This window comes from Metopolophium dirhodum, chromosome 9, assembly GCF_019925205.1.
Source record: "Metopolophium dirhodum isolate CAU chromosome 9, ASM1992520v1, whole genome shotgun sequence".
NCBI classification, from domain to species: Eukaryota; Metazoa; Arthropoda; class Insecta; order Hemiptera; family Aphididae; genus Metopolophium; species Metopolophium dirhodum.
Genome location: NC_083568.1, coordinates 15,721,961 through 15,850,207, shown reverse-complemented (window position 1 = coordinate 15,850,207; position 128,247 = coordinate 15,721,961). Strand labels below are relative to the sequence as shown.

General features: G+C 27.9%; 7 protein-coding genes across 12 annotated transcripts; 4 read left to right on the top strand and 3 right to left on the bottom strand.

Annotated features, from left to right (window-relative positions):
• The first annotated feature begins 13,523 nt into the window (after positions 1–13,523).
• Positions 13,524–30,237, top strand: LOC132951619 (ionotropic receptor 25a). Its single transcript, XM_061023432.1, has 15 exons — positions 13,524–13,594; positions 19,578–19,697; positions 20,154–20,363; positions 20,422–20,585; positions 20,662–20,937; positions 21,811–22,011; positions 22,100–22,273; positions 22,361–22,460; positions 25,167–25,341; positions 26,810–26,993; positions 27,132–27,253; positions 27,954–28,101; positions 28,184–28,353; positions 28,433–28,554; positions 29,905–30,237. The coding sequence occupies exons 1-15, from the start codon at positions 13,528–13,530 to the stop codon at positions 30,189–30,191; spliced, it is 2,520 nt and encodes an 839-aa protein (XP_060879415.1). The 5' UTR covers positions 13,524–13,527; the 3' UTR covers positions 30,192–30,237.
• On the bottom strand, positions 30,200–44,680 carry LOC132951618 (protein transport protein Sec24D-like). Of its 2 annotated transcripts, none has more exons than XM_061023431.1 (18): positions 44,511–44,680; positions 44,297–44,429; positions 43,607–43,710; positions 41,277–43,532; positions 41,026–41,205; positions 40,762–40,957; positions 40,584–40,699; positions 39,674–39,877; positions 37,363–37,569; positions 37,102–37,228; positions 36,874–37,034; positions 36,611–36,790; positions 33,002–33,203; positions 32,737–32,931; positions 32,469–32,672; positions 32,204–32,397; positions 31,968–32,122; positions 30,200–30,546 (listed from the first exon to the last, which is right to left on the bottom strand). In XM_061023431.1, the coding sequence occupies exons 2-17, from the start codon at positions 44,391–44,393 to the stop codon at positions 31,982–31,984; spliced, it is 4,764 nt and encodes a 1,587-aa protein (XP_060879414.1). In that variant the 5' UTR covers positions 44,394–44,429; positions 44,511–44,680; the 3' UTR covers positions 30,200–30,546; positions 31,968–31,981. The 2 variants fall into 2 exon arrangements, with proteins under 2 accessions (XP_060879414.1, XP_060879413.1); XM_061023430.1 differs by having other exon boundaries at positions 44,297–44,404.
• A 3,617-nt stretch (positions 44,681–48,297) lies between these two features.
• LOC132951855 (phosphatidylcholine:ceramide cholinephosphotransferase 2-like) lies at positions 48,298–84,876 on the bottom strand. Of its 3 annotated transcripts, none has more exons than XM_061023862.1 (9): positions 84,535–84,876; positions 83,347–83,474; positions 74,861–75,573; positions 61,975–62,122; positions 54,267–54,603; positions 53,989–54,199; positions 53,200–53,474; positions 52,960–53,135; positions 48,298–51,089 (listed from the first exon to the last, which is right to left on the bottom strand). In XM_061023862.1, exons 4-9 carry the CDS (start codon positions 62,119–62,121, stop codon positions 50,931–50,933), a joined length of 1,305 nt encoding a protein of 434 aa, XP_060879845.1. In that variant the 5' UTR covers position 62,122; positions 74,861–75,573; positions 83,347–83,474; positions 84,535–84,876; the 3' UTR covers positions 48,298–50,930. The 3 variants fall into 3 exon arrangements, with proteins under 3 accessions (XP_060879845.1, XP_060879844.1, XP_060879846.1); XM_061023861.1 differs by having other exon boundaries at positions 74,927–75,573; XM_061023863.1 differs by lacking the exon at positions 74,861–75,573.
• Positions 84,877–88,304: 3,428 nt separating this feature from the next.
• Positions 88,305–95,008, bottom strand: LOC132952571 (protein TFG-like). The gene is made up of 7 exons (XM_061024897.1): positions 94,727–95,008; positions 94,464–94,547; positions 94,257–94,398; positions 93,351–93,590; positions 93,155–93,283; positions 90,259–90,417; positions 88,305–90,188 (listed from the first exon to the last, which is right to left on the bottom strand). Exons 2-7 carry the CDS (start codon positions 94,521–94,523, stop codon positions 89,959–89,961), a joined length of 960 nt encoding a protein of 319 aa, XP_060880880.1. The 5' UTR covers positions 94,524–94,547; positions 94,727–95,008; the 3' UTR covers positions 88,305–89,958.
• Positions 95,009–95,507: 499 nt separating this feature from the next.
• LOC132951761 (dnaJ homolog subfamily B member 14-like) lies at positions 95,508–101,856 on the top strand. Of its 3 annotated transcripts, XM_061023696.1 has the most exons (9): positions 95,508–95,734; positions 95,898–96,049; positions 97,947–98,015; positions 98,078–98,182; positions 98,374–98,538; positions 99,020–99,098; positions 100,894–101,039; positions 101,113–101,226; positions 101,354–101,856. In XM_061023696.1, exons 2-9 carry the CDS (start codon positions 95,917–95,919, stop codon positions 101,527–101,529), a joined length of 987 nt encoding a protein of 328 aa, XP_060879679.1. In that variant the 5' UTR covers positions 95,508–95,734; positions 95,898–95,916; the 3' UTR covers positions 101,530–101,856. The 3 variants fall into 3 exon arrangements, with proteins under 3 accessions (XP_060879679.1, XP_060879680.1, XP_060879681.1); XM_061023697.1 differs by having other exon boundaries at positions 95,511–96,049; positions 98,374–98,532; XM_061023698.1 differs by lacking the exons at positions 95,508–95,734; positions 95,898–96,049 and adding an exon at positions 96,478–96,644.
• A 2,344-nt stretch (positions 101,857–104,200) lies between these two features.
• LOC132951762 (succinate dehydrogenase [ubiquinone] cytochrome b small subunit, mitochondrial-like) lies at positions 104,201–106,341 on the top strand. The gene is made up of 3 exons (XM_061023699.1): positions 104,201–104,429; positions 104,721–104,923; positions 106,009–106,341. The coding sequence occupies exons 1-3, from the start codon at positions 104,397–104,399 to the stop codon at positions 106,184–106,186; spliced, it is 414 nt and encodes a 137-aa protein (XP_060879682.1). The 5' UTR covers positions 104,201–104,396; the 3' UTR covers positions 106,187–106,341.
• Positions 106,342–110,285: 3,944 nt separating this feature from the next.
• On the top strand, positions 110,286–116,991 carry LOC132951760 (dnaJ homolog subfamily B member 14-like). The gene is made up of 9 exons (XM_061023694.1): positions 110,286–110,763; positions 110,821–110,922; positions 110,982–111,048; positions 111,718–111,863; positions 111,935–112,054; positions 112,131–112,276; positions 115,609–115,715; positions 115,786–115,949; positions 116,022–116,991. The coding sequence occupies exons 1-9, from the start codon at positions 110,631–110,633 to the stop codon at positions 116,141–116,143; spliced, it is 1,107 nt and encodes a 368-aa protein (XP_060879677.1). The 5' UTR covers positions 110,286–110,630; the 3' UTR covers positions 116,144–116,991.
• Positions 116,992–128,247: the final 11,256 nt, after the last annotated feature.

Below are 128,247 nucleotides of genomic sequence, written 5' to 3'. Positions count from 1 at the left end.
TGGGATCACCGCAAATTGCAGCAGAGATACTTTTGGCACGTATTATATTATTATTATTATTATTATTATTATTATTATTATGTGCAGACGTCTTGCCGCCACGTATAACATTTTGAATTGGCTATTTCAAAATTCCACGAATCACGCCCGCGATTCGTCAATAATATTTCTCGCCACCGAGCTCGGGTTAGCCTCGTCGGGTATCGACGGTAGGCGGTATACGACTACGCGTGGTATAATATACCTACAATACCGCGTTTTATCCGTACACGTTTATGGGGAAAAAAAAAAAACAAAAAATACGATAAAAAAACGGGAAAAATAAACCACCGCATATGGGAATATGCCGAGCAATACGCACCCCGATCACGAGTTGACGATAGCATAGGAATAGGTAATTAAGCTGCTCTAATAGTCGCTGCAACGCTGCCTCGTCATAAACCTATATAAATGTATATATTATATTATATTATTATATTCATGCATACAACGTCATGTCATTGATGGTTTTTTTTTTATTCTGACCAAAGTTACAACGTTCACATCACGCGCACACTGCTGCAGCTGGCCCAGATGTAACAAACCGCGAACATCCGAGAAAATATTATATTATTTATATGACCGCGGACGACGAGGTGCCGGTCGACTATCGGACAACTACATACATATTATTATACCTACGTTTTTTATAATTAATATTTTGGCACTTTGTTTACAGCAACTATGTATAGTACCTATATATCTATGTTTATATTTATTTTTTTGTTAAATTTTTAAATTTAATAAATTTCAACTGACACACACATGCAATATGAGTAAATATAATTAAAAAATGGTTTTCCAATTTAAAAATAAAACAACACGTCGTCACTCGTCGATCCCGTATGGAAAATTAACTAAGGGAAAATATACAACATAAGAGCAGTAATGTTTCTTCGATTAGTTATTTCCCGCAGCCAGTGTAAATATTTTAAATGCTTATTCATTCATAACAAAATTAAACTAACAGAAATAATGAATTTATGAATTTATTTATTTATTTATTTATATAATGTATATTTCTTGATCGATGTATTAAAGGCAGATTAGGTCTTGTTGGTTTTGGCCAGTATTACGTGGACACCTGGCACCGTCGTTGGATGGAAAAAATTAAGGATTGGTAGAAAAAAAAAGGTAAAAATATATGAATATTCGTGGGCGGCGATAAATTGAATCTACATATTTTTTTTTTTTTTGGGAGGCGGTAGAATGTATTGGAAAAACGTTAATCTCGAGTGGCCGTATGTCTCGGATCCGTTGCTATATAATATGATATACTACAGTATAAAAATCGTTTGTAATGACATTCGAGGGACCGTGGAAAATAGGTCATAATAACCAGTAGTAATAACAACGAAAATTTAAAAACAAAAGTTATACACATTAATAGACCATAATACTTATAGTACGCTCTATTAGATTTAATCACAAAATATTAAGTGTAATTATGTAATAACATTATTAAAAAATTAATTGCATTTTCATTGGGTTCGTATTATTATTATTAATATATTTTATTAGTGTTATTATTATATAATATTAACATAAATCTGTAATTTAAGTTTGTAACATGTTTTTTTTTTTAATAAAAATAGTGCTGTGTATTTTCGTGTCTACTTTTTCAAAGTTTGTTTTCGAACTTATATTATTAATAGCCATATGATTTGACACTGATTGTTTAATATTGTGCCATATCTTTAAATTTATTCTTGTCATAAACCGTCGATAATATGACTCGCATTTATAAAATAGTGTTCTAAATTCACCAAAAATAAACGTCATTATACAATATTCGGAATGGTCATCCTAAGAACGTCATAATAACCGATAAGAATTAGCATATCAAACATAGAAGTTGCACGGGGGCCTTTAATATTATTTTAGGTCATTAAACCTAGTATGTCACTTCAACCGGTGCCAAGTCTCTCTACAGGTAAGAATACACCAGAGGTATTTAAACTGTGCGACCCAGCTCCCAGGGGCGTCGCTGGAGTTGGCGAAGGGAGCCGTGTCAAAGAACCGGAAACCAAAATTAATGTAAGTAAAATAGGCATAATTAATACAAATATAATTTATAATCATTGTAGCGATTATGGAACGAATAACGAAAGACATACGCGACCATTTGAATTAGTTTTATTTCTATATAGTACTAAAGTCATTATTATTATCACCCGTATATTGTACCCGCGTATTGTTTCAATTTTTTTCTTAACAATTTGGGAGCCGTCAAAATACTGTGAACTCACAAAAGAGCTTGATGATGAAAAAGTTTGAATATACCTCTGCAGTATTCCCCTTAAATAAATAAATTATGACCGTGTAAATCTGATGTAAATCACGCATGGCTGATCAAAGAGACAAAAATACGAAAGCCTGCATATGGATTAGGTATAAAATATGTATAATATTATAACCGATAAAAACGGCGTTTCGCGGTAAGGCTATCGTTTGTGTATACCGAGCAAACATTCGATTATGATTCATATTCGATTATGCAAGTGCCGACGATCGACTGAGTATACAGGGTGATTCACGAATCATGCTCACCCCTTTTTTCTTTAATAATGCAGTCACTCAAAATCTTATTTTTGGAATATTCAATTATAGTACTTTAAAAACATATATTTTTAAATTCTTGAAATTTTTTGAACTACTTAGGGTCCTGTAGAAGTACAAACTTTTTTTCAAATAAAAACACCCCTCTTCAACTGTGAATTTGTGGAGGTGGATAATTTTTCTGAAAGTTTTGACGTATCAGAATCAAAATTCGTACGAGTAGTTTTTGAGTTATTTAACTTTGCGTTCTAAGAATTAAAGGTCCATGGTAATAGGTTTATAAGATATGGGGGCTATGGTGATTTGAAAGTTTTAGTCATCAATATTAATAATTTATAAAAATGGCCAACTACAACAAAATATATTAGATCCAATCTCACGTCTGTTTTATATTTTTGTAAAACAATTTTTAAGGACTATTATCCATAATTCAAACATTTTAGAAACCAAGAAACTACTTAGTCAAATGTTTAATAGGTACATCAACATTTTCAAAAAAATCATCCACTAAATAATTTATAGTAAAAAAGGCGGGGTTCTCATTTAAAAAAAAAACAGAAGTTTGTATACCTACAGAGGACACTCCTTAAGTACCTAGTACGAAAAAAAAATCACGGGTTTGAGTCTATGCGGTATTTGAGTATATTTAAAAATTCCAAAATTCAGGATTTGAATAAATTCATTACTCGAGGAAAAAATGGGGTGAGAATGCTTGGTGAATCGTCCTGTATACAACAACGGATACCATACAAAGCCTATGGTGTATTTCCCGTGCCCATATTCCATCAATATCGTATTAGTGAAAAACTTATTGGCACGCATTCGGTTCGAGGCCAGCACAAAAACTTATCCTCGGCCCGGTCGGATCGCGAGCAGAAGAAAAAGCTGAAGTCCAACCCGGTCGGTGGGACATCATCTCAACACTGCGCTATCGACTATGCCGATCGTACAATACCGTGTATTGTAATATATTATTATTATTACTATTATTATGTTAATGTGTCGCTCTAATACGACAATAATAATATATTATAAATTGTAATTCTCGGTCGGCGTTTGGTCATGTGGTGACCAGAGAAACGTTGCCTGTCAGTCATATAGCGTTTGGTGCAGTCCGACCGTGTTCGACCGAGATGACATACTGTCATTGAATACAAATATTTTTTCATCATATTTTCGAGCTTTGTCGTCCCCCTGCAGGGAAAGTCGAATATTTGCGTATACTGCACATTTACCCTCAGATAGTGTTATGAAAAGTTTTGAAAATTATAACGCGATTCGATGATCGATCGACTATTATTATATTATTACAATATTATAATGCATAGCTCTACATTACGACACCTATATAATACCTACCTAATAATCGCTGTATATAAGGTCTACACTCTGGTTTGATTAGAAGTTCTTTAATTTGTTTTCAATTTTCTCATTTTCATTATCAATTGAAGATGTCCCAGAAAATATGCAAATTAAGATATTATTGATTTACAGAGCAGTACAGTAAAAAAAGTATAATAACTACGTTGAAGTTCTAATTTTTATTCAAAATATATTGACATGGAGACCATCCTTATTTCCGAAACAACCCATTAAAAATTATGTCTCTCTTTTATAGTACCTATGCTTACAATTGTGAGCATATTTTTTCATGAATAAAAATTGTCAAATCAAAAACTAGAACTTGGTTAACTGACATTAATGAAGAAAACTCACTAATGATTAAACGTCTCATATACAACCAAATATGGAAAAATTAGTTTCTAAAAAACAATATCAATATTATCACAATAAAAATAGAATAAATGATTTGTAATTCAAAATATTAATATGATAATTTAAAATGTTATCATATGTGTTATAATAATAAAATCATAATTTTTGTACAAAATACCTACATGCATGTTTTTACTACGAATGTGGCCAGCGAGATTTTTAGAAAATAATATGTGGCCCACTGCATAAAAATGTTGAACACCCCCTGAAATAGACTATATAATTTAAGTATGTAATATTGTATAATTTATCATAAAACTGTATAAAAGTTTTCATCAAAGCTTGTGTACTTTAATTTATTTACCAGTAGGGCATTGGAAAATGCATACCTTTTGATGTTTATGTTTGGGCTGTCACGACTGAATTTCTTTTGAACGCGTTTTCCCACCCGTCATACAGTTTTCATTTGTGTTTTTGCATATTACGTGATAAATCAAATACTTCCGTGAACAGCTTCATTTAAAGGTATACTCTCTAAAATTAAGTCAATCATTAAGATAAAAACATTATTACTACTTATACAATATAATGTTATGTTAAAAGGGACGCATAATAACAGCAATATATTTTTACCATACCATTTATGTGCAGTGCAACACGTAATTCGTTCAGCACATGGATAGTGCACACTAAAGTACGAAATTTATTATAAAACGCAAAACGCACTTTTACAATGCACTTTTACGGCGAGTGCGATAAACAACTGCAATGACGGTCACTCGACGACCGTAAAACTATGATAAATTTAAAACACGAAACATAACCTGTTGTATATAATTAGTGAAATAAAAACGAAAAATTTCAAGTATGTCGACCTATATCATATTTGATCACTTTAAATATTATATATAGCTTTATGTACAGCCCATGCATAGCATAACATATTATCGATTAAAACAATTATTAATATTACAATACTGTACAGATGGAAAATATGTTTTAGAAACACTCGCGGTAACTGTACCAATTGCTAAGTACAAATATTATGTACAATATTGTACTTGAAATTAAAAAGTGGGTACACGATATTTCGATTTATCGCGCACCCAGCTGTCCGTCGCAATAATAAATAAGGAAAGGACCTGCCTATTTATATTATTATAATCACCGTAAAATAGATATGACGACACTTGACGAATCGTAGCGGGTAAGCCACGAGTTTAATATTTTAAAGGTATTTTTTTTTTCAACCTCCTTTTACCCGTATAATATATATATATATAAAGGTTAGGTACCTACATTACGAGTTTTTTTTTTTTTTCAATCCAGTAAAAGTAGAGTATATTCATATAGTATTTACGTCGTGTAATCGCGGTAAATACATCGCCATCGTATACGGATCGATTAATATTTATTACGCTCGGTCGTTTAATTTTAATTCGACGGGCGGAAATGCCTGTACGTAGTACCTACGTAGGTCGTATACGTACGTAGTAGGTATAGGTATAGTATATAGGTATAGGTAGGTAAGCGCATGCCGCGCACACAGACGTGTTGTAATAATATATAGGTATATACCTGTATATACCACGACGATACCGCAATAACTGCACGGCGTTTATACTTCCAGTCGCTGAACTCGGGCAATGATCAGTCAATTCGCCGTAAACAAATAATAATAATAATAATAATACACTCGGCCGCCGCGGGCGCGTTTACCGTGTACAGTTTTTTTTTTATTTTATTTTCCGCGCCGTGAACGCTTCCAGACGGCGCGGCGCGAGTGTGGGTATGCGCCGTACCCACTGTGTGATATTATACCCCGAGCGGACAAGCGGCGTGTGGCGGTGTGGGGGAGGGGGGGTGGGAGGGGGGTGTACCCGCGGCCGCCGTCATGATATTATATACATATTTCAATATAACAATTTAGAACCATCCGTCCGTGATGTGTTCGAGGGAGTGGTGGGTTACCCACCAGCTGCACCCGGCACTGTCCGCGCGCGCGTGTACAACACGCGTAGGTACCTATATGTGTGTATAACAGTAATAATATGTGCTGCGGCGCCTCTGGCTTTGCCGCGCGCGGCCGGCAGAACCCTTTATGACAAATAGGTCACTAAAACCGTTTTATCTTGTCCCCCGGTGAAAATTTACACCACATTTCCATTATCCCCGCTACACATATCTCGGTGTAATGCGCATATGTATTCGCGTTGCGGGGACGAGTTTCCTCCGTAGACAATAATATGATCCGACTATTAAGCGCGAATATTCGCCGCCGCCGCCGCCGCAGTGTACGAATATAATAATAATAAATATTATTATTATTATAATATATTATATATATCACGCGAGGCAATATGAGTGTATAGACGCGATGTACACAACATGCATATGCATCATACGTGTATAGCAATGTTATAATATTATATATACCTATACACACATTGTATTGTTATACATTATAGGGCACGTGTACGTACACCGCGATCGCGTTATACCTTTACGCATTATTGTTATATCGACGGATGCTACTGAGCTGGTCTTATATCGTCATCGCGCCATTGAATATATAATAATATCTAATATATGAAATTCTCGTGTCGCACAATGTTGGTTACCATACTCCTCTGAAACGGCTTGACCGATTTTTATGAGATTTCATATGCATATTCAGTAGGTCTGCGAATCAGCTACTGTCCACGTTCCATACCCCTAAGTGATAAGGGTTGTCCAGAAAAAAATAACAATAGTGTATTATTTTATATTGGTTGCTATTAGTTAATCGGGCGTGTTTGTTGATTTGTATTATTATTTTTTGTATACAATACAGATATATATAAAAACGAATGTTTGCGTTTAGATTAGACCTCCGGGAAGAAGATAGGCTAATTTAAAAAGGATTAAATTTGGTTTTTTTTTATTCGTCGGATTTTAGTACGGTTAGGTTAGGTTAGGATTTTGTTTTAATTGATTATATTAATCGACCGTAGGTGGAATTAAGTAAAAACGACAAACTTGGTATAACATTGATACTTTTGAGTTAAATCATACACTTATGTGCAAACAGCACGGGGTCCGCGATCTACCGCAGAATATAATATACTGCTGCGAATCAGAATTTTTATTCCGGGCAACAGAAAAGTTGAGATAAATCTAGAACATCATACACTGAATATTAAAGGACGCGTTGAACAAAGTTTGAGTCATATTATACAGTTTGTACATTTAACGGGTTACGAAGTGCACGGGATCAGCTAGTATATATATATGCAACTGGTATATGTATATGTATATGTACCTTTTATGTGTATATGTGTATATATGTACCTGGTATATGAATATCTATGTATAATAATATGCAGGTACACCTATATGGTATATATTATTATAACATAAGCCTAACCGAATTATGGCCGTGCGTTTTGTTTACACGTCTTGTAGGTACTTGAACTACATATAATAAGGGTAAACTGCATTGGGCTATGGCGGCGACGAGCGCTGCAGGCGAAGAAGTCCTCAGTCGAGAGAGGTCTGTCTGTTTGATTCGTTTGATTATAATATAAATGTTGCGCTGTAGAGTAAATTAATAATATAATAGACTGGCGCACGGGTCGCTGGACCAGAAATTTGTTTTGGATTTAATTTCAGCCAGTGGATATTTATTTAAAAGGTCCTGTACACGGATAACTTTCAAAATGTTGAATTTAATATCAATTGAAAATATCAACGTTCAGTGTTGATGAAATGAAAAATTATTTAACAATGCGAATAGACGAGTTTTACATTAACGGACGTGAACGGTCCGTACACTCGCATGCAGACGTAATATTATGACACAGCTCACAAGTACAAGTTACTACACAACAATATATTATGTGTGTATAATATTTACAATCGATAATCGTTCATGGCGTTCAATCAGCGCAGTGACACAATTAACTTTAAATAAAATATAGCTGATGTCCAATGCCCCCGGGGGGGGGGGGGGGGAGCATATACAAATGCATCACCCGAGAAAATATTTTTTAATAATAGAAACTTTTTTAAATAAGTAATACAATATAAAAATTTCTTCTTTGTTAATTTATTTCTATGATTATGGGCAAAATAGTGAAATTTGAAAAAACTCTGTCGCACTTTAGCAGGTACAACCTCGGGTCCGGTCATGAAAGGATGTAAATACCATGAAATTGGTGTATTTTTTTTTTTACAAACATTGACTATTGACATCACACTAAATTAGATAATCGTGATATGTGATAATATATTATTATAATTTATAATTCTAATCTAATTTATATATTGTGGTTGAGCTTGAGCGGTTGAAATATTTAATATATTAGATATCATAATAACAGTGTTGTATCGTGATTAATAAATTAGTGGCCAGTGTAATTTTTAATCTAGTTATGTTTTATTATAATAATCATTGTAATATCATGTGTAAAGATTTTATATAAAAGAAGCGTATTATAGATGTTGTGGGACTCCTCGGCTTAAATATTGACGCCAAAAGTATTTTTCCCCAATGGCTAATTTTCTGAGGGAGTCCCTGACCCATTTATATAGTTAATTAATATAATTAATCAATTTTTTTTTACCGTCGACAACACGAACATTTGTTTTTTGTGGGTATTGCGGTTGGTAAGGTTGGAACTCATGTTTCTATGTATGACAAAGATTGTCGCAAAGAACCCTGGTGGTCACCCATCCGGGAGCCTGCGACGCCGGACTACACTCGACCCCTCCCTTCCAATTCATTCATAAATTAGTTGATAGTTAATATTATTATGTCGACATTTTAGTCTATCGAATAATCGAATGATATTCGTAATTTTTACTTCGTGCAAAAATGACGGAATTAAATGGTGGCTGCTAATTATTGTTCTATATTGAGCCGGTAAAAAATGTGCGGCGCTATTAGACACGAAATCCTACGCACGCCTATGATATATATTGAATATAGTATAGTTGCGTGGGACATTTAAACTATCTGCAAATGTGTCTGTAAAATATCGTTGAGTTATAAATATCATTGATTATTATTATTATTATTATTACGATCGTAGGCGATAAAAATTCGATTAGATATTTTATAGCTAGCCATAAGAGCGGTTTTCGTTTATTTAGTGTTATAAATTGACATGATGTCAGCGCAACATTTTGCTGTCTCTATTTATTTCTAGTACATTATAATGTAGGTTTAGTCTATAGACTATATACACACCTACTACAGCAAAATCGCTGTTTTACTCATTTTGTATTACTTACGTACGCGTTTTTCGATATTTCAATTTACAAGCACACTAACAGATGAGTATTTTATGTTAAATATTGTAGATTTCCCATTGTGTAGGGAATGTATCATCCATAACAATATAATTATTATGCTATGTATTTTTTTTTTTTTTTTTGTTATCAACAAAACGAGAAAAAATTACATTATTTATACGCAAATAGATCAATAAACTAAACACGACAGCGCACAAAAATGTACAATAGATTGATATTCCAAACGCTTTAAAATAGATAATATACGTATGATATTATTCAAATCCAAAAGTAGATAAAAAAAAAAAAACCAAGGTTCGTCACGACTAAATGTATAAAATTGTACGTATAGGGTAATAAATGATACATTTTTATTGTAATTAAAAATAATATCATATTATTTTACTATGTAACACTTAATAGAAAAAAAAAACGTTAGTACATTATTCAAGGTGATTAATTATTATAATGTACTTTTATAAATACACACACACACACACACACACACACACACACACACACACACACACACACACATACACGCACACATGCATTTACACATATTACGCAAACGATTATACGATTAATAGATAGCGCCCTAAATGACCTTTGTGACAACAGACTAATTTAGTATACTGTGTGTTTATATATGTGCACGCTACTCTGAACTCCGACTATAAGGTACAAAAGAGCTTTCGTTATTTATATATATAGACTATGGAGGGCTAATAATATTCACCACTGGTCACTAGGTGGTGGGTAGGTATGTTGAACTGTTACTTTTTTACTGGTGAATAAATTTACCACCAAAAACTCGACAAGTTTAATTATTGGTACTTGTACCTACGCTATTTTTGACCCCACGAACGATAATATACCAAAATTTTACGACGGACACCGATGTATACATGCCACTTTTCAAGTACTGTGGACTTTATAATATCACGAATGTACCTGTACATACATAGTGATCACCAAGCACGCTCACCCCCTTTTTTTTCTTTCTAAGGATAAAAGGTAATGGGTGTATAAGATATGGAGGTTATGGTGATTTGAAAACTCTATTCATTAATATTAATTATTTGTAAAAATGGCCCAAGTATAAAATAAAGACTAGATCCAATTTTATGTCTGATTTATATTTATGTAAAACCATTTTTAACCATCCTTAATACAAATATTTTAATAGTTAAGAATCTATTCATTTGAATTTCTAATAAGGTATATCAAAATTTTCAACAAATTTTTCCACTAAATAATTTACAGTAAAAAAAAGGGGTTTTTATTTGAAAAACGGAAGTTTGTATCACCACAGAACACTCCTTAAGTAGTACAAAAAAATTAATTGATTTGAAAATATGCTCTTTTAGTATGTATAAAAGTTCCAAAAATCAGAATTTTAATATATTAATTATTAAAGGAGAAAGGGGATGAGCATGCTGGGTGAATCACTCTGTATACAACGTATTGTATTGGAAAATGTCATATTGTTACATCAGTTGGTATACAATAACTGTGTGAGGTTGTTCATTGTTCTGTGTCAATTGTCCGGCGACATTCTTATTATAATAAATTTGAGCCATTTGAGATAATTCACTATAATTGCACTGCTTCCAGTTCTGTGGGTGCTATATTATAGTAGGTATAGGTACCTCGTAACTAAAACTCGATAATTATTTCATGTTTGTACTTGAGAACATAAACACAAACCATCATCGTGATTTAATACTAAAATTATGTGGCTAAAATGAGGTCATTACGCAAAAACACAGGTATACCTGCTAAGGTGCTTCTAAATTTGTTATTACTTTTAGTAAGAAAAATCAAAAATGCCTAAAATGCATTAAAAATTAAAATTAAGTTATAAAATATACTAAGAAAAAGCTTTTTACTTATTAATAATCTTACAAAAATTCCTTTTTACATTTTTCGCTCAATGGATGTACCATAAAAGCTCCTTTGGAAAATGAATCGTAATAATATACATTTGAAAACAACCATTACCTTATAATGGACTCGAATAAAATTCAAAAATGTCTATAGGTACATACTACTTATGAGTTACGATCGTTTAAAACAATACCAACTATTATAAACCATATTAATTTGATTCAGTTGAATCATTTAAGCCTTTTATACACTGAACGGCATACAACATAATATTATAGTACCATACACGACTACTTTATTCTAAAGGATTTAAAATATAAAAGATCCATTAACTTGTCGGTATAAAGCATAATAATATAATATACATGGTAAGTAAAATCATATTAAATCCACTTAAAAATGTTTTTATATTTTAATGATACGTAATAATTGTATTTAACATATTATAAAATATTATGTGCTGTTCACCTTAATCATTAAATCAAAATATATATATATTATATAATACAGTGTTTCGTAAAAATGAAAATATAAGTAGAAGAAAATGTATAGCATAAATCGAAAATCAGCGTGTCCTTAACAAATCAAAAAGCAAATAATTATGATATTTAAAAATGTTTACATTAACGCAGTTAACGACGAGGTATATTAATCCATTACTTTTAAAATATCGAGTACGTTTGACACCCTCTGAACGTGGAAAATGAAAAGTAGATATAAATGTTTCAAGTGAAAAAAATATATAATTTGAAGTACCTATCTAAAATGGTATAGAACTCTGGGAAATGGACATTTCATCGCCCGTTGAGTATGCGTTGAGGTCACTGCAGTTAAGTGTGAGTGACATTATTCCACCAGACACCACTTCAAAAATCACGTTGGAGCCGCCTGTTGGGTATAAAATTATAATTTCAGTACATTATATAAAATGTAGTAGCTTCAAATGTGTAAAAGTTAAATAAAAACATATGTTAAGTATTATAACAATATTATTAAAGATCTACGGTATGGTTATAGCAATAGCACGACACTTAATGCGATGCAGTAGGTACAGCATTTAATAAGATTGTATTAATGTGAGTTTAATTAAACTTTAATGCATTATTTTAATATATTATAGGGTAAATTTTTTTTTTACTCAAGACACTCACTACTTCTACTACGTCTAACTTCTAATCGTTATCATTTTTTTAACTTTTTGTAATGACAGTATTCATTCTTAATTTCATATTCATACGCAGACCATTTTTATGAGCTTTTTAATGTATAAAAATTGAATTTTTAACGAGTAGTTAATTATTTATAATTTATATGCACATATTTAAAGTTTTGATAAATAAAGTGGAGTGGCAAAGGGGTACCCATTAAATGGTCTACTAAGTAAGTCCGTGTAGTGCCCATCTAAATTGTAAATACTATTATAATTTATAAGTTATAACAACTCGTTCAAAATGTAATTGTTATGTATTGATTGTGTAATTTTCAAAAAAGTATTATACTTAGGGATTAAAATGTATACTTTCATTCGAAAAAGTAAAAATTACAACGATAACAAATGGTGAAAATATAATTATCATTACAAATCAAAAATGTCGCTTTGGAATGAATTAAATTATTCAAATTATGTAAATAAAATAATCATTTTCAAAAACGCTAATCCTTTTCAGAATAATAAGTGTTTTTTTGTTGAAAGAATCACGCAATATATATTGGTAATATTAATGTATCTGCCGATATTTAAAGTATGTTACATATTTTATTGATTTATTGTTATTTTAAATTTGTACTCAAATATTATATAAAAATTACACATGCTTTTTGAAGTATTTTCAATCGAAACACCCCCTTCTTATGGCACAAATCAAACATGAATCTATTTAATAATGCAGAACTCTCAATTGTATGGAAAGAATTAAATGGTACTATGACGTTATTGAAATATTTTTTCCGTCCAATTACATTTAATTGGCAAAAAAACATACGAACCATGGGTCAAAATCTCCTAGTTTTGATACTTAGTTGCCGTTCGTTAGTAGAGACGCAATGTTTATGACAAGAATATATATTTTTGTATTGTGGTTAACAGTTTATACAAATGGAGAAATTTACAAAATCGGTAAGGTAATATTTACAAATACAGTTTAATTTGCATTATATTGTTTTGTTTTATTTAAGATAAGAATATAAAATATACATATTATATGAAAAATAATCTTTTTGTGCTTACCTAATCTTAATTCTTTCTGATATTGCCTTGAAAATGTCAGCGAATTTATAAACAATTACTTTAGAAGTCGCTACACCATGTACAATATGGCAAATTTTAAGTTCACAGTACCTAATCCATTTTAATCTGTTATTTTTAAAACTAGACTGAATTGGCCTGTAGTAAAGTTTATAAGTAAAATCTCTGTTATCTACGGAATCTCGAGAACTTCTATTGATATTTTAATTTTGAAGCTAGTGCAAAAAATGTAAAAGTTTTATGATGCTCGTAACTTGCTTCCTAATTAAAGTATCAATAAAAGTATAAATAAAATCTTACCTTTAAATTGTATAACAAGTCAACACATTTTAATTTTAAAAAATCAGAGTAAAATGGATTATTCCGTACGTAAAATTAGCTAAGTCGTATATACGTTTGTAACTTGTAAGTCATATACAACAAATTTATAATTTATAATTTATATCTATTAACAACTACCTACATTAAGTTTCCTTAACTTGTATTTTAATATTTTACCTTTAAATGTATCTAAATATTTTGAACATTTCATGGTGTGTAGCAAATAATAAATAATAAAAAACGATAATAGCAAAAATGATCAAGTCCCTGCAATTGACATTTTTTTAATTACAGTAAAATAACTGAAATTGTGAATTTCTGTTTGGATATCCAATTTTGTAATAATTGAAACTTGAAATTTCCACGAAGAGAAATAAATATTGTGCATAGAGAAAAACGTATGAAGAACCCCTGTCCCCTAGTATTAAATAGTCAAACTTTTTGGCCCAGCAACTGTAGAGAATTATTTATAGAAAAAAATGATAATAAAAAAGTTGAAAATTCAAATTTCTATAATACAGGTGGCATAGGGACAGCTCTAAAAATGCCTAAATATTTTGAAAATTATACCATGGTCTAGAAAATGCTATTATAAATATTTGATAAAAATGTCGAGTATCTTCTTGACTTGGTTCGTATTTGTTGAATTACAACAAAATTACGAAATCAATTTTGTCAAAAATTGGTGTTGCGGAAATATTGCCGATAATAAAGAAAGAAACGAGAATTTTTTTTTTTTTGCTTTTGACCCTCAAAATACCAACTAGATCCAATTTGCTACTAGAAACCAATCATTGAAGTCAAAGATCAAACCATTCATTCTTCTACCTACCTATAAAAAATGTCATTTAGACACAAAAAAAAAAACAATAAAAATCCCATAGTTGAAAAACCAATACATTCATTGCTCTGCTCAGAATTTAATAAAAATTAGCACAAACGTACATACAATTCTATAACAATTTAATAATTTAGTGCCTATTCATAACTATATTATTTTATATACATACCTAACAAAATAAAGCATTTACCATGTGTATATTAAGATCCATCTGTTAAGGGTTTAATTGAAATGGGTGACGAGGTGATACTCCTGCAAGCAGGGAGCACTTGGAACTTTTCTTTTGATAGTAGGTAAAATATTTATTAACTTCTATGACCGGATTCGTTAATAAAAGGGCTGGCTGTATATAGTTTATGTTATTTTAACTACCTACCTGCAGTAATTTAATAATCCTAAAACTCAAATTATTTTAAACTGACAAGATGTTATGTTTCAATAAAAGCATTATAAAACATTAATATATATATATATAAACAGTTTTATTATAAGTGCTTAAACTTTAAAACTATACAAATACTTAAACCATCCAAATTTGTTTCATATTTTTAATTAGATGATAATATTATGTGTCAGGTGCATATAAGTGTACCTATTTTCATCAAAATAAACTTGAAATTATTGTATTAATATAGTTAGTCGTTTTATTTGATAACAGTATAATTTAATTGTAATTTAGCAAATAGAAAACTAGTCCATTTATTATAATATTATATGTTTCCATTATCGAGTACACACACTTACATATATAAGTGGATTTTAAAACCGCACCCTCCCCAAAAACACACACATCAATTAAACTACAGTCTCGGGAGTCGGTTACCATCTGTTTATTGTTTGTACACGACCAATCAATCAATCAATATATAATAAAAAATGTATAGGTAGTATATTATGTAATAAAATATGTTTATGTTTAATTGCAACAATATAAAACTACATATTATTTTTCTCTTTGTTGTTTGTCATATTTATTGTTGTCCATATTATGTTAACTAACGAATACATTATTTGCACGTGAATTTTCATTTACCTTAATAGACCAAAGTTCATACTTTATTATTATATATACCTATATGTAGGCACGCGAGTGGATAGTATTTATTGATTTTAAGATATATGAATGTATTATAGTTAAAAATAATCATGAACTCTTGAATATGGTTATAGATTTGTTGAAGATAACTAAGGTCCATAAAGAAACTCATTTCTTCCCAAAATTATAATATTATGACTCTGACATCACAATGTAAAAATATTACCTCCATCATACATTATAGTCGAAAAAAAATACCAACCTGTATTACGTTACTACCTTTTGTCTGCCTTACCTGTTTGTTTTTGTTATACTACCCATGTCAAAATTAAAACCATATACATATCGACTTCATTCACAATAAAATAACATTCTCCTTTACAGCACCATCGATTTTCTTTTGACACTGTAACTCAAACCACAACAATAAAGTACATTGAAAAATAAATTATTTAGACAACAAGTAAATGTCCGCAGTTGAAGCCTAAAGGGTCACTTTGGCACACCACCAGCAGTACACAACAGCCGTTGTACAATTTATATACAATTTTGATAAATTACACAGATTTTTAAGCTTCATAAATTGTATCTGTAAAAAATAGATTCATACAAAATGCTTATACTGCTCACTAGAAATCACACCAAATGTTTTGAAATGTTCACAAAAACTTACTGAACACATTTTACACACACCACTTTTTCTATACCTATTATAAAACAACTTAGGAAAATTGTATTTTCTTTCAAGTTTATTTTTATTCAGTTTTTTATCATTTTTGTTTTTTCATGTACCTACTTCAAGACAAGTCCCTCGAACCATCATATGCATTAGGTAATAATTCAGTTTTCGTTTATAAAATATATTATGCCGATATGAAAATGAACCCACGTTTTTATCCCTAAAATAAAATCATAAATACCTACTAAAATGTTTCTGTATTCTATTAGTTATACAATGATAATAATGATATGAATTTCTTCTGTAGATAATCACTTTTTAGAATAGATGAGAACAACTCTAAAAGACTAAAAGTTTCATATAAACGCACTTTTAGATTTGAAATAGAACACATGTGGTACTTTAAAGAGATCATTCTAGCAGGAATTTCTCAATAGTAATTGAAAAAGTTCAATAAACTAATGGAAACTGCAAAAAATCGGTCAAATTTACGGTACACCCGCTTTGAACAAAATATATTGCAATATTATAAAGATAGTTATCTCGGGGTCAGGACAGAATATTTTGAGCAATCCTATTTTATTTTAGAATTTTTGTAAGCAATAAACGTGATATCATTTTTGAAAATAATTTTAAGTTTTTTATAGCTATATATGGTATATATATTGTATTCTTATCACTAAGCAAAGTCTAAAATATATTCAGCCTTGCTTATGATTAGTCCTTGTATAGTTAGTCTACTCTGAACATTACTTCGTTATAAAAAAAACATATATTTTAGTCATGTCCAAAAATAATAATACGTATAGCTTATATAATATAAAATATATAAAAATGATTTGTATATTAATCACGATTTTAATTAGGTACTCCATTAACAAATTTCCTATTTTAATATAATCATGGGTTAGTTATGTCGAATACAACTTCTTATACTTTTTAGTTGAGGGCGTAACTATCCATTGCCCCACGAGTTAGAAAATATTAAAAACGACAGGCCCTTGTAAAAATTATTGGCCGCAGGCTGTTTCGGTTAGGTTTAAAGTTCCGGCAACGCCATTGATAATTATAAGATTAAAAAAAAATGTACCTTTAATGAACAAAAAAATTATTATTAAAACGCTATAGGCATATAATACAACGCCAATTTATTAAGCGCGGTAACTAAAAGTAGATATATAGTATATACACTTTTCTTTAATATTGCACCTATAGCTAACTTATATAGGTAGATAGGCACTACATAAATATTTCGTTAAACGAATTTCTTCAAGTCTATAGACGCTATATATACTTGTCTACAGTTATTTGTTTGTTATCGATCCACTTGTAGTTACGGTTAGTTAAATATTAATACTAACGGGGTATGCGGACTTATGCAGATATGCGTCACTATTATCATATTATGTTTGCGTACGTATACGAAAAATGAAATCTGTAAGTTGTAACACTCTACGGTATTCAAAATTTAAATACCAGTACCTATAACAGGTGGCTTTTGTACAGAATAAAAACTTTAATAAGCAAGCATTATGACGTGTGTATAGTATTGTATTATTTTATTTTTATTTTTGATACAACATCAACAACTAAGGTTATTACTTATTAGCTTACAACAATAATAATATTAGGTATACATAGTATATGGTATTATAAAACGATATGTGAATAAAATAATTAATAACAAAAAAAAAATGCATACCGCTCTGTAGAGCTGTACAGTAGGTCAAAAGTAGGTCAACGTAATGTATGATGTTAAATTTGAATTCAATGATACAATATCAAATCGAAAAACGATTCTGAGCGGAGATGGTCTGCAAATTAGCCTATAATATAATAATATTTTTAAATTACGACAATATAGTAAAAATCGCTATTCATCGTTTAAATATGTAATTTCGTCCAATTTTAAACTTAAAATAGCAATAAAAAAACCGTGTTTTTAAATTTTTTAGTGACAGTATAAACTACTCATTAAATAACTTGTTTTAAATTTTTAATCCTTAGCTATAAAAACTGAAAATTTTATGAATTTGTAACTTTAAAATAACTTTCAAATTTCCTAGATTTTGACAAATGTTGTAAAATTTTAAACTTTAAATGTTAATACAAAATCTTGCCTATGTATCTTTAATATTTTTAAATTGTTAAAATAACAACTTTTGAGGAACCTTGTATTATACTTTTTAACCCAACCAAAAAAATTGTATTGACATTTATAGAAAAAAAAACTTTAAAAAATTGAAAATGTCTATAAATAGCTCAAAACTAGTCAAAATATTTTGAAAATGTAATGGTGTATATAAAATGATAATATAAACTATGGTGACAACTTAAAATGTTGTTTATTATTTAGTCACACCAAAAAAGCTAAATCGATTTTGTCAAAAACTAGTTTTGCGTACAAATTCTCATTTTTCCTTAATTTTTTTGTTTTACTCGGCGCTTTCGAAAATTCCTGTTATTTTTCTATTTTGACCTTTTTAAAGTACCAATTAGATTCAGTTCTCCCAGTTTTCTCTCTCAGAAAATATATTGAGGTTGAAAGTCGAAGCATTATTTCGACTACTTATACATAGTTACATCACAAAAAAAACAGAAAATTGTAAAATCAATTAATTTTTCGCTCAGAATCGAAAAAAACAGTAATAGTATACTTACCTACAATAATTAACAAATTTCAACTCAAAATTATATTAAATCAATTTTAGCAATAAATACACTGTGCAGGTATGTAAGTACCTATACACATGGCTATATAATATATATGCATTTGCATCTGTTGGAATTATACTTTTATAGTTAAATTTTTAATAAGTTGGGTTTTAAAAAAAAATGAAATATAATATTTTTACATAGAATATTTTCAACAGAAAACTGTGAAAATTTTATAAGCCAATGTAAACAACATTTAATTATAATAACAGAACCTTTACTAATTCCAAGTTTCCATATTTTGTAATATTATATTTTACAGGTGTATTAACACAAAGTGAAGATGACACGAACTTCGTTCAACTGAAATCCATATTGACAAACTACAACGTATCGATCGAACCTATTTTAAACGATCCGTCGAACAATATAACTAATAAATGTATGTATAGCCTTCGTCCTTATTGTATTAATAATGTCAAATTGGAAAATACTAATTGATAAATACGCAGACCCCTGAAACATTATTTTCGTTATAATTAAGTATTGTAATAACGATTTACCGTTATTCAATTAAATGGTAGGTACGTATCTAGAATTTAATTTTCAAAGGGGAGAATTTCAAATTAACTAAATATCGTATTTTATACTGCGACACAGTATACAAAGCGATAAATGTTTACTAAGTGTATAGCAGTATAATAAGTAAATGTACCTAGATATATTATATATTGTACCTACAGAATTAGATACTAGAGTTTTCAAGATCCAAGTTCCTACATCTATTGTCCTGGAAAGCTATGGAACTGATACTATTAGTATATATACCTAAATTAAATTACAAACAGTAATTTATTTAAGATATCAATATTGATGAAAGTTTTTGTATTCTAAACAGTTTGCAGTGTTGCGTCGAATAACACATTAGCCACCATTGATCTCCTTATTCCCTCGTGTATACCATGCTGGAAAATAAGTAAAGCTAATTCCATGGCCTATTTTCGAACTGACTTTTCTTACATTCAACCGGCAATCCAATTAATTGAATCGTATGTCACATGGTTGAATATTACCAAAGAAATTACATTCGTACTCACTAACCAAGAAGGTAAATATTTTATTTTTAATAGATTTTCTATAATATTTAATACAATTCATGTACTTAGACGCAGATCAAGCCGTTACCTATTTGACTTCGGGAAAATCATCTTTAAGAGCTATTGTCTTAAGCCGTTTAACACCGAATGAAATTGATCAACTTAAGAATACGAAAATTGGTATTAGACACGTAGCTTTAATAGGAAATAATTTGGATCAATATGTGCAGACAGTTAGTGCAACAATCAATATGCATAGTCGTGTACTTGTGTACCTATAATATAAAAAATAATTTTTTTTTATATCAGATAAATCAAGAGAAATTAATAAAATTGGATGAATCATGGATAATAGTTACAAACGATACGACAAAACTAAAACTTGAATCGGCAGTAACGCTCATGAAGTTCACGTCTTGGGAAAATGGATATACAAATAAAATGACGCGTGCTACAACATTATTTAACTTCATTTTCTACTTTCTTAACCGTGTATCACGAGATCGTCCAAAACTTAGTTGCGACTTGATTTCTGATGTTTTAGTGTTAGAAAAACGAAAAGAAATCGAAAATTTACTCAACTCGGTATACCTATAAACTTAAAATATGTTATAACCTACGTTATGTTGTAACTTAACGTTATAACTAGTGTTGTGAATTATCTAGATAAGATTTTTTGAAATAAATTATCTTTTAAAGTATCTAGATAATTATGTTACGATTTATCTAATGTTTAGCTTAGATAAAAAATGGGTTTATCTAGATAAATAGTATATAGTGCCTCTACAAAATTATAAAACCAATGTTACTAAAATTCTAATATAATATAAATTATTTATAAAATTAGAAGAATATATTTCTTGTTATTATTGCCAACGACAATATTACGATAATACGAGAACCTGCATGCGGCTTGCACTATACATCGTTCTCTACTAGCCATAATAAGCATATTAAAATTAATTAGTTATAGGTTTATTTCCCCATCCATTTAAAAAAAAAATTAAAATTAACTTCGTAGAACTGTATTTCAAAGGCTTAATTCGTTGTTATAAGAAATATTATGTCATTATATTGATATAAATCTAATATTACAAAAATACTAAAAAACAATAAAAATAAGTGTAAAAAAATGATATTTATCTAGATATTTATATAGATAAATGTATTGTTGTATTTATCTTTATCTAGATGAATTACATTTATGTCATCTTTATTTTTATCTAGATAATATTTTGTTAAAATTATCTTATCTTATCTAGACAATTTTTTAGTTATCTATTCCCAACACTGGTTATAACCCATGTAATATTACCTATGTTAAAATTCATAATTATTACTTTTAATATATCTATTAATTATTATAATATTCATAGAATAACGATTTTTAATATATATTTTATATAATATTATGTTTAAGTATATGTATACATTGTGTTATTTATATCCAATGTTTAGTACGAAAATAAAAATGAATTTCAATACGACATCGATACCAACCTGATGACGTACAACGAACAAGCAATGATACTCAAAGTCAGTTCGGATGGCGTACCTAACCAATTGGGTACGTGGACCATAAATGGAGGTTTAGAAATGAAATACGATGCTTCGACAGTAGTCAGTGGCCGCCGATTTTTCAGAATTGGGACCGCAAAGGTCAGCTCACATTTTATTAGTGGTTCAGCATATCATGATATTATTGTTGTAATCGTAAGTCTGACGAGCTCTGTTTTTGTACCCCAAGTCTATTCCTTGGACGTTCATGGAAGACGTGTGGAAAGGTTATTGTATTGATCTAATCGAAAAACTATCAAAAGAAATGAATTTCAAATACGAACTAGTCGTTAAAGACAAATTTGGTTCACTCGACCCAGTGACGAATCAGTGGAACGGACTCATCGGTGGACTTGTGGAAGGAGTGAGTGAACAATGAGTAGAACATATCTAGGTACCTACGTAATTATTGACTTTCAAGCTTTCATAATATATTACTGTGTGGTTGCAGGAACTAGATATTGTGATAGCTGCACTCACCATGACATCGGAACGGGAAGAAGTTATAGATTTCATTGCCCCGTACTTTGAACAAACGGGAATATCGATAGGTGATGGAAATATATTAACGCATTAATCGATTTGTAATTTAAAAAACGGGAAAGTTACCCTGAGGTATGGTAGGTGTAAAATTTACCTCATAAATGGGTAGGCCACTGTAATGAATATGTTAAAAATATTTGAACTCGATAATAAATAATTGTATGCGATACAAAAAATACAATTCTTAGCAGAGACCTAAATGTTAAAATAAATATTTGGTAAAAAATTTAAGTATACCTGCAATTATTTATTTTTGACTTAAAACAAAACAACAAAATCGATTTTGTCGAACTCTTTTTTTGGTTAAAAAATTGCGTTATTCTTTAATTGTTTTGTTGTTTTTCCCAATTATTTTTAAAAATACTGTGCATTTTTTGAAGCGTTATTACTACTCCAAAAGATGGTGACTGGTGACAGTCGAGAAAAACAAAAATTAATTTTAAAAAACACACATCATTTCAATCAATTAATTTATCCCTCCGCTCTGAGACTAAAAAAATTAGTTTATTAGAGGCACTTATTTTGATCTTCATATTTTTCACAAAATGCCTACGAGTGCGCAATATTCTAAGACACCAAATATAAATGTAAAATAACAATGTTAACATTTTTTTTTTGTGTGTGTCATTGGTATCAACAGTTTACTTTCGATGTCTCAAAATTATATTTACCCAGCTCTACAAGAACTGGGCAGGCTACTGGGTAACATATTTCAGTTGAGATATTAAATTTAAAAGTAATAATAAATCATCGCATTCGAAAAACGATTCCGCGCAAGGGGGCGGTTAAAAAAACTGCACTTGTTTACATTTCTTCATTTTATTTCTTAAACATTCTTTAAAAAAATGTTTGCGCTAAAGGAAATTACTGAGAAAAACGAACGTATAATTTACTTTAATTGATATACATTTTTCTTGTTTTTAATTTATTCAAAATAAATATTGGTTTAACAAAACGTATTTTAAAAGTAAATTCTTAAAGATATTATGCTAGGTATCGAATATTGAAATATTGACTCAAAATCAATTATCTTAGCAATGAGAACCGTAGGAATTATTTATTTTTTTATAACACTTTATAACACAAGTTCTTCGGTTGACAGCAAGACAATGGTTACAGCATATCGATATTAGGATTTTATTTTTCTGAAAGTTGAAAAAAGTCTGATAACTCAATTTTAAAGTACTTATTGTGTATGGATGAAAACCAAAAATAAACTTTCTATTCCCAGATTCTATTGCTAAAGATTACGTAGCAATCAGATGACAATAAGTCCCTAGAAGAAGTTTTTAATCAACTATCAAATAAAAAACTATTATTTTATAAAATTAACAAACTAAATTGATAATCAATATTTTATTTTATTTTTTATTAAAACCTAAGTAATAGACTATAGTATGTACTACGATTTACGAGTAATAATATTATCAATTAATTTTAAAGTTTTAAACATAAATATACATTTTAAATTATTTTTAACTATAAAATAAAAATCCCTCTTGGCTCTTAAAGTCTCAGGTAAAAATCGTATCTACGACACTGTTTTTAATATCAATTAGAGTTCACTCAATAGCCCTGATATAAATATATAATATGTTGTAGTACCTACGCAGGGCACTATTGCCTGTCCATTTCTCAAGTACCTAATTCATGATTTCGATGTAGTTTTTAATTTTAATTCCCTTTAAATTCAAACGTAAAATTAGTACCTACCAGTTGCCTAGCCACAACGCCGTGTGATCGTTATTTTTCGGTTGATGGTATTGAATTATCGTAGAAAATAAAATATTAAATACCCACAAATAATACACAATATAATTACATTAACGATACGTACGCATATGCGGTTATTATGTACACTATAAACTAAGTTTTTCGTGTTTTTTCAAGATTATTCTACCGGAACAAGAGACAAATTAAATAAAAACCCTAACGTTTTTAAAAACTAATTATATGTTGATCCACGATGTGTCGTTATCGAATAGAAAAAAACACATATACATACATACATACATACTTATATACATACATACATACATACATACATACATACATACATACATACATACATACATTGCTATATATTATATACATTCACGAACTGTAAAGTGACTTAAGGGTCACGGAAACAAGAAAAACAACTTTTCTTCTTGCACTTTTATCTTTCTTTGTGTCTATTTTATAGTATATACTATATATTATTATGCTGTTACCGCCAAACTATTTTAGTGTCGCCTGCCAAATTGTATAACACGGGTTAGTGGGAATATAACGATAAATTATTATATTACTTATTACTTATCATACCTGCAGAGTCCACTTTTATCAAAACAATGAAAACCTTTTCAACAAAAAATATAACCTAATGCCATCACTCATCAGTAAGTAAAATAGGTAACTCATTTCATTATTCCACTTATATATTATAATGTAAATACTGCAGGCTCCCAATCTAACTGTTTATTTTAGGCAGATCTCACGATTTAAATAAACATAATATTTGTGGACCTACTACCTACTCGTCATGTTGTTATAATACTTGTTGTTACTTAAGTGTATCTCGGCCATATATTATATAGTCCCGTCTCTGTAATATGCCTACCATTATAGTCTATACAAACATTGCACATTTGCACACTACACGTCTACACTTACGTACAAGTACTTCCAAAATAACAGTCTTCGTCGCTCACCGTAACCACGTGTCATTTCAGTGATCAGGAAACCGTCCAGAAAAACTTCACTGTTCAAGTTTATGACCGTACTAAAACCCGAAGTTTGGCTTAGTATCGTAGCTGCTCTGGCCATGACTGCGGTCATGATCTGGATACTGGACAAATATTCGCCTTACAGTGCACAGAACAACAAAACAAAATACGAACAATTCAGGTATATGTACTAAGTATAGATACCTATGTGGTTACTGGTTATATAGGTATTATACTATATTATTATCTATCAGGTACATATAACTATACTACGATGTACACAGTGATTAATTTTACAGAAATCACATCATAATAATAATATATAAGTTAATATGTTTGTTTTTTAGCGAAAAAAGTTATCTTATTATATTTAGGTAATTATAATCAATTGAACGTTTTTTTTTTTGGAAAATCAAAAATATGAGTGTTTACTAAAACTTAAAAGGCAGCTGTCAAAAACAAATATCTCCCCTCAATATATTAGGATATACAGACAAAACTACAAAAGGCAAACGTCAGTATATAATATACACAAGGGCCAAGCCCGTATCTGAGGGGGTGTCCAGATGTTCAATATCTTATTTTTAACCAAATATCAAAAACTAAATTAAATTAAATTACAATATACAGTAAAACCTCTCTATAACGGAATCGCTTGGGACCAACAATTTTTCCGTTATAAAGAGTTTTCCGTAATAGAGAGGTATGTAAAAAAAAAAAAAAATGAAGTTTCAAGAAGTATTATGTATGTATTTATGTATGTATCTGTTAAAAAATATATATTTTAGGTAAAATTGTATTTAAATGTGATAAAAATAATAATAAATGTGTAATAAATAAATGTATTAAATACATACTTAAAAAATAAAACTAAGAACTAAAAAAAACATTTTACACAATTCGATATTTGTACTCTTTTTTAATTAAGAAAAATAATTTTTAATATTTGATTGCTTTTTGTGTTTAAGAGCAGCATGTTCGGCACATTCTCGAGCTTTTGTGGTAAGTTCTAACAGATTTGAATTAGATATCATGGCTGAAAACTTTTGTAAATCTTCTAAATATGAGATTGCGGTTTTAAAATCTTTTATTTTTGGCTCTATCTAATCTTTGCTATACATTGTACTATAAATATTCGTTAGAAGGTAATAAACAATTCAATATGACAATCGTGAAGCGATACTGTCGACTGATATTTCAGGTAATAATAAAGTTAAGATTATCTAGTCACCAAATATATATGTATGTACATAGTATATATGTATCTACATAATTGTAATTTATCTTTAAATAATTTTATTTTCCGTTTAATAGAGATTATTTTTACTATTTGGATCACGAAAATTGTCCGTTTCCGTTTTGTAGAGGTTCCGTCTTAGAGAGGTTAATTTCATATATTATTTGAACCGGGACTATTGACATTTTCCGTTATAAAGAGGATTCCGTTTAATAGAGGGTCCGTTATAGGGAGGTTTTACTGTACATGTTTTGGACCCCCCCCCAAAAAAAAAATTTCTGGATACGGCCTTGAATATACCTACCTATATATAATATTATAGCCACATAGGTAATGATTGCGATTACGTACACGCACTACATCTCAGTATCTCACACTATAAGCGTCTTTATTCAAAATACACTGTGCGTAGACATTTCACACTCGTCGAGAGCTTTTGGTTCGCCTTGACGTCATTTACGCCGCAAGGAGGAGGAGAAACTCCAAAGGCGATTAGCGGCCGCGTCTTGGTGGCCGCGTATTGGGTTTTCGTAGTCCTCATGTTGGCCACGTTCACCGCAAATTTGGCTGCATTTCTGACGGTGGAAAGGATGCAAGTGAGCTATATAATAATATGTTTCTCGATTTTATACCCATCATGCGTGTATACGCGTACACTGTAATTAAACGATGTTATATTAATTATATTATTTAACAATTTGGCCGTATTGTATTACCTGTTACATAATATATAGACACCGGTGCAGTCCTTACAACAATTAGCTCGACAGTCGAGGATCAATTATTCGGTGATTGACGGTAGCGACGCCCATCATTTCTTTCGCAACATGAAAATGGCAGAAGACATTTTATACAAGCGAGTATACCTATACCTAGTACCTATCTTTACTCATTTCACATAATCACATACGTTATCATACCTAGTGAAAAAAAAAGAAAACCACGGAATATTTCCGGTTTTTGTATTGTGGTAACTCCATAGATATATACTATAATTATAGTAATTATAATTATGTATACAATAATTATTATAGTATACATATGTGCCCTGTGGGTAACTCGGAAAAAAATTCCTATAGAATTGTCTACTTTACTATGCCGTTGCCATGTTTTCCGAGTATAACGTGGCTCTGATAAGATTTTGAGAAATCCCTCAATTGCTAGATATTTTATGCATAGAATACTTTGGAACATTTTTAAATAATATAATAAATCTGTAAAATATTTTATTGCTTTAAAGTTTAAAGTTTGTATCAACATTGTACCTAGGTATATGTTGTTGCATGATGTTTTGTAATGTATAATTTTTTTATAATCTTTTTAAGTTCAGAATTTAATTTTTGAAAACAATGATTTATTGCTTACAATTTGAAAATAAATTGATAATATAAAAAACACGAATAAAAGATACGAATGTCATACAGTATTAATTAACGATTAACGACAGTTTGACGCAAATAAGCACTGTCGAAGTGTGCCATGACGCTGATAGATAGTTACAAGTTAGGTACCTACGAAAACTAAAATAACGACTTAAAATTTTTTTATATTTTTAGTGTATGGAAAGAGATAGCATTAAATCAAACAAACAACCGAAAAGATTTTCGAGTTTGGGATTATCCAATAAAAGAAGAATATGGACAAATATTAGCGGCTATAGAAAGAACTGGGACCGTTCCGAACAGATCCGTCGGATATCAAATGGTGGCCGTTGTTAATACTTATATGTTATATAGTGTCATTAATAATGTATTATACATTTATATACCTACCGTGTCCAATATAGGTATTGGACAACGAGCAAGGTGAATTCGCTCTAATTCACGATTCGTCGGATATTGAGTATGAGGTTTATAATAATTGTAACCTGACCGAGGTGGGTGAAATATTTGCGGAAAGGCCATATTCGATAGCAGTCCAGCAAGGAAGTCTCATACAAGAGGAAATTAGTAGAAAGTACATTTAATGAGACTAATTTGTATAAATAACAAAAAAAAAGTATGTACCTAAACCTAACCAACAACCAATTTTCCAGGATATTGGATTTACAAAAAGATAGATTTTTCGAACTATTGAACGCCAAATATTGGAATGCTTCCAAAGTGAGCATGTGCCCGAATGCCGATGATAGCGAAGGCATCACATTAGAGAGTTTAGGTAACCACTATAGAAAAATAATTGAATAATATACCTCCTAGTATCTACTGTCAATAATTGTCAAAATTTTAGTAGGTACATAGTTCATATTCTATACTCCTGTATATATATGTATGTTAGTATCCTAAACTCTATGGTAAGATATACCATATACCATATACCTACCTACTATACCTGCAAAGGCCTTAAATTTTCGGCCCATCAATTTTATCCTCAGGCCCGGTCCAAAAAATATTGTGAAAAAAAGCCCTGGCCCGGTCCGAAAATAATGCTAAGCTCGTAAAAAACCCGGTCCGGTCCATCAATTTTATTCTCAAGCCCGGCCCGGCCTGGTCCAAAAAATATTGTGAAAAAAATATATAATATTATTATGGTATAGCTTTATTATACCCACCAATCAATATATTATTATATTCATTGTGATTGTATCTATTATCTAGTATGTATCTGCACCAAAGTCGGTTTTATCATTATTATTTATTATTTTAAATTGTGATTATATTTTATTGTCGAAGAAAAATCCCTAAAAATCCCGGTATTTATTATTCGAAGTCCAGCCCGGCCCGGCCCGAAAAATTGTACAAAAAAAAGCCCAGGCCCGGTCCGGAATAAAATTCCAAGACTTAAAAAGCCCGGTCCAACCCTTTATTTTATTTCAAAGGCCCGGCCCTTGCAGTTCTTTACTACCTACCTACCTATAATAATATGATTGTGTGCATAGTTATATCAATGTGTAATCGCATAAACATTTTTTTTGATTGTATTTTTTATTTTCAATGTACTTATTGTACAAATTTTAACTCTTAATAAAGATATATGCATAATTTCAAATTTTCAATGCCACAATGGTATGAGTTATGAATGTGATTACTGATTGATTTAATAACTGACTATACTCCATTCCGCATTTGTATTAACAAGAACCCTTGAAAGCCACCGGTTTTCGTCACCTCCACTGAGTCAACCACCTGCCGTGTAGTTAAGCCACACCCCAGGACACAAATCGGAAATTGAGATTCCTTCTCAACATGAACAAAGTATGAGTCTGAAAGGTCCTAATGAGTAATAATAATTAAAGTGATTCCAGGCATTAAGTTTATTTAAATGCTTCATTGAATAACATAGATACTATTATCATACATACATACATACATGATTATATTGTAATATTGAAATTAGAAACTTACCCTGTAAGATATAAATTGTTCTATCACGAATCATACTAACAAGACACATAATTATGTAGGTAGCCTAACAAAAATAAAGTTTTTCTCAATATTTAAGTAAATCAATATTCCAACAAACTACATGCTTACCTCAATTTTAACAACTATATTATTATGTTTCTAGGAGGCGTTTTCATAGCTACATTAGTTGGCTTGTTGATAGCGTTGATTACACTTGCTTTTGAAGTCGTCTATTTTAAACACAAACGAGCCAAAGTAGCTGAAGTTAGTGTTGTTAATAACACCGTTCACAAGGATAAGCTGATGTACGGTCACGAGTTATTCATGACATTAGGCAGGAATTCAAATCTAGATGATCAAACACGTTGGGCAAACAAGATCAAGCTAGATTCAACTACAGGCCGACTAAATAATGCATTATTCTTTCGTAGAAACAAATTTCAAAATTAGAACTTCAGTTGTTTGATATAATGTTTTATAATATTTATAAATATAGTATGGATAAAAATTGATTAACTAATACATTTCATAAATAAATTATTTTACAATATATATATTATACAAATGCACTAATTCAACATAACACCAAGAGAAAACGGCGGAATTTTAAATATAATCATAATAAAATCAAAAAATAAAATAATAAATATAATAACAACAGATATTTCTATGACTGTGTATACATCATTAAAAATTTATAAATGTAACATAACAATCGTGCAGTAATAAACAAAACGATAAGTAATCATATAGTAATTCAAGTAATTGTGTTGGTGTTAATCCCACATTGACCCCTACCAATTACCTAAAAATAAAAACAAAATATAAAATAATTAGAGATTAAAATTTGATTTTTAACAACACAATATGCTTTTAGTACTATTGTAGTATTATATTATACTATTATATTTGCTTAGATTTATTTTATAACCCAACACTTTGTAACAGAACTCATCTACCATAAGTGCTTATTATTTTTATTAATACTGTTTAGTGTATTAAATTATTTCTATATTTCATTGGGAATCAATTATAAAAGAAATTAGAAAAAAAAGCAATTATAAATTATGAACAATACATTCATTGTTTAAAATTTGTCAATTATCAGTACTTCTGTAGTTGCACTTCAAAATAACTATTGAAAGGTTTTCTAAAAATAATTGTTACATTTGACAATGAATTTTTAGTACACATTTAATTTCCAAATGATACCTATTATCATTGATTATAAATACTATAGATCTCTCACTGGTCTCACTATTAAGACAGAGCTTCATAACAGCCACGTCCGTTTTCCGCGCAACACGTTTAACTGGACAGTGAGCAATCTATGGTATTTATAATCAATACTATTATTTTAGTATATTATAAAATAATGTACTTAAGAAAATTAAATTAAAATTGACATTTCTTACATTGAAGTATTATAGTGAATATAAAAAAAATCAATAAAATTAAATGAATAATTATTTAAAAAATAATTTAGAACAAATTCTTTATTTATCCTCAAATCTAAAAAACATTGGGACAACAATAACCTGAACTAATTAAATATTATTTATTGGAATTATTGAATTTTCTTATACATTATGTACAGTATAAAAATATCTTGTAGTAACAGTCAAATGTTTACATGATGATTACATTGTTATATTATAAACCATAAATCGCTCACATTTAATGAATAAAACACACATTGTAGACAACAACATTATTCAAACATTAAAAATAATACACATAAAGAATAAAGTTTTAAATATAGAAAATGCAATATTTTATAAAAAAAAAAAAATGCACCGATTAGTTTGATTGGATTTATTGGGATTCAGTTATCACAAACATACTATAAATCATGAAATATTTTGAACTGGAATTATCAATAGATAATTAATTTATTGTAATATCTTTAGAGCAATGTACATTCTTATTCCAAATAATTGTAGGAAAATAATTGATGCATTAAGTATCATTGGAAAAATATTATTGTATAACACTGTAATAGAATAATACAATAATTATTTATTTAGAAAAATATATTATCATTTTAAAATGAATATAAGAAATAATGTTAATAAGTAAAAGATGAATAATAATCGAACATTATTTTTTATATAAAGTAATTACACTTAATAGATTATAACATAAAAATCAATAATTTTCTTTAATTATTTTCAAGCAAACCACACTAAGTAGTACAATAGTAGGTACTAAAAATAATATGTTTACCATTTCTGTGTGTGCTAACTGAGCAAATTGCGAATTTCCTTATGCATATGACACAAAAATTCTACATAAGATGGACTATTGTCGATGCCATGATCTTCAACTAAGAAATGTCTCATAACAGTTTCAATTTTATCTTTTTGCCGTATAATTGAAAGCTGTAAATAAAATATAACGTTAAACACACCCGAATACCTGATATAAATTAGGTTAATATTTAGTTATAGAAGTATACATACTCTCATTGTGTGGCTTCGTTCTTTTTGAATTTTAGATAACACCTGACGAATAGCTTTGTTGAGTGGATTATCCAACACAGGAATGGCAGAATGTTCAGTATTAACATATGTTATGTTCTGAACACCAAACACATCTGACAAAAATGTTTGACTTAGACCCATACCAAGCCACATAAACATGTATACTCCATTTTCTAAATACAAAAATATTGTTAAAAAATATAAATAATGTATTTATTGTTGCAAAAAAAATAATGTTGTTTACCCAAAATATAAGCTCCATTTTCTGCAAACTTTTCAATAGAACACCTCAATTGATCAGGTATTGGAACATCATCCAAGAGTTTTTCATCCGCAAGTGTATGAATGGGAATCAGACGTGGATAGAAATAACCCAATGTTGTAGGTATATCCGCAGTGATAACCAGATGCATGTTAAACCAACGATCGTCAACTGTCAGATCAGGACCTACAAAATAAAAAGGACATGAATAGTTTATTTTTATCATAGGGAAGTACAATAAATAGCATACCACCAGACATTGCATCACATTTAATTAAACAATTAACATATAGAGGCATAAGTTTCATGCATTCAGGCAATATAAGTTGACCAGCTGAAGATGGTGATGCACAATGCTTTCTATAAGTAGCTAGTATTTGAGCAGTTTTATTAGTAATTGCTTCCTTTACTTGTCGTCCAGAACTTTCCAATATTTTATACATAACTAAATTAAAATATAAAATTAAAATACAACTTCAAAATTCAATCTGTACCATAAAACATATACAACATACCTTGTTTTCCAAAGAAATTCATTATTGTATCTAAGTCACAACTACGATATAATTCACCCATTTGTCCACTAGAACGTAATGATAGATTTAATATACGCACACGTCTCTGTCCACTACATGACGTGTATAACATGGCTGTTTGTACTAGTACTCCATCTTGTTCATCAAGCTTATCATCATGTTTTACTTCAATTGCAATAGCCTGGAAATACATGATATTAAACAATTAATTAACCTTCGAGCGGGCACGCAGACAGTTTTTACACCGCACATTTGAAAATAATCGCGCCCATTCGTTATAAGTTTCATGCAGCGAACCTATTCATTAGGTAATCTATAATTTCTTATCTAGTCGTAAGATAAGGCAGTTGTTATAATTTAGCATTTTCGGGTGCGCTGTTATTTAGTTTCCAACACGATTACTTCCAGTGTATATGTAACTGCGGTGTAAATACCGTTGTGCGCCTATTGCTGTTTCTATTTCAACCTGCGCCTGACATCGATATGTAAGTGTTATTTTATAATTTTATTATGATGATTATTATTATTATTATTATTATTATTTTTATTATTTTTTATTATTATTTATTTATTATTATTATTTTAAAATTTTATTATGATTATTATTATTATGTAGGTACTATATTGTTATGTTTATTGCTTGTACCTATCAGGTATCATCAACAGCGTAACAAACACTATAACAGACCAGAAGACATTGAAAGGATTATTCAAGAATTGGAAGATGAGGATAATGAATATGATGTACTTGATGATTATGTCTCAGATCATGATGATGATCCTGATTTCGAGCCAGAGGTAATTGAAGACTCGGATCATGACAGTGATTCTGAAGAGGAATTAGATTCACTGTCCACTACAAATGAAATTGAAGAAAATCTAGGTGAGAATTTTCGTTTTTTTAATGGTAAAGATGGTGAGACTTTGTGGGCCAACAAACCAGTAGCAAGTATTTCAAAAAAATGAAATCAAAAAATATAATCAAGATTTTTCCCGGCCCAAAAGGAGCTACTCGTCAGTGTAAAACAGAAATTGAATGTTTTTCACAATTTTTTTCTCTGGATATAGTCGATAAAATAGTTTCACACACAAATACTTACATTCAATGGAGAAAACTTGCAAACCCTAATAGTGGGGACCGTGATTTTAGATTGACAAATCAAAAAGAAATACAAGCTTTATTCGGGGCCTTATTTTTGATTGCTGTAAAGAGGACTAATAGAACAAATTTGAGTGAATTGTTTACCTCAAATGGAACCGGTCTTATGATTTTACGTGCCAATTTCAGTGAGAGGCGTTTCAGATTTCTTATGAGGTACATACGTTTCGATGATATAAGTACAAGGACTGATAGGGTAAAAAATGATAAATTGGCCCCTATACGAGACCTATTAAATTGTTTTGAAATTAACTCTCAACAGTTATATTCTCCCGGCGAATTCACCACTATTAATGAAATGTTGGTCGCCTTCTGAGGCGGCCGTGGATTCATTCAATACATGGACAAAAAACCGGCGAAATATGGACTAAAGATTTACGCACTGTGCGATGCACGAACGTTTTATACGTATAATTTAGAAATTTATTGTGGAAAGCAAGACACGGGCCCTTTTGCGACATCGAACAAGCCCTATGATATAGTTACTAGACGAACTGAACCTATTCAAAAATCAAAGCGAAACGTTACAACCGACAACTGGTTTAGTAGTTATCCATTAGCTAAAAACTTACTAAAAAAAGGATTAACTTTTATGGGCACCCTAAAAAAAGAAATACCTCCCGAATTTATTGTTCAGCATAGAAATTTGGAACCTGGTACACATCAATTCGGTGCCCAACCAGACATGACGCTTGTATCTATGGTGACGAAAAAGAAAAAAGTTGTGCTTGTATTGTCTTCAATGCACGATGATAATGTAACTGATGAAGGCACAGGTACACCATACCAAATAATGGATTACAACGCTATTAAAGGTGGAGTAGACACGGTAGATTTGATGTGTGCCAGATGTTCCACATCGAGAAATACTCGTAGATGGCCAATGGTAGTCTTTTTCCGCTTTCTCGATTTAGCAGCAATCAATTCCTACAAGATTTTTAAAGCCAATAATCCAGACTCCACTATTGTTCGAACAATATACACATTCAACCTAGCGCTCAGCCTAATGAGGGAAAATCTGAATTATCGAGCCACAATTGCAAACCGCCTGCCGAACCTATTCCTCCATCACAAAGTCGAGCTTGCGTTTTGTGTGGTAAACGAAAAAATAACAGAACGTCGACAACCTGCTGCCAATGTGGTAATCACGTTTGTAAAAATCATTCAACCAAAACCCGTATGTGCAACCCGAAAGTGACGACCAAGAATATTTTGAGGACGTATAACTAATTTATTTTTTCTCATTCGTATTTTTTCGTAACAAAAATTTCTTATTTTAGTTGTTCACAAGAAAGTGTTGTTTAAAAAATTAAGTCATACATTTAAAGCCTATTTATCAAAAACACTTATTTTGTAATTTTGTTTTGTATCTACTTATGTTATATGAAAGTCTAATAAGGTTGTTATTGTATCATTTGTTTATTTATGTTGGTATAATAATTTGCCTATACGAGTATATTATAAAGTTATTGTTTAATGAACTCAAAAATGTATAAAAAGAATGTTTATATAATTTATTGTGTTAAAAGAGGATGTCATAGAAAATGAAAGATGGTTTCAACTTTATTTGTTTATAAATATATAGGTTTTTTTAATATACATGTTTATATTATATTAATATTCTTTGCATATTAGTCAATAGTTGTGTTTCTTCATCATTTTCACCACATTCAATTGTTTTTTTATTCTAAATTAACGTACGATTAATATTGTATATTGAAAAAACTATAAGATTCACATAAACATAAATTCAAATGCGGCTCTAAATTGTGCGGTGTTAATACCGTCGCGCGCCCACGTGTATTACTGCAAAATGCGCGCCTGCTCGAAGGTTAAGTGTAAAAAAATCAATATAACATATGAGTTTATGACAAAAAGTTCACTGATTTGAATTGACTAAGAATACAGAGGAATAGTGTTATGTTTTATCATTTGTATTACATATTATAAATTTAAAAGTATTAAATAATTTACCGTAATTTAAGTGGTTATGATAGTTAATTGTATGTACTTTTAAATACTTTAAAGGTGTCTCATAGGGGTCAGTAGCGTTTAACATATGGTCCAAGTGTTGCTCAGGCATAGATGGGTATTGATAGAAGGTAAATATGATGTTTTATTGATAGATATAACAATCTTATGGGGGGTAGTACCTAAAATTTTTTAAACGACACTATATTTTTTTTTTTTATATATGCTACAAATATGGGTTCACATTATTTTATATGGCAACCGCATTTATAGTAGCTTATTCTGAAGGTTATTTAAAAAAAATAATATGTGTAAGTTTTAAAGGATAATACTTTAAAGTAAATAATATATAGTGAGGGTGAGATCACATTGTATATTTTTGAGGTTAGCTACCTAGCAACTCATCAAAAATTAATATAAAAATTATATTTAAAAAAATTGGCAGCTTAAGAACTTACTTTATCACAATCAATTGCAGCTAACTCAACATCGGTAGAATTTGACATAAAAAAATGCCCATAGAAATCAGTTGGACGAGTACCAGTAGATGTTCGTACTCGCATTACAGCATCAAAAACAGTTGGCCGGCTAATGTCATGTTTTAAATCAGACAAGAATCGTTGACCATCAACTTCAGCCTAAATTTAAAAATGTTCTTAGTATTATGAGAAAATGACAACATGAACATATAAGAACGAAACATTAAATCTCAATAACTTACTTGGAAATATGTGTATTTGAAAATTTCACCACCACTAATTTTAGAAATTTGACCAATTGTAGGTAAATCTATAAAAGAGTTATTAGTGATGAATAGATCAACACTACATCCAACTTGAACACACTCTTCTCCTAATTCTTTATACGCATTTGTTTGTGGGTCTGTTTAAAGAAATGTTTATGTATAATTTATCGGAAAATTTTTTAAATTATTCAAGATTTAACTTACTCAACATAGTTTTTTCTTTATCGGTGGCAAGTAATTTTCGATCTTCCCGATTCTTAAGTTTACCCGGAGCTTCTGCTATTGGTAACGATGAATGAAATACAAATAATTTACCACAACAATCGGCATTCTAAAGAAACAATGTTTTGAAAATAAATAATTAAAGATTGCTAAGATCCCTATTAGAAAAAGAACATAACATATTAACATTAATATTAAATTATTTTAAAAATAGATCTTGCAATATTGCGAAACAAACCATACCTTCAATGCTTCCATTCCTGCTTTTATTGCTGGAAGAAGAATAGTTTCAGTAATCCTTGTTTCATTGAAATGAGTGGGAATTTGTTCCATAAGTGCATCAATAACTTGAGATGATTGTTCTGGATCACATAAAAACCCATCTAACAATGGCATAAAAACTTCTGAAGTGTCACCAATAATCATCATTTGAGGAACAGCTAATGTTTCCTGAAATTCATATATTTATATTATTATTTATTCAACTATATATATATATATATATATATACAATAGAAATTTCATGGATTATAAGTTGATGACTACTCTATATAGTGACCTACCTGTATTACCGGGTTTAGTATGTGACCGACCAAGACAATTATCTATATTATGTACGGACAACATACGGATACCAATCTATTAACAGGAGAGATAATTTTTTTAATTTTTTAAGTGATATACAAAAAGTGTAATGCTTAACATTTTTTTTATAATAAAATAATTTTATAACATATTTTGACTAATATTGCTGTATTAAGTATGTGAATTTAATATTTAATATTTATATATTTTTTTTTTTTTTACTGATATTTTGTTTGACTGATTTTGATATTATGGAATATAATCCCTGTATTGTTTTATATTTGTATGACAAATTAATCAATAATATAAAAAAACATGATTATATGATTTTTAATTTAACTGTTTTTAAATTAATTATCAGTCTGGTAGGTCACATACTAAACGATTACCATTAATTTTTCTAATAAAATTATGATAATATATATCTAATACAAATTTAGTACATTTCTAGTAGATATGCATAATTATCAACTAGAAAGTTGATACTGGCTAATGGCCCATGAAAATAAACCATGAGTATACTTGTATAGTGCTGCAACTAGTGGGAAGAGAGTGCTCTGGGTGCTCTGAGAATGAGGCCCCACATGGAGCACTTCAAAGTTAACGAAAACAAATAAGTGAAAGTTTATGAAATCTGTCACTATTTGTTTACAAAATGTAAATACTAAATATATTATCCCAATATGCCACAACGGTTTTTTAATAGTTGTTATTAGTAAATTACCTATTTTAATTTTATTGGACGACAAATATATTGAAACGAGGGTAGTTCTATAATCTTTTTATCTAAGGATATTTTATAATTTATTTATACAACTATTAGTAATTTATTTTTCTATTAATAGTATTGTATGTTTAATATAATATTAAATCTTAGATCATTGTTATTAACTTAAAAGTCAATACCGCATACCGTAAAACAGTATGAATAGGTTTGTGGTATAAATAACTTAAAATCAGTCTAAATATTGTATTGTGTATAAAAAATAATAATATATGTAATAGTAAATTGTTTCAAGTCTCTATGGTTATTTTTTTTGAATTTCAACATAATTATAAGTGTCCATAAAATAAATGCAGCACTGTACTTGTGTCTCTTAAGAGGACGCCACAACCGCATGTATTGTCTCCGTCTTACAAATGAGTAACATACCAAATTTAAGCTCAGAAATTCAAGTTCTATGCTGTTAGTTTAAAAATTAGAGTGGATCGACCTATTATGAAACTTGATGGTTATCAATAGTTATTAAGAAAATTATATGTGTTTTGATGGAAGTTTTTTTACGATAATTTAGTTTTTAAGAGCATTTTTAAATCACATTTATTATACACGCATAACTCATTAAAAACTGAATTATCGTATAAAAACTTCCATCAAAACACAGATAATGTTCTCACCATACATTTTCATAATAGGTCAATTCAATCTAATTTGGTATGTTACACGTCTGTAAGACGGAGACAACACATGCGGGGGTGGCGTCTTCTTAACTACATTGACAATAACACTGCGACACTGTTTTAGTTATGAACTTAGATACATGTGTAATGGATACCACTTATTTAAACAACATTTCTTCAGCTTGAGTCTACAGGTTAAAAATTAAACACATTTAGCTTAAGACAAAGAGGGTGCACTTTTTATTTTCTCTATCAGGCCCATGCGAAACCTAGCAAATTTGTGTTCAGCAGGACCAAACTTGTATTATAAGGTTTTGTATTAGAGTGAACTATCTAACTTAAAGTTAAGAATATTGTATGTGTACTTATGTTGGCTTTTTCACAATACTTAAATTTTAAAGCAAGATATGAGTATTTTTAAATTGTTACATTATACACCCATAACTCAATTAATGATTGACATATCGTAAGAACAAAGATAATGTTCACTCGAAAATACTTATTTTGTGTTTTAATAAAATTGTACAATCTAAATTTAGCTTAAGTACAGTTATATTTTTTTTCTTACCTTTAAATTATAAAAATGAACAGTTGTATCATAAGTTATAAAACCAACACGTATTTTACTTTTTTCATTTCCCAACTCTGTTGGTAATTGAGTTAATAATTCTTTCATGAACGCACATATGAGTTTAACAAGTCCAGATTTTATATTATTATAAGAAACATCTATTACAAATATATATGCAGGAGGTTTTGGTTGCATTTCTTTCTGGAAAATACAAATAAAAACATTATATTAAATTTAACTAATGTAGACAACTTATCAATAATAGAATATATTTATTATTAAAAAAAGCAGATGCTAGATACTATATCTGAAACAGTTATACACTTATACCAAAGTAGTCATTATTAGATTAGGTAATGAAAAGAATAATGATAGAATGTAGGTAACAATTTAATCATAATGATAATAGTTAACTACTAGGGACAAAAAGTGTGGTTAAGCAAATTAATTTTAGGGACAATAGGAGTTAGAGAAGGCAATTTAAATAATTAAAAGAACATCTGGAGTACTGGAACTTTAAAATCAGATAATACAGAATGGCTAACACACATATCATAAAATAAGACACAGAATTAAAATCCCCGGCATACGACCATACTGGGATTGAAGAACTAATAAATAGTTATCATGTCTCTCTTTTATTATATAATAAGTGAGTAGACAATCCTACTTTTAATCAGAATCTACACTGGTGTGTGGTTATAAATTATAACTAACAGGACTCTCAGTCTTGTGAAGTGCTCATCATTACTTATTCTAAACACATTCAACGCTGTTAAAGTGTCATTATAAGTTTTAACTTAATGTAAATTATGCATTTACGAGTCATATTTATTCTATTACAACTGACTATGATAACCAAACTTATTTAAGTAGCCTATAAAATATTATTTATTGTTATACATACCCTACAATATTCTTTTGGAACGATAAATTCATATGATCCAAAACCTAATTCAGGCCTTTCAGAGCGGTCAAGCCGTTGACCAGTATGATCCAAGTGTTGGAAATATTCAACTGGTACTAAAAAACAAATTGTATTTTGTTAAAAATTAGCTTTTAATATAAGGAAACTAAAAAATTACCTTCTGTTGTAGCTTTACATAAAAGGCAAGTAAAGTGTTTTCCACCATCAATAAACTGCATAAATGGACTCATGTAAGCTTTACACCTCTTACATCTGACTGGTCCAATTTCACCAGTATTTATAATAGGTAAAGGATATTCATCTGATTTCATTTTTGCCAATGGACTGATAACTAATCCAAATGGTACAGATGTCTACAAATATTTTAAAAGTAGTTATTTATAATATCAGTTATTTATAACTAAAATAAAATTGTATTTACCTGTTTCATAATGTCTGTTGTAGTAGGTACACAATACATAGTTGATCTTATCAATCTAGGTGATGCATTACCAGAATCTTGCACTGTGAAATCTGTAGTAACCAAAGGGGGTACTAAACCTCTTTGATTAGTTAAAAATAAACCACTTTTACTTAGTTGGTCATCTTGTATAACTTGTACCTGAATATAATTAAATATTAAATAATTTAATTTCTGATCAACCAACAAATCCAATGTGGTTAAATACTTACTGGACTTGGCATTTGGTCAGGATCTAATCTCCTACTTGGAGCAGGCTGACCCATATAAGCTGGTGTACCTTGATTAAAACCTGGCTGTTGAGTTGGATACCCAGGTTGTTGAGGTGGATAACCAGGTTGTTGAGGATGAAAACCATTTTGTTGCTGTGAATATACAGGTTGTTGTGGTTGTTGAGGTTGTTGAGATGTTAAGCCTGGCTGTTGAGGTGGGTAGCCTGCTTGTCGTGATGGTAAATTACCTGTCTGAGGAGGAAAACCCATTTGTTGAGATGGTAAACTTCCTGACTGAGGAGGAAAACCTTGTTGCTGTTGAGGTGGAAAACCAGAATGCTGTGATATTAAATTGGGTTGTTGAGAAAATCCTGATTGCTGCAGAGTTGAATTATTAGGTTGTGATGGAAAGCCTGGCTGCTGCAGAGTTGAATTAGGTTGTGGTGGAAAGCCTGGCTGCTGCAGTGTTGAATTAGGTTGTGGTGGAAAGCCGGGCTGTTGTAGTGTTGAATTTGGTTGTGGTGGAAATCCTGGCTGATGCGATGAATTTGGTCGTGGTGGAAAGCCTGGCTGCTGCAGAATTGAATTAGGTTGTGGTGGAAAGCCTGGCTGCTGCAGTGTTGAATTAGGTTGTGGTGGAAAGCCGGGCTGCTGCAGTATTGAATTAGGTTGTGGTGGTAAACCTGGCTGCTTCAGTATTGAATTAGGTTGAGGAGGAAATCCTGGCTGCTGCAGTATTGGATTTGGTTGTAGCGGAAAACCTGGCTGCTGCTGTGTTGAATTAGGTTGTAGAGGAAATCCTTGCTGCTGCAGTGTTGAATTTTGTTGTGGTGGAAATCCTGGCTGCTGCAGTGTTGAATTTGGTTGTGGTGGAAATCCTGGCTGCTGCAGTGTTGAATTTGGTTGTGGTGGAAATCCTGGCTGATGCGATTTTAAATTTGGTTGTGGTGGAAAGCTTGGCTGCTGCAGAATTGAATTAGGTTGTGGTGCAAAGCCTGGTTGCTGAATTGATGAATTTGGTTGTGCTGGAAAACCTGGCTTCTGCAGAGTTAAATTGGGTTGAGGTGGAAATCCTTGTTGCTGCGATGATGAATTAGGTTTAGGTGGAAAGCCTGGCTGCTGTGGTGTTGAATTAAGTTGGGGTGGGAAACCTGGCTGCTGCAGAGTTGAATTGGATTGAGGTGGAAAGCCTGGCTGCTGAGATAATGAATCAAGTTGTGGTGGAAAGCCTGGATGCTGTGGTGTCGAATTAGGTTGTGGTGGGAAACCTGGCTGCTGCTGAGTTGAATTGGGTTGAGGTGGGAAACCTGGCTGCTGAAATGATGAATTAGATTGCGGTGGAAAGCCTGGCTGTTGTAGTGTTGAATTTGGTTGTGGTGGAAATCCTGGCTGATGCGATGAATTTGGTCGTGGTGGAAAACCTGCTTGCTGAGGTTTTGAATTTGCTTGTGGTGGTGGAAAACCTGACTGCGGCAATGTTGAATTAGGTTGAGGTGGAAAGCCTGGTTGCTGAGGTATTGAATTGGCTTGTGAGGGAAAATCTGACTGTGGCAACATTGAATTGGGTTGAGGTGGAAAACCTGGTTGCTGCTGTTTCAAATTTGATTGTGGTGGAAAACCTGGTTGCTGTGGTGTGGCATTAGATTGTCTTGAAAAATCTTGTTGAGTTATTAAATTAGACTGTGGCTGAAAATCTGGCTGTTGGTGTGACACTTTTGATTGTTGTTGTGGATAATTTGATGGCTGAGATTGATACTCTAATTTTTGAGTAGATAAATCTGATTGGGATGAAACATTTTCATTCGAATTTGGTTGTTGAACATTGCCTGAATACAGTTTTTGAGGACGAGATTGAGGCGGAACAACAGAAAAAGCTGATTGAGTTGATTGAGAACCAATTTGATTTGTAATCAAATTTGAGTTATTTGTACTAAATTCTTTAGATTTTGCATACATTGCCTCACTTGAATTATTTGGTGTGCCATTGTTAAAATCTCTCAAATCTTGATTAATAATTCCATCATGAATATTTGATTGAATACTATTTCCAGGAAAAGGAGATGATGGTACTATATTTTTAGTATTGTCTTGAAAATTATCTGAGGAATGTACATTTTGATTAGAACTTTCTACAAAAGGTACTGATGAAGAAAATTGCTTAGGAGGCCCAGTCAGTTCAACATTAAAATTGGCTGGTGGATATGATTGTGGAGTATTTACTGGTGGTCCACTTGAAAAATTGCTAATATCACTTGGCTGGAAAATTAAAATAATATCAAATTTTTGATATATTGTGTATTTTTATAAATAATAACAAAATTATAAATTACCAAAGTATTGTTTTGAACTGGTGGTTGTGATCGTTCGTTATTAAATCCCAATTGTGAAAATTGATCATTCAACGGTCCTTCAGCCTGGTTATAAGACGGTACATCTATAATTTAAAATGAATAATATAGATATAACAAATTGTATTTTTAACATTAATTTTAAATATTCATAAATGTTCAAAACACATTCTACTTAGGTACTACACAATATTTTAAATAAACTTAAGCGTTAAATTCAGAAAACCGATTTTAAAAAATATTGAAATAATAGTGATAACACTAGAAATGGCTGGATTTATTTTAATAAAATTAAAAATATTAAATTTAACCAATACTTATAACATCAATTCTACTGTTTACATATTTTTTTTAAATTTGATTGTGATAGGTAGGTACCGGATTATAAAAAGAAGTTTTAATTCCTAAGCCTATAAGTTAATAATGTATACAATATAATATTCTACACTTGAAATAAGTATTCAGCATTTTATGTAGTAGATAATCTGACAATTATCAAATTAAAATATACCTATTTTAAAAACAATACATCAATGCTTTAAGTTTAAAGGTCAATAGTTATAAAAAAAAAGGTAAACATTTTATATTTAATCATTACATTCACCATCATACTTGCTGCCAGTATAAATCCAAAACATATCAGTGTAAACATTCAAAGAGCTTGTTACTTACAGTTGGCTGATGAATTGTGTTGACCGTTTTGTTGTGATGGTGGAGGAGCGCCATAATGTTGTGGTGGACGCTCTTGTGCAAATTGAGAATTATTCATTTCTTGTTCAACTAAAATAATTGTACATAATATATACTATAAAAACAATCAAATTGTAAGATGATGCTCTACACATGAACTTATAATGATAGGTAAGCATAGAGTACACACTCTTACCAGTTTGAAAATATCCCAAAATATTGGAAAATACCAACTGTAAATCGATGACTTCTTTTCACTCGAGCATTTACAATTAATTTTAACTGTACTAATGTACTTAGATCTTAAGTCTTAACATCATACATCAACTGGTCAGACAGAGCTGAAAACAGTGAAAACGCTATTCGTGCCACGTAAGTGTGTATTGCGCATGCGCCACCAAGGCCACGTTCCGAACTATTTCGTAGCCAATTAGACCAATGGAAAACCGCGGGATTAATATAAATTCAAAATTCTGTTAAAAGTGACCATTCAAATTTTCAAATCAAACATTAGGTACCCTAGGGGCTAGGACCATGGTAAAATTATATATCACTGACAGTCATAATTACGTTATGATATTATTGATGTACCTAGTAATTAAGTATCATTTCAAGACCTAAACCAAAATCTAGATAAAAATGCACATATAATATTAGCTATTCATAACAATATTATATAGATTCTACCACCGTGAGAATAATATAAAATAATATTATACACATAACTCCATACAGGGTGTCAAGGTGATTAATTATTATTATAAAGGTAAATACTAAATTTCTCAAAAATAATTAAAGATTATGAGAAATTTTTTTTACCTATTTTGAAGTCAAAGAAAACAATATTTTGAAGAAAAAAATGTTTGTTGTTATTTTTCTAGTTATCATTTTTTTAGGTTTTTACTATTTTTATTACTTTTTTCACTTTTTTTCACTTCTTTGGCTGACTATTATCATGTTTTATTTGATATTTCAAAGCAGAGTATTTATTTAATAATACTTTCAAATGAAAAGCTAATTATTTATAATTATTTATACCTACGCATCTAAAATGTAGATAGATGGATTCATAGAACAAACATCTTGCGTGTACCCCACTAAGCCCCCTCCTCCCCGTTTCCTGCCAATCCACTTCTCTATAAAATATTAGTATAATTTAAGAAGAGGATGTCAGCGCATTATTTGTTTTCTCTCTCTGGCCTACGCGCAACATAGACAAAACGCATTTACGCAGAATCATTTTTTCTATATTTTTCAGTAATCATTACAAAAAAGATAGAGAATAAAATTTTTGAGAGAATGACATGGATTTTATACTTCATTGTTATTTGATTTTGCATTCGACTTTCAAAATAAACAAAAAATATTGTACATTTAAATTATATTTAAATTGTTTTGAGACAATATTTAGACAAATCGATATTTCATTCTCTATATTTTTTGTAATGGTTGATTGTACTCTAAGATAACTTAAAAATATAGAAAAAATGATTCAGCGTAAATGCGTTTTGACTATGTTGCGCGTTGGCCAGAGAGAGAAACAGATATTGCGTTGACATCTTATTAAGAGGACGTGATATCCGCATGTGTTGTCTACTTATCTCCGTCTTACAAGTGCGTAACATAGCAAATTTTACGCTCAGCAGAATCCGTGTGGCCCTGTTGATTTAAAAATTAGAGCGAATTCACCTCTTATAAAATCTAAATGTAAGATTATTATGTGGGCAACCTCTTGGGTTTTTTATTATATTTTAATTTTAAAGCGAGTTATGTGTATTTTAAAATTGTAAATTGTTTGTACATCTTAAAATAACTCGCTTTAAGATTAAAATAGGTATAATAAAATGCCCAGGGGTTGCCTGGATAATAATTTTCCATTTAGATTTTATAAGAGTCAATTCACTCCAAATTTTAGACCAACAGAGCTACACGTGTTCTGCCAAGAGCAAAATTTGATATGTTAGTATGTTACACACTTGTAAGACGGTCGACGGAGACTACACATACGGGTATCACATCCTCTTAAATGTATTTACCTACTGTTTATAGCCTATAAGTATTTGAGCATTTTAGTACCAACTTTACCCTAGAGAAGAGAGAACCTCTGTACGAACTATTATGTAACTACCTAGTACCATGAACTTAGTTCATGTTAGTACCTACACAAACGACAGACACGGAGTACCATAGGTACATAGAACGATAGAACATTATGTACTATGGTCTACGGCAGTATACCTACGCATTTACACATTTACTTTTTATGTTTTTTTTACAAATATTATTATATAAAACTAATAATATTTGAATATAAAATTTGATAACAGCTGACAATTAGTAACAACAGTGTCAGTACAATATAATACGTTATACGTCAATACTCAATACACAATAGTCACAATATGACATTACTTACTTTTCTGTGCAACACGCCAAGTCACCAACACACAATAACATTAATACGTTATTTAATATTTTGGTACAATAAGTCATTAAGTATTTGTAAATTAATAGTTATTACTAATTAGTATTTACCTTTTACTAGTTACTACTTAGTACTTACTACCAGTTCTATCTTAACTTTGCATATGTAATTAAAAGGAGAAAAGTGAAAATCACTTATTTTCAAGAAATATAAAAACATTTCATTTCTGTAAAGGAAATTCATTTTTCATTTTTCACATAATACAATACCCATTTGAGATAAACAAATATTTTAAATTTTGATAACGAAAAATGTAATATACCAATTAGGATTAGCAGTTAACTGTGTACAACATAATTTATATTATACCTTATATATTATTATTTATTTGTTTTGGGTAATACCTAGTTGAAAAGTCCATTTCTTCGCGTTTAGCATTGGTACCTAAGTACCTACTGTTTTTGAAATAATCATTTAACCGTCGTCCATTTCAAATTTCAATTAACCTACTATGGCTTTTATAAAATAATATGCTATGTATACAAGCGACAATTTTATTATGTATTTCAATTTGAGCTAGGTATATATTAAAATGTATATTTATTATGTTTACTGTAAAAACAATGATAGTTATGTCGCAATGTGTACGGGTTTAATGTTATTTAGGTATAATGTTGTAAAATAAGATGCATAAGTATTAATGATTTAGGTAGGTCAATGGCCAGTGGGTCAGCTAGTTATATAATTTCACTTTCAACAAAAAGGGTTTTTTTATTGTGCGATGAAGTATACTTACACTTTAATACTTAACAGACAATAACGGTAGGTATTAGGTAATGAATTCCTGTCATTTCTGAACATCACAACTTAAGTGTATTTTAATGGTTTGGTGGTTTCTTTCCTATAAAATATCTCTGAACCTAAAATAATCACTACCTATAAGCATTACCCTTAAGTCTTAAATACAGAATATTAGATTATATTATGTTTAGTATATTATTGTGTATTGACTATTGACATTATTTTGTTTTATCTTTTTTATAAATGTCCGTATGCTTCCGATAAAACTGTTTTAATCATTTCACAATTAATATAACAGTTACCTATTTAATAACTTAAACACATTTGATCATGGGCACAAAAAGCGTTTGGATTTTTTTTTTTTTTTTTGGTGGAGGGGGGTAAAGTCCTACTATGATAATAAGCTTAAAACAAAACATAGGAAATGTTTTGGGAGGGCTTGGCCCTCTATATTTGTGCCTATGCATTTGATTAACTCTGATATACTTCTAACACAGAGATGTAATTGTATATCATCTAAACATGGTCATACAAAGGTATATTTAAATGTCATGATATTATCTAATTTAAACTGCAAATACCTATGTTCAAACTAAAAATCCATTTGAATAAAAATAAAAAATAGACGTATTTCATTATAGTAGTATACTTTTTCTATTATAGATATGTTTGTCATGAGGACAGCAGTTTCAAAATTAAGAAAGATTAATTTTGCAAAATGAAAAATATAACGCCAAGGATAAAAATTAACAAATAATAAGCAAAAACACTACAAATTTAATTTTATTAATATTCAAAATACTGATAGAAAATTATAATTGTACATTTCAAAATAGTCCTTTAAAAACAACAATGAAAAATGAACAGAACATTGAAGGGACTAAAATAATTTTCTTAACATTCTAAAACAATATTTGATTATTCCTTCTTTTTTTTTTACAACTATCATTATTGATTTTTTTTTATTAAATCACAGAAATGGACAATTTATTAAATTGTTATAATTATCAAGAAAAAAAACACATTACTTTGAAACAATATATGGACATGTAGAAAAAATAAAAACTCCAGGTAGGTAACAACATTATTTCCTAGCTAGTCAGTGCAACACACAATGACTATCACAGACAATCTAAAGAAGCACGAAAGCTGCTTACATGTAATATAAGCACACCACCATTTTGCACAATTTTTGTACAAAAATGGAGTTAATGACTGGTGTTTATTTAATAAAATTGTATATTCTGAACGGAATGAAAAATATTACTCTTTTGCCTAGTCCAGTCCATTAATAATGTAAAAGACTTCTAGGAATGTATACAACAGTTTTCAACAAAAATTAAATAATAATTATATGGTCATTATTTATTCATTACATTATTAATATTAACCACTGATATCAATACTTTTTGTAAGGACGGACCTCAATTGATAATTCATCGAAAATAAACTGTACTATTTGATTATAAAAACATATAGAATTACAATTTAAATGCAAATGTTTCACCTATTAACTAATATTTTAGGGAATAAATCACTCAACTTTTTAAACATAGATTAAGAAGTCAAGTAAATTTTTAAACAGTAAAAAAATTAACTAAAAACAAAATACTTGATTACATTTATAAAATAATTATACATAGTAAATCAAGTAATATTATATTGCAACATTTCAAGGGCAGATCTGACCAAAATATCTGGTAGATTTACATGGGGAAGAAATAGTCAAGCACACCCCCTTAAACACAAGAGATCTGATCCTGACAAAAAATTGTTTTAGAATTAACAAAGACTAGATAATAATAATTAAATATTAAGTTAACATAAATATTTTTTTTTATAATAATAATAATAATTCATTTTGTTCTATGCTACAACATTATTGTTTTAACAAAGAAAAACAAGAACAAGTAACTATAATAACATAATAAAGTGGCATATTTACAAGAATTGTCCCAGAATATTATAATATTACTTTATCAAAAAAAAAAAAATTAAATTTACATAATTTGAGACCATACAATACTGAATTATAATTTCATATATTCTATTGTTTATATAATATATTGAATTGTATTAATAACAATAATATCAAGAGCTAAAATATTAACAACTCTAATATTAGTCATGGTATAGCTACATATTTTGTAAATGTAATATAATAAAAATAGATTTAAGTTAATTTATGATCCTTTGCAAAAATCTTTGAAAATATGCCACTGATAACATAAATTATTATTAAAATAACCATTTTTGTTCTTTTTTAAACAATTTTGTAAAATAAACCAAAGTAAAAAAAATAACTAAAGTTAAATATTATTAAAAATTAAAACAAAAATAACCACTTTTAAACATTAAAAATTACAAACAAAGAAACCACAATTTGTCAATAAAAAAAAAGGTAGGGTTTTCAATAAATAATTATATTTATATGTAAATATTTATTAGTAAATTCATGAATGCATAGAAGAATGAATACGGATTATCAATTAAAAATACTGACGACAATAGGTATTACATTTAGTTTTAATTGTTTTAATACTGTAAGGAGAAAGATGTAGTAAGAACAATTGGCAAAAAAATATACATATTAATTTTAAAATGTAAATAGAAAGGTCAAAGGAGTAAAATTTACTTTGATTATTATGTATATATAGATAAATATTTTATGTATATGAATGTATCCCACAATATTTTACTTTTAAATGTGAAGAGAAAATGGAAATTCTGCTAACACAAAATAATTTCAAACACTATAAGACACTACATATATTTTATAATATACATACATATTATATATATATACACACATTGTTACACACTAATAAATAATTTATATATTTATATAAAATTAATTTTGTTATCTAAAAATTAATTTAACTATGAATTTTAAAATCTTAGGAAAGTGAATTTAATATTTAAAAACATCAACTATAAAAAGAAATTAACTACTTTAAAATAATAAGACAATTATCACTAAATTCCCAGCATATACTTGTAAAAACTATAAATACCAGTTCAATTGCTAATAAAACTAAACAAACTGTTATTAATAATGTAATTTAGATTAAATGTTTTTTTTTTAAAAATTGTCTTTATTATTTTGAAGAAATTTTTAATAATTTTAAGATAAGTATACATAAATTATGAAGTTGTTTGAGCAAACAGTAGGCATGTAACAATGTAAATATATATATATATATTATGAACATATTAAATTTTAAATAACAAATATATATATATATATATATATATATATATATATGTCAAAGAAGTAGGAATAGTTGTGAGTATGGAAATGTTAATTAGTTTTTGGTGATATTGTTTTAAATTTTATTATTATTATACAGCCAAGGAACATTTTTTTATAGACGAAATTCGCAACCTGGGCTAACTATCTCGATTTGGATATTTGGCGGCTGTGAATCGTCGAGGCCATGGTAAAGGCCAATCATATTGACGAGGTATTGGACCATTGATATTTCCTTCAAAGTATCTGAACATCCAAAACCACCATGACCGTGATAAATAATTATTGGAACTGCTATGCTATAATAAAATAAAAATAACACAGTGTAAAATATTGAATTGTTGGTAATAAAAAACACATACCTATTTAATTTTAAATTGTTTAGTTAAATTTCACAATTTTACATAAATATTAGGTGATACCTATATAGTTTGTAGTATTAACTTTCATTAAAATTGTACAAACACAAATTGATTGTATTATAATTTTTGTTGACACACTCTCAAATTGGATAGTTGTTTTTTTTATAAAAGATTTTTTTAAAATAGACAATGTAAACATATTTCAAATCACAAAGAACAAGTTATTTAATATTTAACTTTACAATACAACACACAGTACATACAGATTGACATTTGACATTATAATTCCATAAATATTTTCTTAACCAAACCTTAACATTTTTTTTTTAATAAGGAAATGTTATCATTATTGAAGTCACATTAACACAATAATACATACTTAATTATTTGTAAATAATATTCACATATAGTTAAGTGCATGTTATGGCTTATTAAATGTTCTCAATGAAATGCCAAAATAATAATATTAAATTATCAAATTTATAATACAACCTGATCTTTGGCTACTAATTTTATATTATATTAAGTAACATCATAATTTAATCGGAAAATACCCTTGTCGTTGAAATCCATAATAATTACTATGTTTAGAGGCACAAATTAATAAATTGATAAAATAAAACATAAGAAAAAACTTTTTTTTACATCCTTGAATATTGAATTAATAAAATCAAAAACATCCAAACACTCTAACACATCAATAAATTATCTTGTATAATATAAATTTCTATAACTGAAGCATTAGCAGTTCCTTTTCGCACAAAATTATTTTACTATATCCTGTTCCAAAAGAGAAGACACCAGATTTACGTAGCAAAACCAGTTTCGACTACGGCCCTGGTGTCTTCTCTTTTATAACAGGGTATATAAAATCCTGTAATTACTCAACAACCAACAATAGTATAGACATGGAATCACTTGTAAGTTCCTTTGAATTAGTATTTAAATATATTTAATGTTTAAAATTGCCTATATCAAACCCTTAAAGCAGATATGTGGGGTGTAACGTGATCTAAAGATTTAAGAAAATAACAAAAAATTAAATTAAAATGTGGAACTCGCCCTGCAACATTATATCATGAAATCTAAGTAGATTTTACCTCATCTTTGTCACTGTAATGGATATGTTAATTTTGAATTCATTAATAAATAATAAATCATTGTATACATTCTATGAAAAAAGATTCTGAGAGGAGTCTGCCAGCCTATATTTCAAAATATATTTTATAATTTATATATTTTTCTTTTAATAATATTTAGTCATTAATATTTTGAAAATATAATTGTGTATGATTAATAATAATATATCTCAACCAAAAGATGATAAGACATTAAAAAAAAAGTCAATGAAACAATACATTCATGATTCATTGCTTCAATCAAAATCTAAGGCAACATTATAAAATTACAACATTTTACATAATGTTGCTAAAATATGAGATGGAAGAAACATTGTAAATATATTTTATTGGCAATTTGCATAAAACTTAATTTTTTTTTAGACAGCCATGATTAAGTAATACGAGAAAAAAATATTATCAATGACTAGTTTAACAGTCTAGTCAGGCCTCCACCAATAAGAGTGTATTGACAAAAAAAACATGCACATTCGTTGCTGCTGAGATTTTATCTAATATAGAACAGAGTATAGTAAAGGTTACATATTTTTAATGAATTTTATAACCATTTAGGGGGTCATTGAAATACTCCTCTTCTCCGAAATGTAAAAAGCCAGGAATACTTAGTAAATTAACTTTTAAAAATTACATACTTTCATAAACTATTAGAAAAATTAAAATTAACATACCTTTAGATAAACATTATTAGCTAATGTATGGTATATCCAAAACAGTCGTGTAGTAACCAAGTATGCTATAATCACATCAATAGTATAGTGACCGTGTGCTAGGAGTACCATTAATACTCCAACAGCTGCCAACAACCATGAAGCCCAATGCAATAAATACCATCGTCTGGGAGAGTCTATACAAAAAGAAAATTATTATTTACTTTTATACCACTTATGAATAGCACATGAAGTATATACATTCAACGGTGATTAAGTAGCTCATGACTAAAATTGTGGTATGTCCACTATATATATAATCGCCACAAAATGTGTGTTTGCCATTGATTGACAAACCAAAACCAGAAAATAACTGGAATACACGTCTAGCAATTAGTACTGGATTTGTTGAGTTGGCTTTGGGCGAACAGTAATAAGTGGTACTAGATGTGGGCAATACAGTTACAAACATAGTGACAGAGCGAAGAAGATATAGAAGAGACAACATGAACATCAGTCTACGTAGTACAATAAACCTAAAAAATATACATAAATTAAAATCAAATGTTATAATTTTATTAATGAAAATAAATGTATTAAGTAGCTATAATTTTAAATTAGTATTAATCACATGGTCATCTAAATATTGTGTAACAAAATTGGTGGAGATTACATAAGATCTTAATATGTTTTCCACCAGATTTCTAAGTTTTGTAACACAACATTTGAATATACCTATAATAATTAGTATTATAAGCTATAAAAATAAAAGAATTTAAATTTTTACCCCAGGGGATCATTAATAAAAATAAAACATAAACCAGAAAAATATTTTTAAATCAGAAAAAAGCAAAAAATATATAATTGTGTTAATTAAACAAATGATTAAAGAAATTTAATATGTAAAAGCTTTGACAAGTTAATTAATACAATTAATGATTATGTTTATGATTGAAATTATGATTATTCTACATAAAAGAAAAAGTAATAAAACTCAATCCATTCATATCTGAAACAATGATTTAACCTACTAAAAAAGTTTGTTATTACCTATACTTATGACTGGCAATAATTAACAATGTTAAATTTGTGCTGACAATGATAAATATTTCTGATACATCTAATGCCCAGTCTCGAGCAGGTACAGCATCTAAAAATGTATCCGGTAATGGTTTGTACAGACTACGATCAGGCACTCTTTCATGGACAACAGCCAAAGATGTAGTGGTGATTAGAAAATTCACAATCAACAATATTAATGCTAAATTAAAAAAATAATAATAAATGCACATTATACATTTAAAATAATATTATATTTCAATATTTACCAACAAAAGTCTTGAATTTCTCTTGTGGGATCCTAATTTTATCATTTGATGGTAACACATTAACATTATTTGGTATATCAATGTGCACAGCTGCTCCATTGGCATTGTTGTTGAGATATTTGTGACTAAAATCATTATCATCTTCAGTAGGTGTTGTCCCACTATCAGGTTGATGTTTGTTATCTGCCAAGGCTTGGTGTATATGACCCATATTAGGCCGTTGATGCTCACAATTGTCCGTATTTGAATCATTTCTTGATTCCCAACCAACACCATTACTAATGGCTGTTGTAACTTGTTTACATAGACCCAATAATGGCTGCCTTTGACGTTCATTCTAAATAACACAATTAGTTAAGAATTAAATTCATATGAAATAAGGAAAATATAAATAATACAAACAACTGAATTAAAAGATAATTGAACATTTTAAAAACATTTAAAATAATTATATTATTTTAAAAAGATTTTTTTTTTAAATAATGAATGAACATTTAACCTTGACCTAGTATAATGTTTACCTTGATGTGGTCATTAATTATTTAGTGGCTTAGTACTGGATGATGGAACATACAAGTACATAGTATTTTTAGTAATAATTACAAAAATAATATTAATAAAAATTAATAGGTACATTATAGAAATATACAATTTAAATGTATTAAGTATTTGTATAATGCAGATTCTATTACACAGTTAATTTTAGTTATTGTTCAAAACTGAAATCGAATAAGACATGCTTAAGTATAATAACATAAGAAAGTCAAACTTTTATAGAAAATAGAATATTGCATATTATAATACACACTAACTTTCTTTAAACACGATTTTCCATTTAACAAAATATTTTTGAGAACCAAACCAAATTAGAACTAAATTTATTCAGTTTTATTTAATAAAATTCTCTATAGTACAAATTGTTTTATGCCCCATGAGACTGTAATATGAAAGTTTCACTGTACTAATTAAATTTCAATAATTATGAGAATTTTTCTGTCATTGGCAGAACAAATAAATATTTTGAATAACAATTAACAATAATAAAACCTGTATATTTAAAATACATAAAAATTGTTATTATATTATACAATAATTAATTTACTGAACAATAAATCATAATTTTACATGAACTAAAAATTGTAATTTGATGATCTATAATGAATATTAATTAAAAATTATACGAAATATGCGTCACAATAATTTACTATACAGATACAATTAGTCTTAGATTTTGAGTGGGGAAGATAAATGTATTGGTTTTACAAGGAAGTGCGGTTTTTTGTTTTGTCCTTTATCATTATTTCAAGGATTAAGAATAGCTAAGTCTTCAACTTTGAGGGTGGATTCTGGTAACAAACTAATTAGTTTTTTTTAATGGCGGTGGGGGTGGTGTGGAAGAGATCTACATATTGGCAGTTTTTATTTTCATTTTATATTTTTTTTATAGGATGTTACCACTGGGTATCTTCCCTAATCTCATGGTCAGGGGCTTAGGTAAGGTGGTGGTGGGGGGGGGGGGGGGTGTCAAATGTAGATACTACAAACAACCACAATTACTTAAACATAAGAAAACAATTAATATATTGCTAAATTATAATCGAGAGCGAAGATCAATATTTTTGTAATACAGTTTTACAAGTACGCGTTTATTACGAAAAATAATGATTATCTAAATAGATATCTAATGTTGTATTCCTATGATATTGATATAAAATTATTCCTTATTATCTGTAGATTATAATGGTACATCGGGTTTTTGTTACACCGTCACTTCTACGTTTTTTTTTAGTTTACTCGCGACACACGTATTTTATACGTTTACCGTTTCAAATAAAAATGTAGTTTAAGTCGAACTCCACTCCCCCCTATTAATAATCTATACCTACGCCCCTGCTCATGGTTCATGTTAACCACTTATATTTCAATATTTGTCACTTATCAAACATATTCATTCTACAAAAAAATGTATAGATTGTACATTTTTTTCAATATAATAAAAAAATAAATAATTAAATATTAATTTTAAGTTCTAATTTTTACAAAATTGGATATGTACCTAAACGAAAAATAAAGATTTTTCCTCTAACAATTTTAGATATTATGTTGAAACTTTAAAATATTTATTTTACGAACTTGAAACTAATCGTTGTTTTCTATAGGTATAGTTAATGACATTTTAAGCTATTCACACCATTCTACGGTTCGCGGTATTGACTTATAATTTAAATGTTAAGAACAATAATATTATATGCGATGTTTTTTCACAAAACGTAGCTCAATATACAGTAGGTACCACTACTAAAAAAATGTCTTACTATATGATAGTAATATAATTAAATTATAAAATATATTTATTCCTTATAAATGAAGCTAATAACACATTGTATCAAGCACGTAGCTAAGAGCGGAAAGCCGAGCGGACTCAGTCTACTTTTTAATATTTTAACTCTACCCTACTTCGAAGAAAAAAATTACTTAATCAACACAAATTTCAAGTGCAATATTATTATGTTTATAACAAAATCAATTAAATATCAAATACGTTTACTAAAATACAACCAGAAAATATTTGCCCACATTTTTCATTGGATTAAAATAATTTAATACATCTATTGTATAGTGTACCTATACTCTGTTTATTATTACAGTAAGTTAGTAAGTATGATTTAGTATTACAGCATCTTTATTAGTATTTATTATTACTCATTTACTCTATTTAATAACATTACATATAGTGCTCTTAGAGCTCTATCATTAGATACTCCTACTTATAACCTACTCAATATATTTAGAGTAACTCGTCTCTCTAAACCTAGTACCTACTGTAAGTAGAGTGACTGGCCCGTTTTATAACGTAGGTTGTAGGTACATAATAAACATTTAAAATTTATGATTGACGTCTGTTACATTTACATTTAAAAGTTGCATTTGATTGTTAGCATAAGCGTTATAAATTATTCATAGAAATTAAAAATGAAGACGTTAAAATATGAGTATATTATTTACGTATAACTGTATAAGGACGTACATGTGAAAAGATTCAATGAAGATCAAATGTCTTTTTTTGCTGTTGATAAGATAATACAGTTGCTAAAGAGACACACTACACCAAAAGGTCAAACAATGTGGGACGAGTGGAAGTCAGACAATACAGAGATGCACTAATTATGCGAGCTTGCAATAATTTTAGAAGAAAATAAATCTAATTGATTTTTATACAATCTAACAAGGTATTATTTGAAAAAGTATACTAATGCCGAATTGCATACAAATGTAATATTTTAATTGTTCATTAACCATTTAAACTTGAACCTTTCACCAACTTGAAAATGGACCAATCATATGTCGCCAAATCATGTTTAAGGAGCCAGGTGTCAATATAATTTAGTCCCCGAAAATACGCTTTACGCGAATAATGATCCTGTTCTGTAGAATCAACCAAATTTGATCATTTTTTTAAACTAATAGAGTGTTATATTCTAGAAACCTCATTGAACTCCATTTATCAATATTTTAATCCCAAGCTTAATAATATGTGACAAGAATATGTAATAATACGACAATTTTAAGGTTTTTTATAAAATTATTAAATACCATTATTTGAAATAAAATAAAAAATCGGAGTTAAAAGCGGCCTGAAGGAAGTCTTCTTGTTTCAGATAAAAAAATAGTTATCAAAATCCGACAATTTTTTCTGTGAAGTCATTTTTTTAGATATAATACACCGCATCAATGCTCCTAAATAAGTACATCGGGCATTAGTGAAAAGTATTATAATTAAGGTGGTAACTATAAAATAAAATGTAATTTTAAAATTTCATAGAATTACGCACAATTTAAAAAACCAGCACCCCCCCCCCCCCCTAAGGTACCATTATCTGACTATGGATTCAATAAAATGTGTTTAGTTACTGTTTATGCAACCGCCAACCCAGTATAATATATTAAAATACTACAACCAACAGGCAACAAATATTAAAAAAAAAAAATTAATTATAATGAGTAGTGCCGCAATTCATGATTTTCTATCTAAGTATATAGATAGAAAAACCCTTGTGTTGAGAATGTAGGTATTCTACGTATTTAAAATAAAAACAGGATAAAATTATAAAATTGTCAACGTTATATAATAACGAACAGATACTAAAAATTAAGAAATAACACTATATATTATATATAAATAAGTGAGTGTTTGAATAATATAGGTAAGGCGCTAAACTAATAGTTATTTAAAATCTGTTTATATCTCAACTCTCAAGCAATGTTGTTTATTATTTTTCAAATCATAGGAAAACAATTATCATTAAATTACTATTTTAATTTAAGACTTTCTTGAAAACTGAAGAGTCGTAATATTATCCGCCTTTTCCTAACAAATATGTAAGTTAACTATTAGTTCTAATATATTTTCAGTGTTCATTTTTGAAACATAAAGATTATATGAACTGTAATATGAAACTTTTCGAACACTTCTAAACAAAAAATGATTATTCCATACATACTTCATAGTTGCGATATGCGTATTATTATAATCAATTATATTTATATAATTATATATAGCATTATTATTAATAATTTACGATTGATAAACTCTTCAGTCCTACTAACTGAATTAGTATGTTAAATAGTAAGTCACCTTGGTGTAATAGTAATTGTACAAGTTACGTTGCATTTATATATATTTTCGGGACCGTCATTAAAATATCATATTAACCGAGTACAAAACACATTAATGCCAGAACAATTTCTATTTCTTACCCACAACGAAATAGTATTGGTAAATTGTTTTCAAAACGCATGTAAGCTGAAGAATTGGACACAACTCTCGTTATAAAAACATTACCATAAAAGAAAAGTAATAAAATATAGGTTAGTATTTTACAATATAAGATTTTACTGCAGTAATAAGTAATAGCACAGATTTGTTAAAATACAGGCACCTACACAAAAAAAAATCGAGGGGGGTGTTGACTCCCCCCCCCAAGCCCTCCTACCCCTACACTGAATATATGGCTGTAATAATATGTCATTATTATAGCTTCAAATTAAAAATAATAAATATCTACCTACATATACATAACATAACATTTGTTATCTATTTATTTTATATTTGTTTATTGTACCAAACAGAGGACAGAAGCAAACAAAGCGAAAATATTTAAACGAAAGCGTAGTTTATTATTCGTCGAATAGGAACCTACGGAGTTTTATTAGTATTAACATTTTATGATATACCTCTTCGAGTGCAATAAGTAAAATAAGTTGACAAGATGGGTTGTGTCTAATATTTAGGTGCCAAGAGCCTTTATTTTTTTTTTAAATAAATAAAAAATTTAATGTAAAATTAAAAAAAAAACTAAATTTGGTGATTGCAATAAGTAGAAACAAAAAAAAACTGGGCGACGAGTGAAGGGAGGGGCTTGCTTTATAGGGCATCTAGCGCAACACTACTTCAAACTGTAATTTTGTTTTAACTTTATTTTTTTATACTGCATGACCATAATACACTCTAATAAGATAAGAGCAGAAATATTATGAATTTATAAAAAACATATTATTGCTGGTATCTAATACGCGTTTAGAAATACACAATAACTATTATCGATACTTTAAGTAAATAAAAATACGTATATATTTTAGTTGTCACGTTACCTGCTGTCGTTAGTGCAGCCTACATACCATGTATCAAACACATGTTAAAAGAAAAAAATATGAAATGTTTAATACACATTGTATAGACTTTAAAATTTTTAATTGAAAAATGTGTTTTATATTACAGTTTTATATATATACAATTATATACAATTGCACATCAGTATTAAAAATATAATATCCTTATAAAATACCATTATTGTTGTTTTTTTTTTAATTTAAAAACGTATGTTTTTACCATAGTAATATTATATTAGTATAAATTCATACAAAATAGTTTAGTAATGTTTTCACAATGTTCTTGTAAACCTAAAAACCAGGGAACTCATTGTGCTGTCGGGTAGGTGTCGGATGTACCTCGTCATTGAATAGGTCACTGTATTGAATATTATTATTTTGATAACATAATATAAATACAATTAAAGTTATTAATTTGAGAACATTAGGTTTTTTTTGTTTTTTTCGTTTAATTAAATTAATTGCTATCAAAAAAAAAAAACAAAAACGCTACGAGTTATTCCTTATGTATTGAGGAATTTTGGTAATTCTACTATAAATACAGAGGAAGAATAGTAAGTTGTCCGGCGCAAAACAGTTTTTGCTATGTTGTGCATTTGTAAGACGGAAACAACACATGCGGGTGCGTAACGTCCTCTTAAATAAAAATACAATGATAAATTTAAATCAGTGCATACTTATGGGAGAGATTGTACAAAAAAACGATTCTGAGAAAAGGAGACATTCGAATCAACATTTCTTTCTAAGGTCAGAGGATAGTTAACATTTTATACATTTTTAGCTACAAAACAATTTGTAAATATTTGCTAATTTGAACAATTTGTAATATACAAACATTTGGTAAAAATTTCGAATGTCTACGTTTTTGTTTTTGAAATACGTCAAAAACTAATTGTGCCTAAAAATTCCTGTTTTTTCTCAATTATTAAAATAACTGGATATTTTTAACCTCTGACTCCTCTCCCCCCTCAAGTACCAACCGGATCTACTTTGCAGACAAGAAATTAATGTTAAATATTGAAGAATTTATATCGACTATATTATAAGGTATCTAGATACAAAATAAACACCATCTCATTGTAAGATCAATACATTCATCAGACCTTAGAATCTAAAAATTAATATTTGACTCTTCATCATAAAAGGGTTTTTATTTCTATAAAAGGTGGGCAGGTTGAATTAACTTAGACAAAACAAATTAATATTTTGAAAATTTATACCTAAATCGGTTTGAATAGGATTAAATTGAAACATTAAAATGTAAAATGTTTAAAGTATTTACTATTTAGTCACATACTCATAATATATTATATGAAGGTACTCAGTATAATTTTTGTCTAGAATATAATATCGTCATAAATTGTGTTTTATCACCCTAGTTGTATTTTAAACAGGATTAATGTAACTTGTAGTTTTTTCTAAAATTTCTACGGATAATTAATTTAGTTTTTTTAATAAATTCATTGCCATAATTATAATTGGTAATAGTGACTAATAAGACAATTGTTAATTTTATAAAAAGAATATTACTGAACGAACATTTTAGCTTGTAGTCTCCGAGTTATTGTCATTGTTTTAGTAGTACCTATAACTAATTTAGTAATACCTAAGTAATAACGAATACTCCACTATAATTTCGTCTAATTACATCTGTATTTCTTATATTATGGGTATATGGCAGTCAGTATTTATCATATTATTATTTAGAAGTGTTTACCATTTTAATAATATCTACTTAGTACATTTCATTTCATTAGACATTATATTATATGGTCATAATTCATATAAAACTCATAAATGACGTATGACGTATAGAAACCACGGAATTGTACCTTTTCATTTTTTTATGTTAGTTATCAAGTTGAAGCCTTAATAAATAATTAAGTATGTAATTATTGTTATTTAATGTAGTAAATTGTTATAATATACCTAATAAATAATATGTGTTTAACACATACGATTCCTAATAAAATAATTAAAATATAATACCATGTATTTATTTGTTTTAAAATAAAATAATAGTAGCACAATAACTTACTAAATGGCCATTAGCTGGAGGCATGTCAATTTCAATATGAACAAATTCTTGTTTATGGCCTTCGTTAGATGTATAGGAAACCCCTTTAATTCCAATTCTATTTTGGATTCCATCAGTGCTAGGCTCTCCTTTCGATTCTAGTACCATCCTAAAACAATAATTTACAATAAAAATCAATAAATCACTGAATTTTAAATAAATATTAAAGAATAATAACGTAAATCAATAATTGATGTGCCTATATACCACGTTTCTGGTTTATTTTTTAGCGGGGACTACAACAACACGAATTCTATTACTATAATTAGTTATTATTACTTATTAATTATTGTATTTATTTGTATATATATTAATACGATAATTCTCGAATAGTAAAATAACCCTGAGCAATAAGTTACCTAATAACAGTGTTTTTTCGATCTTATAATTAATAACAATACAAATCTCCAACTATTAACAAAAATAATAATAATTTAACTTTTTAGAAATACTGAACACTCATAAGTCCAAATAATATTGGTTCTTTAAATGTACACATGTACACAGGGTTTTGATTTTTATAGAGTTCATAGGTATAAGGTGTAGACTTTTAAGTTTTAACCTATTTGCTTCAATAATTGTTACTATAGGTATTTTATTATAATATCATATAGGTAGGTAACATTATTTTCGTTGTTATAAAAAACAATATAATTAAATGAAAAATTATTGTAAATGTATATATATACCTTTAACTAATTAGAACAATTCAAGTTAAATTAAAAAATTGTTTTTAAAAATAATATCTATAATTTATTCATTATAATTATACGTATATCTATTATCTAATTAGAGTGGACAATAAATGAGGACATCGATGACGTCAATATGTTAAGCTGAATAAAATACAGTCAAAAACCCAATCGATCGTTCAAAGTGTGTAGTAAAGTAGGTATATTAATATATAGTAAATTCAAATACATATATAATAATTCAAATACAATTAATTAATATTTGATAATGGATATCAAGATAAGATGAATGGATTGAAAAGTATAACAATAATTACTGCTGAACACGAACGCTAACTACAAATCTTTCATTTACTACACAAAACATATTATATACCTACGCCCCATAAAATATTATTTAATAGGTCAGAGAGTCGATACATCGTTACTGTAACAACCCTTAACGACATTTAGAAACCTTTATATATAACATAACCTACCTAGTATAACATGAATGACAAACTAATCAATAATATGTCTATAATATTTTTTTTAATAATATGTCATGATAATATGACATAATAATATGAAGTAGGTATAAATACCTATATTATAACGATAATTATTAATAGAAGGTAGATACTAACGTTATATAAAGTAAAACATTACAATCAATGATAATGAAATCAATATAATGTTGTCGAAATTTAATTTAATAAAATTATAAATGTCATTCATTCAATTCGTAATATTTATTTTAAACATGCATTATATTAATATATCGACTATCACACATTTTTACCTCTAAGTCCCTTCGTTTTTAAAATGTGGAAAATTTAAAGTAAGTACCTGCCTAATGTAAAAGTCATATTTAAGTGATTATATGTATTAAAACAATGATACAATTCTCAAATTAAGAAAAAAATAATAAGTACAATGTTAGGCAATAAGAAAAATGCATAGGTGGTGTTAAGCATATGATATGTCAGAAAATGTTAGATGAATTAGAATAATATAACATAACATAGCATAATAATTTTGATGATATCGCAAATCACTCATTCACGCCTATTTCATTATTGAAATTCAATTTTAAAATGTAATATTTAAAAGAATCTTGTTATTAAAACATATTATTACTACTAAATTTGTTTATAATTGCAATATTTATATCATACCTCACAAATGATATTATGAAAATAAACAATAAATAAAATATTAATAAAGATTGATAATAATATATTACATAAAATATGCGATATACTCGTGAGTTAATATACATTTAATGTATTAATAGTCAGCGATAGTTAGACATAATGTATGGCCTATGATTGATCCATTACATTTAAGTAAATCATTAAATTAAGCAGTTTTTATGCAACTTGGCATAAGTGCTAATTTTATCCATCACAACTTTCATTACTTAGGTTATCATTTAACAACCAATATGATAATTGATACTATTAAAATATCATAATATGATAATATTTTTGTTTTATGGATATACCTAGAGGCATCATTTCCACTAATATATATTATTCTATTGACATCAAATTACTTCAATTATATACATGTATATATACATATGGTTAGGTAATGTCTGTATATAATCATATATACACGACAAACACAATTTACCAAATGCAGTGAAATGCTTAAACCATTTAAGTAATAGCACAAATTCGATATGATAAGGTAATATATAATATATATAAAATTAATGTTCATACAATCATAATTCGTTTTAGACTTATGATTTACGTTTAGAAACCAAAAAGTTATTTGTTATAGTGTACTTTCTTTAATACATATTAGAAAAATGTCAACTTTCATGATTTACGTCCTATATAAATAATGGATAATAACACTATTTTATATTTTATACTAATGTGCAAACAGCAGTTCACATAATACATAAAAATAAATATGCGTTTTATATAATACACCATTTTTTTATATATTCACCTTTTAGATTCTGTCATTACGATAAAAAAAAAAAATTAATTAACAATAAAATATATATATTAAATTTAAGCTCTATAAACCAATGAGAAATTAATTTTAATAATACAGATACACTTAAGAGACACACAAATTCGTAATTGATATAAAACATAATTTGTCTTTCGAAATAAAGAACACGAGCATTGCACAATTAAAAAAACTTTTGAGGTATGAGTATTTGTATTGCTCTCAAAATCTCATTACCTCCTAACCTGCATTTAATACTGGACGTTGATACAACAATATCACTCAGGTATATAACTATAGGAAATTATATAATGAAAAAAGTATGTATGTCAAAGGAAATAATATAATTCGTCATGGGAAATTCAAGCGAAACATTTAGTTTCTTTTTTTATACAATCCCGTAAAAATCATCACTCAATCATAAAATTTAGTTTAATTTTGACTGAATAGAAAACTCTTTCATGTACAATATAAATAAAGAGAGTCAGTATATAATTCGTTAATGTTGTATTTACTAGTAATTCAAGCAAATATTAAACTTACTCATTTTTATAACTAAAAAGCTTCATATTTAATTTAATTTAATCAAAAACACATTTTTTAATCTAAAAATTAAATTAGTTTAATAAATTTTAAAATGTGTCACAAATGACAAATACTTGATATAAACTGATTTAAACTGTAGAGATAAATACTTTTTTTTATTATTATTAATTAACCCGCGGCAACTAAGGCCATTGAGTGGTTTTTAACTGTGGGGGAGGGTACTGTAGGTTTAAAACCGTGTTTGTTAGTTTGGCAGATTTTTTAAAAAGCACCCGTAGGTATCTGCCATGCCCGGGTGGGGGATGGCGGCACTTCTCTCCGGACACCGTGACTTGCCCGAAGAAAAATATCGCCCGCAGCCGAGGCTTTGAACCGGCGTCGGTGCGCGTCGCAACTGAGTATAAACTAGTATTCACATATTAGTTGATCCCTATAATATAGTACGTAGTACGTACCTACCTAGTGTAGGTATATTAATAAATAGGTACCTACATATTATATTATTGTAATACTGAACATCACGCGGTAAACCTATGCCACGACGAATATTTTATGGTAACTATTAAATTAGTAAGTGTACCTAGATATGTAAATAATTTATTTAGTAAGTAGTTATATTTAGTAACTATTGTTTATTTACTTAGTCAAATAAAACTAATTATAAATAGGTACGAGTTTACGACCGTCAAATAGAAATAAACAATACAGCAAAATAATAATCTATGATTGTATTGTTGATATATATTATATTGATGGGTATGACTATTTAGCTTATTTGTTATTGATCTCTTAATCAAATGCAATGATATTACATAATAAAATTAATTTAGATAATAATTTTATCTTAAATCGAATGTATATAAGTTTAAATGCATACCGATTACCAAAGGGAGGATGTATCTATTGGATGTAGAAATTTTTTATCCTATAAAAACTTAGGTCAGCAAAAAATATAAAAGTTCCATGTAGCACTTTAAAATAGGGAAAATTTATTTAGGTGACAACTTTAAAGAGGACATTTATTTAAATTGTAATACCAATTCCTTAAGCACGTAAGGAAAATTTACCGACAACCTGTGAAAAATATTAAAGAAATCTATTTGAAAACACCGCAAAATATTAACTTTATAATTAAAGCTCGAATTTCTATGCAATTGCATATTTTTTGCCTTTTTACATTTTTGGATATTTATTAGTAATCTTTACGAATCATAATAATAGTTTGAATTGATGGCAAAATTGTATTTTTTGTATATTTCTATGAAATTCAAAATGTTTTGTAAATTGAAGCAAAATTTTAAAAAAAAAGGTATAAGGTAAATACTATTATGTCAAGTAGAAAAATCAAAAATACATTTTGTAGGCACTAAGGCGCTGGGGCTATACACGGCGATAATCGTTGTCGTTGAAAACTTATAGGTTTTAATCAATAGCCGCGATAGTCGTTACGGGGCGACGATTTTATTCAATATCAGCCAATCCATAAAACCGCGTGACGGTCAATTTCCATTGCTTTTAATGATAACGACTAACGGGTATTTTGTTTTATTGAATTTCGCGTCGATTTTTATTATCTTACGGTATTTTAATACAATATTATTGTAAATAAAATATTGCAAAATTGTAAATATCGTGAACCTATTGTATTATTATTAGTTATAAATTATTTTTTGTTTTCACCGGGTACGAAAAAGGTATTCCTTATATAAAATTTTAAAACTAAATTATTATTGTCTCGATGGAAACTTTGGCTACTGCTGAAATTAAGATACTAACAGGCGACGAACTTTAAAAGTATTAGAAGAACAAAAAGTTAAGCATCGCAAAAAGGGGTATCAATAGTACGGGAAAAACTCTATGAAAATTAATTTTTGTACTTCCATTAATATGGTTTATTCAGCGGTTTGAGAGTAAAAACCCCTATTCTCAATATGGTAGGAGAGAAATTAATCTGTACCTGTTTAGAAGCCAATTTTCGATATTTTAATTACTAAGCTTAATAACTCAAATTAAAAAATAATATCACAAGTTTTAAAGCTAAATATTGGACATTGGTAATAAAATATCGAAAATTAACTCATATACAAGCCTATATAGACTTCTTCTATTCAATTCGTATAATAAGTGTTCAATGTTCATACTATATAATGTCACTCAGTAAGCTATATTATTGGAAATATGAAACTAAGTTTCAGTGTTTCACTAAAATTCACAATTGTAATTACTAATTAGTGTTAAAATGCTGCGTTATTAACATGTACGTGCACATGCGGGGCAGCGCACCGCTATTTATTTTATACACAGTCACTCACACTAATGATTACTTACTACACACACACGACCCGCATGCAAACATATAGAAAATTGCTTATGACCTGTGGTGAAGTATGGATGCGAAACATGGGCACTCCATAAGGCACAACAGAACAACCCCTTAATATTTGAAAAGAAAATTATTAGATCTATCTTTGGACCTTGCATAGACATGAATACAGGAAAATGGAGGATCAGAAATATTACGGAGATAAAAGAGATACACCAAGAACCAAACATAGTGGAAGAAATAAAGAAGACAGCTCCTCTGGGCTGGTCTGCACGCATGGCAAAAAATCAACTTAAGTATTATATACTTTGTACAATATGGCACTCCAGCCATATATATTTTTCTGTATAATTTTAATTTATTTTATTGTTTTGTATTTTGTTTTTTTTTTGTAGACAATAGACTGACATTTTATAATTAAATACCTATGTGGCTTGGCGCGTTGGCTGCTACTAGTCGCGGAATGCGACTGAGAGTAAGTAACGCTCGCTGCTACTAGCTCCCGGATGGGTGACCACCCGGGTTCGTAGTAGTAAAAACCTTGCCAATAACCATAGTTCATAATTCCCTACAACGGCTAATGGCCTAAGTCGACGGGCTTAAGTTCAATAAAAAAAAAAAATTAAATACCTATAACATAAGAAATAAAATTGCATATTTTTCCAGGGTATATTTTTTATATAGTTTTGACATGAAAGATTTTTGCAAGATTTATAAAACATTTTTTTTTATATCGTATAAAACAAGTATATAATATTATGATTTATACTTATTGCCAATACAAATATACTATAGTACTCAGATCATAAAAAATCGAACGACGATCGGGTGTTGGACCCTTTTTTTTACTTCTCACAGCATATGCATGCTGTATTATTAAATATTTATAAGTTATGGTGAATAATACAATTTAAAGTACAGTTGTAAGCGAACATTTCTTTTAAAAATATTTATGGTATTCGGTGGGTTTTTTTATTCTTACCCAAAATAAGGAAAATAACAATGCGTCCTTTATTTCACTAAACCTTTAAAACTATAACAGGATACGGAGATCGAATAATGCAATTTGAAGTCTCAATTCCCAACACTATAAACTCTTTTCAATAAATCTACAAATAATTATTTGGTCGTTACCTTTTTACGTATAGTGCATTTCAATTACACTATTGACATTTCTATTTTCTAATGAATAATTAATATTAATAATTAATTCATTGTAATGTCGGTGTAACTATATTAAAATACAATATTAAATAGCTATAGGTATATGTATGATAATTTTGTTTTGAGAACTCTGCAATAAAGAAACACATATCGGTATATCACGTAGGTATACATCGTGGACGTCATGTTATTTTTGCACCGTAACTGCTGTTATGTTTTTACAAAAAGAAATACCAAATATTTTATTGTGTTTTTGACATCCGGTTTTGTTAAATGTTTATGTGTTTGTATAATATTTTTAATTATTAACTTGAGTCATTCTTGAGTTTTAAAAGCTTAGAAGTTAGATTGCATACTAGTACAACAAACATAATATCCGGAAAGTCGTTAATATTATTAATAGAATTTAACATTTGTACTATCGTCCATCATATCGAAAACAAATCAAATATAGCTAAAATATAACATTTATTGGGTATAAACTTTATAAAAAAAATAAAATATTCATGTAGATATTTCATCTATATATCTACATCTTACATTCTTACATTGTCGATACAAAAAATGTATAAGTAAAAGCGCAACACAAATCTTGATCTTGCCAAAGATAGCATAAATTAAAAATTCACAGAGAGTTTTATACTTTCATGCTTAATTAAATGTAACATAGGTATGCATAATTCGTTTGGATACTTTATTCAACTAAAATATAAATGTAGCGTTATCCTTTTCCCTTTTTATTGACATACTAGTTGCATATGCAACGTAAAAACACTGTTAATTATACTCACTCCTTTTACATAAAAATGTTTAGATCATAAAAAGTGATTATCAGCCACTAAAAAAACCCATAAGAAAATAGACAGTTTAATATAAGGAAGACCATTGGGGTTTTGGTGTACCACAAAAACAGGTGTATTATCATGTCAATTTGAAATTGATTATAATCAAATTGACTGGTCTAGAATTATGATAGCCCGTATAGGTTGTGTATCCTCAAACTTTTAATTTATAAAAAAAATGTGATTTAAAACTAAAATACTAAGTATTAAGTACATAATTATATAGTTTCTATATACGTATTACGTACCTAGTATATTAAGTACATTTAAATTAAAAGCAAAGATAATCAGGCGATCAAACACGTATAATATAATATTATTAGTATAAGTATAAACTAATATATTTTGTATTATATACGTACTGCTGAATTCCGATGAAATTGTGCACGAATGCTACAACATTTAGGACCATTTACCATTTTTTTTATTAAAAACACTTATAAAAATATAATGTTTTAAGACGAATCAGCAGATCTTATACTAACTTCTAACTTAGTTTTAGATTCTGAGCAGAGCGATAGTATTAATTTTAGAATGATGTGTTTTTTTATTTTTTCATTCTTTTTATTATTTGTGTCTGTGTAGGTACATGATAATAGAAGTCGAAATAATGCTTTGATCTTGTTCGATGGGAAAGTTAATCTAGTTGGTGCATTGGGGAGGTCCAAATTTAAAATTCTAGGTAGTTTTAAAAAGCAAAGAGAAAAACAAAAAAAAAATTTAGGAAAAACGGGAATTTTATACAAAATCATGTAGATACATGAAATATTGTTACATTCTAATTTCATAATATTTTTCTTTTTAAATCTATGATTTGAAAATGAAGTACAAAACTCCCATAAGTTTGTCTACGTTTACTTAAAATATATGTCTACCGGAAAGTCAAATTAAATTTTTGTGAGCGTTCGAAGTTCAAATTTTGACAATATTGAATTCACTCTATTTCTCATGGAGCGTTTTTCTTATTTTGTTTAAATTAAAAAAAAAAATAACCTATACTTGAAATTTACATAATGCGTTATGTAAATTTCATCAATTCCTATACTTGATAAAATTTTCAAAATATTTTGACAGTTTTCGAGCTCTTTACAGACATTTTCAATCTTCAATTTTCTTAGATTGTTAGAAAACAATAATTGTGAATAAAATGTAATTTTTTAGGTAAAAAGTGTAAACATTTAATACAAGCCTCCTAATATACTGGTATTATAGTATTTGAAAAATATTAAAAATACATTGGAACAATTTTTATTATAAGCAATTATAGATAAAAATTTATAAAATGTTAAACTTTTATAGCTAAGGATTGAAAATTTAAAACAAGGTTCCATGTAAGTATAGGTAAATAAATTACTTTATTCACAATAATATCATCAAATATACTAAGTACTAATATCATAGCTGACACGAACGTCTTCGCTCAGAATATTTTTCGTATACATTGATATTATATAATTGAATTCAAATTTAACACTATCCATTACAGTGAGCCACTTGTAACCTACTGTACAACAGTCGCAGAGCGACATTCACTTACTCACCTTTTTTTAGATTCTGAGCGAAGCGATGAATGTATTGATTCTACAATGATGTGTGTTTTTTTTTTATTTTTTTATTTTATTTTTTTATTTTTTTTTTTTATTTTTGTGTCTGTCATCACCTTTTAGGACAGTAAAAGTGCTTGGATTTTCTTCAATAGTAACTTTTCTGATAGGAAAGTGAATCTAGTTGGTACTTTGGGGGGGTCAAAAGTAAAAATTTCTCAGTAGTTTTCACAAGCGACGTGAAAAACAAAAGAAAAATTAAGGAAAAACGGGAATTCTTACGCAAAATCTGTTTTCGAGAAAATTGATTTTGGTTTTTGGTGTAATTAAAAAACGAATGACTGTAGATACTTGAAAATTTCACCGAATGTTTATATTAGCATTTTCTATACACCATAAAATGTTGAAAATATTTTGACTCTTTTTGAGCTGTTTACGGACATTGTCAGTTTTCAATTTTTTTAGTTTTTTTTCTATAAATATCAATAAATGTTTATTTGTTGGGTAAAAAAGCGTGAAAATTTAATATAAGGCTCCTGATATATCGTTCTATTAGCAGTTGAAAAATATTAAAAATACATAGGCACAATTTTTTTTTATAAGCATTTAAAGTTCAAATGTTGACAACATTTATCAAATTTATAGTTTATTAATTATTTTGTAGTTAAAAATGTATAAAATGTTTAACTTTTATGGCTAAGGATTGAAAATTTAAAACAAGGCTCCACGTAAATAGGTTATATATAAATTACTTTATTTACAATAATATCATCAAATATACTTGGTAATATCATGGGCTGACTGACCGTTTTCGCTCAGAATCGTTTTTCTTATACAATGATATTATATCATTGAATTCAAATTTAACACCATCCATTACAGTGACCCACTTGTAACCTACCGTACAGCAGAGCGACATCCACTTATCCACCTTTTTTTCTATTGATTATCAATGTATTATATCACAATTATAAAAAAAACCAGAGAAGATAGTACCTATAATATATTACAGTATATTGGCGATTAAAAGTGATAAACTGTAACGGGGACGCTGCAGTGTATCATGTATATGTTATATATCCAGTTTCCCGTAGGCACAGATCCACCCCCGTCGGCCTGAAAATTGATAAGCCAATAGGGTTTCGATTATATTTCATCATTAAATTATCTATATAACACCGACATTCGACATACCTTAAAACGGTGTGGAAATTATCGTGAAATAAACAGCTTAAAATTATCCTAAATATTTTGAATATTGCATTGATTAATTTATGTAATACTGGAACGTTTCAAATGCCTACGATTAATATTTTGAAATTATAAACAAATAACAAAAATTGTTTTATTTTTTTTAAAGATACAATTTTGTCAATGTACACTTCAAACGCTTGAAAAAAGTGACTAGGTAGGTATTTTTTATATTTTTTAATTTCTGTGAGAACAACTTATAAAAAACCTTTTATTAGATTTTCAAGATTTAGAACTTAGAAAAAAATTGTATACAACATAAGTCAAATAAAAAAAAATTTGATTACATAAAATATCTATACATTTCAAAAAGTGCCCAAAAATTTTGATAATTATATCATTTTCAAAATCAATTTTGTTAAAAACTAGGTAGTGTTGCGTAAATACTTCCCGTTATTCTTAATTTTTTTTTTTTTTTTCCCAATTATTAAGAAAAGTAGTAGTAATTTTTTTTATTTTTGACCTCACAATACTATATAAGTAACTAGATCCTATTTGTTACCGGATACTACCTTTTAAGTTGATGATTAAAACATTTCTACTGCTGAAAAAGATGATGAGGCATAAAAAAAGTATAAATTATTGTCAAACCAATATATTCAACGCTCAGAATCTAAAACCAAATATTGTAAATCTTGATACTTTAAGAATATGTCGAACATTTTTCTAAATTTTACAGCCAAAATTTTTGATAAAAACGCAAATTATTGAACTGTAAAAAATTGTGTATGATAGATAATTTCAAGAGTAATTGAGTATTATAATTTATGATAAACAAACAAATTAGTTTGATGCATAATAACCTAATATTAATAAAGATACCTATTTGAATACTTCAATAGAGGAAATAATTGTTTTGTTTGGTAGTTCACTATCCGTACACGTGCTATATCATAGGGTTCATGACGTATTCATGACAAATACTTTAATTTTAGACCCGAGAACAATGTGAAAGAGTCAAACCAATAAAAATCCACTAACCTAACTTTACCTTCTATATGTAAAATAGGTGCTTAAAAAAATTAATTGTTAGAAATTACTATAAATAATACGTGATTAGGTATATAACATTATTTTCAAATCATTGTAAAACTTGTGAAAGTTTTAAGTTGTAACGAATTTTGTTCATATTTCATACATTATGAAATATGATAATTATCTATATCTCCTATGGTATAAATCATAAATATAGGTACTCGTAAATGTACAATAAATATATCCTCAACGAATAATAGGTACATGCATGGACGCATGGTATAAGCTATGGTATAGGTATGAAAATATTTAATAGCAAGGATTGACAAGATAATATTATAATTACGAGTACCGCTTTTGTTAAAACTTATCGCAATTACATTTATTTTTGTAAGTACCTAATTAATTCTGTACTAAATAAATAACCGTATAAAATAAAAATTAGTTCCGTATTAATATATTATTATGATAAACTAATCACTCTGTAGTCTGTACACAAACAATCATATTATATTTGTAAGTCCCCCTCCAAGTTACAAGATAATAACACATATGATAAAAATAGAAATAGCTACAATTATTTAATACACACAATTTTGCAGGGGAAATGTGAAATAAAAAATATTAACTTGAAAGTTCCACAGTAGTATACAGTACCAAGTTGTTGTTTATTATTTAATGTTATCTTAATCAATTATTTTTAAATGTGTTATTATCCAGGACCAGGAGGCGTGATAAAAGCTGTCGATAAAATAACGTAATGTAAAACGTATTTTAAAATCAATTTATCACAAAATTGTATTATAAAATAGGTACAAATAAACATTTAAGTCTAAGCGTAAACTATAAAGTTAAAACATCTTTAAAAATATTAAATAATGAGTGTTGAGTATAAATAACGGATGGGCTACATTTTTGTATTGATGAATCATTTCCCGAAGACAACTATTTTTTTTTTATAGAAAACACATTAAGTTAAATGTAAAATAATGTATTTATATTTTGAAACTGCAATAAGTAGGTAAGTATTAAAGTATATGTCTAAGGCCAGTAGGTAATTGCAATATAATGCAAAAAATGATGCGAAACATTTAACCATTACGTTTACTTCCAGAACATCTATGGGATGTAAATAAGTGGGTATCTAATAATGCCAAGACTGAAAAATATCCCAAATGTATTATGATGCTAATAATTATTATCAACATATTTTAAACCTTGTAGTATGACTATAAATAGTAGTTGCAAATAAGGTCATTACGAGGTTATGTAAGTATAATTTAACTATCACTTTTACTAGTAAATTATAATCGGAGTTGATTTTCAGACACGATATTTTAGACAGCGAATAGATAAGTCATCGTCTTGACCCACCCAAATGTTGACCCTCACCATCCCATACTAAACAGGTGCATTATAGTATATAATATACAATATACATGTATTATGTAAACATGTATGTTACCTACATACATTATAGTAACTATACGAGTCGACAACAAAACATGTGAAGTACATAGGTTGCGGGACAAAAATCGTTAAAAACGGAACGAAGCGTACAAACAAACAGAGATGTGATTGTCATCGAAGAAAGTTCGAATGCGTCGCCGGTGGGATAGTGCTCACCATGTGAATGCGGAGGATACCATTAACAGGAAACCGTGGATCGATTGGCCTCGAGCATAATATTACATGTTATTATTATTGCACGATAACGAGATGCAATACACCAGTTGTACACCACAGACACAACCACCACCAGTGGCGATCACAGTCCGTACATATATTATAATATAATATGTAATACTTTTATAATATATTATATTATGTGTGTGCGACGGAAGCGGTATCACGCGCGCACAATTCGATAACAGTTGTAAAACGAGTTTACTGTTCATGAAAATTATTTTTAATGTATACAATATAATATTTTTTTACGACAACCGTGAAAAATGATTTGCGCGTCACGACGACGACGACGGCGGACCAATAGATCGGAACGGCGGTCACTTGAGACACCACAACGTAAACGCACGCCACGGAATTAGACGGTACACTGCCCGCCGCCCGGCGGCCGGCAGTCGCGAATCGCGATTATTGCCGACGCAGAGGCGCGCGCGAGTGGTGTCGTTAGGAGACGCGCGCGCACCGCCGACGACGGTCGGTCGGTAGGCGAGAGGTGGTAGTCCCGCTGCCGCCTCCGTTGTTTACAGTGCTGACGATGGTGTAGCGTCGGCGGCGCCGACTTGACAAGGACCGAAGGACACGCACCACTTAATGCCCATAACGTGAAAATTGTAAAAAAAAAAAAATAGATAGGTGTATTATATTGTATAATATGCATAATATATATATAGGAACTGAGCAAAGCCTAAAATTATGGCGCCAAATCACAATTCACAACACGAAAAAGTTTATGGTTTACGGGATTTAATTAGGGCACTGCGCCACTGCACGACACGGCATATTTTAGAACATGATAGCTGATATGTGTTCAGTCCCGTTAAATGTGTCATACTAATATACTATTCTCGATAAAATATTGTACTATTATGTTTTTTTTAAAATTTTTTTTGTATATTAACTTGAAAACGGTTGAAATCAATTTTGTTTTGTTTTTAGAATAAATTATTGGTTTTACAGTGTAATTTTTTTGTGCAAAATTATTGTCAAACATATTTTTTAGCACAAAATATAGAAAGAAAATAAATTACATGTTAATCCGACATAGCAAACTGTAAAATACTAAGATATGCATTCAGAATAGTATTTTTAGTGCGATAATAATTGATTTCAGGTGTAATATGTGTTCTTTATATGTACTATGCGGTATTTTATTTAGTTTATCTACTTTTTTTTATATACAACAGGTGTAGGAATGTAGAATTAGTACTATTGAGGAAATGTATTATAAGAATTAAAATAATAAAATGTATTTATAAAAAAACGAACATATAGTATATATAATACTATATAAAGGTAATAGGTACCTATAAATACTAATAGCGTAATTGCAGGATATTATTTCCATCACTAAAGAAAACGACATGTTAAGGTAATAAAGTTTGTCTCTGCATACAAAAACAACCGCATCAGATCATAAGATATGTATGATTTTATGTTACAAAATTTAAAGAAAAAAAATAGAGATAATCTCGTCAATTTTTTTTAATACATCAATTAAAATGTAACGGTCAATCCACAAATTATATTTATCTTAAGAAATACTTTTGTTGGTGATGGTTTTAAATTGCAGCAATCGTTAATAACACACCCAGCATATTATGCATGAAAACTTTACATTTTTTACTTGTTAAATGAAAATTATGTAAGTTGATACCTATATTTGTTTAAATTAAATCACTAACCTAATAAGAATCGCGTGCAAAAACACTTGTATCCCTGGCTTAGTTAACAGACTAATGAAATAGTTCATGAGCGTGTTGAAGAATCTTATTTAATTATTACCATTTAATATTTAATGCCTGCAAAAATAACTAAAATACTTAGGTATATACCTACTATAAAATTGTTATAAAAAAATATCAGTCAAAAACTTGCTATACTGATTGAATACTTTAGTGTACATGTATTTGTATCTGATGTTAAACTATTTCTGTTATAAATAATAAATAATAAAGAATAATGTTTTTTAACCTATGTATATAAGGTGCAAAATTGTTCTTTTATGTTTTTTTTTTTTGCAAAATGATGTGTAAAACTTGGAATTTGGAAAATAAATTCCCGGAAAAAATTACCTTTAATTTGTTTATTAATTTTTAATGTCATATTATATTAGATGTAATTTTTTCTTTCATAATTAATAAAATACCTAAATATAGTAAGTAGAATAATAAATTAGATGCAAATATGCAATTATAGGTACCTACCAACATATAACTTAGGTAAGTTATAGGTACTAGATTTTTAATAGTCTATTTGTATTTCTATTTCATATGATGGCCTACAAAATGTTAATAATATTATAATATAAAATAATTATTAATTACATAAATATTGTTATTAAATAATATGATATAATAGTACAAAATGAATAATTATATTAAACTTATTTAAAGCACGACAATACATTATGTTGAAAACGGTGTTACATAATTATTGATTAATAAATAATATCAATAATAATTCTGATAATTCATAGAACAATTGAAAATTTGGAATATTTAGAGCATAATTATTAAATGTTTCGTCTTTGTTGCTAAGGGGCTTTTTTTCCTAGATTCGTAAAAGTTTAATGCTGAGATACATATCATAAACAAATTGTACAAAATTACATAAATAAGCACTATTTTTTAACTTTTAAGTTGCATGGGTTCTATTGAGATTTGAATAATAAAATAGTAACAAAAACCAATAACATAATGACGATTTAATTTAAATTATTAATGTACCTATAGAATAAATGCATAAATTATAATCATGACAAAGCTTTCCTGTATACGTCAATACGTCATACCATTGATTATTAATACTAGTATTTATATCAACGGTCATACGTAATTTCTAAGATGAGTCATTCGTTGTATATTGTAAAAATAAATATTATGTTCAAACAGGCTCTACAAAGAATCTGTAAAAACTATAGCGGCAATTACGAAATTTTAATGTTATCAAATTTACAATCAGTAAAGAACTGACATACCTCTACAGCTCTATACCTCTTATGATTATTATGTCAAAAGTAAAAAATGTCCAATAAGTTTCAAAATCGTCAGAAAAAAACTAATTCAAAATTAATGCAAAACTGAGATTTTTACGCAAAACCGGATTTTGAAAAATCATTTCTTTTTTTTAGTGTAACTTTTCACTGAATGTTTATATTAGTATTTTCTATACACCATAACATTTTCAAAATATTGAGACTCTTTTTGAGCTATTTAAAGGCATAACAAAGTTTCTAGTTTTATTACTTAGTTTTTTTTTAATTATTGTCGATAAAATTTTTTTGTTCGATCAACAAACTTGAAAATTAAATACAATATTAGTGGTTACTGGTTATTGGAATTTGCATAAGTTGAAACCTCGTAAGTTGTTAGTGGAAATTAAAAAAAGTAGCGTATATCCACAATACTTTTTTATAAGCGCCTGAAGTTAACATTTTGACAAAATTCATCGAAATCACGAAAATTGGAAAATTATTTCGTTAGAAATTAATAAAAAATTTCTATTTATAAATAAGCTTTGAACATTTAATACATGATTCACCTTAAGTTTTCCAACATTTAACAAAAAAAAAGTTTACCGGAAACTCAAATTATTTTTTTATTATCGTTTGAAGTTAGACATTGGATATTTACCCGTAAATTAACAAATTCTCATACAACTATTTTTTTATTTTGCAGTTATTCAAAAACTTATAACCGTATAGGTACTTCAAAATAATTTGAAAATATTCGACATTTTAATAAATATTGTCAACATTTGAACTTTAAATACTTATAAAAAAAAACGTGCATATGAATATTTATCATTTCTAAACTACTATTATTACTAGTTATGAGGAACCTAGTACCAATTAAATTTTGAATCTTTTTATTCTTTTTACACAACGAATACAATTTATAGAATAAAAAACTAATAACATTTCAAATTTTAAGTATCTAAAAAAACTTAAAACTAGTCAAAATATTCTGAAAATGTACGAAAAATTATAAAATACACATTTGATGACAATTATTCAAGTATACCTACGGTTATTAGTTTTTGAAAAAGAATAAAAGAAAATCAAAGTATGAGAATTTGTTAATTTACGGGAGAATATTAAATGTCTAACTTCGAACGCTCGTAAAAAATTAATTTGACTTTCTGGTAAACATTTATTTTTGTCAAATGTAGGAAAACTTAAGGGGACAGCTGTCGGGAGAATCCAGACTCGGGATTTCTATAACCCCCCCCCCCACCCCCGGAAATTAAATCTTATACTTATATACACTGAATAGAGCAATATAGTTTTTTTTTTTTAAATTTAAATGATTATCGAGAAATATATGTTATACTTATTATTAAGTTCAAAACATAAATATCATCAAGCCTATCATCAAGATAACACAAAATTATTAATTCGATTTTATGTTTATATTAGATATATATCGTTCATTTTAGATATTAGTAAAATCAGAATTTTAATACGATGTTTAGTGTTTTTAAGTACTTAAAATACTTTAACAGTAATTCTCGTTAACATTACATTAGCATAATACATTGTTCGTCTGTGGTCACGTCGTGCCGTAGTGACACAGTCACGATGCACGCTAGTTTTTTAAATTTTAAAAATACCACAATCACAATTTTTAAAAAGCAGTGGATGCTGCTTTGCTGTATAGTAGGTTACGAGTGAGTCAATGTATAATAGATTGTATTATACTTGAATTCAATGATATAATATCATTGTATAAGAAAAACGATTCTGAGCAAAAACGGTCAGTAAGCCTATGATATTACTAAGTATATTTGATGATAAAGGTGAATAAAGTAATTTATATATTACCTATTTACGTGGAACCTTTTTTTAAATTTTCAATCCTTAGCTATAACATTTTATACATTTTTAACTACAAAATTGAAAATAGTTAATTAATTTTAAATTTGATAAATTTTGTCAAAATTAGAACTTTAAATGCTTATAAAAAAAAATTGTGCCTATGTATTTTTAATATTTTTCAACTGCTATTGTAACATTATATCAGGAGCCTTGCATTAAATTTTCACGCTTTTTTACCAAACAAATAAAATTTTATTGATATTTATAGAAAAAAAAACTAAAAAAAATAGAATTTTTGGACTAAAAGGATATTGCGCCCCCCCCCCCCCCCCGCCCTCTAGAAGACGAATCAAATCCGCTACTGAAGTTATATGAATGTATGATATACAAATGTGCATTAAAACTATAACAAAATGACCAAAGAATGAAAAAACCTCCAAATATGCAACAAAATGCAAAATAAAAGTTTCACTGTTGTATCTATTTCACAAATTATGTACTTGGAAAGCATTTCCTAAGATTACCCAAAAAAGATACACTTTGCATTGAAATCCGGGCCCTAATTATGTTACTAAGATAACAATCGACTTATCTACCCTATTTGTAGGTGGCAGCCTTTAAAAAACCTTAATATATAATCATCAATCATATTATAGAGCTTTTAGTTTTTCTTGTAGATAATACTAAAAAATAATAAGAAACGGTGACAATTTCAATACAATTAAATTAAAACAATTTTGATTAAGTAATCATAATTAACAATTGGATTTTCAAACAAATGCATAATTACAAGTTACAACCCCCGATAAACTTCTTTATTCCAGATCTTTGTTTAAGTATACAATACAACCTATAAATTTAAAATTTAAATAGCTTCTCAACTATTAAAATAATTAATTCACAACACATGTTTTTTTTTTTTATTTAACTAGGTAGTTATCGATAAATATAAAATTATTCTGTGCGACTAGAATAACCTGTAAAATATTAAAACAAATTAATTTCCTGAGGTTTAAAATTAATAATTTATTTTGGCAATACCCTTGACCTAATCAACCCTTGACAAGTATGTGTCATTATATATTTATATTCGTCACGAACATGTCCATTTATAGCATCTACTAAAATTTTTCAACTAACCTTTTAAATCTTCAAAAATATGACACAAAATACTCAATACCCTTACCTTTTGTTTCTATATTATGCATAAGAAAATACGAAACAATCATATTTATTTACATTTAACTTTAGCAGTTAACATTATGTGTCTACAGTTCAAATTTGAAAATTAATTTTACCGATTTATAAGATAAAATGGAAAAAATGAATACTAATTTAGTCCTTGGTTTATAAATTATGTCTAACATCTTAATTCTTAATGTACTGTGCAAGTGCCAAGTGTACATATACCTATCTACATTATGCATTTATTTTAGAACAAAAAAATAGTATATCTAACGACGAACGGCCTTACTTAACATAATATTGCATTATTAGTACATTATGGTTAATTAGTTAATATGTTTAATGATTACATCCCGTATTTTGTAGAATTATAATATTTTTAGAAAATGAGTGGACATTAATGAGTCATCAACGTACAAAGCAAGCTGACTTTTAAAAATATTTTTTTTTACTCCTACATTCAAAAACACTAATATTGCTCTTAAACACACCCGTGTACATAGTTAACATTATATTTTTTTACGAGATCATTCGAAATTAATAACAATTTTGACAATTGACCTATTTTAGGTTTTCCGCCTAAAAAAAATTTAATGACGCCCTTGTTAAAAAAAAAATAGGAACAACAATAAAAGGGCGTATTAGCTATTTTGTGTGGAAAATTCCACAATGTCAAGATATGAGAATCGATAATTTCGCATAAAGGCAAGTTTGCGTGCAGTGGTGCCACGCCCCAAAATCGACACTTCCCTTTTCCGGTGGAACCTGTAGAATCCTATCCAAGTATACATAATGTCAGCTTAAGTAATAAATAATAATTATAATTTAATATATATTATATGCACGATACATTCAACCCCAAATTATTAATACGCTTTTAGAATTTAGTTAATATTATTAACATTAAAGTAAAAGAAAAACAGATAGTTTGATAATGAGTGCTTGTTATACATTTATTTTCGCATTTTTCGAATAGGAACTTCGAAAGTTCGTACGCACATGTAAGCACCAAATGTTTGAATTAATGTTGGACTTGAAAAGCTCAACACTCAACCACTTGCTTCAACAAAACATTAAAAACTCCTAATTCCCTTAAATCCGTTTTTGAAAACAATGATTATGTCATGCATTACTATTTACTACATGCTACATAGCATCGGTATAAGCACCTGGGCTTCAAAAACAAAATCTGACCTAGATAAAATCTCAGCAGTTTAGTTGTAAGTAGTGATTAAGAGGTCTCTCCAATAACTCCTAAGCCCACCAGTAGTTTTTTGAATTAAATGATTATTTTACAGCACATTAATAGATAATATTTGTATGATAACCGGAACAAAAATATTTATAGGACCATTGTATAGGAGTATGATTGTGAAATTTGTTTTCCCTATTTAAATCTAACTTTTATAATGAAAAATTGAGCAGCCACAAAACAAAATCAACTATATAAACATACCTATGATTTCAATCAATGATCCATAGAAGAATCTCTTTATACATCCAACCTCAGCATACATACCAGATCTAAAAATAAATTGCTGCTAAAGAAATATAACTTTTACATAACAAATTGTCCAGCCACAACAATTATTCTTATTCTGTTATATGTACTTATATTATAGTCTCTGCAGAGAAGTGGAAATCTTGTCAATGCTTAATACATATTTGATTTAAAATGTTAATGTAAAATTAAAAAAACAATGATGCAAATCTCAATTAAATAGCTTATAAATTTGGTAGCAGTAAAGAATTAGTAGGATTAAATATTACAAAAAAAATAATAATGATTTTATTATGTTTACATTAAGTAGAAAGGACGACAACAATAATAACACTCCAGTAGTGCCCAGTAGTAAATGTCCCCTCAAAAAAATTAAGCCCTGGATCCGCCACTTTGTTTAACAGAGTGTAGTTTTGCACCTATTGTAAATGCCTTCCTTGGCCTTCCAAAAAAAAAAAAAGCGCTGATATGTTATTTCAATCTGATATTGAGTCAGTATTTAGTATTTTGAATTTTGTATTTTCTTTTACTTTTCAAATACATTTTTTCTGTGGTCCAACAATTTACCATCTATATATATTCTATTAAATTTTAGCGAATCATTGTGTTTATAATTTTTTTTATTAACCGGTTATTTATAACCTGGCATCAAATTTCATTCCTAGTTATTATTATTTTAAATCTTAACGCCTACCTAATGTATAATACATTAAGTAGTATATAGTTCTATAACCTATAGCTATAAAATTGGTATTGATTTAAAAATGTCCTACAAACATTTTGGAACCAATAACTGAAAAACTGAATGTTTGTGACGCGCATGGATTAAAACCACATAATTAATTAAAATAAACTTACCCGTACGGTATCCAAATAAAGTGCTTCTATATTGATCTTGGTGTAAAGTATACACACTATTGGAAATTGATAAAATCATATTAAACAATAATATAATTTCAAAAACACAATAGATAACATTCAAGTTTCTGAAAACAATAAAATAATTTAATTAATAAGTTTAAAATATTATATTTAATTTAGTAAAAATTAATAAGAAAAAGACCAAGTAACTTAGTAAAATAATTTATTAGTTAATGATTTTTATGGTAAAATAAATAAATAATTTGGATACCTATATAAATCTTTTTACCCTTCAGATTTACTTTTTCCTTCATGATTCCATTTTCCGATTTAAACAATTTATTCAACTTTTTATACCACATTTCTTGTTTTCTACTAATGAAGATTGTAATTTTAAAACTAAGTTTTAGTTATCGCTATAGTTTTATTTCAGTTACCTATTAAATATTATTTATTTATATTATTATATTTACAACTTTACTATAAAGATTTTTTTTTGATGCTGTCTACTTTTTATATAAATTAAATTTACCTAACCAATATTTTAATCATTAAATTATAATATTATTTGAAAAACATATTCTATGCACAACAATTTTGTCGAAATTATACAATTTACATTTGTTTCAGAAACATTATCACTTAAATATAACTTTGTATTTTTAAAATATGTTAATATGTAGGTAATGCCAATAAATAGTTTATTTAAAAGAGTTAATAATATATTAATATCTATCGTCAAAATGCATAATTTTTCATTATAGACATATTACAATATTATGTATAGTGTATACAATGTATTGAGAATATTTACTGATTCATCATTTATGCTTTTTATTGTGTAACAAATATGTTTTAAGTAAACAGTACTCATTTAAAAGTGTAATTATAAATTATAATTTATTGTATATATTATCCAACTAATTTTATTTTCTTGAAATATTAAAATCAATTATATTTTATGTAGGTGCCTCTATATTTAAATAGTTGTATAAAGTACCCATTCGTTATTTGTTTACTAACACAGATTATCAAAGAGTCACTCATACATTTCACTATCTATAGACTATAGTCATTCTGAGTTATGACTCATTTATCATTTGTTATTAAAACCGATGAAATCATAGGACAACATAGGTAGACATAAATAATTAATTATATTATTTTAACTAAGATCTAACTTACAGATTAAACATTGACCTCCATCACTTTGAATTTCTTTAGGACGTTAAATGCCACAATAATTGGTTAGAGTTTGGTCATTACTAATTTTTCACAAAGATAAATAGGTATAAGTAATATTACAGAGGGTGAAAATGAGCTAAAAACTATTTGCATTTATTATGTAAAAAATAAAAATTGCATTTCCATTACAACATTGCCTAATAAAAACGATAATGATTTAATAAAACTGTCACAAACTGTAAATACTAAATAATTATTGTTGTTATTGTTATTGTTAATTATTGTTAGGTAGTATTGTAGGTCTGTGTATCACTATAATTTAATTTGAGTATTTGACCGATATCAGTCTTTTCCGGGGTTTTTACTTTTTTTTTTATTAAATGACGTACAGTTGATAAGGAAAACGGCCCAAAATAATATTATGGTATATATTGGTATCATCCACGGGTTTATTATCATTCTGTGGCGGTATCATGGAAAGTGGGAACTGAACATGAAGCATTAAATATGAATTCAGATTTCAGAATTGCTGTTATTGTTGTTGTTAAGATTTAATATAATATCTTAGTCCGTGTTGTTGTACACTATAATGAATTGTACCCTATAATGAACCACGATTAAAGGTAAATCTGTGTTATTCAATCCTGCTATGAACTGAAGTGCGATAAGGGCCGGTCCCGTTAAAACAGAGTGAACCATAACAAAATAAATTATATTAATATTATATTATTAATTGCGCATTTGCGCCAAATGTCAAATTGACGATGACAGTATGATAATAGGCACACGTATAACATGCATACGTATTTATTAAAGTGTTTGACAAACTTTAATTATTAGTATTGATTACCGATTCACCGGACGAAGTGTCCATTGCGTAGGTGGTAAGTACAAGATAAACCATATACGTCACAGAGTAAAATTAGGACCTACGTCCTACACGCATGTCGCAACACGGTCTAATACATTTTTAATACATGGATAATCAGGCTAGTATATAGATTTTAAGGGAGATTATAGTGAGTAATGCCCCCTCCCCCCCACAGGTGGAATTACAAGGTGGTTATTTTTTGTGTAAAATAAAAAAATACAGATAGCGTAATTTCAAATTAGAACGAATGCAATTTATTTGCCAAGAGATTATTGTGAATTTTTTCCAAAACGAGTGTTTTGTATGCTTAATATGATGATAAGTATAATACTTTCAAAAAAGTACGTCATATTTTCTTTGGAAGTTATGGACAAAAATCTTAAAACTTAAAAATTGTGTTTTGAAGTTTAAAATACCATAAGTGCCTGTATGGAACTTTAATATTTATCAACTGCTATTATAATAATTAATAACTTATAATAACGAGTCTTAAATTAAATTGACGTTTGAATTTAAGTTTTACGATATTGGATTTTCATTGGTAAATTCACGACTTCATCTGTCAATTTTTGATATTTTGTTGTAATTCAAAACAGAATAATCCTAGACACTTGACATTTCCACAAGGCACCAAATGTTAAAATTACCATTTTCCTTATATGGTAATATTTTCAAACAATTTTGAGTCTTTTTGAGTGATCTATAGCCATAAGATTTTTTTTAATCTTGTAAATTATTTTTCAGTTGGAAATTCATAAAAGTTTTTCTTTTTATAGCTAAAATTAAAAATGGCTATAGAAGATTTTACATAGGTAAGTTTTTCTACCTATAACAAAAAAAATGTTACTCAAACAGACCATTAATTTTTTAAGAGCTTTTGAACTTATAATTTTTACGATATTTGATAATCAGCGGTAAATTTATTTGATCGATTTTTAATATTTTATTGTACTTCCAAAAGGAATAATCACTGGCTCATGAAATGTTCACCAAATATTTTTATTATAATTTTCCATACATGATAAAATGTTCAAACTATTTTGACTACTTTTGAGCTATTTAGTATTTATAGCCATGATAATTTTCCTAATTTTGTAAATTATTTTTCAGTTAGAATCAGCTGGATCAGTTATAATCAGTTATAATTCCCAGTAGTTTTCAAATCCCCGGGAAAAACAATTAAGGAAATCGAGAATTTGTAGGCAAAATCGGTTTTTGACAAAATCGTTTTGGTTTTTCGTGTACCTCTAAAACAAATGACCTCTGTACATGACACTGAATATTATTATATTAGCATTTTCTATACAACATACAATTTTCAAAATATTTTTATTTGTTTCGAGCATTCGAGCTGTTTACGGACATTTTTCGTTTCCAATTTTTCCAGTTTTTTACTAAAGATATCAATAAAATTTTATTCATTTGGTGAAAAAGTTAGGTTCCTGACATAATTTTACGATATCAGTTGAAAAATATTAAAAATACATAGGCAGAATTTTTTTTTTAAGCATTTTAAGTTCAAATTTTGACAAAATTATTTTAAAAATCACGAAAATGTTCAGTTATTGTAATTACATTATAAAACCAAGAATAACGATTTTAGTTTTTTTGTTGTAATTTAAAAATATTATTTGTGGATATATGAAACTTTTATAGAATACCTATATTATATTATTATTATATTTTATACACCCAACCCAATGACATTTTCAAATGTAATTTTTTTGACAAGAATGGATTTAACGTACTGTAGTAGATAGTAACGCCTAATACTAAAATTAATTACTTTAATTACAATAATATCAATACATTTACTTGGTAATATTATAGGCTGGCCTTCGCACATAATCGTTTTTCGTCTTCAATGATTTTTTATTGTTGAGTTTAAATTTAACACCGCATCCGTTACAGTGACCCAATTGTAACTTACTGTACAGGAGATGAGCAACGACCACTTTTTTTTTTAATTTGTAAATATCTAAAAAATAATAGTTTATAAATTTTTTTTTTTGTGGTGGGGGTTTTTTGGTCATCAAGTCCATCTCATCTTATCTCATACCATCCCATCCCGTCCCCCGACCAATAATTCATCTATCTCGGTCCCATGTCCTTTTTAACTACATCTTATCACCTCATTTTCGGTCTTACCATACATGTCTATTTCCTATATTTTGGGGCTCTGTGCCTCTGTTCCATAATCACTGCTGTAGTGCTATCTGTCCTAAGTCCTTACTCCTTAGTTTTGACTTTTAATTGTATGTCTTGCCCATCGCAGTCTTCCTTTTTTCGATACCTAGACTCCTAGTACATTGGTCCCTAAAATATTCTTTTCACTATACCTACATTGTTCTAAATTCTAAGTATTCTAGCTCACTGTATCTCCTATCTCCACTCATCTGTTGACTGTTATGCTTATGTTATAAATTATAATTTTCTACATTATTTATTATATTCATTAATTATTGGTCCAAAGATCTTCTGCTATATATTTCTTTCAAAATTCGAATACCTATCAACAATTAATTTTCTTCACTTTTCAGTGGTCGAGTAGTCAAGTTTTAGATCAATATAGACGCATATAGTATAGGTAGTAGGTAACTAACCTATTACCGGTTCAATTAATGTAGTATAAATTATAATTTTTTATGACAGTTTATTTTATTTGACAAGGTCACAGTATTCGTGAACTTTATAATAATAACTTCAAAAGTAGTAGTTATTTCCCATAGCCAAGGCCATAAAAAAAAATATATTTAGGTTGCAAGGGGGGAGGGGAGGTGACTTCTCGTAAGTTTTAAGTTCAAAAATAAAAATCTTTATTTTCGTAATTACCAATTATTTATTTTACAAAAATATAAAACTATTCATAATACAGTTATAACTTGTAAGTAGTCAATAAAACCATATTCACAGCTAAAATTGTTGTTTTTAAAAAAAAATCGGTGGAGGTTTCCGTTTTTATTTATGGTTGGAAAGTAGCCACTTATCAACAAGGAGGATGCAATTGCCTACCCTACCCCCCCAATTACGTTCCTGATCTACGACGGTTCATTTATAAATAACAAAAATAAAACTGAGTTTTTTCAAATACTTGTGTTATGTAAATAGTTGCATTGTTTTTAGGACGCTACACCCGAAGTGTTGTCTCTGTCTCACAAAACATATCAAAACCTGTTTTGCGCGGGTAAGAACCACTTTGGATGTAGTCTAAGCTAAGCAACCAAATGTTTACACTATAAAGAGAATATTTTTACTTTGCAACGTTGTTTTTATATTTTCAATATCACAAATACAAAAAGTTCTTATTATTTGAAAATGTATTATTTTTGAGCTTTTCAAACTTGAATAGCCTTTTTTTTTAGTTCATATCAAAAATATTAAAACAAGGTTGCATAGTAAATGTTTCCCTCAATATAATGTGAAAATTTGGCTTAGCTTGGACTACAGCCCAAATGGTTCTTACCCGGGCAAGACAGTTTTGGCGGTTTGAAATTTGTAACACGGAGACAACACACACGGGTGTAGCGTCCTCTTAATGTGTCAAGTACTTGAAAACTCCCCCTCTTGAATCCTTGAGTACAAAATACATCAAATTCACTATATAGAATATCATACACAATGTTAAAATTGAAGAAAATGTTCTGCTTCAAAACATCATACACGAAAATCTAGATGCATTGTAAATACAACATTCCTTGGCCCTTGCTTTCCTCGGAATCTAATATATATAATGAACCATTTTAAAACGAAAAATAAAAATGTTTCCTAAGAAATGATATTTAACTATATTTCTTTAATCTATTTAATTTTTCAAAGTAGAAAAATTACAGTACATGAGTGGAATACAAATACATTACAATATAAACAAATGAAATACATGAAAATGTATATTTCTTTTTCAATATATTTTAAATGTATACAGAATTTTTAAAATAAATTATAAATATAGCCAAAAATAAAATTAATAACATAATTAATAATTAAGATGGGTAGAAATTTTACCTTTAAAAAAAATATATATCAACATTATTTTATTTTATTAACACCTTAGTTAATAAAAGATGTGGATAATATATTAAATATTTTTTTCAATAGTGTATTAGCAAGAAAAATCATCAATCAAATTTCATAAAATAAAAATTTACAAACGACCTGATGGATTATGGAATGCAATAAATAAAAATATGAAAATTGTTAATCATTCTTTAAATACAGTATTTGCAAAAATCTGCAAATAGGTTGTGCAAATTTTTTTTTTATGTATATAAATATGGAAATTTCTTAATATTAACTTATATATTTATGTCAATTTTAAATACAAATAATTTGTAACTCCAAAAAAAACTCTAAAATCGAAAATACTACATAATATTAATTAAACATTTGTCCTTTTTAATAAACCATTCAATTATTTCAAGTCCTTCGAATAATTATTTTTAAGTTTAAAACAAATTTTGAATGTACTTATAAAACACTATTTTATATTATATTAATATTTTAAATGGGTAAATCAGTCCATTCAGTTCGCGGTTTTATTATAGTAACTTTCATCATTATTGTCCTGGATACTGAGAAGCAGAATATTGTGGATTAGGGGTTGTATTAGTCGGATAATACAACGAATGAACAGGCTGATTTCCAGTAGGTGGTTTCATTTGAGCTGTTATCTGGGAATAACCAGATGCTGGTATTTGTGTAGAATATAGATAAGAATATTGAGCAGTTGGATAGGATGCACGCATTCCAGGTTGCTGATAAGGATTCACCCATTTAGTCTGAGGCCCTGTAAAATATGTCATTTTTTTAAGTATTCGGCAATTAAACATTGGGAATTTAATATAATTTATACAAACCTTGTGGTGGTGGGATTTGTCCTCCAGAGTAAGGATTGTGTTGATTCATATTGCCTTGAGATTGTCCATTATACATAGTTTGAGGAATTTGAGGCTGCTGAACTGGTGGAGTTTGTCTTTGAGGTTGAGATATAGCTAAACTATCCTGTGATACTTCAGCTATTACACAAGACAAATAAATATGTTTAGTAAATTACTAAACTTATGTTTATACCAATAACAAATACATAAATAACCTAACTTATTCATATCAAAAACATAAAACGATAAAAATATAACATTTTGTTATAACTTTAAAAACACATAAAGAAATAAGATAAAAATTAGTTTATACATCTTTGTATACGTAATTGAAGACTTTCATGAAAAAATTAATAGGGGATACTGATATTTAGGGCTCGGAACTAAAAATCTTTAAAAAATGTTAAAATGACTTATAAACATCAAAATATGACCACAAAAATTACTTTAGAATGACATTTTATCAAATTTAAGTTTTATACAATTCATATCATATATCGTACTTATTATAGGTGCTACCTCTTTAAAAATGTTACTCTCATAGAATTCTTTAAAAATATTTTTTTGCTGTTTGAAATAAGTTGACTGAATTTTGGAAAAAATTTTCTGATTGACCGTGTCTAAAATATTATTTTCCTACAGTTTATTAAATAGTTGTAGATTGCAACAAACGTTAAAAAAAATGAATGTCGATAATCGATAAGCTAATGGAAATTTAATGTGTTAAAATTAATAAGTGTAAATTTCATCAAGAAAAATGCAAATATATGTATAAAAAAATGTACAAAAAATCATAAGATCCGGGACCTATTGATATCATATGATTAGTTGTTTATTAGAAAACAGTTCACACTATTGTACACAACAAACATAATATTTAAACTATTAGATTCTGAACGGAGCGAAAGAATGTATTGATTTTACAATAATGATAATTTTATTTCTGTCTGTCCGCAACATTTTTAGTAGTAAAAATGCTCAGATTTTTGATATCAGCATTTTTTCTGTTAGAAAAGTGAATTTAGTTGATACTTTTGGAAGGTCAAAATTGAAAAATCTAAGTAGCTTTAAAAAGCGTCAAGAAAAAAAAAGGTGGGTAAGTGGATGTCGCTCTGCTGTACAGTAGGTTACAAGTAGGTCACTGTAATGGATGGTGTTAAATTTGAATTCAATGATATAATATCATTGATGATATTAAGGTGAATAAAGTAATTTATATATAACCTATTTACGTAGAATATTGTTTTAAGTTTCCAATCCTTAGCTATTGTCACAATCCTTAACTATTGAACATTTTATACATTTTTAACTACAAAATAGTTATTAAATTTTGATAAAATTTGTCAAAATTTGAACTTTAAATGCTTATAAAAAAAATTGTGCCTATGTGCTTTTAATATTTTTCAACTGCTAATGTAACAATATATCAGGAACCTTGCATAAAATGTTCACGCTTTTTAGCCAACAAAAATTTTTTTATTGATATTCATAGAAAAAAAATCTAAAAAAATTTTAAACTGACAATGTCCATAAACAGACCAAAAGAGTCGAAATATTATGAAATTGTGTTCATGTATAGAAAAGGCTAATATAAACATTCAGTGAAAATGTCATGTATTTACGATAATTTGTTTTAGAGTTACACCAAAAGCCAAAATAGATTTTTTAAAAAACCAATTTTGCGTAAAAACTCCTGTTTTTCCTTAATTTTTATTTTGTTTTTCCGGGCGCTTTTGAAAACTATTGGTAATTTAAAATTTTGACCTCCAATAAGTACCAACTAGATTCATTTTCCCATCGAACAAATAAGATACTGAAGTTGAAAATCGAAGCATTATTTCAACTACTAATCATGTACACAGACACAAAAATAAAAAAACACACATCATTGTTCCACTCAGAATCTAATAAGTGAAATTGGTAGTTTTTACGGAAAACCAATTTAAAATCGATTTAAATTTTTTGTTGGAACTCAAAATTACCGTAGTCCTTTGAAATTTTCACCAAATATTTATATTAGCATTTTCCATAAAAGGTAAAATGTTGACTCTGTTTGAGCTATATAAATAGCTATATATATTAATATAGGCATGATCAATTTTTAAAATGTAAATTATTTTTCAGTTAGAAATTCATAAAAGATTTTTTTCATAGCTAATATTAAAAATGTTTATATAAGATTTTACAAGTTTTTCTAACCTATAACAAAAAAAAAGTATATATAAAAGGAATGTTATTTTTTTATTAATGTTTAAACTTTTAATTTTTACGATATTTGATATTCACTGGTGAATGATTGAACTTCCATTATTCATATAATTGAAATATATTCACAAGTATGATAATTTAAATTTAACTAATTAAAAAACCAGAACAAAACTGTATGTTAGGAATTTCCTTCACATTATAACTGGATAGTAATGGTGAATTATTATTATAAATTTTAAAGTAATTATAAATAGCTGCTACTGAAAAAAAACGCTGAACAGAGCTTGTTTATAAGAGCTAACAATATTTTTACTGTTTTGGCGTTTTCCCTATGATTAGGGAAATTATCGATAAGAAAATAAACAAATGCAAACAATTAAAATTCTGTAAATTAATATCATTGTTAATTTTAGATTATGAAAAATAATCTTGATACATGTAATTGCCACCAAATGTACTTGTTCACCTTTTTAATTTTTAAAACGTACTATTATCAAATTTTTTTTTAAAAAAGACTTACCACCGAAAAACTAAACTATCCCAAATGTATTTATTATTATACTTTTCAGATTAGTATAAACGGAATGTAGTTTAAGCTTATCTTATTTTTTTTTATTTGTTAATTACCTATTTAAAATAAAACAACCCATTTGAAAATAATACTTACATTTAACCTGATGTGAAGTTTGTGGAGTTTTTGAACGTTCTTCTTTAGAATTACGTAATGGATCAAATTCTTTAGTAACTCCATTATCTGTTGGTATTTCTGCTGATGCAACATTCACTGGTTCTTGTTCTAATACAATAATTAATAAATAAATACATTGATCAACAAATACTTATTTATAATTGATTATTATTACGTATAGGATTTGACATATTATTATTGTTTCCTTCATTAGTAACTTCAATTGTATCTAATAACCATGTCACAGCATCTCTTATTTCTCGCAATTGTTTTTTTAGTTCGTCAGGATTTAGTTTTGACTTCAGTCGTTCTTGATAGCTTAAATTATTCATAAATACTTGCAATTTTAAGACCCTACTTGTTTGTAAAGCAAATGATAAGTCTTGACTATCAAATACAGTAACCAAATCTCCATCTAAAAATAAACACAAAATATTATAGTTACCTTCCAATATTTAAATAATCATAATTTATTTAACCATTAATTTGAGAAACGACGTAAGTTACAAAATATCACAAATTAAGATAATGCGTTGAATGTGTTATCAAATGATGGACGGATCATGTGTTAACATTTACAAAAAAAAAATATTTCATTTTAAGACTGTTTCTCTACTGTAAATAACTTGTATGGAAGACAAATACCGCAAGTCCTAGACTTGAAAAATCAAAATAATATTTTATAGTCGTAATTAGGCCGACTACGCTTATTTGAGTATAAATGTAAGTCCAGTATGAACCTATAGTAATTCAGCCAAGAATCTACACCACGGAGAATCATTTATTGTAGAAACAACGTAAGTCCAGAAACTTCAAATGGACCTCCTCCCCCCCTTCCACACACACACACAAGACCAAATAATGTGTTTTTTTTTAAATGCGTATCTTGCCGAGTTCTATCCATTAGAGTATTAGACCTCACGGTTTATCTACCATACATCACTGGTAGCGTAAAAACAGTTTTTCTTGTTATCACTGAATCACCTTTTTGTGACTTACATCATTTCTCAAATAAATGGTTCATATTTGAATTAATTAATTTTATTAAATTTTAAAGCAGTATGAAAAAGGGTAATTCCACCTTCGTCTTTGTATTTGATGGTGAGATCATCATTAGCTGTTAATTTTCCATTAAATATTCGTTGCATCATTAATAATAATTCATCATATGTTATAGATTCATTATGAATTAATACTTTTCTTATGTCATCGCCTAATTGAACCTGAGGAAATAAATTTTGTTATACATGGAGTTGATTAAAATTGCATAGGTAAACCATAGACATACTTTAATTATAACTTTGCCCACTAAGTCTATTGGTTGAAAAGTCGACTTGTCGGATTCCATGATTGGAAATTACTATATTTACGTCTAAATATAAAATCAAAACCATAACAATAGATTAATTCATAACCAAAAAAAAAAGACATATCTATAAATATCTCTCTTCTAGAGAAACCACGTCTCAAATCACATCACGGTCTTGTAGGAGGGACAAGACCGTGGATCAAATGAGAACCTCCTATCTAGCATAGGTACTTAGTACTTACCACGGAGCACGAAAATCGGAAGAAAAAACTTGAATATTGATATTAATGACTAAACTTAGAAGACACCACCAGTGACAATTTCCAAGTACTAGCAGCTAGCAAGTGGCAAGTAGCAACCGCAACCACTTACAAATTACAAATTACAATAAACTAAAATGAAAAATATACTATATAATACTGAATAGTGAATAGCGTTGCCAATGGGCAATGGCCAATGAGCATAAAAATGATATTTTTTGTGCAGTTATCATCGGTGTATCGGAGAAGCAAACAGCAAACATTAACATAACAAGTAACAACAAAATGGAGTTACAAGTCTTAATTGAATATTGGTCACACTGATCCTTTAAAACTTTTAAATTATTTTGTTCGGTACTCACTGCTTGACGGTCACATCAATAAACATCATAGAACATATTATTATTATTATTTAAGATACAATGGACTGGAAATGAGCAGCTTATCAGTGGTCGCAAACGTGTACTCAATAGCGGGTGGGAGGGGGGGGGGGGGTCGAATCGGGAACCGAGAGTTTACAACGCCATCTGTATAAACATGGAGTCACGGACTATTTATTTTTTATAACTTATAAGCATAGGTCTATGGACATAATCTACAAAATGTGAGCCAAATATAACCACCGGTAGCGCTGAAAACATTCTGTCCCCAAATATGTGAAGAACCTTTTAGTAGCCGTCCCCCGACCCCCGCCGACCATGTCGTTTCCAGTCCATATTGTACTGTGATTATATCTGTTATAGTCCGTGATAATAGTAATAATAATAATCAAAAACAAAACAACAACGACGATAAGCCAAAAGTTGCGAATGTACTTAATTTCTTATTAGTTAATAGTTAACTATTATTTATTTCCAATTTATTAATGATTGTGATTCGTGGATTGAAAATTAAATTTTAAGCCATTGAATTAATATTATGATCATTATTCTTTATTTGTGTTAATTTCAAACCTGTCAACATTTTGATGTTTATTCATAGTTTTATCTGGTTGGTGATAGTTACAATTAACACAATATCTGTATACAATATTTAATTGACTTCATAATTAATACAATACTTAATACTATTGTTACTTAAATCATTAAGTAAAACCTCTAATTTTAATTTATCATTGATTAATTATTATTTTAAAATCAATGATATAATATAGTTTTTAATTATACTCTACAATGGAGAGCAACCGAGATGAGGCTTCCCGCTGCATTGAGTTAACTAGAATATACATAAAAAAAAAGGATTTGGATAATGCTTGGAAATTTTCAGTTAAAGCTAACAAATTATACCCATCACCGGAAACCAAACGTGAGTTACCTTTACATCTTTGATAAAATTATTATTTACAACGGACACTCTATCAGCAGGGCTGGCCTTACATAATATTAATACATTATACATATAATAATATGTAGATATATATAATTTATTAATATGTCAACCTAATTTACATAATTATAATGGTTATTTAATAAGATGACAATGAATGGGAAGTCTATCTCATTCATTGTAAAATAATGTTGGTACATAGGTAACCCTATACCAAAGCATGTGTACCTCGCAGATGCAGATTATACTTATTAGAGTTTAAGAAGGGGTTTATTTGTCAAAGGCAATGCTGTGCACTATCAGCTAGTTAATTATATTATAAATAATTAAATAAGACCAAATAAAAAATTATTTCTAATAAATCCCTCTTTTTTTTGGTTATTTTATCAGTAACTGTATATACTTCTGTAGTTAAAAATCTTATTATACGTATACCATCAATAATAAATAACTATGGCAGGATTTGGCAAATTTTTCTTACACTACATGCCAAAAGTAAACTGATTTTTTTTATTCTGCGTTCCATTAAATCATGAAAAATATTATATGTATAACATAGTGTGCAACAATGAAGGTAACACAAAATATTTCAAACACATGACTCTGAATTTCATTTGGGATTATCTTACTGCATAAGAAGTTTAATATTACACCTATTTTTAAAAAAAGTTTCCGCATATTCATAAAACAATTTTTTTAAATTTATCCCTCATTTTTGAATTTGAATTACTTTATATTTTTAAGCACCATTAATGACTGATAAAATTTTTTCTATCTTAAAAATTGACCTATTGACAATGAGTTAAAGTTTTGTTTTCCGCATGTCAGTATGTTGTATTTATCATATTTTTTAACAGTCTATATACAATTCTTTAGTGTTCCCTATGCTTTTTAATGTTTTTTTTTTTGTAAACAGATGTTTTGTTTTTAGTAAATTATTAACTAAAATTTCTAGTGCGTGATAGAATTTCGATTAATAACCTAAACAAATATAACATGCATGAATCGAAACTTTATCTCACTCTCAACTTTTAAGATAAAAAAAAACTTTATAGGTTAGTTCCTTGAAAAAATTAAAGTAATTCATAATCTAACTAAAAAATGGAGAGGTGATTGAACTTAAAAAACAAATGTTTTGTAGCACATGCGTGGACATTTAAAAAAAAAAATGTAAATGTTTAAAAAATACGTGTAATATTAAGCCATTTATGCCGTAAAAACCCCAAATGAAATTCAGCGACACGTGTTAAAAAAATGGATTTGTTATAACATTATTATAGTATTTATTAATTTGCTTTGAAAAATATTTTTAGTTTTTTCACCAATTCATTTATATTTGGTTTATAATTTGGAACTTTTAATAAATACATGCGGCACTGCATTCATCTGTGATCTACGTTTTTCACAAACCTACAATTTAATTTTCTGAAAAGACATCAACGATAGTGAAAAAACGCTTACATTGTGGTCTTATTATTTATTATTAAAAATTAAATATAATATAGCAATGTCGAGTTGCAAGAAAGATGTATTTATATAATAGTTCAATAAAATGGACCATTCGCGGGCCTTTAACTAATATTTAAAGGGATCTTTAGCTCTCTATTGATTCATTAAATGTTTAGAGATTGTTTATGCAACTCGGCATAAGTATTTTCATTTTATTGTTTGCCATCTTGGGCCTGCGTGTCATGGATTTTCCATCCTTGAACTAAGGGAAATAAACTTTGTATTCTGTATCAACATATTATTATATCATACATTAAATTTGTATACATCACAATATTTGATATCGACTTTTGTTTATCATTACATCTTGCTTAGTTAAGTACAAGAATAGTATTTGAATTAAATTAACCAAAACAATATTCTGTAGGTTTAATGAGAAAATTAAAATCATCAATGAAACGTTCAAAACGACGGTCAATGAAACGAAATCAATCAGGTGTGTATAACTTAAAAGTATACATTGCATCACATTATCTAATCATATTTGTATATTCAAAGATGATTCTGATTCGTCATATAATGGTGATAATTCAAATTCATCTTCCACTACTGACTGTGATACTAAGCAACCACCAAAAAAGACGAAAATGGGCTACAAATCAAGTTTGTACAATATTACTTTTATTTATATAAGTTATATAGGAATTGTAAAAAGGTTGGGTTAACTTAACCTAAACAAAAAAAAAAAGCTAGGTATCTTTATTTAACTAAAAATGAAGGCATATATATACTGTCAAACTGATATTAGTATTAAAATTATAAGAAATTAATTAATAACATAAAAATTGTTACAGGTACTACTTATTCATATAAAATGTTTAAAGAGATAAATAAAGATGAATCTTTTAAGTGTCTTGAAAAAGCAGAGGAATACTTACAAAACAAACAATTTGATCTAGCAGAAAAGTTTATTCTTAAATCAATCAAGCTTTTTCCAATGTCCAGAGCTGATGGTAAACGTAATAAATTATACTATACTACTTAAGAGGACGTCGCACTCGCATGTGTTGTCTTTGTCTTACAAATGGACGACATAGCAAATTTTCATTCACCAGTTTCAATAATTTTGATATTGGAGTGAATTGACCTATTATTAAACTTTAAGGTAACAACATTATCTGTGTTCTTTCGTTGGTTTTTTACTACAATATTTTAATTTTTAAGTTTATTATGAGCATTTTTAAATATTAATGTTTCAGTTATTCATAACTAACTTAAAAATTAAAATATTATAAGAACCAACAAGAGAACACAGATAATGTTGTTGCTTAAAAGTTTGATAATAGGTCGATTCACTCTAATATCAAAACTGACCTCACCCTATTGAAATTAGCGAACAAAAATTTGCTATGCAGTATGTGTGTAAGATGGAGACAACACATGCGGTTGCGACGTCATCTTAATAAGAATAAAAAAAATAATAACAATTTATTGTTTTAGAACTATTAAAACAGCTTCAAGAAATGAAAGATACTAATAAGCCTGATTATACAGAAGAACAGGCAAATGTTGTTAAAAAGTAACTATATATAGTAGTTGATAATTTTCAATAGACTATAAATTTGTTCATTTTTTGCTTTTAAACAACAACCAATATCAATATAAACGAATAGAAAAGTTTTGAATAATACAATATTTTTCGTATATTATCAAGTACGCAAATTATGTTATGTATAGTTATGGAGACAATGTATAGGGTTCGCCTAGTTTAGGTTCATAACTACTCTCTAGTCAAAAGTATAAAGTGCACAAACATTTTTATTTTAAACTTAATTACCATTTAAATATATAGTTGGTATCAGAAAGTATCATCTATAACAGTTGTCACCAAGTGGGTGGGACGCATGTCTGTTACTGCCCTCATTTGTTGTTAGTATATAAATAGGCTCAGGGGCCCTTGCCAGTTTGTTTGATTTGCCACCAGACAGTAGCTATTTTAAAAGTTTTCAATATAAACGTCATTATATGATATCACTTTACATTCGGCAATCATTTGCCGAAAAATTTACAGTAGTGAACTTCGTATATCAAAAATTGAGAACCTGCATATAAAATATTAAGTGCACGAATCTAGCGTTCATGAATCATACACCAAATTTCGAGCAGTTTGTCGAGGGTGAAATTTGTAATTTTTTCCTCTAATTTTAACCCAATTTTCTATTTATATTATAATTACTATAAATGTGTATTTTAATTTATTTTATTTAACTCATTATTATTGTATTTAATATTTATTATTATTAACGCCACTAGGCCACTATGTTCCTTTTGCACTATAGTATAATATGTTAAAAATACAGTGAAAACTCTTTATAACGAAACTCTTTACAACGAAAAACTCTATATAACGTAAACATTACATAATAATGGTTGGTTTGCTATATAACCCATTAGACAATTCATTCTCTATAACGTATTAGTCACTCTCAATAACGAAACAATATTTTATGTTTCATAATACAATTTACGTGTTATCGTATCTATTACATATATAAACTATAAAAATAATCGGCAATAATGCCGACATTTCCGGAATTACATTCTTTCATTATCTACTTTTAATATCGTTATTATCGATTTTACTATTTTAAATAAAGTATAAATATGTATAGTATAAAAATTAAATTATATTTATTAAGTATGTATAATAATAATAATAATTTAATATAATACGTAAATATATATAAAATAATGTAAACATAATGATGTGTTTGATATATAATATTACATAGGTACATACCTTTATACATAAATAATTAAAATTTTGTTTTTTTTTAACCCTCTCTATTACGAAAACTCTCTATAACGAAAGAAATCTCTTGGTCCCTTCAGATTCGTTATAAAGAGTTTTCACTGTATTTGCTTTAAGTTTTGATGGTCCCCTAAAATTTTCAAAATTCCCAACGTGGACCTCCTAAATTATTTATTTGTTACCTTTAATTTATAACGACAGCCAAGGAACCATTAAAAATTCTTCATTATACTTAAAATGTATATTTTTTTATTTAATTTAATCAATTAATTAATTTTAAATTTTAAACATACATAATATGTAATTATAATTATTAATAACTAAATATTACACAACAATTATTATTATTATTAATACATATTATTTTATTTAAACTTTGTATACTTACAATAAAGGATATAATATTATTTATAAAAAGTAAAAAAATTAGATACATAAAAATTTAAAAAAATATATATTAAAAACTCATTGGTTTTTGCCAGATATCACTACTAAATATTTTGAAAACAAACTAGAAGTGTCAATACTCAATAATTGTAAATTAACTAATTTTAATTTTTAGGGTGAAAAATAGTCAAAATTACTACACAATGTTAAACATTAAAACTACTGCAACTATTCCTGAAATAAAAAAAGCATATAAAAAATTAGCTTTATTATTACATCCGGATAAAAATTCTGCACCAGGTTCAGGAGAAGTTTTTATAGGTAAAAAGAAAAATAATATTATATACTTTTAGTAGGTTCCTATTATAAATTAATACTTTTTTATGTTAATCAGTTGTTACTAATGCTGTTGATACATTATGTGATTATACGAAACGTAAAATGTACGACCAAACATTAAGAAAACCTTCTACTTCTACATCTAGTCATTATTCACAAAGTTCCTACAGTAAGTAGTATACTAACATCAAAGAAAAATAGTGAAAACTGATTTTTGACCTCAACAAAACACACATTTACCATATTAATATAAATTTTGATTATGTAGATATTTATCAAATGCATTATTTTTTTAGGACATCAATCTCCTCATTACCATTCAGGATATGGTGGACATCGATACCCATTTAGATTCTATCAAAATCCACATGCTTCATACTATAATTCCACTGATGATGATAATGAGGATGAGTATTGTACTGAAAATGAGTACTTTAATAATCATGATTTTTATGACTCATTTGATTATTAATTTGTAAAATACTGTATTATTATTTTTAACTTTTAAAACTTAATATTATTATTTAATAAATGGTAAAAAGTAGAAAAATGTAATTAATTAATATGTTTTTTGATATTTTCGATTTCTAAAATAGTATAAAAAAATCTACGTGAATGTCAATAACAATTTAGAAAATTATAAAAAGTTTTTATACGAACATTGAAACCTAAACAATTCAACAAAATACCAATAAATAATAATTATGTATATTTTGTACTAGGGTTGCTTAATTGTTTGAATATAATTATTGATGTATGTTTATGATTTATAAGTTAATATATACATTTTGGAGAACAATTTAGTATATACATTGTATTTGGTATTTTGGATGTATTTTGGATGTATTTTTTTTCTAGTTTTCTGTCCAGTAGGTTAATTTTTGAAGTTATAGAAAAAATAGGGGGCATTTTTTGTTTTTAAGCCACTATTTGTAATTTCAAAAAAAAAATGAATATATTATAAGCTTTTAGGCTATGCTTTTTAGGAATCACTTTTTTGATTTAAAACCAGATGTGCACAAAATAAATACGAATGTAATGCAATTATTTCATGGAATTTTTGAAAAAAATTCTTATTTTAAGGTTTTTAAAATATTGAAAATTTACTTCCTAAAAAGCCTAGATATTTTGTCAAAGAGTTCATTCATGTATAAAAATTTTAAATCGGTCATTCCGAAGTAGGTTTCGCATAATATTACCACCGCTTATTTGTCTAAAACGTATGAAAAATATGTGTGCATCCCCTTAATCATATTGTGTTATTGTATCATTATATAGTTGACTTTACTTTGATAAATGAATATATTATTATTTATTATAATCACTATAATGAGTGTTAAACAAAATATATATATTTTTCTCTATAAAATTGTTCTATTTTTATCTAAGCTTTGAAAATTTAATCATAGATTCCCCTTAAGTTTACTTACATTCGACAACAACAAAAAAGTTTACTGGAAAATCAAATTAGTTTTTTACAAGCTTTTTAAACTTTTTAAGCTTTATATTCACCCGTAAATTAACAAATTCTCATACAACGATTTTCTTATTTTGTTGTTATTCTAAAACTAATAATTGTATCTGCTTGAAAATTTCATCAATTGTTTATTTTATTAATTTCTATATCTAAATTATAATATTTTCAAAGTATTTCTACTCGTTATGAGTTATTTATAGACATTTGAAATTTTCTATTATTTTTTTTTCTTAATGTCAATAAAATAATTAAAATATCTTGCTAAGGACCAATTAAGGCTTGAGCTGGTTCAAAATCAATTCATTTCGCACTCAGCCTATTTTCTCAAAATAGAGCATATTCACCAATCACCATGATTACTATCAGTGTCGTCCGCAGGGGGGGGGGCTAACAGGCTGAAGCCCCCCCCCCATTGCCCGTATTATTATTACTTTATAAAAATAATATTTATCAAGTTTCAACTGTCAACTATAGTAAGCACTTAGCGAGACGTAAATTTCATATAAGTTTTACCAGAATAAATTCTTTTTTGAAAAAACATTGTATTTGCATACCAATTTTCATAAATTATCTGTAATTTTTTGGTAAAAGTATGAACTACTTGTATGAAAGACCTGGTATTAAATTGTCTAGCCTTAGCTATACACATTTAATATTTTATTAGTTTAGAACTACAAATTAACTGGTTTTGACGAAATTTGGACTTTAAATGCTTATAAAAAATAACAATGATGCCTATGTATCGTTAATATTTTAGCTATAATAAAAACTTACGTATTACATTTTTAAGCTTTTTGACCGAATAAATAATTTTTTATTGACATTTATAGAAAAAAAAAAATTTTAATCAAATACAATCCAAGTGAGGACAGTATAACCAAGCTGGTTACCAAACAATTTTAATACATTTTCATTTTTTTTCTTCAATTATTTTAAAAAGCACTGAGCATTTTAAATTTTGACCTTAAAGTACCAACTAGATTCAATTTGATTCCAAAAACATACATCGGGCGTCGAAGCTTATGATCAGAGCATTTTTTCTACCAGAAAAGTTGAAAAGTTACAAACATTTTAAAATACCTCAAATAAATGTCTGAAATTATTAGACTGGACAAATTAAAAATTAAATTGTAACTAATGTTTAAGCCCCCATTGAAAAATCCTGCGTACGCCACTGATTATTACCCCCTGTAAGTGTGCAACACACGTTATTTATTCCCTCGCTTTCCTCTCTACGGACATCCAATTTCTTTCCTCTCTTCCTATTTCCTAATTGCTCTATAGACGGTGCACAATCTCCTTACCATCATAGTAGTAGTAAATATTTATATTTCTCCTGAAGTCAATCACCCTTTCTTGTTCCATCTCATTTTACTCACTATAGTTGTCATAACCATCCTATCCATCGAATGTTTCACACCCTTCAATCGTAATAATGCTACTGTAACTTGAAACTTTTTCCTTATTATTTATGATGATATTTTTTATATTATTTTATTTTTGATTTTTATTATTTACAATAAAATTAGTACGAGATTTGTTTAAATACATAGCGGGAAATGTCCTGATCAGCTATTGGCTAATTTTTATGTTATCAAGACAATAAATACTTGATGTAACACATGTTATTTATGATGTTATTCTATTCTGTGACAGCGATCAACTGTTTGATGATTATCACTTCTATCCGTCGTTAAGGACAAAATATGTTATTATTGCCAGAATTATAGGAAATTTTAAATTGCCAATATCTGTGAAAGTGTTAAGTAATAGAGTGCAATAATTAAAGTAACTAGCTTCTAAATTAACGAACTGAAAATTTACTTAATACAATTATTGTTTCGCCTTGATTTCAAAGTAAAATGTTGAGCCTAAAACTTTTTCGTCAATTCAATGTAAGTATTCACATCACGTCATCACATTTAAATGATTTCTTACCAATCAATTTCTCATTTTTAATGAAAAAAACCAAATGTCTTGTTTACACTTCACACTTACTGTAACTATTTTGTTTCCCATGTGACTGGTGACGTTAAACCGATTCACACACTTTGACAGTGCATTAAACGATATTGGTCTTTGGGCGGCAAACATCAAACCTGCATAAAAAATACCATAAGCGTACAAAAAAAATGAGAAATTGATTGGTGGGACATCGTTTAATGTGATGTTTTATTTCATTTTAGAAGCCTCTGCTGCCTGCTCCAATGATAGCACGTTTCACTGGAAGTGCTGCAGCTGTTAAGACTGGAAAAAATTATGCTAGTCATTGGAGAACAGAACGTATTGTTTCTATAGCACTTATGGGATTGTTTCCTGCCTCAGTGTTATATTCATCACCAATAGTTGACACTTTATTAGCAGGAAGCATTAGTCTCCATGTTTACTGGTAATACCATAATATTATTAAAGTTAATTGTATAGTTTTATTTATAGGAATTAATGCAATTTGGAATATTAAAGTGAATTGACCAACCATCAAACTTAAAATATGTTAAAGGTAAGAACAATATCTGTGTTTTTACTTTGGTTTTTATTTTTTACACAAGATGAGCAAAAATACAATTTAAAATGCTCATAGATCGATTAAAAATTAAAATACTGTAAAAACTTACTAAATCAGATCATGTTCTTACCTTATTCACTCAACTAAGACAATACCTGGGGGCTTTAGCGAAATCTCTTATCACTATGGAATTTTACGGATAAATTAAGAGGACGCCTCACCCGCTTGTGTTTCTCCGTCTTACAAATGTACATTATAATTCATTTTTAGTGAACAATAATCCATTTTACCCTGTTATCTGTACATCTTGAAATACTCATAACTTGCTTTAAAATTAAAATATAGTAAAAAGTATATGAGAAGCGTTAGATAATATTACTTTAAATTTTTAAGAGGAAATTTCACTTTAGTTTTAGAAATTACAGAGTGAAAATAAATGTATTATTTTAAACGTAAAATTGTCCATGTTGTAGGTAAGGCAGATAAAACATATGCGGGTGTGGCGTCCATTTAATTTCAAATATACTCTGTTCCCCGTAAGTCGACCAACTTTTTTGTTGTTTGCACACGCGGAGTATGGCAAACACATTGTGACAATACAGCTCACTGTAGTTCTACAGTTTCACGTCGCAAAACCCCACAGTGTATACGTAGTAAACAGTATTGTCACAACGTTTTAACCATACTATGCGTGCACAAAAAAAAGTGGGTCAACTTTCGGGGAACAAAATATAACATAAATATTTTTTTTTAATATCTAGAGTTTAGATAAAAAAGCTTGCAATATAAAACTTTGTTGGGGGAAATACTTCATATTCGTATTCCGTTAACCTAAGTATAAATAATAGTTCTTGAATATTGTAAAATATATATAAATATAAATATTAGCATTAATATATTGAGTACATTTTTTTAATAAAAAATATAATTATTATTATTCATCCAAATATTTTTATTTTATTTTTAAGGGGACTTGAAGCATTGGTAGTCGACTATTTACGTGTTCCAGTTGTAGGACAGCTGGCTAACAAAGCTGGACATGCAGCTATTTCTCTTCTTGCGATTGTCACCTTGGCTGGATTTTTGCAAGTTATTTTTGTTGGTGATGGACTTGGCAATGCCATTGTTACACTTTGGAAATTGTAATATTACTTAAAGTGTTTTTAATGTAGTGGTGTAACATGTAAATATTAAATATTCTGTTGAATAAAATGATAATTGTATCTATTTATTTGTAGTATTGAGATTAAAATCAATTTCAGTTATAGTTACAAACAATAAATAAATTATTACTTACAATATTATTTTTGTACACATACTAATAACTAAAATTATAATCCACAAGTGACAAATTGTCATTGTAGTTTCAGATTGCAGAAAAATAATTCTTTTATACAATGTATCATTTCATATAGTGACCAGCCGGCGTTATATGTTAGTATACCCAAAGTTATGAAAAAAAAAACCCTTTTAAGGAGGTCTAACTAATAATTTTTTTTAGTTTTAGGCAATTTAACCTTATTTTAAACAAAACCGAACTTACTGTACATTTGCAGAAGTATCTTCAAAACTTTTTATCATAATTTTTTTTTCCTAAAGTTATTTTACTAAACACATGTTTTAAAAACCCTTCTATATTTCTCATAAACCACCCACCCAAAATATCAAAGCATAAAAGTACAAAATAAAATTTAAGATGGTATGGCAATTTTTTTCCTGTCACCAAGATCAACATTTCAACAACTGTGATGGAACACTAACATTGATTATTTTAGGCTTTAGGCAATAAATAAGGCTTTTCTAGTTGTCCCATATTATTATGCTTCGAGGAACTTTCATTGTATACTCAACTGCGTATGTTATGATTTTTAGATAGAAATACCTTATTATTCATACTTCCACATTGTATATGTATAACCATCAACTTAATATTAAGTATTTATTTGGTCTCCACAAGAAAATACTAATTCAAAAATGCAGTCATGCCGAACTAATTTTTTTTAGGTGTGGCAATGAACAATTTCTTATACCCACCTACCGCCATTGGATATTGGATATTAGAACTAAGTCATGGGGGCAACCCCCATCCCACCAATTCTTAATCTAAAAAATATTTTCACAACTTATAATATTTACCGCATTATGTCTAAATTTTAGCATTATTGAATATTTTAACATATTACAGTTAGGATCATCTCCAGAAAAAGCCTCCTCAAAATGAAAACCAAGTTATTATCATGTAAAAACGATATTCAGTCACTGATTTAGTTATTTAAGCTTTTAGCTAGGTACATCATATCATTCAGTAAAAATTAGAACTATTACATTATTTTTCTTATACCCATGTAAATATATGTATATTATGGCATAATATTTTTTTTTAGTATATTGTACTATAGTAATATACCTATATTAAGGGGATTCTATACCGTGATTTTCTGTTTTTGTCTAACACACGTGCGACATAGGATTTGTGACGGATCCTTTGCCAAACATATCAATTGATCTAATGAAGTGATGAGAATTCTGAAAACAGATTTGAATTCGTCGTCAAGTCTACTTGAAATCGACTTTCCCACAATTTTGATTTTTTGATTTTAGCTTCTTTAAAAATTGAAATACAAAAATGTTTAAATACTCTTTTTTAATATGACGTTTTCTGGAATTTGGGGGATAATATCAAAAATGTGGGAAAGTCGATTTCAAGTAGACTCGAAGACGAATTCAAATCTGTTTATAGAATTCTTAGATAGATTCAATAGATCAATTGGAATGTTTGGCAAAAAACACGTCTAAAATACTATGTCGCGCGTGTGTTAGACAAAAACAGAAAATTACAGTATCGAATCCCCTAAGTAAAAATATTAATAATTGCTTTAGTTTCAATGACAATATCATTTTCACCTGATACTTATATCTTCCTATGCATGTAATAGTGTAATATAGACAAATATAGCTAACTAGATGATATTATATAGTTATATTTATATTGCAACTATTTAAGTAATTGTCTTACTAATAGTATAACAATGTGTTGAATTAAATTTTGGTTAAAATATTGCATTATAAAACTTCATTGTATGTATAAAATATAATAATATAAGTAAAAGTTTTAAGTCACCATGAATAATGTTTTTGAATTATAACAAAATAATGAATATTGTTAATTTTTGTTTAAACATCTAATTTTGTCCAAGTTTCAACTTAAATTACTATAAAAAAAAACTGTGCTTATATATTTTTAAGATTTTTTGGTAACAGTATTACCCACTAATGAGAAATCTTGTTTTAATTTTCTAATCTTACCTAATAACCGTTAGAGATCAAATGTGTACCGGTTATTAGGTATTTTTTCATTTCTCAACATTTTAAAAAACCCAAAATATATAGATATATTAAAAATTTGAAATATACAAATAGTATGTATTATAATAATTAAAAATATAAAATGTATCAAAAAAGGATACTGAAAAAGTTCAACAAAATCAAAGTATACTGCCGGTAGCTGATGCCATTATTAATTAAGAAAAATAAATCAATAAAGGTACCTATGCTACTATTGTAAAATATATCCATTTTTTTTCAACCTATAGTACGTATGAAATCAAAAAACTGTCGGAACAGAAGTTTTAAGTTATAAGTAGCTTGTACATAATATAATAAAATATATAGGGGTCGCTAATTAATATTTTTGAAGTTCCACGTCAGGAAGCTGGAAATTCTTGGCACCATCAAAATTTAAGACCTCAGTAAAAACCAATGAACAAAAATGATAAATTATAATACTAAAACCTCCTTTTCAATTTTTTTTCAATTATTGTCGTTAAATAATTTTTTTTGCTGAATCAAAAAATTTGAAAATTTACCCGTAAGCCATAAGTCATTTCATATTAGAAGTTAAAAAGTAATGAACATATAAAGATTAAAGACAAACATTTTTTTATAAGCATTTTAAATTCAAATTTTGACAAAATCCATCATAATCACAAACATTATCAAATTAAATTGTATTTAAAAATGTTCAATTTTTATTGCTAAGAACATAAAGTTCAAAACAAGATTAAAATAATTATAAATATAAGTTATACCTACTTATTTAACTACCTATTGCAAATAATAGGTAACAACTAGGCAACAAAAAACGGAAATATTTACACGACACCAGTTTTGAATTAAATTTATCTTGATGTTTTTGTTGTAATTCAAAAACAATTAGGTAACCCTAATGAGTTAAAATCTTAATCAAATACTTAAGAGCCTACATTTTATACGGACCGGATATTATAATGTCCAAAATATTTTACATTTTGTAGAGTACCTACCTAATAACTTATTAGTATAACAAAATTACATTAAAAATACATCTAGGACGTTACCAAATAGGTATGTGATTTTTATTTATTAGATTTACCGAATTCGTTACAAAATGAATTCATTTATTTTATCCATTATTAAGTTGTGTTTTGTATGTCTTATGATTTTTTTTTTCCTTTTTTTTTATGTTGGTGTTTTTATAAAAAAAATGTATATATTATATTAGCACTACTAATATTATTGGCGTATTATAAGACCGGACTCGACAAGAAGAAGATGAGTTTTAATATTTATTATTTACTACGATAACCATAGGTGGTCTTAGGATTTAAATTTTGAAAAGAATTTAGTCTCGTATACATTTTAAACATAATATTTGGAGCCCATGGCTGATGGACGTTTCGCCGATAAATTATTTAACTAAAAGCTGTTTTTGAATAAATCAGGTTTATCAAATCTTTCCTAAGTGCACCTATAATTGAATAATTAATTTTAATTAATGCAATCTCAGGGCTTAGCACCCGAACCATTTATTCGGGTACTGGATGTATTCGGGTGTTCAAACACCGGAAAAAAGTTTAAAAGTTTAAACAAACATTCGGGTTTTCAAAACCGCTATTATTCGAGTTAATATAATGTTGGTTAATACTTAATACAAGCGACAAGCGTTGAGAATAACATTGCTGATTGCTGAATGCTGGGTGTCTGGAAAAACAAAATATAGCTTTTGAATTTTGATGATCCCCCCCCTATTATTGATAAAAACAGCAACAAAAATACGCGAGAGTATAGAGTTCAGTGGTGGTGGTATTTCATATTTTGGTTCTTCTTTGGTTGTAGTATGATACCATAATGTGACTACCGTGGTTTTAGATTGACTATTAATCAGCTGTTTTGAGTCTTGATTAATTCTGTCTATCAATATTTCCATATCTTCAATCTTGATACGTCTTGTTCTTGTGACTTGTTTCTCGTATAGTTGTAACTTGTATTCTTGTTTTTTATTAAATATTTTGTTTTGTGCTCGTTTAACTCTTTTATGTTGTTTATTTATCTTTCGAGCACATTTTGTATGTCATACTATTTATAATATTTACACTGGTTAATTTAAGGTATTTAGACGGCACAACATTATATAGAGTACTACATTTAAAATGACATAGGTGTATCTTGGGTTTTAATTACTAGTATTCCACTAACGGAGGAATATATGTGCATAATTTAAAAATTTTATCAACTTTTGAATTGAAATTTTAATTCTTACTATTCAACTATCATGGAAGTAAACAAAGATGAAGCTTATCGCTGTTTAGATCGTGCTGAGTATTATATCATCGAAGGCGATGTTGAAAAAGCAGAAAAGTTCATAAATAAGAGCAAAAAACTTTTCCCAACTTCTGAAGCAGATGGCAAGTACTTCAATTATTTTCAAATTTTAAATTATTTATAAATTTATTTTTGTGCAGAACTATTAAAAAAATTAAAAACCCAAGGTTCGAAAAAACATTCAACATCAAATGTAAAACCTGATGGACAAAATGCTAAGAAACGTAAAAATACGCCTCCAGGTATTTAATTCCCAAATAATTTCTTTTTGTTCATCAATTAATACTTATTATACTTATAGGTAGCCCTAGAGCAGAAAGAGCTAATCAGCCAACATATACGAAAGCACAGTTAGACACAGTCAAAAAGTAATTAAGTATTATATTATCTAATTAATTATGCATAACTATTAACTACAAGGATTACATAATAATAATTAATTACAGTAAAATAAATTATTTTACCTATATTCAATGATATAAATCATTTCTTAACACGTTAAGCACCACATTTACCCTACTACTTGTCGAAATGATTCTGTAAGTGATTCTCAGATTCAGTATGTTTTCTTAAAAATTAAGCTAATATGATGTAATATGATGGTTTCGGTGACCCTATTCAGTAACAACAACAAGTACTACATTTAGAGCTTGGAACCCATAGGTACATAGTTCCATATTATAAGGAAAAGAAGTATGCACAACACGATCCTTGTTTTCGTCCTAGTTTCGCGCTTCTGAATTCCCTTTTGTATTTGTGCATACTGTATTGTATAAGATGAGATATGTGTATATATATATATATCATCAGCTTGAGTTACTTGTTGGTGGCATATGTAAATTATATATTCCCCCTCAAAAAAATATGCGCACTCCTATCATTAAGTATACTTCTTATACCTTATACTATGGGTTGCGCTATTGACAAGTCACACTGTATTGTCTATAAACCCTACATGGCGTTATAATCAAAATTACATTATTTGTATTGGCGCTTAACTTTTTAAATATTTTTATCATATTTGTATTTACCTATAGAGTTAACAACTGCAAAGATTTCTATGATGTGCTTAGCATAAAAAAAGATGCTACTGATACTGATATAAAAAAAGCATATAAAAAATTAGCCCTAGTATTGCATCCAGATAAAAATCATGCACCTGGAGCAGCAGAAGCATTTAAAAGTGTGTAATTATATTTTGATATGATTTCACAAATAAAACAATTCATTGGTTTTTTTATGTTTGATGATTAGCTGTTGGTAATGCAGTCGCCACTTTGACTGATGCAGAAAAACGAAAACGTTATGACATGGTTGGCCATGAGAATTCTACATCAGATCATGTACACAGAAATTATGATCATGGTTTTGAATGTAACTACATAATTAAAACTATTTGAAACATTATTGAGACAGCATAATATGTATTAAATAAATATTTTTCTTGCAGCGGATATTACAGCTGAACAATTATTTAACATGTTCTTTAATGGAGCTTTTCCAACGAGACAAGGGCCAATGACACACCCATACTATTCTCGATCATTTTCAAGACGTTGGCCACCGGAGACTGATAATGATAATCATCAACAACAGGTAACAGTTTTTTTTTTTAAATTAGAAGTTTATCTTTATTTTTATACCAAATATATTTTTAATTTAACCCAATTTACAAATAATTTCCTATCTACCAACTAACTAGTAAGAATATTACTACTGGCCCCCACTTTCCATAAACTTTCCTTTTTTTTTTTTATTTCCATCATACAAACTATTAAGGCTCAACACCAAAAGGAAAAAAGTAAAAGGATATCTTTTAAAAAAATTGAAAAAAATATTTTCTTATACAAATATAATTCCAAAAGTGGAACTAATTCATGTTATTATTTTGTTTATTTAACTCTTAAAATAATCTTAAAGAAATAAAAATTAAAAAATTGTATATTATAATAATTGTTCATGATTATAGAATATATTGTAAAGAAAAGTCAGAGTTATCAAAGTAGATTTATATATGATCAACAATAATAACATTATTAATTAATAAAATACATAATATTAACTCTTCTACATACAAGCTGATAATCTATCAATAAAAAACATGATATTATGATAATATCAAGAGAGACAAAGAAGATAAGGTTGAGATTATTTTTAAAGCCCGATATATATTTTATATTTAATGAAATCCATTATAATTTAACATAGTAACATATACATTAAACATTATTATATTTTTTTGTTTTAGTCTGATGAACCATCAATATTATTACAAATTTTCTTCTATATTGGAACCATAATTTTTAATTATATTTTAAGAAAAATAGCTTAATGTATTCACAAGTGTTCAGACTTGAAATCAAGAATGTATATAGAACAATCAATCATTTATCAGAAGTTATATCTTAAAATATCAAGATTTCATTTTTTACCTTTAGAATAAAGTTGAATAAACTGTAAGAACTTAAGTTTTCAAAATTGTCTGCCACATTATAATGCATAAATCTTATAAGTATTGTTTGAAAATATATATATTATAAATATTTAACTGTTTGTCATTTTTAGAATTATGTACATACATTACTGATAAAATATATTTTCTATTCAAATACTAAATTAAAAAATATGGTATCCATTTGAAAAATTTGTAGATAACTGTTTTGTTTTTATTTATATACAAAAAAAAGTAACGGACTTTATTAAAAACTATTTCTAAAAAAGAAAAATTACATATTCATAAACAAAACCTAATAGAAACTTAATATTTTTTTTTAAATTTAATTCCTGGTTCTTTATAATTAAGTCTATGTATAAATATATAATATTTATATCTAAAATGTATGCAATTCGGCTATTTCAATTTTTTATTTTTAACGATTCATGGTTTTAAAAAATTACATAATAGTGTTAGATTTTTGTTTAATGTGTTATTATAATTTAAATATTTATACAATTTGTGTATTCCAGTAAAGGGTAAAAAATGATATTATAAAGTTTTAAAAAATAATTATTTGTTCTATTATTTTAATGTACATGACGTTATGCTTCTTTTATTTAGCTCAATAGATTTGTTCATTCAATTATTTTATAATATATAAATCTTATCTATATTAATATATTATGAAATGCATTTTTAGTTCAACGTTCATATTCATAAAGACAGAACAATATTTATTTGTAATAAGTAGAGTCCAGATCTTTAGGTTTTTACATATCATTATTATTACTAAGCATATGCAGTTATATAAGTATAAATAATTTGTACAATTCAACACAGAATTTACAAGAAAAAGTTTATTTTGATTATTTTGTTAATTTTGAGAAATAAATACTTATATATTTTAATTTTCAATTATTATTGTAATTTTAAATTTAAAAGTTACCTTTGCATTTTTTCTTTTATATTGCAGTTAATTTGTGTTCAATTTTTATAATTATTATATTAGTTTTTAATCTTAACAATAATTTCGCTAAAAAAAAATTTTAATTTAGAATACAGTAGCATAATATTTGTATATTTTTTAGAGGTAATTAATCATATTTCAACTTTTTTTTAACCTAAATATCTGGACCCCATAGTAATAACTAATAAGTCACAACAAGCATGTCAATCATCTATTTTATACGTGCTAATGTTCAATATTCTACGATACATTTTGACAATAACATAAACTGTTGTTATCTGCACTTTTAGTAATTTCTAATATACACTATCCTATTTAATTTATTGTAACTGCATACTAAGTACTAACACTGTGTATCTGAAAAAGTTGTTTGCCATTCTTTGAGAATAAATTGAGTTGTATGAATATCAACAATAAAGGGTACTTTTATGAATAATATTTTGATTGTTTAATATAAATTGTATAATACACCAAATTTTGTTTTAAAAGTTTATCTAAATTATTCATTATTTGCAAAAAATGTACAAGAATTAAATAATTTCTCCATTACTAATTATAAATTAGGCTTTTTTGCTATATATTATTTTATTGTACATTGAAATGGTAAATTATTTTATTTTTCAAATTTTAGTCTTAATTTTACAGTATTTACAAACAATCATGTATTAATGTATCTATACTTCCTTCATGTTAAGAAGAAAGATCAGCATCCGACTTATGCTTTGAGACATGACATGTCTTTACTACACAGTGGGTGCACAAATGGTTGACTCAATGTTGCCTGACCACGACTCAATGACTTGGCGTTGCTCAGGTTCCTTCTTATCTTAAATGGAGTATAATTATAATCTTTAAATTCAAATTTTCTAGGAAGTTTTTCCAATTTTGTATTTAATTGATTATAATTTATAATACTATTATCCCAAACTAACTGTTTGTTATTGTTATTATTATTTAAAAGTGTCCTCAAAAATATTCTGTATTCAATCTTCAAATAAAAGGTATAATATATATAAGTCTCCATTAAAGTATAGTATATTAATTATCATTATATATAATTAATATATTAATATTATGTCTTGTTTTTTGATTTACTTTTGAGTTTTTGACCCTGTCTACAGGAACTTTGATTATTTTTTTCTGTGTTGTTGATTTTGTTGATTGAAATATATAATATATATACATCCCTTTTGAATATACTTTTTTTACAACGAATATCATTATTATTTAAAATATTAGAATTTTTGGTCCAACTAATATTTTTGTTATGTTTTATTGTTAATTTTATCATATTGAACCACTAGGTTTTCTATTTTAATAGCATTAGGTATACTAAACCCATCATTAAAGCCTTGATAAAGGTTGACATTTTAAATTTAAAATTTAAAATTTTTTTTTGTTAATAAATATATATTATATATATAGCACATAATAATTTTTAAAAACTAGAATTTAGGACAGTGTTGTATGATTAACTTTAATAAAATTAATAATTTTAATATTACTATATTATTTTGTTTAAAGGAATCATCAAGTATATATTTTCAACTGTTACCAATTCTTCTACTACTTCTGCTATCATTGTTTTCAAACTTTTCCTATGACCCTGTGTATACTCTAAAACATTCCCCGTAAGTATTTTACGTTTTTATTTTTTCGCAGTTAAACATTAATGTATGGATATGTATTTTTTTTTATTAGGAAGTACCCTGTTCTTCGTCACACATCATTCAGAGACATTTCATATTTCGTGAAAGATAATTTTCATACTGACTATACAGGTGATTTAAGACGTCTAGAGCATACTATTGAAGAAGATTATATAAATACAGTACGAACAAAATGCATACGTGAAAAAGAATACTGTTAGTAACACTTTGTTTATACATATTAATGTATTCAACAAATTATAATTATATTTAACAATGGTATTTTAGATGAGTCGTTAATGTGGAGAGCACGTTTAGATGATGATTCTACCTTATTCAATAAAGCAACTAAATACCAAATGAAATCTTGTGAGGAGTACCAAACATTGATGAAACAAAAATATAAATAATTTCATGCTCTATAATCTATTATACCACTTAGTTTTGTTTTGTTTTATTTTTAATGTTGTTGTTCAATTTAGATGTTTACAGTTCATAAAATATATACACTGTGTAGAATATCACATTTTAGTTAAAATTTTATAATATTTTGATTTTTAAATGATTTTCAATGATAAGTAATATTTCTTTTAATAATTTCATTATTATACATAAATAAATTAGAACATTGTAGTTGGTGTGTTCAGTTAGATACCCATAAGTTTTTTTAAGGATAAATATAAATATGTTTGAAATAATCATTGTAAAAGACAACATATTAAAAAATAATTTATTTTAAATTATATAGTGGGATAAAAATTATGTATGAGTTATTCACTTTAGCAATTCTTGTTATCATATTAATTTATCTGATTTGACAATTAGTGGAGGTAGTTCAAAAATATTTGAATACAAAACGGTTAAAAAATGACCACTGACCATATAAATATTATTTAAGAATATACAAATTCATACTAATACAAGTATTATGTAACAAATATTATATACATTATCTATTCATAAATAAAATATTGCTTTTGAAATTAGTTAGCTTAAAATTGTGCGTGATTTGTTGGCTTTTATGTTTCTATTTATATAATAAATTACTTTATTATTTCATTGTTTTATTGTATTAAGGTGATTTAGAGAATTTTTTGTTTTAAGATTAATCATTTTTCTGATTATTGTGTTAAATTATTAGTTAAATAATATTTTATACAAAACTTTGGTGTTTAAAAATAAATACATGTTTATAATACCTACGCTTGTATTAAAAATAATAGATAATCATCAATCATAATAAAGTATAAACACATAATTATTTACTTGTATAATGTATTCTTTAAATAAGTGTTATCAAATCAAATTTAATGTTTTATAATTAGAAAGTAATTCAATATGTTTTCTACCGGCATAATATTACCTACATCGGAACATTTATTATTTTGTATGCTGCTTTCCTAATGCTTACCTAGGTACACATCATATTTATTAAAAATTATAAAAAAATGTTTACTTTATATTGTTGTCAAGTATCAACAAGCAATTATTTATAATATGTTTTGTCAATAATGTTCTTACATTATTTATTGTCTTCTTATATCCTCGAGAAAAGCTTAAAATTGATTATTTGAGTTAACTAATCATCTCAATTCTTCTTTTAACTGCTGATCTCATACTGGTTTTGTATTTTGCTCTATGGCATTTGATACCATACTTGGTCTTTAAATGCAGTCAACCTCTTTTATGTTTTGATGTCTGCACCAGGTTCAATGTCGACAAATTCATAATGGCCCTAATTTATGATATTTATAATTTTAAGTGTATACCACTTGAGTCTTGAATATTCAAATACTCGTAATACTTGAATTACGTCTTGTAATTAGTTATTACATATTATTTTAAATTACCAATGGGAATAATTCCATTCTTCACTTTTAACCACACATCGGAGATTGGCAAAATACCTATCTTTTTCTTTCAGTAACTGAAAATATACTACTTTGTATTAAACTATTAAATGTCAATAAAAATTCATAGAAGTCTTCATAAGTTACTAGTCAGGTTAGGTAACTAACTAAAAAAAAATATAATATGTAAGGGTAGCAAAATATTATACCTTCAATTAATTTTGGTAACATTGGTATCTATGGTTTTCAATGAAAGTGTCTTTCTAGATCAATTAACTTTTTGTTAAATGTTTGTAATTGTTAATTTACCTACATTTAATTATAAGCATTATATTTATTTACCTACATGTGTTATGCAATTTATCAGTAAATTAAAAATAATTGAAACATAGACTCATTTAAAAAATATAAAATGTTGCGAGTCGCTTACTTATTTTTACTAGGTAACTATCTATTCAAATTTAAAACCAAAAGTGTATGTACTTACCTAAATATATTGATTTAACATTTTATGATTGTGCTTTAGAGTGTCTTAAGGATCTAAGAATCCAGCTAACGCCTATGCTTTCGTTCTACCAAACGTTTTAAATGTTGTTAATATCAGCATAATGAACCTTATGAACCTATGTATATTTATTAGGACTCAACAATATAGGTAATATTGTATTTATTTATTTATTTATATTATTAAAACGCATAATAATATAACAACAAGGTATTGCCGGAACTTTTTGACGATCAGATCCTTCGGTAGGCATGTGACTATGTGCCTACCTACGTGAAGTGGTAAGAGATGTTCCCAATAATTTTTTTTGGTATACCAATTCGTCAAATATCAAAACATAATCATTGGTTGGGTATGTGATAAAGTTCTACGTAAATAAGTATGTGGGGTGTTTTCATTATTCGACTATCTCCGTAATGTAATTTTAATTTTTTATATTAAATTGTAATGAACTATATTATAGAAAGGTACTTAGGAGCTGAATTGTGGAGATACCTTAAAATATTATTTATTTACAATATTATAGCAGTGGGGTGTTCAGAACACCCCTGGATACGCGATTAAAGGTTAAATGATTTAATAGAAGACAAATATTTTTCTTATGATTTAGAGAGGTAAAGGACGTGTCAATAATATGAAAAACAATTTTAATCAAACTTTTTTTAAATAAATTCTTTATATTTCCTCGGCAGTCATTACATATTTTTAAAAAATTAATAAATAGGTACATTGGTAAAAAAAATGTTCTGCAACTTATTTTCGTCATTTTTTTCTTTTCGTTCCATATCTCGCGGAACTAAAACAGCTGAACGGTGATCGTTCAAACAAATATTCACATAAGGACATAAGGTCGTGTATTGTAATCTGCAACTGAACTACTGAAGCATTGATTGTTATAGCCATTCAGCCATTGATAGGGATGAACATCAAATCTGACACATTTTCGATGTTTAAACTAGTCCTCAAATCAATTATTATCAGGTTCGTATCTGAAAACCCCATTGACTATATAATATAGTTATTATGTAGGTAGTTCAATGGAAAACTCTTGTTCGCAATGAGCTGTGGAATTCGGGAGTATATTAATTAGGTAATGCATTTTTGAAACTAGAAGAAGCATTTCTTGAATAGAACTATAGAAGTCGAGTCAAGTTAAGTCAAATTCAGATAAACCTATAATTTCTGTGATACTCTTTTAACGTCCTTTTCTCCCTTGGCGTCACTGGTTTCTGTTTTTAACTCTCCATCAATCACCTAAAAGACATTTCATTTATATTTCACTTATACTGTTCAAATAATTGCCAAAATTATAATTATTTTTGCAATTGTCATTACTTGAATTGACTGAATATCTTCTATTATAGTAGTGTGCTATTTCTTGAGTCATCAAATAAGGTAGCGCTTCACCGCTGCCCCATTCTGTCAACTAAATTTTGTAAAAATTGTATACAATTTACTATAGTCTATTGATTCCTCCTGATTTTTTTATTGTAACATCTTTATGAATTCCTTTCTAAATAGCTTCTATAGTTTCCTTTTCCTTTTTTCCAGGTTCAGCTTTAAGACTTTCTAAAAGTCTAAATGTCTAATGGTTCTATTCATCTCCAATTGGGCACGCATTAAGGTTTTTTTTCTGAACTGTAGGTAGGTATTATGTAAGATAACTAAATTGCAAGCTCAGAAAGAACACCGTAGAAGAGTCCAAGCTATTTTAAGAAAGAAGAGGATGCTAATTTATTTATTATGCCATATTTTGATGTCGCTTTACGTGCTTTACCAACATATTAAATATATTCCATATGGATTTTATAGTTCGGAAACTGCTTGCAGATCAACGTACGTTCAAGACACGGCCAATTTTTTTAATTTCAATGCCAACTTCTACAGTTCAACACAATATTTGTCCTAGCTCATTGAATATTTGAATTTTTGGAACTTTGATGATAGGTAGTAACTAGTAAGCGTATATTTTGTCCATTTAACTCAAAACGTCTTGCGTCGTGTTGCGAGCGTTTAGTATATAGGTGAACTATAATAATTTAATGACAATATGATAATAATTAATATGGTTAAGCAAGTGACGTGTGTACAGACTTGAACCAAACTAGACTTTAGTGATCATACCTATTGTTGTTTCTATCGTGATTAAAACGGGTATAATATGACCAAGATTTTTGGCAGTACTTATACTTATACCTACTGCAATAGTAAGTACCTAACCTATATATTATTATTAATAATATTAAGTACCTACCTACATATTGTACTATTAAGTAGTATTAAGTAAATTAGTAGGTAGTAGGTAAATACGTAGGTAGGTGCCAGATAGTATGTACTTATAACTATATAAGATCAAAATGTTTAGGGATTTACAATTATCTACGCTAATTATCAAAATAGAAGTTAGGAACCTGCATGTAAATAAATTGTGATACAGTGATATCCAGATTCAAGGGTCAAGGCGCACTGCTAAGATTTTTTTAGGGGGAGTTTGAGTGTTTTGATATTTAAATATAACGTCATGTGGGGGCCTTTACTCACTGGTGAGTGTCACCATTGTAGTCAGCAATCTTCATATTAATACTATCAAATATGAAATAAAATTATATGACAACATATTTTGAACGAATCTAAATCATGCATTTTTGAAAATGTTTGCATAAATACGGCAGCGGGAGAGAGGTTTTTCAACACCCAAAACACCTCTTCAGGTGGTGTCCGTGGACGGATAGACCTATTTTAGGACGAACGATATTATTATTAGTTTTAACTTTTAGTTCCTATAAACAACTGTGATGATGACGAAAACAACAACGAACGAGATATTTTGTCTCCTCTGAACAACGGCCTTGAGTTTAGATGAAACCAATCCATTTTTTATCGCATAATGTTCATTTTCAATAATTACTAGTTATTTTACCCATTATTATTATTATCTGTACTTATTATTACATTATAGGTACCTACTAATTACTGTGTAACATTGCACAATCTTTTCACAGTCTAGTTTTATAATAATATCGTATTAGGTAGGTACAAACAAATGATTCATCAATATAATATGTAGAAAATTAAAATTATGCTTAAATAATATATAATATAGTAATTAATATACCAATTAAATATACTACATACCCCGATCGGGCTCGATGATTGTATGGGGTGCTATATTGTATGCGGGTATCGCCGTAAAGGATTTAATTTATTAACTATTACATTTACATTACAATCGCATTACATTATAGGGTATTAGTGGAGTATTTTCAAATTATTGTTTGGGGGGGGGGGGTCTCATATAGTAGGTACCTAGACATCATAAGAGGATGTTTAATTGATTTTGGCGGTTGGGGGGGGGGGGGGTAAAGAACTTTTGTCCCCCCCTGTAAGTATGCCACTGTACTTACCTACTATTCAACAAGGTGTTATTATGGGCGTCGACTGTTTAGGCAAATTGATCCAAAATGTGAGTAGGTAGTGTTTATTTATCAAAAATACTCTTTGCGGGATGAATAGTATGATTAGGTTAATACTTTTGTCAATTGAATACATTAAAATAAAATCACTTTGGTACAATATAGGTACTACGTAGGTAATAAATAGTTAATTAAAAATGAACTCCAACTTTAAAAAGATATTCGATTATTAAGTATAAGGCCCGGATATATATGCATTTGCATGTTTTTTTTAACAGTCCAAAAAGTAGCGGATAAGCTACAACTTACAAGGTTGAATTATAGTAAATACCTAGATCCGGAATACAAAGTTTTACTTTGCATATTTTATCATTTTTTGGTGTGTATTGCGTATTTCTGTAATTTACGATTTATATTTTAAATATTTTGTATATTGCTTATCAGATTGAAAAATACTAAAATTATGTTTTGATTTATTATATTTTATTAATGCTTTAAAATGAATGTTAAAAATAGTAAATTAATGAACATGAAATTATTTTTTTTAAAAAACTTCCACTTAAACCCCTGCAAAGAATAATATAACAGTGATGCACTGGTGCAGTATAATAAATATAAATATTAAAGAATACCTTATAGGTGGATTGATTGATGGATCAATCTACCTTGATATCTACCTACCTATATACCTATTTTGTTTGATAAGGTATTCTCAAAACCCTATGGCCTATTGCCTATAATATATCCATAGTCCATAGACATAACATAATTATATTATATCACATGTAAAAACATAGAATCACAGAAATATGTAGCCGTATAGGTATGGATTAACAACGCCCAATACCATTGAATATATCTGTACTATCTATACTCAATGCCAATACATAATTGATAATAGTATAATATCACATGAATGAACATGACGTGTAGGAACACCTTATTTTGTTGTTATATTATGTAACAAAAAAAATACATATTTTGTATTATTAATCTCAGTCTTATCGTATCTCTGACCTTTTATTAGTTATTATAGAAGGGCCGTGAACTATTATGACATTACAGAAAACTTTAAGACATACAGCCGGGCAAAATCGCACTCAAAACCATCTAAATAAATGCGGTAAAAAAATGTCACACCACATATTATTATGTATTATTATTTATTTATATTATATATAATATTATGATAATTAATAATGTATTAAAGGATAATTTATTATAAATAAAAAACGTTAAGAAAAATATGCATTGAGTACATCATTAAATAATAGTTGTAATAGGATACCTACTTAGATTTTTTCTATGGAAATACGTAATTTTTTTTCTTAATACCTTCATAGCGCTATTATGAACTTTGAAAAAGGAATTAAAATATACCCAATCATCGAAGTTTAATACTGGTGGTGAAAAAAATTACGTTAATATAATAATAATTGCTTGGATAAATTATTCCGTTAGTTATCAGTTATTATCTCGGTTATTACTTAATGCTTATTATTATTTATTAGGGCCGGGAAGTTGATAACCTAAAAAAACATTAAATAATAATTACTTAAAAAATGCAAATATGATCTAAAAATGATAAAAAAAATGCACTCAAAAAATATTAAAGCCATACAATTAAAAATACCAAGATAAATAGTACGTTTTCTAATTAATTGTACTGAATTTGTATAGATCAAATGTTTAAATTACATAATAAAATACAAAAAAATTAATAGGTATTATAGGTGTAGTATAGTTATAGTTATAATATAGTTCTATTTTTGTGAAAAAGTTTAGTAACATACAATTTTATTATCAATTATTACCTAACGTTGGTAAGTCACTAGCCCGGTCAAAGTTGTACTAATGTACACAGTATTTTGAACTTATGATCGCATAATATTTTAATGGGATGTCGTTCTATTCCCGTTCTGCAGGACTTTGTAGTTGTAGGATTGGCGAGATGGCGCAAATAGACGGAAGTGGGCTTAGTATACACCTAAAATAATCTCGAGCTCTCTCCCACCAAAATATCTGCTTGCAACTTATCGTCAATAATATCATGTATTTAGCAGACATTTTTACGACGATCATTTTTTTCCGACCATCTTTATCTATTTATAAATGTAATATTTCAACTACAACAATTAGTATTATACATTTTATATTATAATTAAACAGGAAAAGCAATTTTACATTTTACTTTCAAGGAACCCGATCACAATTCACAGTCTTCATAGCCCTCAGAATACTCACTAATGATCTAATGATTTTTATTTCTTCCGTTCTTCAGTACAATATTTTCAATCAAATTAAATAACTTTTGTTCTAATCTATATTTAAACATTTATACGTATATATTTAATTTATAGACGTGTAGGTACCTACATTATTAATATACGAATTTTAAATACTGAAAATATTCAAATATTCAAATAGCCAATTTGTAATTGTGGTTTTTAGAACAATTTTTCTGTAAAAATAATTATCTAAGTCAAATAATATTTAGATTATAACAAGTAACTTCTTATTTAAAAAAAGTTTGTACTTTTTGAATTTAAAATGTTTTTTATGTTGACTGTATGAACTTTACTTACCGGACAAAAATAGTGAGGTTTCAAAAATTTGAAAATATAAACTTCATGACTTAAATAAATATTTTTACAATCTGCATTTTTCTACAAACAGATTTACAAATTAGTTATTTTGAATTTATCCAAAACAAATTTATATCGGATTTAATTTTTTTATTTTCAGTATTAAAAATAAAAATAAACATTTTATACTGGTACCTATATATTATGGTATATTACGTAACGCAAAATCCTGTAAGTTATATATTAAAAATAATTAAAAAAGCGGGTAAGCGTATGTCGCGTTGCTGTAGGTATAGTACAATAGTGGATTCAATGATATATTATATTATATTTATATCGTTATTATTAATACGGTAGCCGGTTAAGTCAAATAATTAGGTATTATTTGTTTACTATATCATATTTGTATACAATAATATACTTTAGAAGTTTCAAGTATCCAATAATAATATTTTTAAATATAAGTATAACAACAAATTAAAATCATTCTTCTTCGTTAATATCTAGTTTTGTCCAAATTTGAACATAAAATAACTATAAAGAAAACTGCGTTTTTATATTTTTTAGAATTTTTGGTTACATAATAACCTACTTATGTGGAACCATGTTTTAAATTTTCAATCCTTAGCTATAAAAGTTGAATCTTTTATAAATATTTGACTACAAAATCATTATTAAATTTGTCAAAATTCGAACTTAAAATGCTTATAAGAAAAAATTGTGTTAATTTGTTTTTAACATTTTTCAACTGCCATTGTAACAATATATTACGAGCTTTGTATTAAATGTCCAAAGTTTTTGACCCAATGAATACATTTTTATTGACATTTATAGGAAAAAAAAAACTAAAAAAATTGCAAACTGAAAATGTCCGATCACGAAAAAGCGCAAAACAAGTCAAAATATTTGGAAATTCTATGGTGTATAGAAAGTGCTATTATAAACATTCAGTGAAAATTGCATATATTTACGATAATTTTTTTAGAGTTACACAAAAAATCAAAATCGATTTTGAGTAAAATTACCGTTTTTCATTAATTTTTTTTGTTTGTTTCCAGCGCTTTTGAAAACTACTGGGAATTATTTAATTTTGAACCAACCCCCCAAAGTACCATTGAGATTCACTTTCCTATTAGAAAAGATACTGTTGAAGAAAATCCGAGCAATTTTACTATAACCTAAAGGTAATGACACAGACACAAATAAAAAAAAAAAAGGTGGATAAGTGGATGTCGCTCTGCTGTACAGTAGGTTACAAGTGGGTCACTGTAATGGATGGTGTTAAATTTGAATTCAATGATATAATATCATTGTATAAGAAAAACGATTCTGAGCGAAAACGGTCAGTCAGCCTATGATTTTACCAAGTATATTTGATGATATTATTGTGAATAAAATAATTTATATATTATAACCTATTTACTCGGAGCCTTGTTTTAATTTTTCCTTCTTTAGCCATAAAAGTTAAACATTTTATACAATTTAACCACAAAATAATTAATAAATTATAAATTTGATAAATGTTGTCAAAATTTGAACTTTAAATGCTTATAAAAGAAAATTGTGCCTATGTATTTTTAATATTTTTCAACTGCTATTAGAACGATATATCAGGAGCCTTATATTAAATTTTCACGCTTTTTTACCCAACAAATAAAAATTTATTGATATTTATAGAAAAAAAAACTAAAAAAATTGAAAACTGACTATGTTCGTAAACAGCTCAAAAAGAGTCAAAATATTTTCAACATTTTATGGTGTATAGAAAATGCTAATATGAACATTCAGTGAAATTTTCAAGTATCTACAGTCATTCGTTTTTTAATTACAATAAAATAAGAAAATTGTTACATGAGAAATCGAGTAAATATCAAATGTTGTAAAAATATAAATTTCAGACGCTCATGAAAATTTAATTTAAGTTTCTTCTAGACATTTTTTTTTTGATAAAGGTAGACAAACTTATGAGTAATCTTATATTACATTTTCAAATCTTAGATTTAAAAAGAAAAATTTTTATGAATTCTCAACTCAAACTAATTTGCTATTTTTCGTGATTTTTCTGTATTTTGTCAAAATTTGAACTTTAAATGCTTATAAATAAAAACTGTGACTAAGGATTTTTAATTTTTTTCATCTGCCGTTGAAACAATAACCTAGGAGCCTTCTATTAAATTTTCAAGCTTTTTTACTCAACAGATAAAATTTTATTGATATTTATAGAAAAAAAAACTAAAAAAATTGAAAACAGATTTTGCGTAAAAATTCCCGTTTTTCCTTAATTTTTCTTTTGTTTTTCACGTCGCTTGTGAAAACTACTGGGAAATGTTTACTTTTGACCCCCCAAAGTACCAAATAGATTCACTTTCCTATCAGAAAAGTTACTATTGAAGAAAATCCAAGCACTTTTACTATCCTAAAAGGTGATGACAGACACAAAAATAAAAAAAAAAATAAAAAAAAAAACACACATCATTGTAGAATCAATACATTCATCGCTTCGCTCAGAATCTAAAATGTATAAAATAAAATTAAAAAAAACACATACCATTGTAAAACCAATAAATTAATCGCTCCGCTCAGAATCTACAATATTGATTAGAACCAAAGTTATTTAATTTGTCAGGTCTTTCTGTTACACTCTGTAGTAGTGTAGTCTGTATGTACAATATAATATGATGATCAGTGCATATAATAACGAGATTAACAATAAAAAAAGTATTCAAACAAGATTATAATATTTGTTGTTAGAAGTTAATAATTATAAACGGAAATATAAGCATAATAAAAAAACTGCCAAGGCGATCGAGAACTACTATAAAATGTACGTCTCTGGTACCCATATGTATTATGTACCTATATATATATATATATATATATAATACTTATACTGGATGATTTATTGTGCTATTATGGTTTGGAATACAATGTATACAAAATACGAATAATATAAATATATTATCATGTGTGGCATAATATTTAGCTAATATAAACAATATTTCAGTTTTCTGGAGTGCCTGATTTATCATACCTATATATTTAGGAAGTATGATAAGAAAACGGTTTAAAAACACTTGCGTATTATATTATTATGATAGGCACTTAAACCCTAAAAGTAGGTTATATACCTATACTAATCAGTAATCTCTAAGTTGTTAATATTATACTGTTCTCGTGATAATGCACCATTTATAAGCATTGACATAATTACCAAAATATTTTTAAAATAAACAATATTATTTTCTTATAATTTTTTTTCAGTCAAAAAACGCAGAAAGTACGCACTGGCGCGGGCGTCTGGCAGTCGGCAGCGGTGAATTATTTAATTTATTTGTACCTTCTAGAATATTCTTAAAAACACAATAATAATGTAGACTTATGATCGAAGGATAATACTAGTATCATCTGTCGTTACTTGAATTACCTACTATAATATAGTTACCATGCTGTTTAAGAAAATATACGATATTTTTGGCCTAATAACTAATAAGGTACCCATCTTTATACGTCTATCACGGTAGGTACCTATTATACGTCATAATATAGAAATGATAATAGTGTCGTTGTCAATGTCTTATCTTTCCGGATAACTTATTTATTGACACTAATTTAAACTAATCTATATACCTATTAATTATTATTATTCCATAATTTCGAATAGATAATAAATACTGTCTATAGTGTCTGTAACACATTATTACCTATATATACGCGACTACTTTAAAACAAAGTTCCACGTAAGTAGTTTATTTTCTAACCAAAAATCTAAAAATATATATAAACACAGTTTTTTCATGGTTATTTTAAGTTCAAATTTGGACGAAATTACATAGTAAATAACCAAGAATAACGATTTTAGTCATTTTTTTGTAATTTTATAATTAGTAATAACAATATGGGTAAATATAATATAAAATATCCTAGACTGACTTTTTTTTTTATAGACTGACCGTCTTCGCTCAAAATCGTTTTTCGTATACCATGATATTATATCATTGAATTCAAATTTAATTTTCATTCATTAAAGTGACCCACTTGTAACTTGCTGTACAGCAGAGAGATATCCACTTACCAGGTTTTTTTTTTTATTTTGCTATTAAGTTAAATAGTTTTAGGATTTTGGCACCACATTAAAATTGGAAATCCCGGCGCCCATGGACT

Excerpts from the sequence above, each read along its gene's own strand:
- LOC132951762 (XM_061023699.1), top strand. The coding sequence starts at position 104,397 with ATGTTGAGCCTAAAACTTTTTCGTCAATTCAAT. Across the intron at positions 104,430-104,720 it reads AACTTTTTCGTCAATTCAAT|AAGCCTCTGCTGCCTGCTCC; the intron begins GTAAGTATTCAC and ends ATTTCATTTTAG. Across the intron at positions 104,924-106,008 it reads ATTAGTCTCCATGTTTACTG|GGGACTTGAAGCATTGGTAG; the intron begins GTAATACCATAA and ends TTTATTTTTAAG.
- LOC132952571 (XM_061024897.1), bottom strand. The coding sequence starts at position 94,523 with ATGGAATCCGACAAGTCGACTTTTCAACCAATAGACTTAGTGGGCAAA. Across the intron at positions 93,591-94,256 it reads CATCAAATACAAAGACGAAG|ATGGAGATTTGGTTACTGTA; the intron begins GTGGAATTACCC and ends GTTTATTTTTAG. Across the intron at positions 90,189-90,258 it reads ACAAATCCCACCACCACAAG|GGCCTCAGACTAAATGGGTG; the intron begins GTTTGTATAAAT and ends CATATTTTACAG.
- LOC132951619 (XM_061023432.1), top strand. The coding sequence starts at position 13,528 with ATGACAAGAATATATATTTTTGTATTGTGGTTAACAGTTTATACAAAT. Across the intron at positions 22,274-22,360 it reads TCGGTGGACTTGTGGAAGGA|GAACTAGATATTGTGATAGC; the intron begins GTGAGTGAACAA and ends GTGTGGTTGCAG. Across the intron at positions 28,102-28,183 it reads GATCCGTCGGATATCAAATG|GTATTGGACAACGAGCAAGG; the intron begins GTGGCCGTTGTT and ends TGTCCAATATAG.
- LOC132951760 (XM_061023694.1), top strand. The coding sequence starts at position 110,631 with ATGGAAGTAAACAAAGATGAAGCTTATCGCTGTTTAGATCGTGCTGAG. Across the intron at positions 111,049-111,717 it reads CAGTTAGACACAGTCAAAAA|AGTTAACAACTGCAAAGATT; the intron begins GTAATTAAGTAT and ends ATTTACCTATAG. Across the intron at positions 115,716-115,785 it reads TATACTCTAAAACATTCCCC|GAAGTACCCTGTTCTTCGTC; the intron begins GTAAGTATTTTA and ends TTTTTTTATTAG.
- LOC132951855 (XM_061023861.1), bottom strand. The coding sequence starts at position 74,949 with ATGGTATCCTCCGCATTCACATG. Across the intron at positions 54,200-54,266 it reads GAAATTCAAGACTTTTGTTG|CATTAATATTGTTGATTGTG; the intron begins GTAAATATTGAA and ends TTTTTAATTTAG. Across the intron at positions 53,475-53,988 it reads ATTGCCAGTCATAAGTATAG|GTTTATTGTACTACGTAGAC; the intron begins GTAATAACAAAC and ends TATATTTTTTAG.
- LOC132951761 (XM_061023696.1), top strand. The coding sequence starts at position 95,917 with ATGGAGAGCAACCGAGATGAGGCTTCCCGCTGCATTGAGTTAACTAGA. Across the intron at positions 99,099-100,893 it reads CAGGCAAATGTTGTTAAAAA|GGTGAAAAATAGTCAAAATT; the intron begins GTAACTATATAT and ends TTTAATTTTTAG. Across the intron at positions 101,040-101,112 it reads TTCAGGAGAAGTTTTTATAG|TTGTTACTAATGCTGTTGAT; the intron begins GTAAAAAGAAAA and ends TATGTTAATCAG.
- LOC132951618 (XM_061023431.1), bottom strand. The coding sequence starts at position 44,393 with ATGAATAATTCTCAATTTGCACAAGAGCGTCCACCACAACATTATGGC. Across the intron at positions 43,533-43,606 it reads CAGTTCAAAACAATACTTTG|CCAAGTGATATTAGCAATTT; the intron begins GTAATTTATAAT and ends TTAATTTTCCAG. Across the intron at positions 33,204-36,610 it reads CTGCAATTGATTGTGATAAA|GCTATTGCAATTGAAGTAAA; the intron begins GTAAGTTCTTAA and ends ATGTATTTCCAG.